Source organism: Homalodisca vitripennis, chromosome 1 (assembly GCF_021130785.1).
Source record: "Homalodisca vitripennis isolate AUS2020 chromosome 1, UT_GWSS_2.1, whole genome shotgun sequence".
NCBI lineage: Eukaryota > Metazoa > Arthropoda > Insecta > Hemiptera > Cicadellidae > Homalodisca > Homalodisca vitripennis.
Genome location: NC_060207.1, coordinates 17066341 through 17178919, shown reverse-complemented (window position 1 = coordinate 17178919; position 112579 = coordinate 17066341). Strand labels below are relative to the sequence as shown.

General features: G+C 35.1%; 3 protein-coding genes across 4 annotated transcripts in view; 1 reads left to right on the top strand and 2 right to left on the bottom strand.

Moving 5' to 3' along the window:
* LOC124357789 overlaps positions 1-2752 on the bottom strand; it is a 14454-nt gene extending 11702 nt beyond the window's left edge. Inside the window, exon 1 of the mRNA XM_046809847.1 lies at positions 1888-2752. Coding sequence (XP_046665803.1) covers positions 1888-2610 — 723 coding nt within the window. The 5' untranslated portion in view covers positions 2611-2752. The remainder of the gene's footprint in view (positions 1-1887) is intronic.
* Positions 2753-31897: 29145 nt separating this feature from the next.
* LOC124365104 (UPF0691 protein C9orf116) lies at positions 31898-45832 on the bottom strand. The gene is made up of 2 exons (XM_046821341.1): positions 45546-45832; positions 31898-32212 (listed from the first exon to the last, which is right to left on the bottom strand). The coding sequence occupies exons 1-2, from the start codon at positions 45646-45648 to the stop codon at positions 32022-32024; spliced, it is 294 nt and encodes a 97-aa protein (XP_046677297.1). The 5' UTR covers positions 45649-45832; the 3' UTR covers positions 31898-32021.
* Positions 45833-52848: 7016 nt separating this feature from the next.
* Positions 52849-109492, top strand: LOC124357778 (midnolin homolog). 2 transcript variants are annotated; one of them, XM_046809835.1, is made up of 6 exons: positions 52849-52957; positions 66762-66818; positions 67231-67884; positions 100994-101081; positions 103001-103198; positions 104879-109492. In XM_046809835.1, exons 2-6 carry the CDS (start codon positions 66786-66788, stop codon positions 105142-105144), a joined length of 1239 nt encoding a protein of 412 aa, XP_046665791.1. In that variant the 5' UTR covers positions 52849-52957; positions 66762-66785; the 3' UTR covers positions 105145-109492. The 2 variants fall into 2 exon arrangements, with proteins under 2 accessions (XP_046665791.1, XP_046665782.1); XM_046809826.1 differs by having other exon boundaries at positions 104876-109492.
* The last annotated feature ends 3087 nt before the right edge of the window (positions 109493-112579 follow it).

Sequence of the window (112579 nt, the reverse complement as noted above, 5' to 3'; positions counted from 1 at the left end):
TAGATTTTAATAAGTAGCCTACACTTGTTGGGCCCAGTTTGTTTTAATCCAAATTTTCTATTGTTTTTATAAAATTAAGAATTTTATATTACAATCTATTTAACTTAGCCTAACATATGATTTCAACTTACTAATAGTTTATAGTTATGTTTAATGTAAATAATAAACAAGAAGTATAACTAATTTTTTGAGAATTTCTAAATGGTGATGAATATAATGAAATTGTGTGAAATAAACTACTGAACATTTTTGCCGAATGGTCAAGAGAGGTTTGAGGAGTGGAATAGCGGCAGACTGTCTAGCAGACCATCTTTGACATTTTTGTACTAAGTTAAGGGAGAATCCTTTTCCATTTAATAAAAGCAGTTTCTCACCGCTATCCAGCAAAATAATAAATGCTGTAACATTTATCTCATATCAAGGTCTAGGCAAAAGTTTGTTTTGTTATTTAAAAATGTATTTATTAAAAATTGTATCATTTATATTGTTAATGTTTTTCAAGTTGTTACATACTTTGCTCGTATTTATATCTGCATGTATTCGGTTGCTGGTATACTTATTGTTTGCTTGTTATAGGTTTGATTTGTAAACATTGGTTTGTCTTTTATTTCTTGCATACGTACAGATAGTATTTATTAATTGTTTTTGTTTTTGTTACTATATATACATATTTATCGCTGTTATTATACTTAGTATACTTTTCAAGTTGTTGCATACTGCTTGTATTTATACTGCTTGCATGCTAGTATTCTGTTACTAGTATATTTAAGTATCTGCATGTTATAGATTTGATTTGTAAACATTGGTTTTGCCGTTGGAATGAAATAAATAAATAAATAAATAAATGCATTATAATTCAGTTTTTTATGATTATTATATAGGCCTAATATAAGAATTAGATAATATATATAGAATTGTTTGATAATAATGATCGACTAACAAGTGTAGTCTCCCCAAAGAATAAGTTCCATTTGATAACAGTCTGCTAAACATGCCCAGTGATTCCAGTTTTGCGAAGACAATTATAGATCACCCTGTCAGTGGCTTTAGATAGGTAGTTACCACTGATGATTAAAAGGATCTTACAGTGTAATGAAATGAGATTAGTAGATTTTTTTATCTTGAAGTGATGTTGATTTAAATGTAATCAATAAATAAAAACTTAATTTATTTAACACTAATTGTTTAAGTACTTCATGGCTAACCTGGTTAAGAACAAATTGCCTTAAATTTTAGCTTCATAATTACATAACATCCATTCTTACAGATCGACAAAGAAAGATTTCTTTTACAATAATTCAGGAAAACTCCCTGTCTGTAAATCGATAGATGAGGTTACTTAAATAATCTTGAGAAACAAAAATTCAAACCAATATTCCGAAACCAATATAAATTCAAAAATTCATTACCATACATGCATAAAGACATTTCCACAATAACTATCAATATAAGCCTATATCATTAAAATATAATAAGCCAATACATAGCTTTTGTTAGAAAAAATAGCATGCCTAAAGCCTTAAACTTCGAAACTTGAACTGTAGTAAAAATCCCGAGGACCAGTATAGGCCTACAGGCCTATAAACAGATGAAAAAACTATGATATATCTATATATTATTATTTTTAAGCTATATTACTAATTGCATGTTAAAAGCTGTTCAGTATAGATATTTGTAAAGATTGTCTACCTGCTTTCTCAAAAAGTAACATATTTCTAGGTTAAGATTGGGAATTCACAAGGCAAGTTCATGACATAAAACCAATTGCAATGACACATGTGCTCTGTTTTAATTTGGCACCTTTACTATGTCATAATAAAACAGTTTTAGTTAATTTTGGAATATTTTTATCAGATTCATAAAATAATAAATATTTTAAAACCTTACCTTTTGTCGTCCTCCAACTCTAAACCCAACGTTTGCTGATTCACTCGTGTTTGATTGATCGTCTGGCTTCATTTTATCACTATCATTAGAATTGCTGTCGTTTTGTTTAGATATCAATTTAATTTTCTTTTGACGTGATGTAGGTCTCGCAGTCAGATTATTAGGCTTAGATTGTTTCCCAGGGCTACCAACTTGCGATGCAGATGGACGGTCCATTGTTGAACTAGCATTCATTGGCGACGACGAGTGCTCGCCCAGGAAATAATTTCCGTTCTCTAATTTGACCAAAGTGCCAATTTCTACTTCTCTTTTCAATATATTTTGTAAGTTTTTCTTTGAGAATCTTTTGCTATCTTTCTGAGCCATATGGTCTTCTAATTCATAATCAGGCACACCTATGTCTAAATAATCTGGCTCCAATACTATTAGTTCTGCCACAGCACTACTAATCAAGCTACTAGTATCAATTTCCCTTTTATACTTGTAAGAAGGTAACATGGCCCACTTAGATGCATTACGATAACTTGTACTACCTTTGTAATCAACTTTAATCACAATTTCAGCATCGATGAGTTTTTGGAGATCCAATTTAGTTTCCATACAGTTAACGGCAAACCGGCGGAACATAAAACTGCATATTCTATTTACGTCAGGGCGCGCTTTCCTTTTGCGCAACTGATCTATCGCTTCTAAAATGCGATCTCGGTGACGAATCTCACTCATTCCCGATAATTATTTCACTTCTAAACGCCACTAAATAACACTCCAACGTACAAGTTTACTTAGCCGGCACCGCAAAACTTTCTTCGAGCGACACGAACTCCTCACTCCCTTCCGGCTAGGCGCAAACTGACTCAGTAAACTGGCTCTTTTACATCCCGCGCATGAGCAGTACTGTCTGTCGATATCAGCCGACGTGTGATACCTAGCGCACTCTGTCGCTCCAACTGCTAACTAGCTTGTTCTGCCCGTTTTGGGCAGTCACGGGACATTGAGAGCATAATAAAAGTAACGCTGTATCACATGCTACTAACTAATAAAATGTGAAACATCCTATAAATTAAATCATTACTATCCTTACGTTTTTAGCAATGCGTAATATTTGACGACAGAGTAAAATAGGAGTGTTTAATTTATAGTAAGTTATTGCGTAGTTGCATAATGAAATAATAATACATGCCCGTTTATAAAAATGGTAAAAGGTGATCAGAATTTGTGTCTAATTACAAGACCAACTCAGTGTAATAAACTTTGGATAATGCTTGTAAAGAGTCGATATATTGTACAACACATCATAAATTTTAGTTACAAAATTGTAGTAATAATCGTACAACAGCGTGAATAATTTGTTAAAGTTTTGAAATCAGTAAATTCATTTAACAGGGTGATAATAAATAAGAACAAGAATAATTATTAAATATAAATTATTTGTTTAGCAATAACATTTTAAAAATGCTGTAAATTGATTACTTGTAACCTAATTAATTATTGATAGGTACTTTGTAGTACACGTGGTAAAATGTATAATTATTTAAATAAAGTATAGGGTATTTAATAATTATAAAACTTACTAAAATATGGTACTATACTTTGTGAAAACATCGCCAGAACATTTTGAACTGTTTTCATGGGGTATAGATAATAACCATATTTTCAGATAATAATACAGTTCCGTGAAGATAAACCATGTAGTTAGATATAAAATATTTAGATGTATACCATTGTTGACTTAATAAATATTTTGTTATTAGTTTTATTATAAATACATTATTGCTAAAAGTTTCTAAATATATTTTTAATATAATTTACAATTTGTGTAACCATTTTGTGTTTCTCATTTTATTTATTCTTTATTTTTTGAAAAGTATTTCTCTATTTTTTTACGTGTATTTTAAAAGCTTTTATTTAAAAACCAGTAAAATACTGTACAGATAATAAAATTAAAATTAATACCTTAACTTCTGAAGAGTTGAGAATTAAAATCTTATTGGTGGATATGTAATAAGAGTGCTTAAAGAGGATTTATGAATTTCAAATTTCTATCCCGTTTACCTACAAGGATGGAAGGGGTAAGATTTTTTTAACGACCCGTACCTCAAAAATATTTTGGTGAGACAAAACCAACGACACTCAAAACAATTTCTAACCGTTCTATCCAAAATTCAAGAGGTTAAATTTGTATTAAATAATAAATTATATTTTACTAATTAGACTTAAATAATTTTTGTTTTCACCATTATCATTGATTCACCAAGACCTTTAAAAATCAAGAGTGAGGTGTCAAACGGTAGGGTATGGATAAAACATACAAACCTTCCATTTTTGTGAGGGATGCTGCTGTTTGGGTCATGTATACATGCACTGGAGTACATACAGCAGCAGACACGAGTGGAAGTACTTGGCCTGGCTAGACGGTACAGGGACGGGTGGAGGCGGAAGTGGTGACCAAAAACATTGACTCGACTTTCATTCGTCCGCAACGAGAGCGACTTTGTCGTTTCTATCACGTTGTATGAACAGACTCGTTCTTGTAACGACTAAAACATTAAAGTTTATGTAAAATGCTCAAACTTGGTACGGTCATAGTTTACAGTCTGTCTCGGGCTGCGGATAGTTCATTTGTAAAAACTGTTATTTTGACAATTAACAAAAATTGAAAGCAGATAATTAAATCATTCTTTGTGTCAAGTTTGTTTTTGATAATGGAAGGACTGTAAAGGAAACAGGATTTTCCAGACATTTGCCAACGTTCAGTGATACAAATCATCAGTAACACTAAGTTTCGAAAACTGCAATCTGATCTCTTCTTCAGGTGAATTATTAACCTGACACAAACAGATCATATCACATCGTTGTGACACGCATGTCAGGAATCACAACCACCATGTTGGGTGTCAACTTCACTAACTCTAAACCATGAACTTAATAAAAACAGAGCACTAATTATTAAAATTGACCTACATAATACAGGCCACAATAGGCCTTCATTCACTGACCAACCACCTACTACGATTATTGTGACGGTAACAACTTACACGTTTTAGGTTAGGTAGTTATTCGCCTGAAGAAGACATCAGACTGCAGATCTCAAAACGTTTGTTACTTATTTTGTTTGTATCACTGAAGGATGGCAAATGTTCGTAATAAATCATTGCGGAGATGTTTTACACGCTTTAGCCAACGCTGCACATTTATCTTGCAAGTCCATTTAACATTTAAAGATCTTCCTTAAGTATTTATATTTTAAATCTAGTTTTGTCTCTAAATTGTATTTTAAGTTTGTACGTTAAGTCAAACATGCTAACATTGATTCCAAAGTAAATATTTAGGAGCAAGGGCGTAGCCTGGGAGGGGATCCAAGGGGTCCGGACGCCCTCCAAATTTAATTTAATTTTTTTAAATTATTTTTTTAACAAATGATTATTATTGACCACCCCTCCCCATCAATGTTTTTCCTGGTAACGTTCTTGTTTAGGAGTATAATTTTCCTTTTCAGAACTCTTACTGATTCCCTTTTAATTAATCAATTTTATTAAATGAACTAATAGGCACTTTGATTAAATGTATATATCTTACTTAATTTTTTTATTAAAAGGTTAGTCTTCTAGGTTTAGTTTTATTAGTAATGTAATTCATTTAGTTAATTTACATTTTAGGGATTTTATAACCGATAAAAGTATGTTTTAGGTAGATTGTGTGAATAAAATTAGCCTGTTACGATTGTCCTTTGGCAGTACTTACCGAACATTTATGAATAACTTCGCCGAACATAACCCCCAGAACCTGAGGATATTTAACTCCACTTGTGGAAACGGTAATTAATTGTCCCCAAAATCGTAAATTAAAACCTGGTACAAAAAAATGATCTTATTAATTTCTGAGCTAAGTTCGTTGGTATGTCCTTTATTATGGTGGCCGTTCAACTTTAAATCATTATAACTCCTTTATTGGGTGAGCATTAGGGAAGCATAACACTCGAGGAGATGTAAACATATCATTTCCGCCTGTCTGTCTGTCCCAATGATATTTCAAAAACGAACTGGGGTATAGACTTGAAATTTTGCATGAAGCACCCCTTATATTTTTCATTTATATATAGGTCACACTGAGTTCGATTATGGTTCATATCATTCCGGGGGGGATTGTTGAGAGTTAGCAAATATTTGTACATGGATTTTAATCGTGATGGCAACGAGAAAATAGAATCAATAAATTGTAAATAAACATAGTTCCATCATATGAGGTTTTGACATGTGACCTTTGTATTTGTAGAGTAAACGAAATAATAGAGTGGACAGTCAGTGATAAAAGTAGGTCACACGTTTTGATTTGATCTTTCCGCATGGCACCTCGAAAGTGAAATAAGCTACGGGTTTGAAATTTTGCATGCAGTCTTGGTGAAGCCTACGCAACACGTGGCGTACCGTACTTGTTTATAAGCACGTCGAAATAACAAAAGTGTTCTGGCCCTGGCATGCTTATAAATTGTCATAAACTTTATGTTATAAACCATATTTTTTGTCTCTAACGGTTTTCGAGATATTGAAAACATGCAAATCCTATTTGAATAAATTAATAATATTTCAGTTACCACACAATCTACCTACTTCTTCCGACTGAGCCGGAAGGACTGTGTAGTTTGATTATTGTTCCAAAGGATACCTTTGTAAACGAACATTAAAATATTTGGTAAAATGTATGGTCGAGATTCTATATTAGTTCCAATATGGCGACATACATATTTTAAAATATACTTTATTGTATATAGGCTGTAACGTTATTTAGTAGTATTTTATATAATACATATTTTCGCTACCCTGTTACTCGTTACTGATATTATAAGTTACATCCGATGTTCATGGAGCTAAATTCTTGAAGGATTAATAACCTAATTGGCACGCGTATTAATTTTTTCTCTCGTGAACTTTGTAGCTGCCGTTCCTGCTGCCGAGCAACATCTCGCGCGCCTTGTCCGCGAGTTCAACCGAGTCTCTGAATCTGATTTCAACTTCGATTTTTAAACTTCTAACCAACTAATCTTCACTTTTTCCGACTACAGCTGCTATATCGAGCCAAGATGATGACACCCGCGCTTGTGAGTCGAATGAACGAGAAACGTGCAACGGGAAATCGATTTAAAGTTTTAAATAGTTCTTAAGTTCGTATGCAAAATTCCCATATAACATTGGAACCATTAGGTCTACCCCTATGACGTCATTTAGTTCATTATCACTCTATTTGGAAGCAACGTCGAATGCATTATTTTATTTTAAGATCTAGAAGTGGTGCTTTTATGTTTATTTGCCACAATTAAACACATAAGTAAACTTTTCAAATCGACTATTCATTACTACGACCTCAGCAGTATTCAACCCCATGTGTTTCGTCCATTCTGTACAAGGCAATTTAAAATATTGGCAACTATGTTAGTCTAATATTTTTATTTTAACAATATAATGTGTGTTAGAGTTTTTATATAGGGCCTTATTTAATATTACCAGTGTTATATCGGTAAATCAGTTTACTTTTGATTTCCAATACAGTGTATAAAGTTAATTAACACTTAGAAGTTTATTTTATCGTTTAAAGAGACAAAATGTTGTGGAGAAAATAACTGGGGGAGTGGGCGGAAATATTGCCGGGAAGGCGGACGCTACGTCTATCCATCTGTTCCTTATCTCTACACTTTCCTTTTCAAACTGTACACTTCAAAATAAAATTTGTTGTATAAGAACTTAGTTCAACTCGTTAAATAAAATTACCAGGCTGAAAAAGGTCGAAAAGTAACAATTTCATTTAATGTCAAAAATGTATCTCACTTGTCTAATATTGTATAAAAGCAAAAATCTCTGAAATAATTCAAATCCCATTTTAATAACAGTCACCATACCTATTTCTTATCCATGTTTGTGAACAATACAAAAACAGTATTCATTTACTCCCTTAAATGTTGTGGAAGTTAGTTCAATTTTAAGCGTACCGTTATTCCTCGAAAGGACAATGTTTATTGACAGACTAGTACAACTTGCTATCGATCGGTCAACCCTCGTTTACGCCACCACAGAAAACCCCGCTAACTATAAGTCTTTGCATTTGTACTTGTTAAAAATAGTAAAAGAGGAATAAGACCTTCGGTAGAGATATAGAAGACAGTGCTTTTGGCTAAAATACTTGCAACAAAGTAACGTATTATATGAGTACGACAACACAATCTAGTTTTGTCAAAATCGACAGAGGAATTTCTCATAATTAGAAAAGCGATTGATTAGGGTGTATAGAAATGGGTTATATTTATAGTTTTAAAATCCTCAGACATGAATATAAAATATAAATCGGCCGAGATCGAATTCGACTATTTGGCTGAAATTGTAATCTCTTATATTGTTGGCTGAAGCTAATAACTATTATTTAGGTGTCCGTTGATTCTTTGAGCGAGTGTTTAAAGCTAACAACTGTAACCGGTAACTAAATGTATCATTCGGATTTTTACCCCTTTTGGTACTCGTATACATAGCGACCAAAGAAAATGAAGTTGCTGATAAAATTGCTAAACAAGCTAGTAATGATATTAATTTTCAGACAGAGTATAAATCATTATAAAATATATATGTGTAACAATTTCTGAATAACAAAGAAATTGTTCGTTAAAGCTCACAGAGATTTATCAAGTTCTAACAAAGTCGGTTAGTACAAACAAGAACAAACGAATTTAATTTTACTACGACGTCATGGATAGGAGTGATAACTTTAAACAGAAACTTTTTAATTATGATGTGCAGGATAAGATTTGGGCAATTTTGCAAAGCACAACGTTTACATCAAATGAAGCTACATCAAATTGGATAGTCCTTCTTGTAAAAGGGTAGGAGTAGGTTTGAGTAATCAATTGATCATATATTCAATCAGTGTGTTGGTTTCGTTACGGAACCTAAAAATACGCTTTAAAAATCGAGAAAAGAACATTTTGCTACATTTAATAACCCTTCTTCAAACTGATCATTATCATCTTTGGGGACACATTTTGAAATTTCTAATAGGCACAAAAATAAAAAATAAATGAAATGATAGTACATAATATATGAATTGAAATGGCCTGAAAATAAAATATTTCTTAACAGATAATTTATAGTCTACAAATTTAAGTGAACAAATTTGGCAACTAACTACAATCAATAATTAAATTTTTAAGATAATCGTTTTCGACTTCATGGTATCAATACCAAGCCCAAAAAGATAAATAAAAGAAAAAAATCGAGTTTTGGGGGAAATTCCCACTATCGGTTTCACTACAAACGAGATTGCGTGTTTGTACAATGCAAATTGAGTCTCGTTCCCAGACCGTACAGGACTCTATTAAACCTGCAGCTTGTCAATACCAGAAATCCAGTTAAATTTTGAATTCAGCATTAGTCGCTAGTGGTTTGTCGAGGATGCTATAGTAATAGAACATTTTTATCCACGTCACGTTAAAATGTATGAATTAACACCATTAGCTACGTCATGTGTAAAAAACGCGGTTGTTCCACCGTGCTTAGAGATCGTGTCTAAAACATCGTAGTGATTTCAATTGTGAACCTTATGCGACAATGAGAATATCTCCTAAACTAGATTACATTATATTTTGTAGTCTAGGTGTCTCTGATGTCAAAACGATGTAATTAAGTTCATTTTGAGTTTCTCCGTCGAGTCGCTGATGTTTTTGGTTCTCTTCAGACGAACGTGACTCCACAGCACAGGAGTCAGGTCAGATTTCAGACGCTGCACTAAGAGGAAGCTTAATTGAACTGGAGCTAAACTCAACATTCACATTGTTTATATGATCAAACACTCTTATTCTCAGAGAGTTAGTCTGAAATTTGCATCCTCCGGCGTTTACCGTTGAAGCTATCACACAACAGTGTGAATGGGAGATGTCGCAGCTGCAGTATCAGCCATTTTCACGTTCTCTAAAGCTGTAATAACACAATACCCGTAAAAACACGAAGTATGACTACCAGTATTCATTTCTGATGAGCAATTAAACTATACACTTTCAGATATTTTCTTGTACTGTATCTTAGTACATGAATTCGGTTTGTAAATTACTCAATCGCATATAATAAGCATTAAATATCAAATATTTTTGGGGTTTCAATACGTTGGAATATATTAAAATCGGGAGGTTTATTTATCGAGTGACCTGCCTGGGAGCAAGAAAGATAATGATGGCAAGATTCCGTATATCTGTAATCTGAGTTTATTTTGCTTGAATTGATTCCTTTGTCTATTGTGGAATTGGTTAACACATCCTGTACCTTATCACAACACAATGATAAGCTATCTATTGTCATCAGCCAAACAAAGTTTTGTTGCATTCGACTTGCCTGCCAGAAGAAGTGATCAGTAGACCCAACATGGTACAAAGCTTTGTTTGCACAATTACACAAAGGCATTGTTTTGTTTTATGGAACAAGGTATGGTAGGTCAAACGCCACCTTCTATTTTAGCCGCGCCGTCACGGCCTCTACTCATCGGCTCTCAATGTCACTAGCAATTATGGAAACCTAACCTATAAATCGACTTCCGGTATTTAAACCAGTTTCGATCATGGACCGTCTATAATTTGTTTTGTCTACAATATCTAGTAATTTAATGTTGACCACTCACACCGTTCTGAATATTCCGTGGGTTTACCGTTTCATTGTTTGATCTTCTTAATTTGACAACACATTGTGATTATGGAACCAAACGGAGAAACGACTCTGGTTGCTTGATTTACTGATAACGCTAATTGCATTACGTCTTATCTCTTGCACCAAGTGTTCGTGCTTTCACCATTTCTACTATTCATCGACTGGACTACAGTATTTTTAGGTTATAATTTAACAAGGGTAATTCAAATGTAGAAATTACAAAGCAAGTGAAGTATATGATATGTGTCTTATAGTTTAAATGGACAATTGTCCCAAAAATAAGGATATTGGACAATTGCAATCCTAATTCAATCATCTAATTCACAGAGGGACATTATTAATATTAGCTGTTACGGATGGTTTCGTTCTAACAATTAATTCATCAGAGCACTTGATTCCGGTATGATTCAAGGTTTATCAGTCTTAATAAGCGATTTGTTATTAATTAGGTCCCACCGATTGAATATTCTTTAGGGATACTAGTTGCAAATAAGGCATAATTGGGAACTCTTATATAAATGCCAATATGTCGCAAGGAAATAATTCTTAATTAATGGAGTCAAAGACATTCACATCACTGAAATACAGGATGACCAGGACATCGAAATCCCATTGGATGTCCTGGGAATTAAATGTCGATAAGAACCCCTGGTATCAGAAGATAAGATTTCTATATCCCATTACGACTTACTTCACCAGATTTGAAAGTTGCAGTCTCCAACTGAGTCATCAGGATATCGGCAAACGTTATTGGAGGGTGAAAGCTAGGTAAGTATCTCTGAAGTACGCGGTGGTTATCAGACTAGTCATCATCTATGTACTCCATCATGTGTCGATGTACCAGGCTTGGAAGTCTGTAGCCTACATCAGGATCATCATTACATTGGAGAATTTGTAAATATCCCTGACGTGTACTACATTAGATTAACTCCCTACTCCCAGTGTCTTCAATGATATTTAGTAGTTTATGCCCAATACTGCCACCAAAGTCATACCTTGCTGAAAGACTCCAAACTGAGTAATTATCTTCAGAAATTAAAATTAACGTCTCACAAACCAAGAGTATGTGTTTAGCACTATATTCAGACTGATTTCAAAAACTAAAATTAAAGATCTTCTCGCTGAGCCTTAAGTGGGCAAATGTGGTTCCTGAAATGATTGTTTTCAGTTTTTCTCACTTCTTTCAAAAGCAACTATAACAGTGCTTGTTTGCAAACCGTATTTTCCATTAATTGCATATGCCACGAAGTTGGTTCAGACCCAAAACTACTTTTTTTTAGCCATTCTTTAACAGTTTATTATAATTGCACGTAAAAACCAGCATGACCAGGAATCCAACTTAGATATTCTGAACTGCCATGAGCTAGAATGGCTATGATCTTAAAGCATTGCTATACCAGCTTGTTGAATTACAAGTCATAACAGTAGTCATGCTGTCAGACAGAAGCACAATGTGTTGATCGACCTAACCCAGTTAGATCCATATTGGCTTAGGTTAAGATAGTATGGAGTTCAGCTTAGAGAACTATTCAGTGTTGTCCCAGACTTCACCTAAGAGGTATTCTGGAAGATGAACCTGACTTTCCTTCCGAGATCCATCTGTATATCAGACCAAGACCTTTTCTTCTACTCCTCAAGTAGGCTGCCCCAAATGATCATGGAATCGAACAGTTACGAGAAAGAGCACACTAAAGACAGACTCTTTGGCCATCATATCCAACACCTGATCACACCGCTATGGCAATGGTGGAGTTGTCCATACTGATCTAGCTTACCCTCCAATGGTCCCTCATTCGATAATCCCTAAGTGCAGTAATGTAATATATAAAATATTATATCTGCTCCCCAGGATGCTTCACTGTCTTAAGCTTGAACGTTTGTAGCCTCCAACAGGGGATCGTTGGGCATTCTCCTTCTTCTTCTTATAAGGGGCGGTCCATTGCCATGCACTTAAGCCTCGAGGACTTCTTCTGTGCCCCGGAAGTATACCATGGGTCTCCCTGCTTTTCATAATAATATTCCCCCAAGAATCCTGGGACTGTTGATGACGATCTCTATACCGAATCCTGCTCGGTGCACACAACCAGGAAGTTCTTAGCTTCAATACGGGCTTAATCGAGAAACCTAATCTAATACACGTTATGTTCCATGGCACTTGCAGTCAGTTATGGTTGGTTGCTGGAAGAAATAACCTTCTGCAGAATGCCCGCTAGCTCATGCCTAGGGACAAACAAGAAACGTTTATTTACTCTCTAAATACATTTATAATCCATAATAAGTCTACATCTATATATAAACGGCCATCTATATAAAAATAAATTATAATAAAGCCACTGCAAAGTTAAGGCACATTAATATGAACAAAAAACACACTCACATGACTTGTGTACATAAATAAAACTTAACAAACGTAAACATATAACAAGTACTGATGTAGTGGATAACAAGCTTCCCCCAGACATATCCTGCTTGAGGACATTGTATTATATGTTATAATAAGCAAACATATACTCGTATGTCCTTGAGAAATGTACGATGACAAGGTAAAATCAAACTAGTGCTGTTGTTAAGTGGATTTAACAGATATCTTGAAACATGGTACAGCAGAAATAATGTACTTTCTTGACTGAAAAAGTTAACATATTCAATCTAAACAATCTGATAAAACATAAGCTGTTTAATTTGGAATAAGTCTTGTTAATGTAAAATCACTTGAAACCACATCTAACTTAATTACTAGGCAACTATAAGCTCTTACTGCACTGTTTGTAAAAATCTAAGTTTACGCTAAAAACGCCTTTGCAGTGAAAATTGTTATTACGAAAGTCACGTACCGTAATATTTCTAATTCCAAGCAGTAAATTATACGGAGGTAAAATATACAATAAAAATAACAACTGCGTAAACTAATTCAAACATCTTCTCTGCAAGTGATCACCCTTGTGGAGTTCCACATCACAGTAACCTCTGCCGCTCCCATTGCACCAGACCTTAGGGTCTGAGACCTCCAGTAGAGATCCAGAGTAAATTAAAACATCGTGCACCAACGGTGAGACGTGTCCAAGCTATCGTGGGTTTATTGTGTCAATTTTACTTTGATTTTTGAGTCAGAGTCCTTAAAAATCTGGACGAATTAGAAATTAAATTGTCCTACCCCGCCTTCAGCAGGAATTATAGAAATTAAGAGTAGTTTTAAAGCCCGGCTCATGGAAAGTGGTTAAGGTTTTGCATATAATTATACTTTTAAAGAATGCCATTACCTTCAATTACATTTATACACATTCTGTAAAAATTATATATTTTATTCAGCCATGTAGTTCGTGGGACCGATTTAAAGATGAACCCAATTTACTACCGTTTTATGTCTACAAAAACATTAATGAAATTATATTTTTCATATATTTAGGAAGTTATTTTAAATAGCTATGGCAATAAAATCAACAACAAAAATACCCGTCCTAAAACCTATTGCACCACATTAAGAACTTCAACAGGGAACGCAAGGAAAGCTTTTGGTGAATATGATAATGTTCAAGCTTACCTAAGATCAATTTAGAAAATTACTATAGATGGACTTCTTTCATTATCTTTGTACCCAGGACCTCTTGTCTTGGAGTGCCCAATAGGAATTGTCGGGAACCTTTACTTGTCTGGCGAGTCGTCTCAAGGAGTGAAAGAGTCACTGATGATCCTTGGAGCTGATCCTTATCACTACTCTCCATGCATTACGTCACACTGAACCAGTTACCATAACACGTAGTGTAGAGTAATGCTATTGTTTGTATAAGACTTTTGCCTCACTCGTCCAACAGCATTCGCCAAGTACGGGTCTATTAGACAAGGAAAAGTGCCAGAGCTTTTGCCCAGCGGCGGGCTCGAACTGGTGGCCTTCGGTTAATAGTCCAACACGCCATCTCCGAGTGATTCCACCGATCAAAATATCATATCATTTAATGTTGCCATGTCATTACAGTGGCGTAACTAAAGGGGGCGATGAGGGGTAAAGATACCCCCTCAAAGCTTTAATTTTTATGTACGCATAGCAACAACCCAACTTGTTTAAATACACCATTTAAATGTTTTAACTTGTATTAGATTTAGGTCAATGTTCTAATTTATTCCATCCCCATGGTGGTGTGTTCTTTAATCCGTTCACCCCCCCCCAAACCAAGTCCTAGTTACGCCACTGTATTATTATAGTGCATTATCATTACATAATAGCTTTACTGTGGTAGCCTTGATACAGTAGTGTTATTCCTGTGTATCAAAGTGAGGTGAAGGTGAGTTTGATGGTGGTGGATTAAGGAGATGTTTGTGATCAGAAACATTCTAAAAATAATATTTCCAGAACAAATTAGATTGTTTAATATATTTTACAGGTTTCCACAACTGTAAAAGTATTATTGTATGCATAAATTTTTTAATTTCGGCTGTATAAAATGACTTTGAGTTTTACCTTTGATTATATTTGTTTCACCCCATAAGAACAATGTTAAATTTCAAACACTTTTAAGTCCTTGGTTTTGGTTTTAGAATTATGGAAGATGTCTCGTTTTAAGGATATAATTAGTACGCATCCAAACACCTTGTATTTTTCTCAAATGTGTATATTTTTTCTCTGGTGTGTATATATTTTGTATTATTATACAATAAAGAATTAACATGTTTGAAATAGTGGGGTTTTCTGAATAACCAATACAAATATCAGCAAATCCAAAAATGTGTTTAGATTAATTGTGTCTTGATAATAAGAGACCTTCCATAACTCTAAGGGCTTAAAATTGTTTTAAATTTAACAATCTCCTTATAGGTTAAAACAAAAATTCGTTTCACTACAACCAGCTTTTATAAAAACGGAATGCATACATGAATACTTTTACAGTCGTGGAAAACCACACAATAATTTGAAACCATGTAATTTGTTCTATAAATAGAATTTCTCAAGTGCATCTTTAATCTACGACCAGAATAGAATGACCGCAAGTACAGCCATGTACCAGAACAAGTTACTGACTGAATATGAATATACCAATTACCTCACAGTCATCACATTTGGGAGTGTAATATCAACACTAGACTTTATGTACACATAATTTATTAAACCTATGTGAGAGTGACGGTTTCCGAGCGGTCTAATGGTCGGACTTTGGATCTGAGTTAGAGCTAACGCAGGTTCAAATCCTGACTGTGATTTTTTTTATCGACTCTCCCCCTTTTTGTTTTTGATAAGATCCTCGCACAGGCCAGTAGATCATGAGGACAGACAGAATAAAGTATAAAGAATGGGTATCTTCTTAAATAAAATATATTCTTCAAAGTTCCCCGCTTCGCGAACCTTTTCATACTGCATAGGCCTAACAGATGTAGGCTAAATCATTAAGCCAATCATTTAGATAAGTGTTTTCTATTGTAAAATGTCAACGTCTATGAGATTACTTACGAATTGTTAAATCTCTAAATTTAGGTGCCACTGGGGAAGCCCCAACAACAAGCCTCTGGAGATACAAAGACTGGTTCCAGGAACAACATTTGCGTGACCAGTCATGCTGCTCTCGCTTTTTTTCAACCTGAGCGCTCGAAAGGATTTCACTGCTTAGTGATTCCAATCCAGTTCTATGTACACTTAAACTCTATTCTTTACAGTGACATTCGAGCGAATAAACACTTAAAACCAATTTTGATGTAATATAATATATTTGTAATAGAGACTTCGCTTGCTGCAGCTGTTATCTATCACCCTAATATGGATGGCGAGATGTTGCTAAACATCTGTGAATCAGTGGATGCCGTTAGAGAAAATAGCCTCATCCTCACCCGATCACTACAACAGTCCCGAGAGTCATGTCTCTTGGAAACTTTTTCTTGGATAAAGATCGTAACGACAATGGAGTAACTGGAGCAGTAAAGAAAAACTGGTGCCAAATGGCGTTTTTATCTATTCCTGATCTTCACAACTGATGAGACAATGGGAATACCTCTTCACATAGATTACACTTGATTTTGTAGTCTGGGTGTATCTGTCGAAACTGTGTAAAGAGTTTATTTTCAGCTTCTTCGTGGTCAACTTTTTTTGGATATCTTCACATGAACGTGACTCCAGATTCCAAAAGTTAAATCTGTGACAGCATCAGATTCTAGACGCGTGAACTAAGAGGGAGGTGAACTGGAGCTAAACTCAACATTCACATTAATCAACCCTTCCCACCATATCTAAGTTGTGTACTGTGAAGGATTATGTCCTTTGGAATGCATTAGAATCCATACATTTTAAGGAATTTGTGTTGACAGCTAATGTTGAATGAACAAATTGATAATTTTCGCTCGTATCTGTCATTTACGCCTTTCGTAGTCTAGGGCGGTGTTTTACTTTGGAAATCTTATCGGCAGTCTACTTTGGTCACTTAAACTTGTTTAGTAGTATTATAGTTTAGAACAATTGTGCCACGGAAAAAACAAGATAAGTTTTAAACTGTAAAAGACACAAGCAGCAGACATTGAAAAATTAAATATTACAGCTTTGTAAGAGGATGTTTTTTGGGAAGGATAATTTACTGACTGCTTTGGCTCTGTTCTTTAAGTGATCTTGTATCTTAAACCGCCAGACTGTGTTTTGCTGTAAAACAAGGATATTCACAAATAGATAACGTAGAGGAGTTACTTAGCGTAACAATGCTCGTAGATAAGCTGTCTCACTCTCTTGTATCAAAGTTAGTCTCAAGTTGATTAATACACTTCGTAAAGGCACATAAGTTATACAGTATGTCCATAGACTTTGGAATACATGCAAAATCTCAATAGTTACTTATAATTACTCGTTAATCTTTACTATACGTCCATTAAATAAATAAAGTTACTTTTCCAAAGCTTTGAGTTTTGGCGGCAATCTTGGGTGTAAATGTAGTATTTAAAATACGAATAATGGTTCGTATATTTTGAATTGCGTTTTTAGTTTGAGTTCAATAGTAAACCCCGTTTTTTTATATATGACCCATTTGTTTTTAACAGTTAGTAAGAAAGGTGTACAATTTGAATCTGTTTATAAAGGTATTATCCAGAGTTGTGTTACAATAACTGAAAGTTGAAACGTGCCTTATCAATGCATTATTAACTACCTAGATAAAGTAAGTGGATTGTGTCTCATAGTGGTAAAACTTTACGAGCAATAAAATAATCACTACATTTAGACTTTTACTAAGAGGAACTCGTTTATTGCTTTCCGATATCAAGACATTTTTTGGAAAGGTCATCTCCTTCTAACATTTTCGTGTGTATTGACATTTTGATTTGTCATAGTTAAATCACAATTGTCGTTTTGTTAGTGACACACAACAATTTAACTAAATAATTGTTACTTTCAAATCAGTGTCATCTCGTCAGAACAATTTTTAAAACAGATTTATTCCGAAATAGCAGTTTAAAATTTGACTTGAAAGCCTTTCAATTACTATACCCCTAAATGAAAACACCCATTTAAATACTGTTACAGTCATAATCAATTTTATTAAGTTAAAACACTTAATCGTTTAAAAGCAACGAGTATTTTTACACTTTTACAGTCCCAATATGTCATGTAAACACTTTAAAATAATAGTTTATGATACAAGTTTGATATTTTAGAAGCAACTTGGTAATAACTGGACTCTGTATAACAAAAATTACAGATGTATAACAAAAATTACAGATTTGAAACTTGCATTATTCTTAATAACATTAAACGTACATTCAAGATGGCGGATCCAAAATAGCCGCCTAACCTCAAAACTGGCCGAACAAAAAGTAACAAACATTTATACACAAACATATTAAACATTTACGCGTCACTAATATGTTTTTTTATATATTCTATATACTAATGGAAGAGTGTTACCAGTTTATATCTATATTAAAACGTCTATTAATAATCAGTGGGTCATATTTCGTGGACGAATACACGGAAAGTTGACGGTGTAGCTGATTGATAATCGAAAACCTTATGGCAAGATTGGAAGATTGAGGGACGAAACTTTGTAAGCATGCAATTTATCCGCAATGGGGAAGAAGCCCTCAGGATTAAAGACTGCTCCGTTTATTGTTGAGCTCATAGGATATAATGGCACGTTAAATTGTAATGGCATTTCATTCGTTACCTCTAAAATGTTATTAACAAAATGTTCCAAATCTTAAAATGATGCAATTTCAAATCCGTTTCCGTTATAACAAGCCTGTTTAATTTCAAGTCTCAGGTTCCAATGCCTAGAGAAATCGTGGTAGAACAAGTTTGCTTGTCAAAACTGTTTCTCAGTGAATTTGATCTTTCAAATCAGAGATAGTCCAGTTTATTTTCCGATTCTTAATCATTCTAGATCTCTTCTTCTGAGTGTGTGAAAAGGGAGGAAATAACGCTGGGAAATATTTTCCTTGTTTCTCTTTGCGTTGTGTTCTTAATTAATTAACGAAATTGTTTTTCATAAATAAAAAAAAAACACTCCCTGAGGCTAATCAATCATGAACTACTGAAAAAATGTTCCCCAGAGTGTTTGATATTTCGACCAAAATGTTTTCTAATTTGAAACTTCAGCTTCGAGTAAAATGTCGTAAATTATTTATGAAGTTTCGCGATTTTCACGGATTTTCGTGATTAAATGAGTGTTTAACTAACACATTATAGATGAGACGAAAACGTGTACGGAATTTGTCTAAAGCCGTTCCTTGGTTTGGAACATGAAGTTTCGTTTGTGAATCGCAAATGAAATGAAATAAAGAATATTTTATTTTGAAGTACTAATTCTATTTATATTCACACATAATTCATGTGAATTCATGCACGTGTGGATTAAAAATTATTCAGGATGACGCAATACATTTATGTCCACAACATTTACAGCTGTTCGTATATCAGCCTTTATTATCCTTGAGGGAAAACATAACCAGTCACTTATAATATTTTAAGGAAATCAAACATCAAATATTTAAAATAACTAGAAATGTTAACGTTTCTTAAATTTACAAAATAATCACATTTCAAATAAATAAATACATACTAATACATTTTAATATTTACACTATAGAAAAATAAGTAAACAAATAAGTTTTAGAAATGTTATTTGTTTACATGCAAACTATTATAATAAATATGTATAAATCATGAAATCAGCAATCATCACAATGAATTGGAGTTTACAGATTTTGAGCATCACAGTCGATTAATTGACACCCTGCTAATTAATAATTAGGCAGTTGTAGCCTAATTATTAATTAGCAATGTTAAATCATTCCATTCAGAATAACATTGGTTGTTTAGCTCCCGTTTGTAGAAGGGCGTTAAGGTAATGTAATCAATTACGGGTTTAGAAAATATTTTTGTATGTTAATTTTATTGTTCTTTAAGACACCTTTCCTGAATACAGATTAGAACAAATTGTGATTACTCCGCGCGAAATTACAGGAATTTAAAGTTGCAAATTAAGGCGTTTTGTAATCAGGCTCAAATAAAATCGTCCGAAGATAAAAATGTGACATTTATAAAACACTTATTTGGGTTATAGTTTGAGGGAATTACATGTTTTATTGGTTGAGCGTTAGCGAAGCCTATTACTCGAGGGTCTAGAAATACCTATAGACTTTAAATTTTGCAGGAATCTTCATTTCTATACATATAAGAAACATTGAGTTCGATTATGGTCCATAGCACTTCATGATTTGTCTGAGCGTTCATGGGTAACCATGATGGCAAATAGAAAATAGAATAAATACATTTATAAACAAGCTGAGTACCCATGTGTGATTTCAAAAGGTTAATGTTAATGTTAAATGTATAATGATATATTATACACGTGTAGCTTATTAATACAGTAAAATGGGAGATAATAGAGTATAAAATTAATGTTGAAAGTCAGTTTCAGCGCACTCTTACTACGTTCTAGTACACTCAATAACTCACCGAAACTTTTATTATTTAAACACTGATCTTAAACATAACTCAATGAAAATATATGAGTGCATTACGTGGCAATATATCTCGAAAAGATATCTGTATAATTTAAATTTAGCGTGAAACTTCATTTGTACACTGACAAGAATAAGTTATATGATTATGCATGCCAACCATGGAATTTTACTGAACGTTATGAAGCCTATCATTCAGTATAAGAGCAGAAAAAAATATTTTATGTATGATGTCTATCTGTCTGCAGGATATCTCAAGAATGAAATTAGCTACAGACTTGAAATTGTGCATTCAACCTCAATGAACGTTTTACTTTTACCACACGTGATTTGGCGTAGGTCCTACTTTGTTTAAAAACAATTTAGGTTCATTAATACATTTTTTTAAACATGCCTCTTTCTTAAATTATATTTTAAAATATTCCGTAACTCGTGGATGAGTAAAACACATGTCACTCTCTGAAGCTGTAACTCATGTACGTTTGTAAAAACTTCCGTTTTTTATCTTCTACAATTTTTATTTGGGCCTGATTCCAAAATTACAATTTCCTAATTTAATTGCCTGTAATTTAAATTCGAGTGATACAAAATTCTAATTTTTTCTATTCAAGGAAGTTATATTAAAAAGCTATGAATTTAACGTTTAAAAATGTTTTCCAGACTCTACATCGATTCCACCAACTCAGGTATTGGACAGACCCAAGTCTGTTCTTGGACAGTGGGATGAGAGAAGTCGGTGGATACCGAGAGGGATGTCGTAAACCAGACTTAGTCTGCAAAAGACCCAGTGACCCGTAATATTGAATAGTAGTTAGGGGGATGTGTCGGTGAGCTGGCCCGCCTTCCTGGAACAGTAGCCGGCAGCGTCTCCAAAGTCCAGGTAGAAGGAGAAAACAAAGGCATTATGGTGATGAGTGAATAGAAGTTTGTTTAGAAAGGGTGGATGGCGGCGATGACTAAGGTCTTTAGAAATCTATTTGTATCACAAAATTAAAAATTTATGATTTAGTAAGTTTTAAAGGGCGTCTTTTCCAAGAACATTGGGCTTTCCCATAGTCCATCCTTCGGCATTTCTCGTGACCCAAAAGGCAAGAACTGGAATATTTACTGGTTTATTCAGTTATCTTGTGGTTCTGTAAAACTGAAGGGTGTTCCGATAGTTCGGTTCATTCAAATCAATGACAGAATGACAACGCGTAGATGAGGTCAATGTTTCGTGGATGGCTTGTACAGCCTCGGCCGTGCGCACAGATCCCTTAGCGAATCTGTTGTATTTCCCTAGGCTGCACTGCCTCGAGGCTGACGAAGCAGCGTTAGCAGAGAAAGCGTCGACTTGCCAACGTGATTATAGCATGAATCAGTTGAGTTTGAGGGCCTTCGAGCGCAGTCCTTGGAATTCCAATACTGCCAACCATAACAAACCACAAACCGGAAACGGAACAGAGCTCCCAGCAAACACCTCACTGTGGGAGCCACGCAATGCTTATTTTTGAAAAAAAAAAAAAAAATTAGTCAAGAATGTCGTTCAAACAATAGTTAAACTAATGTTGTGGATACATCTCGATGAAAGATGCATGATTAACCTTGTACTATTTAAACACCAGGACGATACTTTGGCTAATAATGGAAAAGGAAAAAATTACATAATTTATTCTAAGTATAGTTGTGGTATAAAAACTATTTGTATCATGCCTGCATAGCATAAGAGCAAAAAGCAACAATAATAATATGCAATTAATTAATTTTCCCCGATCATATTTTTCTTGGCTTGCCACACGTAAAACGAATCGCCAGACTCCTAAATAAATGTTAAATCGACGTAAGATAACCAACCACACAGTTGTGACTTTGTCTCTTTACACAGTTATCTGACAATGATATAACTATTATTTATGCGTAGACGGTCCGTTTGAAGTGGAAGATACTATGAAAATTATCATCCGACCAAAATGTATCGTCTCATAATATTAACCCTACAGTTTCGACGTCCAACATAATTAGCCTCGTCGCGTTCTTATAAAAGATATCTATTTCGTTTAAAAAATACTAAAAAAGAAAACAGGATTAATCTGTTCCTAGATTATAATAACCTGCATATAACTTGCTGACCATTGCTCAGGATTCAATTCACGGAACAAGATTATCTTTTTTCTAAAGTGTTTGCCACAATCAGCTGGTATCACTGTTTCCCAAACAGCTGCAAGATTAGCGTGTCGCTATCAACTCTCGACTGAACTGTGAATTCCGTAGGCTTGCTGCGCATATTAACCTGTATATAACTTGCTGACCATTGCTCAGGCTTTAGTTCACGAAACAAGATTATCTTTTTTCTAAAGTGTTTGCCACAATCAGCTGGTATCACTGTTTCCCAAACAGCTGCAAGATTAGCTTGTCGCTATCAACTCTCGACTGCACTGTGAATTCCGTAGGCTTGCTGCGCACCACATGAGGTATACACAAGTCGGTGGCCTCCCATTCTTTCATCGCGTTACGTCACCCGTCATTTGTGATATTTATATCCGGTTTGATGAACGTCATTTAAAACCTTTCTTCAAGTGGTGGTTTTGAGATTTGCTTTGAGGTCAACTCGGATAAAGATCGATAGTATGGATCTGCAGGTTGGGGTTTTGATAAGAACATATTGGATTGTTTGACTAACCGTTGAGTTTCTCAGTAATCAGGAACACTTATTTGATTTTTCTTGCCCAGTTTTAAAACACTTAAGAGAAACAAAATTTCATTAACATTGTAAGGAAATTGCTTGGGACAATTATGCCATTGTCATATAAGTAATTTTGAATTAATTGAACATTAATTAATAAACACATGCTAAATTGTAAATAAAATATCAGAGGCATAATAATGTATAACTCTATGTTTTGATGTTTCATTTGTATATTTGTTCATAATTTGGGTTTTGTCTTTTGCATCTTGGTTAGTCATTGTTTCCTCCTTTACATAATTAATGTAAATAATTTTCCTCTTGAATTTATGTTTAGTTTGTAATTCTCATGGTTAAATTCCGTTATATGTCACCAAAACTTATGGTGCAATCGATTTCGGGGTTAAAAACACATGATTTTTTAATGTTACGATTCCTATAATTTTTTTTAACTGACCTGAATAAAAAAAATTATAACTGTACGTGAACTTACAGCCATGCATATTATTAGGACATTTTGTGATCTGGACAAAATTAAAACGGCTAAACATTAAAATGTGAAATATTTACAGTACGTGCTTGAATTGTGTGCCTTAGAGAATAACGTGGTTTATATTCATTCATAATTCCTATTATACTTTTTGAATTAAATATAATTTAATAAAATGAAATATTTAAAATGGTTTTTTTTAACAACATTACATTTTAATTATAAGTAAAATGATGTCGCTGCCTGTTTTTACTCATTCCATTCACATCTTTTTACAATCGGTAGCTAGGTTACTAATTTCGTACTTAACGGAATAATTTAACACTGTTAATAAATAGGTAGGTAACTGTGCAAGTCTAGTCTAGACTGTGAATGTTGAGTTAAGCTCAAATTCACCTTCCTCTTAGCCCAGCGTCTGGAATATGAGTCATTTATCAGCAGTGAGGCTCAAAATCTGTAAACCTCAATTACCTCTCACCACGAAATCTCACGTTTCAAACCACGAAACGGATTTAGATAAAATTCCGTGAGCATGTCCGTCTCACTTATTAGGAACTCGTGGGACGGAATTCCATGATTATTGCGAAACCTTGTAAATAAATCCCTACATTTTACTGGAAAGCGAAGCTTAAAATTACTAAACTTTTTTCCTAAAAGATAAACTACTCTTAGAAACAGTTCCGACAATTTTGTATTAAATTTCCAAATATTTTCAACTTTCAATTTCCCTAGCTAGCTAATATTGAAAAGTGACTAAAAACTAAACGACTAAAGATAATAATGTTACATTTTTATAGTAAGTAGTTCATGACTGTTAGCTTCAAGGGAGTGACTTTTATAAAAAATTTCACTAAGAAATTAAAAAACGGATAGCACGCGATATATATAAGTAAAATCGCCCCCACCTTTATTTCTCCATGGACACATCCTCAGAAGAAAAGATCTTGAAAAGAATGATGACTAATGACACTAATTGCCGATTAGAAACAGATTATCCCATTTTATTCCCGTTTCTGATTAGCCAGTTATCATCTACAAAACTCGATTACACTACTAAAGCTAGCCTTCAAGTATATACAATAATCGCCGATTACTAACGGATTATCACATATTACAGTTTTCGATTCGATTAGACTCTACTAGAGCTAGCTACCAACGTGTACGATAATCGATGATTAGTAACGGATTAGCACATATTCCCGTTTTCGGTTAGCCGGTTATCATCTAGATAGATTAGACTCTACTAGAGCTAGCTATCAACGTGTACGATAATCGATGATTAGTAACGTATTAATACATATTCTCGTTTTCGGTTAGCAGGTATCGTCTAGATAGATCGATTACACTTTACTAGAGCTAGATATCACGTTGTACGATAATCATGTTCTATGTGATATTGCGCCGGTGGAATCGGTTGGGTTAATACTTTTAGTCAGAATTCTTTAGCTCTTAGATTATCTTTCCTGAAGACGAGAAACTTTTAAAAGAAGTATGTTCGTTATCCTACGAGAATATAGACGTATTAGTAGTATATGGGACTATTTTCTAATCAGGCCTACAGAAAAACGGCTGAAGATAAGGATATGAAAATTTCACTGTGTATACGAAAGGTGACTGATGATGCAATTCCTTCTTGAAATTGATTAAAACTAAATACGATTTTAACTTACAGTACTTTTAAATAAGTTAAAGTAATCATTTAAAACACGCCATTCACTGAAGTGATAACTTTTATAAATATCGTAAAAGATTACACATTTAATTTCAGTATCTTTTCCTTTGACTCGATTATAAAATTGCCTATAATCCCCACATTGAATGAATATGAATTCTCTTGGGGTGATAAAAACTCTGAAATCTATTTTCTGTTAAGTAAACTGTTAAGTAAAAGGGAAATGAATGAAAATTATACAGGACTTTTTTTAACAACTCACACCGCACAAAATATAAACTGATAAGGAAAAATAGTACGGATTAGGCTACTAAGAGTTTGCGAAAACTTAATTCTACGCGTTGATAAATGCTTCTTAAACGCATGTTGGACTAATATTTGACATTAAAAAATACATCTGATTCGGTATAGTTCATCGAGTGTATGAGAAGAGTTTTTCATGTGACAGCCGGTATATTACAGTGTTCATCAATAATATTATTCGGTGCTCTTTATTATGTCGTAATATAACCATCCTTCCTTTGAGTCGCAATACACACCATAATATTTAATATAGACCACACGATCATTAGAATTTCCATGGCAACGATAGAAGGAGAAATGAGTGTTAACTCACACTAATTGGCGCGCTCTGTACCTTTCGGCGCTCTCCTTGTTCCTCACAAGGATTGGTGTAAGGTGAGGATGAAAAATTAACTCTACAGACTAAGGAGACAGACTTTCTAACAGGATAAGGTAACAACAAAATTTGCGGAATGTAAGTCAGAGCTATAGAGAATGTAACCCAACAAATTGGATTTGGTCAATAGTTGGTGAAGAATGGAAGTGATTGAGTATTTGAAACTGGGCGTTTTGATCTTGAATTTGGCCCAGTAAGATTTACCTCTATAAGAAAAATTATAATTCTCAAACACTTCTATGCCTTAATTTTTTGTCATAACATTATGGGAGAGGTATCATTTTTTTAAATAGAATCAATGCACACCCAAACAAAGTTTTATTAGGGTTTCGTGAAAAAAATTTCGAACTTTCCTATCCGTCATCGTTTAATTTTATTTAGTGAACTTTACAAGCCGTCAACAAAGTTCTGGAGTTCCCAGTCCCAATATTGCAACTATGGACATACATGAGTTAAGGATTAGGCATAATAAATAAACCAAATATTGCAACTTTATTTTTAGTTACTTCAAGACGTATATTGTCCTTGTTAAAACTGAAATTAGTGACCGTAATTTTAAAACCTCGTTGTATTATCTCAAACTATACTATAACTGTTCTAAAATATAAATCATACTGTTTAAAAAAAGAGTTATTTAAGTTCCCCAAGGAAAACGTCAAGAATATTGTGTCCTACTCTCTGCTGACGACATAGGACATTACTAATGTATTGTAATGGCGCGGTAGGTAAATGCTGATTACGATTTCGAAAATAAAAGGTAGACTACGACCTCTCAAATACTCGTTATAGGTGAAGTCGTCGCATAAAGGCAAAAGTCGAATGAAGTCCTGTGCATCTGTAAAGCTACGCGCAAGTATTTGTAAACACATTTCACTACGAAATAGTTAAGCTGCTTTGTGTTTTAACCGAGAAACTTAGTGAGTCAGTTACTGTAGTTTGGCATTCTAAAGCTCCTGCACTGTCTGTAGTATCCAGAGAGGTAATTGGAAGTTCAAAGGTAAACCTGTCAAATACTTGTTACGAAGTTTTCGAATAAAGGCAAAGGTAAAGAGTCCTGTGCATTTGTGTAGCTTTGCAGAAGTATTTGTAAACATATTTCACTACGAAATAGTTAAGACTGCTTTGTGTTTTAACCGAGAAACTTAGTGAGTCAGTTACTGTAGTTTGGCATTCTAAAGCTCCTGCACTGTCCGTAGTATCCAGAGAGGTAATTGGAAGTTCAAAGGTAAACCTGTCAAATACTTGTTACGAAGTTTTCGAATAGTAAAGGCAAAGGTAAAGAGTCCTGTGCATTTGTGTAGCTTTGCAGAAGTATTTGTAAACATATTTCACTACGAAATAGTTAAGACTGCTTTGTGTTTTAACCGAGAAACTTAGTAAGTCAGTTACTGTAGCATGGCATTCTAAAGCTCCTGCACTGTCCGTAGTCTCCAGAGAGTTAATTGGCAATTCATCACAAGCTGGAGTGCACGCAGTGTTAAACTATTATATACACGACAATGGACATGCTTCAAACCCCAGAAACGACTGGCACCACCTATATATTATCCAATATGAGAAAAAATTACATGAAATTTGGAGTTGGCGAAAACTCCTTGTAGTTCTTTCTCTAATGTTTTTTTATTGATGATGGAAGCTTTCAAAGGATAATATGATTTCGGATATTTTCTATCGTTATATGTACAACAGGTTACTCCTATTATACCGTTTGTAACATATAACGATGGCAAACGTCCGAAATGTTGCTATCCTTCATTGTATAAAACTGGGCTTTCGTTTAACATACGAATTCAAATCGGAACAGGAGATAAATAAGGGAAAATGCTATCTTTGAAGAATATATCCGTCTGCACAGTTTTTACCTATACATTTCCATGTATTTTCAACGTGCAGCCCTATTTTATATTAGATTCAAAGTTGAATAATAAGTGATAATCAACTCCTTCAATTTGGTACAAGTATGATTAATCAAGGATTGGACTGAAATTTCTACTGATATCCTTGTAAAGGTTTCTGATTTTATTTTACCTTGGCTTCTTAATATTGCAATAAAGTGGATGTGGTTTAAAATTGTATGCCTTTGTGGATATGATAGGGAAATACTAACAAATAAACAAATTTGCCCTTAACACCAATATACGAGACATTACTTCTGGTTTGCCCAAAGCATTTCAAAGTGTTCTTATCAGGACATGCAAGGTATAGGGCCCATCTGCAGCCGAATCTCTCCCCCCTCCTTAAAAGCTATTTCAATCAGTACATCTATTCAGAGCTGGTTTCAAGGCAGCTGGGCATCTCTAAATGCTATTGTATAAAAGTTTATTGGTTGAGCAAATGGCGGCAATCCGATTTCTGCGTCTAGATGCTCGATAACTTTAGAATTTATTAACTTACATTTTTAAAATTTGGTGTGACACTCCACCTCTACTACCTCTATATCGGAATTGTACATTGGTCCATTGGGAGGCTCTTCGAACCAGGAAGTTGTCGGTGTATCGAACAAGAAGCTTCCCACGCTAACCCGAAGTTCGTACAACTTTGTGTATATTTCAACCAACATAACATTATATTATATCTGTTATTACACAAGTTTAAAATAACATTGTATTAAGCAATTAAAGAAATAATGTTCAGTAGTAAAAACACGTGGATGTTATTAGTTCTGTACAGGGTCTTCAGAAAAGTATCGCACCACAACATAATTTATAACACTGGCTAGCTTTGTAAAGGAAACGGATGGACGAATTCCAGACACTACAAGGTGTAGTAGACAGTCTCCACTGTCTGAGGTTGGACTTTGGACTCTGCCGTCTTTCTTTATCTCGTGCCTTTCCCGGAAAGGCCTTATCCAGAAATAACTATGCACTCGGTGTGTGTGCCATTTCTAAGCCGCTCAGTTATACAGATACTTTTTGAAATTTGTTGTTTGTTGACAAGTACATAAGGAACAATATTAAAGCTGCATACAAATAAATGACGATCATAATTTTTTTTTATTCCAAAGTTTAAACCCATTTAAAGGTTAAATTTTTCTCGTATTATTTTTTTAATTTAAAATCTTTAACAGGTTTTATCAAACAAATAAACAAAAACAAACAAAGTTATAGCCTACTTTCCCCCTACACAATAAAATAAATATAATCTCATATGTCTATTGTTTAAAAGGTTATGGATTATTTGGCTGAACACTACACAAACGCCAAAAGAGTGCTTGGCACTGAGAGAGGAGACCTGTTATAAATGCACTGACAGCGCCAGCGCGACCCCTTCAAAAGTACTTCAAAGGAAGAAACTGATTTCCCCTCAATCTCTGTTAGTTCTAGCCCATTTCAATCACTTCTGTGGCGTGATCACATGAGGTCACATACGGGTATTGTGTGTGTGCAGGTGATCTAAACGTTGACCTCTACCCGCACCCGCATAGCTTACCGATATGTTTCCCCCCACCCCTCACAATACTGCCACCCCATCCATAACCATACATCTCTCCACGTGGGGCAGCACTGCTATTACGTCGAACAGATGTTTTTGTTTAATACGACGTTTTTACTTATCCCTTTTTTGTGCATTTCTATGCTTTATTACTAAATTTGTGTTTCCCGGGGAAGTAAGGATTCAAACAATTTGAATAGTGTTTACAATTCCAATTAAATTTTTTAACTATCTGTAAATATATAGTGACATTAAAAAACAGTTTTACCTCATTAATCTATAATGCGTTATGGTGTAAACTGTCAGTTATAGATGGTTTGCTTGGGGGGGGGGGGGGGAGGATACATTGAACTTGAACGTAGCCAGGAAACATTTGGAGGGAGGGGTCAAGACGATAGATATTTTACTGTAGTGGACAGAAATAAGTGCAGTCAAAAGCTCATTCCACATTGCTTCTTAAAATTTTCTTGACCCGTTCCAATGTTGAGAATGTTTCAGCAGTACATGTCAATAATACTGAATTACTTACTTAAATAGTAATAACCGTTTGCTAAAAAAGTCATTTCAAACATTGGGGGGGGGGGGGTGTGGTTCGGCGGACCCCTTGGGCTCCCCGTTGGCTACGTCCCTTCCTTCAATATTATAAGAAAGTGGATGTGTGCTTCGATTTAGATACGGAAGTAACTACTAACGAATTCATAATTTACAATTATCAACGCCGTACTGCGTATTCAAATTACTTAAATAATAATAAACGTTTACTAAACAAGTAATTAAACAAATTTATAAATTGGGAGGGGGTGGTCCGGTCCCATTGGCCCCCCTGTTGGCTACGTCCCTGCCTTCAAAATTATAATAAAGTGGATGTGTGCTTCGAAGTGGATACGGAAGTAACTACTAACGAATTCATAATTTATAATTATCAACGCCGCGCCGTACTGCGTACTCTAAGCACTGTAACATTAAAATTAGTATTTAAATTAGTAACGAGTTTTAGTAACATTCTAATGTTACATACAGCAGGTAATTTCACGTTTGCTTCTCGAGAGACGGAACTGTGAACTGAACAGATTTGGTTAGGATATTAGTAATAACGCGGGAAGATTAAGAGAGAAACAATAATTGACGCAAACCCCGTAGGCCATGACAAGAGGCCACGAGGTCGGATTTGTTGTCGGCAAGATGCGTCGCGGCTTTTGAGCGCGAGGGCCAAGGCAGCCTGCCTCCGCACTCCGCCATCTTTTCCTCATCACCACTCAGTCGTACTGTACTTCTGTGTTACGGAACTCGTTCACTACTGTCCATTAACCTCACCATGTTACCTCGCCACGACATGATGTATTTCGCATGTATCGTAACTTTTTTTGTAACGCAGCCTAATGTTTTGTTTTATAATAAATGACATACGGTATAAGTAGTATTACACATGTTACGAGTACAATCCCAACATGTAACACTATCATAATAACCTATAAATAAATCAAATTTACGGATATATAGCAGTTCTTAACCTCAAATCCTGAATGTGGATTTTAATGAAATAAAGCAAATTAATCGATTGAATAAAACGATCGATTAACGTCAAACAAATGCAGTGAAACGGTTAACGCAACGTCACACACAACTGAACATGTGAGAGGTTGGATCGTGATTGATGGCTCAATACAGTATGTTATAGAGCCAAAGTTCCAGGAAAGGCAGCGTAACGGCGTATTAAAGAGCGCCACGCGGCCGCGGGTCGGTCGAATCTCGGCTCCAGCACCGATGTAGCCGCCCGGTGAGACGCGCTCAGTCACAGCTGCGCATGCGCGTAGACCCGCCCTGTCCTTGCCGCGTCCCGCACCGCACAGCTGGTCTAGCGATCTGTCACCAGAATTTCCTTAATTTCCCTTTCCTCTGTCTTATCTTATCAACTCTCGGAACCGGCCTACTGTTTAGACTTATTTCACGATAAGGCAAATCAAACACTTACTCAGCACTGGGTATTGGTGCGCAGCTGCAGTGATGTTTGTGTTTACGGACACGTTTGCATACAAAAACTACCGACAAGAGAAACGATGTGACGCTCATACGTTATTATTACGTTGTAGCACTTCGGTTTCACTCACGTTTTCACCTCAATTCTTATTTCCTTCATTGCGAACGTTTCTAGCAACACATCAATATGTTTAAATACCAAAACCAGTTCTATTACGACACTAAAAATATTGCACCATGCAACTAATTGTTTTTATTTATATACCACGTCAGCTTCTAAACAATAATAAATGTTTACTGTACTTTACAGGTATTTTTTCTTCTTTACATCATAATCAGTGAATGTGTCCTAGATATCTTCGACTTAAATGTTAAATTTCATTAATAGTTAAAAATATCCAACAACATTCCTTATGATAGGCTGCATTATTCATTATTCTCATGTATGATTGGCAAACTAAATTTATAGGACGCATTTTGGTCGAAAGAAATAAAACGAGAGTAAACAATCGAAATAAATAATTATATTTGTGCGATTACATAAAAACAGTAAAATTGTTGAATCCGAAAACAAGTCATGCCTAATTTTCTACAGTTAATTTGAATGCGTCCCTCCGCCATAGTGGTCAGACATTGAGCGAGAAGTTTCTGTACATTCCCGCTTTAGCGAGGGCCCCGGAGAAGGCCTGGTTCCTGGGGTAGAAGCAGGTGGGCACGGTGTGATGGCTGGGCGGGTAGAACCCGTAGTCCGAGGACGTGGTCACATAGAACGGGTGGGCGGCGGGACGCTTGTGGCACCCGTAGTTGGTGAATATTTCTGCGAACACAGACCAATCCTGTGAAATCAGCAAGTACGAAAACTATTCCCAACGGCTGAGGTATTTACGAACAAAGATGCGCCACACCGAGATTAAAGAACGCTGTTGAAACTTTCTTGTTCAACTTCGACAACAAAGTGAAGTGCTTTCACAGAATCTCCCTTTCAGCATTTACAGTTCACAAGAAAGTTGTCATATTTCATGGACTCTACTCCAGGCATACATTTCTTGAATGCCCACTCAAATATGATTTTATTTCAAAAAAATGTAGGACTTCCAACTACGACAATGATTATTTTCTACTGTGGGTATATTTTTTCTTATACAAACAAACACATTTTCCTGTTTGAAATATATTAAATTTAAAACCTGGTAACAATCTAGTAAAAGATCTCATTCTAAACTAACTGTATAGTATGGTTGGAAACCTATTTGGCACAGAAGCGGAATAACAAGGAGCCATTCTCTCTCTCTCTCTCTCTGTCTACTCCCAAACCTAATCTCAAGGCCTAGCGAACGAAAACGCACAAACACAATAGCGACTCACGCGACAGACCAACTTTCTCCAAGGGGCGAGAAAATCAATACGGGAAGAGGAGACACAGAAAGAACCGGGTTTCTGCCCCTGCAATTGTAAGGCGATAGTTATCCTCACACAACTGACGTGGAGTTGCAGCTTTGTTTAAATACGGCGCGAGTCAGAGTGAAGTCGACGTTCACTGGACAGAGACCAATGGTGGATTTATTATTATATTACTAAACAGGTGACAGCGTTACTAAATCAATATCATTTTATTAAATTTCAATAAATTAATTATATATGCTGTATTACGTTGCAGCAAAAAAATGTGGACATTTATTAAAATAATAATTGGGGCCTGAAACAAAGTTTTCTAAAAAAGTTATGGATTTCAATGTTTTTGGTCCGTGATAGCAAATTAAACTTTTATGAACATGAAATTTTATGATTTGGAAGTTGGTACTATGTTTTATTAATAGTAGATTGTAATGGATGACTGGTGTTGAATTGGTACTAGATCCCAAAAGATAAGGCACAGAGGAGATAATATTGATAACTAGAGAGATTGAATCGGAAGGCGCACTCGTAGGAGAGTTATTTTGAGAGTTCAGAAGTTTTTAGGTGGTGCCACCGATTTGGATGAGGAAATCATTTTTTAAAGATAAATTTATAACCCTATTAGGCAACTTATCTAAATATAAAAACTATACATTTTTTATCACACCATGTGAAATTACAGATATTTAAAACAGGAAATGTATGCAATTTTGTAATAATCCCTTCCCCCCCCCCAAACGTATGAAAGAACAAAGGAAAATTTTAACAGTGTGGACATGAGTTATAGCTTCAGGGAGTAGCGTGTTTTTTATTTTTACAAAAAAATAATTGCTTTAAGAAAAATAATGTAAAAGAAAATGTTGTATAATGTTTCATTTAAAAAATTTAATTCCCTTGAGTTACAAATGGATAAAACATGACAAACCACGAAAAAATAACTTAAGTATGCACTGTAAAAGTATCACATTTTTATTATTAGCCATTTTTTGGGTCTGATTACTAAACTGTCCTAACTTCCTATTGTAACGTCATATGGTGGTATAAATAAATTGTTCTTTTTCTGTGTCTCAGGGTTTAAGTACTATGAATTTAACAAAAACAAATTCAAAATTAATTGCATCGCCTTAAAATGTCCGTTATCGTGACTAGTTTTAGCTAAATAATCTATATACCATCAAGGTAATTCGCTTAGTACATCTTTAAAATATTCAGGTTTCTGAAAACTGTGCATCAAAACTAAGGATATCTTACATTGAAAATTTAACTTTTTTAAAACTCATATTTAGCTGTATCGCAGATAGCTGAAACTATGCTATACTGTAAACATTGGGCATAGCTCAGAAAAATACCGAGCCACATTACGCAAAATGTTAAGTTGGTCGTTACGCAGAAGCTTGATAGTATTTATTAGAGCTGGCCCAGGCGTTGACGAGCGAAGTAAGCTTCTGTATCTCCTAGTCTTGAACGACATTTCTACTGATAATTATATAGCCGACGTAAGGTATTGTTTTGCCAGAGATCTTAGAAACAGATTCAGGCCAGTGCATACTGTGTGAAAGAACAAACGAATTTTATAAAACAACTAATAGCGCAGGGGAAGGTTCCAACAGTGCTGAGTGTGTAATGTACAGGAGTAACATTGACATATAAATATTGATAGTAGCCTACATGCAAACAAGTAAGTAGCATTCATTCAATTTGTTTAACAATCACATAGCCTATAACCACCAATAGGTAGGGAGAAGGGTACAACAGTGCTGAGTGTGTAATGTACAGGAGTAACATTGACATATAAATATTGATAGTAGCCTACATGCAAACAAGTAAGGCATTCATTCAATTTGTTTAACAATCACATAGCCTATAACCACCAATAGGTAGGGAGAAGGGTACAACAGTGCTGAGTGTGTAATTTACAGGAGTCAAATTGACATATAAGTATTGCTTGCACATGCAAACAAGTAAGGCAATCATTCATATTGTTTAAACCATCACATAGCCTATAACCACCAATAGGTAGGGAGAAGGGTACAACAGTGCTGAGTGTGTAATGTACAGGAGTAACATTGACATATAAATATTGATAGTAGCCTACATGCAAACAAGTAAGGCATTTCATTCAATTTGTTTAACAATCACATAGCCTATAACCACCAATAGGTAGGGAGAAGGGTACAACAGTGCTGAGTGTGTAATGTACAGGAGTCAAATTGACATATAAGTATTGCTTGCACATGCAAACAAGTAAGGTAATCATTCATATTGTTTAACCATCACATAGGCATCACATAGTCTAACAACCAATAGGTAGGGAGTGCTGAGTAGGTAATGTACAGGAGTAACATTTACATATAAGTATTGCTTGTACATGCAAACAAGTAAGGCAATCATTCATATTGTTTAACCATCACATAGGCATCACATAGTCTAACAACCAATAGGTAGGGAGTGCTGAGTAGGTAATGTACAGGAGTAACATTGACATATAAATATTGCTTGTACATGCAAACAAGTAAGGCAATCATTCATATTGTTTAACCATCACATAGGCATCACATAGTCTAACAACCAATAGGTAGGGAGTGCTGAGTAGGTAATGTACAGGAGTAACATTGACATATAAATATTGCTTGTACATGCAAACAAGTAAGGCAATCATTCATATTGTTTAACCATCACATAGGCATCACATAGTCTAACAACCAATAGGTAGGGAGTGCTGAGTAGGTAATGTACAGGAGTAACATTGACATATAAATATTGCTTGTACATGCAAACAAGTAAGGCAATCATTCATATTGTTTAACCATCACATAGGCATCACATAGTCTAACAACCAATAGGTAGGGAGTGCTGAGTAGGTAATGTACAGGAGTAACATTGACATATAAATATTGCTTGTACATGCAAACAAGTAAGGCAATCATTTTGTTTAACCGTCACAGAGGCGTTGCGAAACAAGGTATGAATTAATTGTTTTTGTGTGTTGTGCTTGATTTTAAATTCGTTTTAGTTCTCGTCAGCTCGTCTGTACACAAGAGTTTAACAGGATCGTATTTAGCAAATTTAATATTTTTTACTTTTGATTCCAAACACAATTTTATTATATTATGTACGTATATATGGATTTTTCTAGACACTTTTTTATCACCCCAAGTGGAACTACACGCATGTAAAGTTTAGGTGATATTTTAATAAGGTCTGAAAACATAAAAATGTAAATTTGTATACTAAACTATTTGATTTTTGTATAGCTTTAGGGCGTGGAATATTTTAATAATTTTTTATTCATCATTTCTTAAAGTTATTATTAAAGACAATACAGTTTTTAATTTGATATCATTTCTGAAAATGACTCTCTGTTTTAGTAATGTTTCTTATCTCAATACGCTTTTCTTTGGGTCTGACTGTAATATAATCCTAAATTCAGCTTTAAATGCCTCCCATTTTACACTTTTATTGCTACAGAAAAGGCATCTGATATGGATGTGACCATAGCTCTCTTTAAAAACTAAAAAAAAGATTCCAACCAAAATACTGTTGCGCTATTTAACCTCGCTCAGTACCTCCCCACTCCCCAATATAACGTACATTTTTAAATTAACAATAATAATTTTATTGTTATTATCATACTGCACAAAAGTGACATAAGTTGCTCTTGATATTGGCCCCTGAAGTGGTTGTTTTCCGTTATCTAAGAACATGTATTTGAAAAATCAGCTGACACGTGTTATTTTCCTTAACTCTGTACGGCAGTGAGCTACTTCCCAATACAGCTGAGATCTGCGAAATTCATCATTTCCTTCGAAGCTAAGTCAGCTGATTTTCCCTCTCCCAAACATTACTTTCTCTATGTTTAAAAAAATGAAATTTCCGGTTTGGCCAAAAAGAGCACTGTCGATTTGTGTTGTTGTTTTATTAAAGCAGTGCATTTTGTTTAATTGAACTTTTCATTAACAAATTTTATTTTTATTACAAACATTTCTCTGAAATTATGTTTACTGACAAATTGAAGGCCTTTTGCAGTATTCTTTCCCGGAATGTTAGACGATTTTAAATCTGTAAACGCATCAGTGTGATTCCGTTATTTTTTGACAGTCCTATGTTCAAACAGCTGATTTTAACACCAAAACGTTCAATATGCGTAAATGCGATCTCGCCCGCAAGAGGTTACTTTCGAGATTAGTAATGAAATGTACTATTTCTGTGCACTAATTTCAAACTTTGTTATCGTAACAGTACAGTAAATAATAGCTGTGTTTTATATATAAATTTAGTAATAGTATGAATATGTTCAGTTATTACGCAATACAACGTATTCGTTTTAGTTTTGTTACCGTGTGATAAAACCAAGTCTAACTCGTGTAAACAAATCAAGTGGTATAAAATTAAAATCTTTCCAATTGATCTAAGAATCTTCAATCGTGTTACTTTCATTTGGATGTTTTACTATAGAGATTTTAATATTTGTAGGTGTATAACGTATGTTGGGAAAGATAGAAACAATGCGAATGTTGAGTTTTGCTCCAATTCCTTTGATGTCGACCACAGTGTAAAATGTTTATTTTTGACGATGGGAGGATTGTGAAGGAAACAGGGTTTTCCGGACATTTGCCTTCGTTCAGTGAAACAAATAATCAGTAACACTACGTTTCGAAATCTGCAATCTGATCTCTTCTTCAGGTAAATAACCAACCTAACACATAAACAACTTAACCTAGTTAGTAATTGCCAATGTTGATGGCAAATGTTTGGAAAACATTCAGTGTAAAATATAATTTTAGCTTCTTCGTCGCCGACTGTTGGATCTCTTCAGATGAACATGGCCCAGATTCTAGGAGTCAAGTCTGTAACGGCGTCATATTTCAGACGCTGCACTAAGAGGAGGGCATTTGGAGTTACATTCGACGTTCACAATGTTTATGTGATCAAACACCCTTATTCTCAGAGAGTTGGTCTGGAGTTTGCATCCGCCAGAGTTTACCGTTGAAGCTATCACACTACAGTGTGAATGGGAGATGTCGCAGCTGCTGTACGAGCCAGGTGTGTCGCCGGGCGAGCGAATGGAACACCGGATGAACCTGTTGTCCACGGATGTGGGTGCATGTCTAAACAGTTTTACACGTATATTTTTCGGTAGGCCTAATTTTCCTGATTGGTCAAAGGTATTACACTAAAAGCGTCTGCACTTTATAAGCACACACATCTTGGGTTTTCTTGAAATAGAAAGAGGAATCCATCCTAAGTAAGAAATCTATCGTCAACCGGGGTAGTTTTGATGGAGGTCGAAATGGGGAGGTATCTAAAGGGTTAAAATATGATAAGATAATTTTTTTCTCAGATAATATTTTTCCAAGCTTAAGACACTTAAGAACAACGTCAGAAACACAAATAGTAGTTAGGTATATCATAAGTAGATAAATAGACTGAAAGTAGCTACTTTAAAGATGTGCACATGATTAGCAGACCCTGACTGAACATTTATTAACGTGTCTGATGATTATTTAAGTTTATCATGCTAAAAATAAAATTGGAGAAAATAATTATCATTTCATATTTTTAACCATTTTGATACTCTCCCATTTCGAACTCCACGAAAACTATTGCGGCTGACGATCCATTACTTTTTTAGGATTAATTCCTCTTTCTATTTAAAGAATGCCCAGGTTGTGTGCTCATATAGTGCAAAGAGGCTTCCAACCTCTGGACTATAAGACTTAGGGTTATTGACAATTAAAGTATAAACAACCTGTTATGTTTTTAGAAATTAGAATTTACCTGTTGATATACTACCTTTTTGTATTTTAGTTAATTTATAAAAAAATTGAACGAAACCAGGGGCCTTTAGTTTGAATAACATTTTATTATTAATTTTCTCAATCAATATAAAAAACATTGCAGAACAATATAAAATAATAAGGGATTAATTTCAACCCTGGCTCCCCAAATTGGGTAAACATATATTTCTTAAAAATTATACTTATTATAGCACTGGTGTTCAGTAAAAGCTGTTTTATTATAGGCCTAATGAATTTGTTTGAGTTAAGAATACAATTTATTTTTATATTATACTATGCAAAAACTATATACATCCATTTTTACACTTTTAAGAATATTTAATAAGGGAATAACTTATTTCAGTCACCTATAATAGCTAAATTTAAAATTGGTTTGCGCATTATAATCTCCAACAAATATGAATAACTTGTGTTCAGTTACTATTCATAGTTTAATATACCTTTGGTTTATCCTTACATTTTGGATTTATGATCTCATCTCATATAATATTGGACTGATATTTTATACAGGTATAAAGGTTAACATTCTACAAACCGTGGTATAAAAATTAGATTTAAAAAAACTGTTGTGTAAATTATATAAAGAGAGATAATTAGATTATTGCACAAACTTTTTAAATACGTAATTTAACAATAAAGGGGATTGGGATTTAAAATTTAAAAGAATGTCATTTAAATTGTTTCATTAAATGAAACATATATATAAATAAATACATATATATATATATATATATATATAATATATATATATATATATATGTTTCATATGAGGATATAAACCAATCCTCCATAAAATAAAATGTTACATTTTTAAGAAAATTAGAGTCCATAAACGGATGTAATTACACAATAAGTTTATGCTTAATACGTTTAGCGAAACTAATTTTCTACAAGATTCTTTTTATTTAAGATCCGACTGAGCTGGTGGCCTGGCTAGCTTCCTAAGAACAATGTTAAACCTTAACTTCTTTTACGCCCTTATTTATTGCAGTGGGAAATGTTAATTAGCAAATTACCATTTTATACCATATTTGGTACATCTCTTGTTTTGAAGATATACCAAATATGGATCCACACGTATTGTAGATTTATTAATATTTTTATTGACTCGTATAGAACAGATTACATGTTTTGTACTTTATCGCTTAAGTACTAAATAAGTATATACGCACATACCATAAAATAAAAAGCGTTTGATTATGCATTATTTATACCTTAAAATAACAAAATGAGATATCTTCCACAATTCTAAGTCCAAAAATGAGGGCTTTAAAATGTTTGAGGTTTAGCATTGTTCTTATGGCTCACGCACCCTAACCATTTTTGGGTTTTATTGTAAAGTCAAGGACGTAGCCAACGAGGGTGTCGAAGGGGTCCGGACCCCCCCAAATTTTCAAAAATTTCAATTAGTTTTTTAGTAATCGATTATTATGATTTAAATAATTCAATATTACTGACATGTACTGCTGAAAGATCGTTCTCAAGAAAGAAACGGGTCAAGAACCTTTTAAGGAAGAAAATGGGACCTTACTTTCTGTCCACTACGGGAAAATATAAGTTGTCTGGACCACTCAACATTTTTCCTGGCTAAGTTCTTGTGTAAAGTGTACACTTTTACGATATTTAAACAATAAAGTACAAAACAATTTGATATTTATTATATAAATACTCAAAAAATAACGAAAAACGTGATGGCTGTTCGGATGCCTAGAGTAATATAATTAAAATGAGACATTTTCCATAATTCTACGACTAAAATAAGGCTAACAATATTGTAGGTTTAACATTATTATTATAATGGAGATAAAACCAGTACACCCGGATTTGAATATTCAAAACATCCAACGCACAAACAACGAACGTTCCAACGTACTGTAAAACATGAGTTAATTTTCGATCGCCAAAGGTTTGTAAATTAATAATTGGTGAAGCCGCCGTCATGACAGTTTTTGACGCTACAGCCACTAAAGCCTGTGCGTGGTTGCGTGGCTACGTGCGTCACTAAGCTTTGCATGTTAATAAGGTTTCCGAGTTACATAACCTATATATGTACACACATATACATCTTGATTGAACTGTCCTCGTCATATCCAAAATTAATAACGACGTAATCAAATTGATTCTGTTAGAACCACTGGTCCACAAGTATGTGCTTCAAGAAAATACAGAAAAATAAACTCCGCTCTAAATAAAGAGAGCCCATCGTAATACAGCTTCTCCTCCGAAATGTATAGCTTTAGTACGCTACTGAATATTGTCCTGTACTTATTTTAATCCGAAGGTCAACGATAAACATCTGTTGCTGTCCTACATTACCGACGCATCTCTGACCAAGCTTCGACAATACATAGTTTGTTAAACATTTACTATTTTCTAAACACTATATAAGAAATTCATGGAATTCTTGTATAATAGTTGAATAATTTATTTATATTATAATAAATATTTAAACAGTTTGGTACCTTATTAGTTAGGATCGTGTTAAATATATTTTAAGAAAATTAAATTCTTATTTGAAATGGTTTGGGCAAGCACATTTCAATTATATTTAGTTAGCGTTTGTAATCAATAAAACTGAATTTTATAATCTATTCATCCTTTTGTGATAATACATTTTTTGTATTGGGTTTTTGATTTTTTTACATTTTTGGTGATGATTGTTTTGCTGGAATTTGACAGTTTAGTTTGAAATGGGCGGCGGCAACATCGAAGTAAGTGAAATATCTACAGTATTTTAGGTTTTATTCGTGTATTAGTCCGAATTTATTGCGATGCAACTTTAGTACGACGTAATTTATACCATGTATTATTGTATAGTATACTATTTTAATTGAAAATAGTTAAAATGTCCATACCAGTGACTGTGAGCGAGATAGGCCTGGTTGCGCAATCAAGTTAGTTGTTTTCACCAAAAGAAGAGTTACGATTTCGTATGTTTGTATACGGATATTACTAATTTCTTGTTGCTGTAGTCGGATTTACGTATATATCTTGATTTCAGTTCGGTTTGATTTCTTATCACACATTTCTTGGATGAAAATCAAGTTCTATTCATCCTGCTCGATGTGAAAATTTACCGTGTGGTCACTTCCGGTTTTGGAGAAAAGATGTATGAAATCTTGACCAGAAAGTTTAGCCACAAAGGGACTACAATTTATATTTACATTTTGAAAAATCAGATCAAGGACTATTTTAACAATACAAAAATTTACTCATTTAAGAAGAACGGGTCTTTTTTTAGTATGTACCAGCATTCTCTATTTTAATTTGTATAGGTTAGATTACGTTACTAGAGCTACAAAATTAATTTATAAAGGTAATTGAGGTTAGGTTAAGCTAGGTTTTTGACAATAATTTGCAAAAACAATTGAAAAACAAGTTTATTAATTTGTACGAAAAAACACAAATTAGTAAAGAAAGATGTTTAAAATAATATACTATTCTGGTGGCCAGAACGCTTTAATGTCCTCCAGGATTTTGTTCGAACAAATCTGTGTTTTGGTGGCAATGTTTCCACAGAAACTCACACAAGTATGAGTCTAGCAAGTTGCGACTTGTACCACATTCGTTCCTATTACGCCGTTTTGCCGACGCCCCAGAGCGATTCGATTCTCTGTGTGTGTGCTCCTGTTGTAGGATCAACAAAATTTTTCAGAATGGGTTAGATAACGCGATGCTTGCCCGCTGCCCCAGAAGAACCAAACTTTGATATTAAGTTAATTTCCGTTTCCAAGGACAATTCAGTTAAAATGACATACTTACTTATGACTTATCATATGACAGAAGCATAACCGAACACAATAGAATTTTATAACTTTTTTGTTGCAACATAAATGGAAAGAGGGATAACAGGAGGGATAAAAAATTACTGTATCCACAAAACTGGTCTCTTTACCCAATTCCTCGATGAGTCTACCTGACACTACATAGTTCATGCAGCTCTTTTTGTTATATATTTCAAAAAAAAAAAAAATTGATAAGGCTGACAAACTCTGACATTCTGAGATGATCAAAATCCGTACCAAGAAACTGGTACAATTGTTGGATCTTTTCCGTCATACGTATACCACACAATATTTTCGTTCACCACCAGTACTTTTTTTCGCTTTCTGGAATTATATTTTATTTCGTAAAAGGCACTAGTAGTGGTGCCTCCGGCCATCAGCGCTTGGCAGAACGAAAAAGATCTCTCGGGATAATTCCTTTCAGTAAAATATAAAATTCCAAATCAAGAATCATCATTTCCGTCTAAAATATCGTAAAATAATATTGCATTTTATATCTTTGTACTAGAATATAATGAAAAGGCTTAAGGGGTATAACGAAAAAGTCGCAATTGATCTGTACAATTATTACATGTCAATAGGATGCACTATAATATAGAGGTTTTCTGTAGTAATAATTATACATAAGCCGTCTGAAAATAATTGAGTAATTTCCCCTTCAAAAATAAAATATCCCATTTTCCTTCTACACTATTACCCATTTCCCGTCCCCCAAGGTCATGCATGTCACGTGGGCTCTGGTGCTGCGTGGCGTGTCAAGGTGGGACACGGGACGGTTCTGGGCAGCCAGAAAGTTTCCCCGATGCGCATCGATTTGTGCGCGATGCCCCATCCTTCCCCGCGCCCGTACACCGGCTCTCACTATTAATAGATTAGCCACTCACACACACACACACTGGGCCCGGGTCTGATTGACCTAATCGTCGCTTAACCGATAGCACGCCTAATTGAATCACACGCCCTACCGAATTTAGTGCCGAGCCACTTCAACAAATGTACACGTCTTTTCGGCGACGTTCGAGTGATATACTAGTGTTCCACCGCTCTGCAAGACTGATGGGTCACATAAAAAAGACAACACAAACCCCTTACTTTTATAGCTGATGAAAACAAACTGGAGAGATAACAGGATTTGTTTACTTTGCCCACAGGTGCAACTATCCTATTGATAAGATAAAGAGATTCTGACTATTCCTGTAAAAGATAATGACGATAATTTTGATACAGTGTTGAAACCAAAATTAGATAAGGACAAGTTAAAGTTGAGGTTTTGTAATTGATATACCTTATTCAGTTTGAACTGGATCTATTTCGTTAGCCATATTTATTTTTATTGTTATGGTGGATGGTTTGATGGTTTGTATCAGACAGGTTATGTATGACTGAAGCCGCTTGGATGACACAGAATTTGCGTTACGAGAAGAATGGGGTTGGTTGATCGACTCATTGGAACTATGTCGCGCTGTAGGTATTCAGCGGCTATCCCAGCCTGAGTTGGCAGCATTACAAGGTATTGATAGTTGGAATTCCAAAGGCTTGACTGGTTTGTATTACGTCTGAGGTTCAGAGAAGTTTTTTTCTATTAATAAACTTTGCAAACTACTGCTAACTAAATTAAAATTGAAAAATAAAAATAAGGGTGCCCTTTTTTTTTTTATAAGGTTCTATTAGGCCTACATACATGAAGTAAGAACCAAATAAAACAGGAAATGTAGGCCTACCAAGTATAACGTGTTAAAAAAGGAACCTTTAATTCTTATGAGAAGTTGATATGTTTAATACTGAACCTTCTACTCCACGCTTTTTACAAGCCGTTCTATGACCGAACTTTGCTTGCAGATCATACGGAGTTTTTTCGAGCTCGTTTTTCAAACTTAAAGTATTATGTTGTTTTTCCGGTAAATAAAAGAGTCCCATTATCTTCATCCCTATATGCATACTTGTTTACTAAAAAATTCATAACTTTAACATTATTCAAGCTTCAACATTCAGTTGATTTGCCAACTATTTAAGCTATGAGGCAGAATACATAATCAATAATTTTATATCTTTTATGTGACCTGAAGAACTTCTTATCATTCAAAGGTTTACTTATTATTGTGAGCTTAACTAATTTAATATGTATAGCACATAATAAGTATAGATTTTGACATATTTCAGAAAAGAGGTGCATTTGAAGTGTTTCGCGTAAAAGTTAAAATTTATTCTTCTCTAGCCTATATAGTGTTAATACTAGTGTTAATAGAACAGTCATAATTTGATTAGCCACTAAAAAAACGCAAGAGTGACCTATCTTTGAATTCTTGAAAAGAATTCTTCATCGCCAACATTACAATATAGGGATAAACATTTTGTACGCCTGTCCAGTTAACGATTTAATTTAGGACAAGCCAATTAAAAATATCCACAATGTGTCGTGGATACTAAGTTGAAGAAAATAACTAATGTAGGTTTACAGAATTGTGTGTTGAGCTTAACCAATCTATCCATTCAATACGAGCGCTAAAAATGTCTATCTGTCACAAATGACTTCTTGGGAGAGGGGATCTGAAGAATGAAGATTAAACATTGTATGAAAGTAAACTCCATTAGTAATATATAGGTTAATATTTAATTCTAATTATCATTTAAGAGATCGTTTCTTTATTAACATCAACATTACATTATTCGGAATATTGTTTTACATAATTCAAATACATAAAGTAGCCACGTAGTTTTATTCTAAATCGTCAAGTTTTAATATTTCTTATCATTGGTATCATGACCTCTACAATTTTGTACAACTTGACCTTTTGCTTAAATTAAAAAATATAGGTCTACACGAACAAGGCACTATATAGATGAAAACCCATGATGTAAATAAACCTCTATTTTTATATAGGTCATAATTTTTTTTATTAGGGCTTTAGTTTGTATTAGACTTTTAAAACAACTAAGTTGTGATTTAAAATAATCTATTTGCCGATACATACGTTAATATTAGTCTATTATTATATCTCCATAAGTAGATAAAGCTTGCTATTTAAGTGTTTACGTCATAAACTGTAGCTATTAGCATTTTATTTCTTGATTTTTAATATTACCTTGGCCGAAATAAGAAATACGTTACCTTTTCTAGATAAGTTTAAGACTAGACCAAGTTCTTTTCAGATAACCTATTAAGTCTACTTACGTGGATAGTCAAATCTCTTGGGGAGTTTACAAGTCCTGTAGAAATCAGAGGTTTTGACTTTGTCCACAGGATGATCTGATCTGGGGGCTGGAGCACATTCCATTACTCGACCTCCAACTGATTCTCTTTATGCTGACAAAACAATTTAGTCATTCTGAAACGCTTCAACGTAATTTGGTAAACATAAATAAACGTGATGATAAACTGGAAGTATGTCAAACAAAACCTAGATTGCGACAGCGAGTGTAACTAACAACATTACGTAGCGGGTAGTCGCCATGGTAACCGGTAAACAATCACAGTATCCGTACCTCTATGGAATGTGACTCGACATGAGTCTAAAGCCATTGCGAGTGTCATTACGCTGTCGGGATTGTGGCATTTCGTGTCGAAGCTTACCCCCTTCACATCGTAGGTCGTCCCCTCCATCATGGCACCGTTAGACTCCATCGTTTTTGAAATCATAAATACTCGTTTGGTTAAAACACTTTTCAAGTTTCAATGTAGTTTAATTTCTGTGTTGATTTATCTGTTGTTCTATCACATTTTATTGGCTGAAAGTCGTCTGCGAAACCTATAACTTAAAAGACCGGAAATATTTCATTTCTGTCTGTCTGCCTGTTTGTTCCATGATATCTCGAGAACAAATTGACCAAATTGAAATTTTGCATGGAACTTAATTTTTATATGGGAAACATTGAGTTCAATTATGGTGCATGTCATCCCGTGGGATTTGCTTGAACTTAGTGAACTGTTTACCTCCGTCTTATGATTACCATGATGGCAATAAGAAAATAACAACATAGGTATAAACTGAGTACAATCATGTGATACAGTAACGCTACAGTTATAGACTTGAAATTTTTGATGCAACCTCACTGAAGCCTGTTACGACATATGGTGTGGAGAAATCATATCTTGTACATAGCCAATTAAGGTACATATTTAAAAAAAAAAACAAGATTGACTTGGGTGGGGGGGGGGGGGGGGGGGGGGGGGGGGGGGTGGGGGGGGGGGGGGGTGGGGGGGGGGGGGGGTGGGGGGGGGGGGGGGTGGGGGGGGGGGGGGGAGGAGTCGTGCAGGACAGCGTTTAAAAATTTTGCAACTGTTAACTTTGCCATGTCTCTACATTTTAGAAAACAACCTTATATTGTTTGTCTAAATGTGCCTTAACCAGAGGACGAGACATACATGAATATGAGACAAGAGGCAGAGATAACTACCGTTCGGGAATGCACAGAACAGTGGTTTATGAACATTTGACTTCGCAGGCAGGTGTTCATTTATAAACAGATTGCCAAACAAAATTAAAAATGCCCAACGCCCAAGGCGTTAAAAACTCGTATCAAACTCTGCCTGGCGTCAAACGCTTTCTACAGTGTTGATGAGTTTCTGGCATTCAACTGGGAGACCACGCGATGAGGAAACTGACTCCAGCGCCGAAAGTGGGCGTAATTGGCATGGAATGAATGGAGAATGAATGTTTGAATGTTGTAAGTTTAAATATGGCCTTGATGTGGGATGAAAGTAAAAAATTTAGACATGAAAATTGATGTTTGCTATGCAATGTATATTGTCAACTGCAATTAAACGATTTGATTTGACTCTGTAAAACAATTTGTAACTGAGATACACTCAAAATAAAAAGGCATTTTCATTTATTTCATTCATTCATAAGTTGAGTTGCTGTTTGTGAGCAATGGAGTGATGTGTTTTCTTTCATACTTACTTACCATATGGTGATACTTTTATTTGCTATTTCACATAAGATCAGACTGTCTTTAGAAAAACAAGTATTTGATTGCAGTGTCAGCAAAAATAAATTCAACATTGTTTAGTGAATCAAGAATTGTTTTAGCTTACTTATTCCTTTTCTTCGGGCTTATACAGCTGGTTTCAAAAGTAAAATATAATTTTTCTGGTTATTAGTGGGTGAGACACTGCTTACAAAATTACATTATAAAGATATTTTTGTTTTGCTATGAAGAGCCATTAAAAGTTAACTCTTTTGAACATCATTTTCAATATCTGGTGGTTCCATTATTATTCCATTCAAGAATATCCCATTATTTAACTATTCTAGGTTCAGAATTAAATATAAATTTCACACTCTAAAATATCATGAAATGGCATAATCAGTACCTTTCAGGCCCATGTAAAAATATCAATTGTATGAGTAGCTTAATTCCAACATAGGTTTATGAAAAGTTTTGGAACCACCCAAATGATGATCAAATTGACACTTGTGAATTCAGTAAGCAGAGGTGGATCGGATTCTTTATCTCAGGTTTTTGCTATATGGCTTAAACTTTTTCTAAGGAATTACATGCATTTGGTTAATCTTTGTTGGGGACAGGTGGGTAAAATAAGTTTTTGTTGGATAATTAGCTGAGATATGGCCTTGCGGTGTGGGGTGCCACATCAGCCACAAATCTAAAAAGAATTCTGATCATCCAGAAGAAAGCAGTCAGAGTCCTGGCAGACCTACAACACATGGAAAGTTGTAGAGATGCTTTCATTAATCTAAAAATTGTTGTTTCCCTGTACGTATTAGAAGTCGTGTTACATGTTGATTGAGAATACCTGCCAAGAAATAGAGACATTCACTGTCACAATACCAGAAATGGCGCACTGTACAACCTCCCAGCACACCACATGAAGCTGTATGAGTCTAAACCATCGTACATCGGCAGGAAATTCTTCAATAGGCTACCACAAGAACTGCAACACAAGAGAAGCTCCTCACTGAAAGCAATATTGAAGAAATGGCTATTGGACAGACCTTTTTATTCTCTCGAGGAATTCCTACAAGGAACATTCCAGAACTGACTCAAGCCACCTCAGAATAAAAAGCTATTGTAATTGTTTAAAACGTTGACACCATTTGTAATCTTGATAATTATAAATAAAGATAATTCTGATTCTAATTTATTTAAAATTTGTTAGTAAAAACCCCTTAAGACAACTTCTCTAAACTAAACATGAAAACAGAATTGGAAAATTTTTTTATGATTTATGACGAAAAGCATATTATAATATTTTTATTAAATATAATTTAAGAAATAACATTAAAAAATAAGTGTTATTAAAAAAAATTGTATAGATAAAACTACATGTTTTCCAGTCATCTTTTATCTATTTACATAGGCCACTTTGAAAAATTCATGTCTTGATATTAACTTTTTATTTGGACCTAAATTTGATTAAATAATATATACTTTTATGAATTAAGTGTTCTTTGGTTTATTTTAACTACATAAACATTATTCAAATCTACATAAATAATAAAAGTATTGAATTTTAAAAAAAATAAAAAAGCAAGTAAGTTTACATACCACTTTTTAGATAGCAATTTTTACACAATCATGGGTTTCATTTTTAGCGTAGTCTGCTTGTTTAAATAATATATTGAGTACTTTAAGGTGAAAAGTTAAAAAAAGATCTCTTGTATTAAAAAAAAAATAAATTTGTAATAAATTGTACAGTTTTATATAAATACATGATTATGAACAATTTTACCAAGTTAACAAATATGTTGCTTTAGAACTGGCTGTAGTAAAATGATCTTGAGTTTTTTCCTACAAGGACAATGTTTACCTCGTGCAGTTTTACACCCTTATTTTTAAGTAGTCGTAGAATTATGGTAGATGTCTCATTTTAAAGATATCATTAATACATATCCAAATATATTTTAGTTTTTTCAATATATATATATATATATATATATATATATATATATATATATATATATATATATATAGGTTATTCATAAAAGATCTCAAACTTTGTTTTACTTCGTTAAATATTCAAAAAGTATGTAAGTTACGAAAAAAGTAAAAAGCATTTGGATTAATTTCAATGATATCTCTAGAATAAGACTAACGGTACAATCTAAAATAAGGGTGTTAAACCACATGAGGTCTAACATTGTTTTCATGGGGAAAATTGAAGCTTATTTTACTACAGCCAGCTCTTGAAACATTCATCAAAAGCACTAATGCACAATTTTATGTTATTTATTTGTAGATGGTGTACATGTTAGTTGCAAAATAACTCTTTTTTTATAATGTATACATCCTATAAGGTTATAACATCTTCTTGTAGTTACCTAGTTTTTTAACCAACCCGATACACAATAATGGCAGGAGGAGAGTGTCTGGTTGACCCTGGGCCAGGAGATAGTGGTACACAGTGACCCACATATCCTGCTACGAACCTTGGTCGGTTGTCTAACTCTCCAGCTCGTCCTATCTCCATTTTTGAGATCCTCAAGTCAGTGTAAAGAGAGACTGTAACATTTAAATCAGCTGTACACTAATCTATCCCAATTAAATCAAACTTTCAAGCCTGGAAATCTACAGTTTAAAAAAAGCTTGTGTAGGTTGGTATATGATATAGGAACGATAATTAATTTTTCCTGGTCATTTCCATGTAATATTGTCTGTTTTAGCCTTACCAATTCCGGTGTATTTTATTATGTGATTAGTCATAGCTGACTAGTATGAAATATGCCTAAAACTCCATTTTATAAAAATATTTCAATCAGTTTTGAAAATATTACTATGTTGTGTACTATACTGTGTTTTTTCGTGACTCAGTTTATAGCATTGGATTAGTCTCTTGCACAACTAATACAATTAAAAATTGTACAGTTTTGAAGTATTTATAAATTTTGTCTTCTTCAAGAGTACAATATTTTCCCACCTTTCTTGCATTTATGTACAATTTTCAAACTGTTATTAATTTCTCCCATGTCGTGACTGTTGGCAATGAGAAGCTGAGCAAAAGACAATTTTTGTTTATTTGTTTGTGAATTAGAACTTATGACAAAATAACAGTAACTGTAAGATACCGTAGATGATTTTAAGTTTGAACTCAAAATAATCTATTTTCGAATACCAGTTCTGTTTGTCCAATGTTACAGTTCTGTATACTGTTACAGTCACTACATTTTTTCCTGTATGCACCATTGTTGTTGTCGTTCCTATTCCTTCACGATATTACGCGCTCTGTTACTCGTTTTAAATGTCAAATGTGTTTTTGAATCTTTCAGTGTTTTCCTGAGTCCATGCTGTATAATCTAGCTATGCTCTACACAAATAAAAGTGTTGTTTATTTATGTAAACATAACTTTACTGAGTATTTTTGTACTTTAAAAATAATTTTGTCTACTAGTTGCTATCCCATCCATTAGGTGTGGCAACTTTTTATAATATTGACTTCTCTTTGGTAGTTCTTATGACCTCTAACTGTAAGTTCAAAAGACAATAACAGTGAAATTGTATACAGCAAATTTCTGTGAATATGGGGGAAGATGTAGGGAGTTTGGCTTGGTCTGAAGCTAGGAGTTTCCCTGTATATATGTATTTTGACTTATTTTTCTTTCTTCCAGGGAGAAATAAATACATATATTTGAGATTATTTGTTTTATTTTTATTTGAGATGACAAACTCATTTTCAATGAGATGTAGGTAAATATCATATATTAGAGGTGAACCCGTCGCCTGTCAGTCTGACTGTACATTTTTTTCATCAAACTGGAAATAATTTTGTTTTAGGACTTCTTTCGACAGCGCAGTTAATTCATTTGTAGCTTCAAGTAGCAGGTGGGATCGACTCAGGTGACTTTCAACTACTGTGTATTGAGTATTTCGGAAACCAGTTTGTTTGTTTAGAGGTGTACCACAGCAAAAGAGACTAGAATTGGATGGGGTAATACATTTAATTTTTTTCTACAAAATCAAAAGAATTCCTTAGACTAAAATTGTGATATGAAATTATATGTCTCAAAACTTTTTCTAGCTTTGAAGCAAATCTGTAAGTGGAGGGAAGAGGCAGAAGTATAGTCCACAATACGCATAATAGAAGTGTTATGTTTAGATGCTTTTGGAATGCCATGAAAAATTGGTCTTTAAGATTCATTACCTATATGGATTTCATTTCATCTTCTGTAAATAGTATTTTACCTTTTTATGAGGTTTTTTTTGTAGATGTTGGTAGGATCTTTCAAGTGAGCGACTTTATTTTTGGGTTTTTCATTAATTTTATTTACAGTATTAATATACATCTGGAGCCATTCTATGGATCTTCATTAGGGATGACTTTTATAGCTAATTCGGCTTGAATTAGTGAACTGAAGATGTATGTGGTAGGTTGTAGTTTAGTCCTTTATTAAAGTTCCTCTCTGTCAAATATAATTTGCTTTTTGTGTACAGTTCTATGGTAAAAATCAAAATCATATTGAAAAATAAATTCAGTGAATTTTTGTTCATTAATCAATTTAGTACATTCCTTATTGAAAGCAGCTTTTTTATTTCTTATTAACAGGATACAGACTTATCTATTCCATGTAATAAACATTGGAGAATGACCACATGGATAACGTTAGTTCAAAATATTTTATTAACATGTTGAGCAGGTCTTTTTTTATAAAACTATTTAATATTGTTTTGTGATCCGTACATTTTCAAACGGCAGATTGAGTACATTTTGCAACAGAAGTATATAATTAGGTTTTACATCATGCTGTAAAACTACTAATTAAACTTTATATTGTGTGTTGTGTTGGCTGTTTGCAATATCACGCTTTTATGTTCAATGGCTAATTGGTATCTTAACTTCATGGTCATGTATCTTGTCAAAACAGTTCCAAATTTCATAGTTATCCACTAGATGTTCCAGAACAAAAGTTATATCATCAGGAGGTTAAAAACGTGATGTGCTCCACATTGGGTTGTCGAAACTTAAAAATGTAGAAATAACATAAACACACCACAAAATAAATGGGGATAAAAATACCAAACTTATTTGTAACAATGATTTTACACTATGGCTTTAATGATGCTCAGCCCCCCATGAGGTGATGAAAACCATCATCAAACTCAATTGCTGCTCATGTAGAAATGAAGGTTTGTGTAAAATTCCAAGTCTATAGATCAGTTCGTTTTCAAAAATTTGTCCAGACAATTGATTGACAGGCTTCGCTAACGATCAGCCAATAATGTCAATAGTTAATTGTGTGCTCATTTTCTGAGCACTAGTAGTTATATTAGTTGAACTCGGACAGTGTCTAATTTCATTACATAACTGTTACAAGGATTTAGAATATCGAAACCAATTTTTAGTAAACATATGACAAAGTTAGTTGGTATCCATAACGTTTGCTTAGTTTACAAGAAAATTACTCTCACCTAATGTTGTTGTTTGTGGCTTATATTAAGTAATCTAATCTCAATTTTTTTCACAGACAATTGAGGGAGAGAACAGTACAACAAATTATTTGTGGCTTATATTATGTAATCTAATCTCAATTTTTTTTTCACAGACAATTGAGGGAGGGAACAGTACAAGAAAATCAACTTGTAGATGGCAGCAGGCTGACTCTTCTACCTAGCGTTGAAACAGGACTTCTGGTGAGTTTCTAGTTGCTTTTTTAATTTTAGTTAGTGTTTTATTTTTTCAGAAATAATTACAGTCATGATGTGCTTTGAATGCTATATTTTCATTGGTGAAAAGCAGAATGGATTATGGTGTAATAAACCCGTTGCAATAGTTCAAAAGCACTTTGTTAGATTTATTCTAAAAAAGAAAAAAACAACAGATAACTCATTCTCACTTTTTTGTTCATTGGGGATTTTACCTTTACAATATATGTTTATGTATAAAGTTTGTGCAGAGCATATGTAGTTTAACAGATAAGGTTTACAAGTCTAAATTACAGATTTAGAGAACTTTACTGTGGCCAGCCAACACATTTTTCAAAAAGACGTATAATTTCTTAGGGCCAAGTTTAATAAATTGCCATTTGAAATTCAAAATCTGTACATTACTATAATAACAAAATTAAGACTATGGTTGTTTACCGTACAAGGCATAGAAGAAACATTGTTTAGTATTATCCAGTAGTATTGTGTCAGTTCGGCCTTGTTTAAATGTTAGTGTGAATGTTTGAAGGTCATTGCTTTTGGCGCAGTTGTGTTTACAATCCTCTAGTTTCAAAACTAAATTATGAATTCAGGGTGAATTTTTTGTTGAAACCACAACTATCTTAATTTCAGGGGCTTAAAATATTTAATAGTATATAAATAATAAAATTTTTAATATTTTGGAATTGGAACTAAAGTTTATAATAATATTAACTAATAAATATTCTGTAGCTACCATTATTAAGATCCCTTTTTTAAGTAAATGAAAGTATCACCAAACAGGCTTTTACCATGGAGAACTTTTTCCCCATTTGTATTAGAACTTTAATAACTGTTTTTACAATCTTTGATATAGTTATTTTTTATATAAAAACATGTTCAATACCCTTATGGTTTGATAATTATTTTGATTAATCTTATGTATATATGTCAAAGTAGTATACCATTGTTTCAATCACAAATTACTTGAAAAAACAATATATAATTATTTATTATAATACCTAGCAATTTTAAAACCTTTGCCTTACAAATGAGATTATTCTAGTCAAGCTCAAGATTGGAATGACTGAGTGACAAAAATTGGCCTACTTGATTATAATGTTATAGGCTGCAATATTAAATTATTGGTTGTTTTCTTCTTTTATTTAGATGTATCAAAGATATAGTAACAATAGGCAATAATAATTTTAAAACTTTTGTAATGTTCTATGGCTTACTCATTTGATCCTAATCTCAGCTTTGTTATTGACGAGGTTTGCTTTTATAATTGCTTATTAATGGCACAAGACATATTGAACATGAAAATGAATATCATAATACAGATACTGTAACAAGTATATTTCATAACTAATGGAAAGATACACTTCTACCCATATATGTTCCTAAGTTTTGGAAACTTGGTCTTTTTTGAATAGTTAAACATTTGTACAAGTAAACTAGATGATTGTAAAGGACGTTAGATTTTTATAGTTTGGCCATTATAATTTAATAATGTAATAAAACCTGCCTGTAAACTATTGCTACTTTACAAACCAGTCATCTTACACACTTCATGTTGCCTTTTTAAGTTATTTTTGAACGAATTACGACTACTATTAGTGTGATGTTAATTAATTGTTAACATCACCTGCACATTATAATATGACCCCACTTTCTTACCAAAAAAATAAACCATCAAGGGTGAAAATTTATACCTGCCAATAACAATTATTAGACCAAGTTCAAAATGTTTTTCTCCTCAGGCAACTGATTTGGTAATGACAGAGTTAAGCTTACTAGCCTTGATTCAACTTCTTGTATACTTGTAATCATGACACTCCCTTTACTATTACGACTTTAGTTTAAAACAAGAAAAAAGTTAGACCTAATTCTTTGTTTCCTCTCATATTCTACTCTGTTAATACAATGATGTTTACTTAGCACGTTATTTCTGCAATGATTCTAATCTGGTTTGTAAATACCACATATTGAAATGTTTTTATTTATTTTTTTACTTTTAGGAGCAGGTGAATTCCCTCAAAAATTTACATGATGATATTCAAAGTAATGTGATGATAATATGCAAGTACGGAGTATGCATTTAGACAGACTGATTTCTCTTTGGTCTGAACTATCTTTAAAGTGTGTTCTAACTGTAGTGCTTGCAACATATTTGGGTATTCACATGCTTCTTCTGAGGAAAGTCTTATATGAAAGTTGAATTTCACCAATTACCAGTATTAAAGCGCAGTCAACTTTGTTATAATCATGCAGTTTATACAGTACTTAGTACTTGCAACAATGGCAAATTTATATTTCTTTGGGGTTTGAGACTCTAATGTCTTTGATCTGTTTGCAACAATTACAAATTTATGGTTCTTGGGGTTTTGACACTCATATGTCTTCGATCTGTTTAAGATCGGATTTTCTAAATAGACCACTAACATTAAACCACAGCTTATCAAATCAAAGACGAATTCCAAGCATAACTATTATAACTTTACTATTGCTATTAATTTTATTACTTCAAAATGAAAACCAAGATCTGGTGTTTTACTATTGAATCATTTGTATCAAACGTTTACATATGGAATATAAAAAAGTATCTGGATTGGTGTTATTTAAAAAAAAAGAGTTTGACTTTTTAGAACAGCTTTAGAACTTATTATCCTTCAAATTAGATACCTTCTAATGCCATTTCAACTGTTTAAATCAGGTTTAGAGTAGCTTTTTGGAATCTCAGAAAGTTACTGTGTTGCATATTGTTGTATCTCGGCTAGGCCCTACATCTTGAAATTGTCATCCTTTCAGATGACATTTGATTTGGGGGACCAAATATGTCAAATCCTTTCAAAGGACATTTGATTTTAGGAAACAGATTGAAGTCAAGTGATTTCAGAGTATTGGATGAGATCTTGAGTAGCCAAGATGTGAACTTGCTGTTTGCTGAGGTGAAAGCAATTTTTGATAACATTTTGCAGAAACATATATCAAATCCAAATCATCAGTCAATATTTTTGAACAGAACCAAAACTGATTTCTTCTACCATTAGCAGGTTGTCTTCATCACTAATTTCTTCACTTCTTGAATGTTTTCATCACTTCGACCTGTTGTGGGGCCTCCACATTGCTCAAACACTTTCACAACTTTCTTCAAATGTTTAAACCATTTATAAACTTGTGTACGACTCATAGTGTCGACACTAAAATCACGTAATAACTTTTAGTAAGTCTCTTACAAGTATTTCCTAGTGTTTGACAAAACTGGTTACAAATAATCTCATAGATTCTTTCCTACATATCAAAATGCAGTAAGTACTTTGATATGCGTGGAAACAATCTGATACTGTCACGAGGCTAATCAGTGCAATTTTCACCAAACCTTGTGAAATAAGTGCACAGTTCACTTCTGCTAACTTTCATTATCCTGCAATGCTTATCAGCAGATAAATTTTATCAATCTGGATACTTTTGGAATAGACCCCTTAATCTTTATTTATCTTATAATTTGATAAGTTCCTCAAATTCTTTATGAAATCATTGAATGATGATTGGGTTTGCTGATGAAAGTAATCACAAACTATCTCTCCCATGACTGTCTACCAGAATAAGGATTTTATCTTTAAGTTCCAGACTCCTCTTAGATCTCATTCATTTTTTGCAGTTAGTGTAGTGTTGAGATTTTTTTTGTTAGTTACATCCTTTCTGTTTTGATTTTTTCAAACACTCAATTCTACTTAGTGCTCTCAGCTGACTGAACCTCCAAACAATTGCTTGTATCAAGTTAGCTACCAGTGGTTTGATTTCTCTGTGAAGCAGATTTATGCACTGAGAATGTGCACTTGTTTGGTTACTATCAATGTTTTGAATAGTTTCAGTATGTTTAGTTGATCTTAGAGATGTGCCTGTATTGTAACACAAGAATAGTAGAATTTCTTAGCTTTTTCTCTGGCTACAGCCCCTGAACAGAAAACCACACAGTTCTATAAATAGATGCAAGTTCTACAGATCTTACAGAGGATATCATGTTTTTGCCTCATTTTGAATGTTTACATTATTTTAAAGAAACTGTTCGTTTCATATTTTTTATTAAAATTAAATCGTCTTATATGCCTGCAAACACCACAATTAGTTTTCCTTCTTCTAACTTGTTTCTTGGAGCTTTTATAACTGAAAGAGTATGTTTTTCTAGCATTTGTTAATGTTCTTCTTTTTGCTTTATTACAGATTGAGTTTTATCATTTTGCCTTCCAGTTTCATATAGGTTTTAATTTTTTAGGAATGAGTGAGATGCATTGAGTACATTCCTTGCTTACCAAATGTTTATCAGTATTACAAACGTTTTGTTTATATTAGATGTGAACATTACAAAGTAAATGTAAAAGATTGTATTCTGTATTTATAACATTTTGATGACCACTTTTAAATAATTAATTGAACTTAACGTTAGTTTAAGTCCACAGTACGTGTATGAAAGGCCATCTATTACAGCTATTATAAAAATAACAGATAAAAGAATAGATGGTGAACTAAGCTAATCTAGGACAAAGGGTTGGTGAACCACTGAAATGTATCAGCAGAAATTCATGCTGCACATTGCAATAAACATCTGCCTTAACCAAGTGGGTCTGATTGCATTTCATTCACAAGTATTCGGGTTGATTGAGCAAGTCTTTGTGACTAAGTAGGTGAACCCTTGGCATACTTATTCATAATACATCTGTTTTGGTGAGGCAGCTATCCTGTTGTGACTCATAATTAGAGAAAGACTGCAGTTTTAATAACAGTCTTATTGTACTTGCGTGTCAGCTGAATGTTCCATACAGTGTGTTCATTTTTTAACATGAAACAATAACATGATTCAAAGTAGTGGTTTATTGTTTCTCATAACAATAAAGTTACAATTAAAGTTGTATTCAGTAACTTTTAAGTTTCAACAATATTTTAAGCAAATGTCATAGCTTACAAAATTAATATTTTAGAAGAAATTATTTAGAGTTAATTCTGTTACATGTTTAATGTGTTGGCCGTGTAGAGTTTGCTTTGCTCCATCAGCACCTTTGTTTTCAGACAAATGTACCTAGTCGTTGATAAAACAATTATTTATTTGAAACAATTCCTACTTGATTAAGGACAGTTTGTTGTGAGTGTGCTGTCAAGCTTTGTGTTCATCTTGTGATTCGTTTTGTAAACACATTCTACTTTTATCTTCTGTATCATTTGCAAGCTCCTCACATTCTATACATTTCAAACAGAGTATTAAAATCAATAAACAATAATATACACAGTGTTTACATCAGCTTTTGTTCACACTGCTGGTATATGTAAAACAGATTTTTAATAAAACCACTTTGGTGATGAATTTTACTTCGAAAATATGAATAAAATTCAGACTAAGAATTTTAAAAAAACTCTTAACAAACCAAACAATTGCAGACAGTTAGGACCTGTCTTTTAAGGCATTGGTTTTACTCACCAATGCTTTTCTTGGAGACTTCAACAAATTTAGAGATCAATGGAGTAGATTCCGGTAATTTAATTGTTTTAAATTTTGTTTAAAGAATATGTCACAGTATTTGGTTTATATGCAAAATTTAGGCTGGATCAAGTAATGAAAAGTGGTTTAATTTAAGGAATGTATTTTTAAGTTTTGACACACAAAAAGAGTTTGTAAGCTAATAGTAGGAATTGAAAAAAAGATTGTTTAGAAATAGATTTTTGATAAATAAGTAAATAAAAATTGTTTCTCTTTTGTTTTTTTGAACGTTTAACTATTGTTATTTTAAAAAGCTTAAAAATACAAAATATTGTATTATTTCATAATCCATACAGCAATTTTTATATTGGGTATATCAAGTCAAATGTATTTATTTACGTATAAATATTAATATATTTCTTTCAGAGGTTTAAGTACCATAAAGTCCGGTTTAATCGTTTCCTCTAATGCAACAAATGTTAATTTTTGTGTTCAAAGTTACTGCTTTGTATGAAAACAGAATGCCTGATTTTCCCTCTTCTAGTACAAACACTGAATTTATAATTTGTAGTAATTCTGATACTATTTCTTTAGTAAACATATATTAGTTAGCTATGTTGTCCAAAATTATTCAAAACTTTTAATTATGGAATTGAGCAATGTGTAGGGCATTACAGAAAATGCAACACCAAAATTTTAACTTACAACACTCATACAGTAATATAGTAGCAGTGTTGGACCAGGGAAGGAAAGGGTCCATTTTGAGTACAGAACCCCAAAATATACTCTAGATTAATTATTATTTATTGACTACTATGATTCAACTATAAATTTGTTAATTGAACTGTATGATTTTAACAACTTTTGTAATTTAATTCAAATCTGTAGGCTATATCTCAAACTGATAAAAACTTGTTTAACTGTGATGCTTTACAACTTATATCAATAGAACTTTGATTTGATTGTCGGTTAAAATGGTTTTACTCAAGTAAACAGCCTCCCGTGGAAGAATATTACAGTTAAAGGCAATACAGTGCTATAAAGTAAACTTTATAGCCTCCAAAACTCCGAGAGCAAACGAGCAAGCGATACGAAGAGTCAGGTGACGTCAGGTCAGCTGGTACTCAGGGCAGGGCTACCTGTTTGTGACGACGACAATAGCGTTTTGTCGTTACTCCACCTGCCCCTTACCCATGCCCGTCTCCCTCCCCCTCGAGGGTAGTTTGGCCATTGTTGTGGAGCCTGGCCCCAGCAGGATGCGATATCTCGGCTTTATGGGAAATCGCGCTTTTCGTATTCGCTTATAACAGAAATAAAAGTTCCTAAAAAATAAAGGGGATGTACTGTAATTGTAAGTTGTTATTGAAGGTATCAGAAATTAATCTTAAGTAAGGTGTTTCAAGAATCGTGCTCGTATATACTGTCGTTTAATGTCTTCAGCATTACTTTATATTACCACATTTAATCGTAATGTTCGTTTATTATAATTACTGTTTCAGCTGTCGATAAGTAAAATTCTCTTTCTAATTTTCAGTAAACTATTTCATTTCCGATACACAACTAAATATTTTGTATGAATGGTGTTCTCAGGCAGAACGAATGATCTACATTCGTGTGTGTAAGAGATTGTTACACGAGAAACTGTTTTCACGAATTTCAAATTGTGCACGCGAATCCGGGAACCGATGGGAAAACGTAGTCCGCGGTGCATGCATTATGTGATGGTAGTAGGTGGAGTGTGTGGCAACAACGCAACGTCGACCTGGCAACGCCGCAGTTGCCTGGCCAGACTCCCAGCCGGGACATCAATACTTTCCTAGTATATACGGTGCTCCTGAACTTTTTGTTTTTACATTCGTTTGGGATGCTCTATCGTGTATTATCAGTAACCGGAATGAGGATTACACAAGTATAATTGACCTTATTATATGAGCCAAAGTCGGAGATAATGTGAAAGCCACGATAATCTGTCAAGCCCTTTGTTCGCCAAGGACGTCGCGTCCAATTACTTGAACCTAATTGTATTTTTGTGTTTCGTTGCCAAACATGGAAATATTGTGAAATCTGTAAACGAAAACTAATTATAGGTGTTAGTGTCCCAACATTAAAATAATTTAAAGCAATTAATTCATGTTTTATGAAAATGATTAATTTAAAAATAAATTGTCCAGTATGTTAATGACAGACTGTTTTAGAATTTAATTCCTGTTAAACCTAGCACATAGTTTCCTTTAGAAATCGACTGTTTATATAATAAAATATAGCTAATATCCAACAAAGAGGATTATAGAACAAACTCTACAACATGTATAATATGATTGAGTAATTGCGACATATGTTGTAGGTATTCCTCTACATGAATCAAACTAATTAACTTAATTGAGAGTTCAGTTATCTACGTCCTAAGAGCTAGGTCATTCATACTGCCATGCTTTCTCTTGTTACGTTTAGTGACTCATCCAACAGTTTTCAAGTGTGTTTCAAGGACAGATAAAATTAACAATATACCAACTTTGAAATACCACTTGAGTAAAAATATTTGTACAAGAATTGCCTCTATAATTTCAAACAAAATTACTCTTTTCCCCTTCATCCAAGTTGTATTGTGGTCGCCTAATCTTAAAGGAGTGTTTGTTTCTTTATTATAATAATTGAGTTGTGGTTTTTATTTATGCTTGGCGGTGGTCAGTTTTGTCAACTAAGCTAGGATATTCGAATTAGTTCACAATATTCATATGATAAGTTGGAAATTATGAGATCAAAATTGATAGTTGTAATAAGCTTAAAAAGATTAAATTGTCTTAAACATTTGTTCTTGTTGGAAGTAAATATTTAAAAACAAGTAAAAATACTGAGTTTTTACTAGCAGTTAAAGTATACTACTTTTACTTCCGGTGGAAAAACATAACTAAGTTTAGGTATACAGAAAAAATAACTAATCAAGGAATGTAGTGAGTGCTAATTGTAATTCAATGTCATAAATTTTTAAATTCTTGATTTTCAAAAAGTTTTTAATTTTTGTTTATTTTATATTTTTTGGTTCATGAAGAGAGCAAATAAAAGTTCCTGAAACATTGTGTTGCAAATTTAGTAAGTAACACTAAAATATGCCATGTGTCCTGTAGCCAAGATCTTTTTAAACAAACTGTCTTTATTATAATAATAAATAACTGTAATCAGATTATAACTAATTAACTATCAAATTGTACAGTGGTGTTTATTGTGTTTTTTCCCATGTGTAGATTAAGTGTATCTGGCTAATACTTTATTGAGAAAAAAAATATTAATCACCAATTTTTAACATACCAGAGTTAAAAATAATCTTATTTTTGAAGTTGGTTATAAATTATACAGTCCAATGTGTATCTGGCTAAAAGGACTGTAGTATACTTTTGACACAAAAATGAGTGGTATTTAGTTCTGTGAAAATAATACAGTTTATATAAACTAATATCAGCAGGTTGGCCCTTTGTACTCTCAGATCTTGTTTCTGAACTTGAGAATCACATGTATACACCAAGCTTACATTCATTTGCTTAGCATCTCTAAAAAAACACACACAAAGTTTTTTCACTCCAAAGACAATTTTATTATTTTTACAAACATGATTAATGTTTTAAATAATTACTACATGGTTGTGTAAGAAGAAGAATAATTTTCTTTTTATGTAAGTCCGCACTTATGTGCAATTAGACATTTTACTTCCTAAACAAACTATTATCCGTTCCAACAAAAAGTTGTTTCATAATTGCAATTATTGGAGAAACTTCATTTTATATATATATAATATATATTACTAGCTGTTTCCCCGCGGCTTCGCACGCTTTTCGTAAGTTTTGCCCGCGTATGAGCATTTTCTGGTTTGAAGTAAATTATATTTCCAACCCCGATGTAGATTTTACCTTGATGTCACGATCAAGAAAATATGTCAAAAATGTATTGTACATGCATAATGTATTTTATTACAAAGTGGTTCTACCACTCAACCTTTAAGTTCAACCAAAAAATTTAGTTTAGGACAATTATACATCATAACTTAGCGCCTCAAATAGTGTTTCACTGTTTAAATATACGTATCTATCTCGTAATTGCAGGTTATAATGTGCAGGCGCTTTGAAAACTTTTCTTCATTTTATTCGTTTATATTCACAACATAAGCGAATAATTCAGATAATAACTATCCTATCTTCTAAGTTAGACTAAATTACGGATACATGTGAAATTTGATTGAAATTGGTTCAGTCGTTTTGGAGTTTATTGGCAACATACATCGTGACTAAAGATTTTTATATATATACAGGTATAAGATATATTTACACCATAGAAGTACATGCTGTCAGGATGATAAAATAAAGTCAGCTCCCTGCATTTTATAATGGTTGTTGATACGAAAATGAAACAAGGGGATATGGTTTTAATCCGATAGGACCTCTTTCTTTGGGTTAATAAAGTTTTATAGTATTTTTTTCAAAACGGAGGTGGCTCTATATTCAGAATGTGTTTAAGTACGTATAAACCCCTTTGTGGCACTCCATCGAAAAACAGGAAACTTGATCGATCTTTGTTCATTTTCAAAATATTCAAGGTCAACAAATTTTGATGGTCTGGTAACAAAAATTAAATCCTGTTAAAAATATTCTGAAAAGGAATTGTATCAGGTTCAACTGCGAGTCTATAAAAAATAAATATGTTACACAAACATCTTCAAGAGAATAGAATAGTGGGATGATGGTAAGAGGACTAGTTCTCCAGCTGCAGGCTCTGATTTAAGGAGAGTCCATTCGCTGTAGATGGAATCTCAAGGCTGAGGACCAATATGAGCTGGTTCGTGACCATGACCAGATTTTTTCATCAGATGAGCCTAGCATTAGCATCAAGTGATATCTAAAATGTCCGAGCCTTTCATGTCTTTTTTGCTTCTCCACCTAATAAGAAAAAACCAACAGGCCTGCCCCTACTACTGTAGCCATGACTTGTGCCACGACCTCGGCAATAAAAGTTGCCTATTTAAGCCAGACTGTAAGGCCTAAATAAGAGGTTAACATAGCAGTAAACAGTGAGCACGAAGCCATGTAGAAACGCCTACAGGCGAAACGACCTACCACTTTTTTCGACGGAGGTCAAGTGACTGACCCCAAAAGACTCAGCAGGTGTCCAAGTTACTCGACAATAAATAACGGGAACTTCCCACCCTGGTGGAGAAAAAGCGTTAGAGGAGGCCAATGAACCTCTCCTCTCACTTTGGTTTAACTTTTAACGGATGGAATATTTGATAGTTTAACTCAGTGATGTCATAAATCTGTGAGTACGATGTAACTCTGTATCCTACTTGTTAATCTCTAAACCTTTCAAGCTTCTGTGTACAGTTGCTTTCCTCCCGGGACAGAATAGGATGCAGTCTGAGATACCAGGCGTGGCGAAATTTAGTATTTTCATTGTCTCCTCTAACGGATTAATTAAGTAACTGCTTAATAACATGTTTATTATTATTTCTCATGGTTTCTGTCATAAGGTTGGTGGCTGTTAAGAGGTCAAATTCCATACACATGCATTCAGCACGGAAGTCAGCAGACAATAGTCATAAGTCATTTATTGCCATTAAATACAAGTAATTATACAATAGGGACTTAACATTAAATCTACACTATATATAATATACATTGTAATTACAATATTCAAATTCTATCTAGTTATATGAGGATAATTTATAAATTCAATATGGAACCCTCTACCTTTCACTACTCCTCTTCTTTTTTATTTATTAAAAAAATTTAAATTATATAAGTTGAGTTCTTAAATTTAAAAATTGTTAGTTATTCTCACCTCTTCAAATTCAAGGGAGGAGACTATTGATACTCTGAGTAGTATTATGTAATATCAAAAAGTGCTAAAAATTAATTTTTACTGTATACATTTTTAACCAACTTCAAGATTATTTTTAACTCTGCTTAACAGCCTCAATTTAAAAAGGAATTGATAACTTGTTGAAATACAATTTATTTTGATTTGTTTATCATAGAATATTATTGGATTTGTAGTATAACATTCCAATACCAATTTGTTATTGGCTTATTTTGAACTCATGCAGTTCCTTTATAAATGTCCTTTTATTTTCATTATTGTGCCAGAAGTTGGTTGTACAGACAAGTAACGTCTGCCCAGTGTGAGGTGTGGAGTATAAATGCCCTTTTATTTTTCATTATTGTGCCAGAAGTTGGTTGTACAGACAAGTAACGTCTGCCCAGTGTGAGGTGTGGAGTATAAATGCCCTTATATTTTCATTATTGTGCCAGAAGTTGGTTGTACAGACAAGTAACGTCTGCCCAGTGTGAGGTGTGGAGTATAAATGCCCTTATATTTTCATTATTGTGCCAGAAGTTGGTTGACAGACAAGTAACGTCTGCCCAGTGTGAGGTGTGCAGGCAGTGACTGTCAGCCTGTAGGTTTCACCTGGCTTGTAGTGGGAGGCCCCCACAACCTCGAGGCTGGCCCTTGCTCCTCGTCCTACTTTCCACCTCTTGCCACTTGCCGCTGTGTATTACCTTCTACGGCCAACTAAAGTATTAATCTTACCGTGACTTACTCTTTTCATGAGTTTGTTATAAGTTGTGTTAGTGCTCAATCTACTAATTGTAACTTTAATTCAATTCTATGACAAGGATCAAATTATGGCAAAATTTCAGCTGCAGGTGTGAAAGGAGCTTTCTCTTCAGATAATTTACCTTAATCTCTCCCCGACTCCTGCTTCTGAGAGAGTCCACTTTTCACTTATCGTAAATCATAACTCAATAAGATATGGGAAACAAAATTAGGCTTGGCACGAAATCAGAGAATTCTTAAACACTTTAAATTCATGTGTATTATGCCAATTCATTTAAAACACAGCTTTATATAGAATGTACACATTATTATTTGTAGTTATTTTAAAGTTTTGGTGTAATTGGCTGAGCGTTAGTGAAGCCTATCACTCTAGTGGCTGATAAAATTGAATTTTTGTCTGTCTATCTGCTTGTTTGTCTTGAAAACTAACTCACCTGTGGACTTGGAATTTTGCCTAAAGCTTCATTTCTATATAGGCAACACTGAGTTTGATGATGGAGCATGTCACATTGTAGAATTTGTCTGAACTTAAGCGAATATTTGTACATGGATCTTATGGGTAAACGTGATGGCAACAAGAAAACAGAAAAATACATTTGTAAACAAACTGAGTACAAACATATGGAATTTGAACATGTGAAATATGTATTCATTGAGTAAAACAAATAATAACAAAATTCATCAATATAAGTTGGTGAGAAGGTTTTATTTTAGTGCACTCTTGCATTTTAGTACCCTCCCTACCTTAACTCAATGAACAACAATGTGAATGTATCATATGGTTATTTATAACAAGAAAAATTATATCTGTGGACTTTAAACTTTACTTAACTTCATTTCTACTTAGACAAGAATGAGTTCTATGATGATGCATGTCCAACCGTGGATTTTGGCTGAGCTTCATTGAAGTAGGCTGACACAATTCAATATTGTCTGCCCGAGAGGGAGGAGGATGTAAAACTTTTCTGTATGTCTGCCATGGTGTGATGTATACCTACCTTATAATCATGTACACCAGATGTTCATTACAATACTTTTGTAATTTATTCTTCTATTCGTATAATTTAAAATAATATTAATACTATTCGTATACTGCAGCATTCAACATAGTTCTTTTAACCACTTCTATAAATACTTAGACAACCATTGTTAAACGTTTTATCCGGACTAACAAAACAAACATTGCATCAGAAATAATATGAAGCTGTGGCCAGAGTAAACAAGTATGTCCGCTCTGAAGTCTGTAACAAACATCAAACTGTGATATAAATATTGCTGCCTCATAGTAATGTTCTGGTTTCATATATATTCTTTATTTTAATTCTTTATTTCCTTATTATTTTTATCTGCAACATACAGCATATTGTACTGTATGACTGCGGAATCTTAAGATGATTCAGAAATTTAATATTAGTTTCATATTTGTTTTTATTATGATCCTCTTACTACTCAAACATAACCTTACATTCTCTTAAACACATATAGAAAAAATGTAGTAATAGTATATGACCACAATAAAGGAAGTGCAGCACATTGGTGAAATTTTATGTTTTTACAATATGTTAAAAAGTTACGATGCACCAATTTTGTAGTGCCTTTATTACATGTTGTTGCAACACATGTGCCAATCTGTTATATAAGATGTACAGACTTATCAGATTTGATATTTAGTCAACATATAATTTGTAGATATTTAATGTTGAGTGGTTTGTTAATAACTGGTTTATTTTGTTCTAGGCCCAAAGACCTGAACAGAGTGTTATGCAAGCCTTAGAAAGCCTGAATGACTCACAGGTTGGTTTCTTATTGTTAATTTGGTTAACTTTATAAGTAGTAAATTTTCTTATATATGATGTATTTTAAGTTTATATCTTATTCAATACATTTTGTGAAGTAGTACTAAAAAACAAGAATTCTTGGTAACATTTGTGTGTACAAATATTGTTTTGAGAAATTTTTGTAAAAAAGAAACAGTCTCTTTCCATACATTAATTTTGTATTTATACTATTTATTCAAAGTAAAAAAGGTTATTTTAAAAATAAGTAAACTATGTCTAATACGTCAATAAAAATTTCACCATAGTAAAAAAAAAAACTAAGATCTGATAACAATTTTGTTTTGAAACCATTGACATTTCAAAGCAATGTACTGGTAGGTTTTAAGTTTATATTTTCTCAGGTTAAATCATGGTCTGATTTGTTTCAGGTGAACGATTTCTTATCAGGAAAAGCGCCTCTGAACCTGACAATGCGACTGGGTGACCATATGATGCTTATCCAACTCCAATTGTCCACTGTAACCCCCAGCAGCAGTTCAGGCAGTTCCAGTTCTTCCAAACGTTCCTCCAACTTCAAGTCCGTACCATCCACATCGGGCAAACACTTGACCAAATCACTAGGCACATCAGACCCTCTCGCGTCTCTAACGTCTATCGTCAACAAGTCTATAGAAGGTCCTTCTACCAAACTGAGAGAAAAACAAATTGCTGCCAAACGTAACAGTTTTTTAGCGCTTCTGGATTCGCAAAAACCGGAACCGGAAGTCTCTTCGTGTTTACCTGAAGAATCAATTAAATCTTCTGAAGAAACTGTGACAAGTTTTGTTCCGGTAGCGAAAGTGGAGAGTTCCGACAGCGGAGTTTCAATGGATGTTGATAGTGCGGTGGTGAAAAGTTTAGCGGAGAATGCGGTGACTGGTGGTGCGTGCAAGTGCGATAGTAGTAGCTCTCAACGAGCAGGTGTGTCCGCAACTAAACCCATGTTGGATACTCGAGCCCTAGCCGAAGCTTCTCGGAATCTCACCCAAACACTGAAACAGTTGTCGTCTGAAGTGCTCACCTCTAAAACAGATCCCATCGAAGTAAGTACTTGTCATCTCATTACATTTTACTTGATTTTATAATAGATTACCAAGTTATTCTTTTGTAAAATTAATCAGGTGGAGATTCTTCACACACCTTTGAACTCCCAATAGGTTCCAATCCTCAAAAAAATAATATCATATTCTTGTAATATTTAATAATGACAAATGTCTGAAATCATGTTGTACTTTTGTACGAAACCATGTGCCTACTTTTAAATTAAAACTGAGTAAATATTTGAGGTGATATTTGAACAAAATAAATTGAGTTGAGTTACTATACTGTGAAGCAAGAGTTAATCTGTATGAAACAGTAGCCGCGATGTTCTTGAATGTAGGAACACACACTCAGATGATTCCAACCTGTAAATCTGTTTGGATTTATAAACAGCTGATTAAAAACAAACTTAACTTTCTTTGTTTAAAATTTGTTATCCACGATGAAAGGTTTGAAAGAATTATAAGATTTCAGACATTTGAAATCGATATTTGTTACAAATGGTACTATACATTTTGTAACATATAATGATGGCAAATGTTCGAAATCCTTTCAAACTTATCATGTTGAGTAAATCATAAGTAGCCTATATAATGATGAATTGTTTTCTATCTATGTGATCATATAAACTACTTGAATTATACCAATTAAAGACCATTGTGTAGACAGTCACAAAGACATGAAATATTAGGAGTAATCAAAACAAGACAACAGAGGGCCCTGCACTTATTCCTCTCATAAACATCTCAGACAATTTTATAATATCTTAAGTAATAATGTTAATTCTGTGGAATAATATGAGTCCATAGATCAAACTTATTAGAAATTTTGACTTCAGTTAGTCCATTTTCATTACAGTCCAAGTTAAATTACACAATTATAAAGATACATGAACGCACCATACTCATGAGTGTTCAAAATATTAAGCTATTGTCAATTAATTATTCAATATTACGCTATTGTGGGACTGGACTTAATCAATACTTTTACTTTTGGCAGCAGGTATTAATAAAAGCCAACATTTTAATAGGCTTATAGTTATTAGTATTGAGGATTTATAATCAAATTTGAATGAAATGGATATTGCCTCCTTAGTGACTTAGTTGGATCACTTTTTGTTGTAGAATAACAATTGAACAAGATTCACCCGGATTATTCTTGGACACTATCTTTAAAAATTATGTTCGACCATGATTATAGAATAATAATTGTTAATATTTTTATTGAGTAATAAAAACTGTTAACGGTCCTTTCGTATTATGTGGAGACCACTTTGTCCCTATCTACTATTTGTTACTAAGATATACAGGGTGATTGAAAAGGAAGTTACACCGCCGTAAACTTTTTCGTTATATTAGATATTTGAAGGGAGTAGTTAGTAAGAGTGCCCTTTCATTTAACACTGAAAGATTGCCACAAGATTTCAAGTAATATCTGCAAAAAATTTAAGGAGATGCAAATAGCTTTTAAAAACCATGCATTTGGGGCTGCCATGTTTTGTAGATTAGTTGGATTTCAATTCTATAAGTGTATGTTTTATTGACTAACCAAGAATTTTAAAAACGATTTGTTAAACGACTATAAGTGCTATTTGGAAGTTTTAGTTACCTCCACTTTCCTTCCCACTGAGAGTCAAAAGTTTAAAAACTATCATTATTACTGTAGCTCTTTGTAGCTAGTAAGAGTGCCACAAACAGATCTCACGTTTCTAAAATAACAAGAAAGTTAAGGTGGGGTGCAACTTACTTTTCAATCACTCTGTATAAATACATAAGTATGTATTATAAATAGAAAAAGTTAATATAACTCAGATCCCGTAATAGATCGTCCAACATGATCTGACATCAGAAAAGTTAGACGATCTGGGGCGTGATTTGAGGTTTTGAAAGTACAAATCAGAATTGCCCCTGGCCATCAATTAGGGCTTTGTTGTTTCGCACTTCTGGAGAAATAAAACATATATCCCTTGAGATATTACTTCCCTTCAAATCCAAGCTCAGATCACGTGAGTGCCAGTAAAGGTTGACTTACTACTAGTAACCATTTATAATAATCTAAATCTACTTATACTGTCTAAAACTAGTAGTAGATAGGGACATAGTGGCCTCCGGATAACCAAAGTATCCTGTTTTGTATAAGTAGTTTCGTGTCTAGCATAATTTAATGGTTACAGGCCAAAAAAATATGATTTTTTGATTTGATATTTTAAGTCTGTCCCCATCATCAAGATTGGTACAGCTAATGGATCATCCCTTAGAGAAGGATGATTCCTTTATCGATTTTGTGATGATTAACTACATAGATTGTGTTCTTATAATAGTGTTTTCATAAAGTATGTATGTGTGTGGGGTTTAGTTAGGCCCAAGCAGTATTAGCAGTTTGTTTTATTACATTGTAGCCAGGTAACAATATAATTTTGGGTTTATTACTAGCTGCTAGATTCTCTTCAGTGGGGAGATCATCACTTACTTAAGGTTTGTTCTTTCTATATTCTTATACAAATTTCATATAGTATTGCAAGTGGAATTAGAAATTTAAGTACAATTTGAGTTGAAATAGTTGAGTACCTTTTAACCCAAATGATTAAAGAACAATCTTTTTAGCAGTATGTAGAGAAAGGATAATTAATTGTAGTATGGTTTTCTATGTTGGCTACTGCTTGGGTCTGGATAAAAATAGTATTTCGTGTACTCTGAGAGCGGTGTAGCCTAATAAATACACAACAGCCGAGTTGAACACAACTGGTGGTCGGCGATTTCGCTGGCTAATCAATGCTGTAACCGGGACATGTCCGCCACCATCGGCCGTGCCCACTGCCCCGACCACGGTAGGTAGAATAGACACGGTAGGGGTCGCGAGGAGGATGCGCAGTAGCATGTGACGTCAACGGGGCCCAGCGCCGACTTCACCGCTACCTGGTTACGTGGAACTACAAGCTACTGTCTGTTTCCGGCTGTCATTCGGCTGTATGTTTCCCGCGTTTTTTGTCATTGTGTCTGACAGTAGGCTGAGTGAAGTGTCTATAGTGCGTTTGATGTTGATATATTTAAGTTTTAAGTTATTTACAGTCTTAATTTTTGTTAAAAGTACCGTATGTGACTATGTGTTGGCCTAGTGAAATGTAATAATAATAATGCCGTGTTGTGCAGTAGCTGGTTGTTCAAACCATTCAAGACATTCTAAAGAAACGGGAATATCTTTTCATCGTTTCCCTACGGATATTGATTTAAGAAAACAATGGGTAAAATGCATGCAAAAGGGCCGATGAATTTAACGTCGATAACGCCAAAGTATGCTCAGCCCATTTTGGGGAACATGATTTCGAGCGAGACTTAAAATCTGAGTTATTAAATACGAAAAGTAGAAGGATTTTAAAGAACACAGCAGTTCCTTTCTTTGGTCTGTCAAATTTAAATGAACGTGCAATCTCACGATTAAAAACGAGTTGAAAGTAGGGAAACAAAAAAACAAATTAGTAAACATTTTTTGTGAGATCGCCAACATAGATGAACCGTCTGATGCGATTCCAGAATCAACCAATGATGAAAACCTTATAGTAAACGACAAAAGTGGAAGAAAATTGTGGAAGAAAAGAGTCAAAAAAGCTAGCTAAACTTCAATAATTTCAACCGAGTAAGTAATGCATAATAACTCTGCTAATGCATTATTTTGTCTATTTGTGTTTTAACCTAACGTTTCCTTTAACGTATTTTTAAAATTGTATAAAAAATCTATATTTGTGGGTAATATTGATACATTTATGCCAAGTCTCATTGCTTCACAAGAAATGGTAAAACAATAAAACCATTCCGGGACTTTTCAAGCACACTGTTTGACACGACAAACTATATGTTTAATTATAATATTATTATTGTAAGCATTTAGGATGGTAATATTTTAAATTTCAATTCACTAACAATAATATTATTTCATGTGTAAAATATTATTCGGATCACCATATCAATGCAGCTATGTAGGCCCAAGTGTAGACCTAGTGTAATTTATTGTACTATTCACAATGTGTATTGATAATATTATATTCGTTAAATTTAAAGCTTTTATTAACAATTAATAGCAGACAAAACATCATTTCAGTTATAAAATACGACTTGCGGGAAATTTGTATTGGAGAGTATGGCAAGAACGCAATAAAACAATGCTGGGAAGGAGCACTAGTAACGTTGTTATGAGCTGGGCACCGCAGCGAGTGGGCCCCGTTGACGTCGTCAGTGGTGGGGGAACATGCGCGTGGCCCATACCGTTTCTATTCTACCTACCGTGGCCCCGACCGACTCGCTCTCTCTCTCACCCACCGATTGATTCTGGCCGGTCTGACAACACCGCACTCGGGCTAGAGCGACAACGTGGCGAGAGCCTGGCCGGGCCACCGACACTAGAGCGACACCCGGAGAGAGTATGGCCGGCCACTTTACTCATCAAATAACTACATATATAAAAAAAATGCTTACGATACTGTTCCAATTTTTGGATTCGTGTGGTCTTGGTAAGTGAGCACAGGTTATTTCGTGTTGCTTCTTCGGGGTTTGGTAGCCACTTCAAAAACGTAACTGTAAATAAATGTATGTTGTAACCAGTGCGATTTTGTTTTGTCCAGACCGACAACCAATAAACACAAATTAACACTGTGTTACGCAATGTCAACTTGGCTCATTACATATAATTGAATGATTTAAAATGACATTAGGTAACTTTTTCGTAATAAACCAACTACAATCTAGAATATAACGAGTTACATACAGAATTTAATAAGCAATAGACTTATTAAATTTTATCGTTCAGTTTGCGTACGTGTGTGTATGTAAATGTTGTTCATGGTTTTGGTCCAATGCTAAACTCTTTAGCCATGTTTTCCGTCTTGTCTAAAACACTTGATTGTGGTTGACTTGGATTTGCTTCGTTTTGTTTGGTATAAACTGATGTCAACGGCTGCCAGGTCAAGCTAAGAAGGACAGAGGAGTGCGAACCGCGGAACACGATGCGATCCAGGCCAAACAATGAGATGCAGATGCAGTGCCAGCCGGAGAAGTGACGGGGGCTGAGGAGAACAGAACAGGATACGGCCTGACCTCTGGTTGCAAGTGGGGCAACTACTTGTCCTTTGTTGCCAAATTTGGTGGCTCTCCGGCCTCTCCGATATTGGATAACGTCGACTCATTATCCGCACTACGGTTCGTTCGTGTTTCTCGTGAAGACATGTCTCAAAACAAAGTGAGCCACAGTTACTTCGTAAGAATTTGCGGTGGCGTCACTTTGTTATCCAGTACTCCTTGCTATCACATAAATAAATAAGCTTAGACTGGTTATTAATATTCCAAGCCGAATATCCGCAGTTGTTTTTTGCGACAGTCCCTAAGGACAATTACTCAATTATTTTTTAAGGGAATTTCGCAAAACAGAAATTGTTAGAAAATGGAAAAGAATTATAGTCGCTTGCTAAATGAGAGAAACTAGTTCATCGTTGTATGCTGGGTGTGCTCAGAAAGGCGTCGACGGTTATAAAACTCGAGATGTCTTTGTGGGCGTTCCTATCAGATTGTGCGTCACCTGTTTGCTTGAGAGTTTCTCGGCTATCGGTGGAATTTCCTACGATGCAAGGTTTCCAGAAAGTGATTGCAATTCATTTCAACCCGAGTATGAAACATGTGCGTCAGATATAACGTATTGTTCATCTTTACTAGGTTTGGGTTTAAGAATTGATTGATTTATCAAAATTGATGGTTGGATATTGACGAGCTTTTTATGACGAATCTCTGCAGTTATTACTCATACTTTTCTCCTTCACGCGAAATGATGCAATAGCCTGCGGCAGTCCACTAACGCCCAGTCCCAAAACCCACGAAGCCGCCAACGTGAGTCATGTGGCCAGCCTCCGATCCAATGAAATGTTTCGACCAATAAACAGTCAAAATTGTTCTTTTATTCGTGCCGATTGCATCTTTTTGTTCGTTGCCGGAGGACGTTATCGAGTGTGGGATTTCGCTTTTAAGTCGATCGTTACCATTACCATCAAGCTCTATTCGTACCACCACCCCAAGCGTGGGGCGGCGGGGTGGAAAAGACACCCCTCGCTCTTCCACATGGTGAGCAAGGATGTTGCAATGTTGTCCTGTTGTTGCAACGTCGGCGAGATATTGACGACAGTATGAGTCACGACGTGACGAGTTTCAACAACATTTCCACTGCTTTCACCATGAGTAAGAAAGTTAACTAGTGTCAGTCGTGAAGTTTCGTAGTACAGAATAAACATTCGTTTATCTTCAATCAGTAAGCCCACTCTAACATAAAAAATGGATTTATCCCAGCAGAAAGAGTATCTCTTTTCAGGAGATACGCGATAAAGTACACATCTGCATAACGGCAGCGTTGCCATAGACTAGAAAGCTACTCTACTTCACGCCTTGTTAGCTATTTATTCATATTGTTACTGTTGGGTGGATTCCCGTTGCCTGTAGTTTTCATCTCACCGCACGTTCACCTCTTTGGTTTTGGAACATGTAGGCCTATTAGTGATTCATCCTTCGATTTGACATTGATGTTGTGTCCAGCGAGGAGTTAATTCCGTTGCTAACTCACCCATTGGCTCGCTTCTTCTTTCTTCCGTGCATCCTTGGCATAATTGAAATGAACTTTTCGTTTAATGGCAATTAAAATGTAGTTATCTGACCTGCAAATCTTCTTGGGTATTCACCATCCAAGTTTGCTACATCCGGTTATTGGAGTTTTCGAGTGTGAGTTGTTTCAACAATAATTACTTTTCGTGTACGGTTTTCGGAAAGACATCTTTTTTCCCCATCAGTGAAGTGAATGAAGGGTCTACCTAATACCATTTCAGATCTGCACATGCGTTTAATAGCTAAGCAATCGCGTTAACAGTTTCTAGAATCGTGCTGACCTTGACATCTCTGCCAGTGGTGTACATAGAGAATTATTTAAGAGGGGTTGATATACTGGGTGGTTCAGGAGGTGGTTTGCGCCTCCCTTACTTAAATTTGTGTCCTCAAAATCTGAGGCTTTTACAGAAGTCTATCATATTTGAGGGCTCCTGTTCTCTGTTATCCTTTGCGCTGAGGAGATATGCTCCCAGGAATCTTTTCCGAATTTTTGAAATTGCAGGACAATTTACCCAAATATGCTCGGTTGATTCCTCCTCTTCTCCACAGAGTCTACTTTTGTCAGTCTGGCTAAGGCCCACCCTCATAAGATGTTTCCTTGGGGGCCATGTCCTGTCAAAGGTTTCTTCTGATTGGTGTTTCTCTGCAGCTTGATATTAACGTGCTTAAAATATTTTTTTGGAACATTTGTCTCATGTGTAGGCATTTAACTGGAGCGTCTATCGACATGCATTGTAATTGGAAATGTTTAAAAACTCAAGAGAATGTTTCTACATGAAACAATTCAGTCGGTTGTCGGTAGGGACGACCCCGGCACGGTACTCGGGCGTTTGGGCGAGGTGCCGTTACCGCCTAGCGGGCAGCCGCGAGTACCGCTCGACATCTGCCCCGGCCTCAGCCCCACACTTGAGTGAGCTAACAACCTCACTGACTCGCTGCATCGTTGTCACGTCATTTCAACATCTTCGTTTGGGATATTCCTATCAACACTCTTCAAGTTTCTCTGACTAAGTTAATGTGCTTTTCTATTAAGATCCCTTAGTAATACTGTGAGATTTTAGAGCTACACTCATTAGCTTCAGTTTAGTCTCCCTACTAAACAATCCTTTCCTAATTACAAAAAAAATTGTATTACATATATTTAAAATGGCATACAGCATAAGCCTTTGATCCAAAACAAGGACATAAAATGTTTTGATTGATATTGTTCTCTTTGTTTCACTAAAACAGGCTCTAAAGATAAAGGACTCACTGTTTTTTATGAAGGCGTATCTAGATTAGACATGTTTAGTGGCAGAACAAAGTACACAATAGTTTTGTAACTGTTTAATGCTCAATTATTTTACAAAAATTGGGTTTTAAAGGCAAGTAACCAGATAGTAGAGCTATTAAAATGTACTAACTAAATTAATTATGATGTGAAGGAAACAGGGGTTTTCCGGACATTTGCCTTCGTCCAGTGAAACAAAACCTCTTCTTCGGGTAAATAACTAACCTAATACATAATTACAAACTAGGTTAAAATAAACAAATCATACCAAAGCGTCGTGACACGCTGAAGTCAGCAATCACAACCACCATGTTGTGTGTCAACTTCACTAACACAAAAACATGCACTTAATAAAAAACTATACACAGCACTAATCATTAAAACTGGACTACAGAATACAGGTCAAAATACGTCTGCATTCGTCTACTAACCACCTACGACTGTGGTAGACGAAAATAAACATCTTCAAAAATAAACTTCAAACAACGAATTATGGTGTGTTAGGTAAACTTGCGAGTGTACGATCGTGTAAAGAAATGTTTTTTTTTTACATGTAAATTATTATTCAAATGAAATACTTTGGTACTTAGATGTTATTATATGACAGTGTTAGTGTGAATAAAGTAGTTAGATGCTCTCTTTCGCCAAACAGTGCGGGTCGGGATGGATGTAGCAAGAATGTCGACTTTCAGAATTCCAACATGTACTTTGGTAATTACGCGCACACCGCCGTGCTGCGGCTGCAGACCGGGTCTCTCTCTGTCCTCGAGTGTCGAGCTCATGGACCTGCTTCTGAGACTGGAGACAATCTAAAGCAAATTGAAACGTCCAATCAACCTTTGATTCTTTGTCCGTGACGTTTATTACTGTAGAGACACTGTCAGAGAAGTGGAACATCCGTAACATCGTATGGAACGTAAATTAAATTACGTCCAAGTTTATGTAGAAGGTAGTGTGTATCTTCACTGGGTGCACACCAGCATGTTGTAAACGTAGCACTTAGTTACGATCTGGCAATGTTGTACCCTGTTGCTCTATTAGAGGTTTGGAGATTAAATACGTACATGCCATTCTGATAATTTACAAACACATGGGAATAAACCAGGTCAGTACGAAGTTACTTTTCACAAGAGCACCAGTACTGATTAAACACAACATATGCAGTTATCTTTGAAAATAATTTTGGTTTTATTTCACGTAAATATAAAAAATGTATATGTACACTATTGAGCCTCAGATGGTCTTTTAATGTCTTCTTATTTGCTCAAATGTTCCACCACACGTGATACATAGCATAGACATACACCACTTGGACCGAGGTGTAGGCTACACAGCAATTATAGAACGGATATTTTCCTTATGTTATAATTGGAACATGATGTAGTGTGTCCATATTGGCAAATATAACTCATAGTTGGAATTTGGCCTACGCAACCATTATAGTACTGACATTAATTAGTCTTATGCTGTGTTTGGGGCATGCTTCATAGTGTGTTCATTTAGAGCACATTGCTAATGCACATAAAAATGCCACAGTTGGAACTTTCATACACAAGTTATAGTACTGACCTTAGTCTTATGCTGTGTTTGGGGCATGCTTCATAGTGTGTTCATTTAGAGCACATTGCTAATGCACATAAAAATGCCACGGTTGGAACTTTCATACACAAGTTATAGCACTGACCTTAGTCTTATGCTGTGTTTGGGGCATGCTTCATAGTGTGTTCATTTAGAGCACATTGCTAATGCACATGAAAATGCCACGGTTGGAACTTTCATACACAAGTTATAGCACTGACCTTAGTCTTATGCTGTGTTTGGGGCATGCTTCATAGTGTGTTCATTTAGAGGACATTGCTAATGCACATAAATATGCCACATTTTAAGCTTTCATACACAAGTTATAGCACTGACCTTAGTCTTATGCTGTGTTTGGGGCATGCTTCATAGTGTGTTCATTTAGAGGACATTGCTAATGCATATAAATATGGCACATTTAAAGCTTTCATAGACAAGTTATAGTACTGACCTTAGTCTTATACTGTGTTTGGAGCATGCTGCACAGTGTGTCCATTTGGAGGACATTGCCAATGCACAGAAATATGCATTAATGACTGTAGTTTGTGCTATTTATGGGGTATGTTGAACATTGTGTCTATTTTGATGCACCATACTTATACTCATAAAATTGACATAAATATGCATTAATGGATGTAGTCTTATACTGTGTTTGGAGCATGCTGCACAGTGTGTCCATTTGGAGTTCGTTGTTAAAGCACATAAATATGCATTAATGGCTGTAGTCTTATGCTATTTTTGGGGTATGATGCACAGTGTGTCCATTTGGAAGCCTGTTGCTAATGCACATAAATATGCATTAATGGATGTAGTCTTATGCTATTTTTGGGGTATGCAGCACAGTGTGTCCATTTGGAGATTGTTGCTAATGCACATAAATATGCATTAATGACTGTAGTCTTATGCTCTTTTTGGGGTATCCTGCACAGTGTGTCCATTTGGAGCTTATTGCTAATGCACATAAATATGCATTAACGACTCTATGCATTAACGACTCTAGTCTTATACTATGTTTGGGGTATGGGACACAGTGTGTCCATTTGGAGCCTAATGCTAATGCACATAAATATGCATTAATGACTGTAGTCTTATGCTATTTTTGGGGTATGATGCACAGTGTGTCCATTTGGAGTCCTGTTGCTAATGCACATAAATATGCATTAATGGCTGTAGTCTTATGCTATTTTTGGGGTATGATGCACAGTGTGTCCATTTGGAGCCTGTTGCTAATGCACATAAATATGCATTAATGGCTGTAGTCTTATGCTATTTTTGGGGTATGATGCACAGTGTGTCCATTTGGAGCCTGTTGCTAATGCACATAAATATGCATTAATGGCTGTAGTCTTATGCTATTTTTGGGGTATGATGCACAGTGTGTCCATTTGAAACCTGTTGCTAATGCACATAAATATGCATTAATGGCTGTAGTCTTATGCTATTTTTGGGGTATGATGCACAGTGTGTCCATTTGGAGCCTGTTGCTAATGCACATAAATATGCATTAATGGCTGTAGTCTTATGCTATTTTTGGGGTATGATGCACAGTGTGTCCATTTGGAGCCTGTTGCTAATGCACATAAATATGCATTAATGGCTGTAGTCTTATGCTATTTTTGGGGTATGATGCACAGTGTGTCCATTTGAAACCTGTTGCTAAAGCACATAAATATGCATTAATGGCTGTAGTCTTATGCTATTTTTGGGGTATGCTGCACAGTGTGTCCATTTGAAACCTGTTGCTAAAGCACATAAATATGCATTAATGGCTGTAGTCTTATGCTATTTTTGGGGTAAGCTGCACAGTGTGTCCATTTGGAACCTGTTGCTAAAGCACATAAATATGCATTAATGGCTGTAGTCTTATGCTATTTTTGGGGTATGATGCACAGTGTGTCCATTTGGAACCTGTTGCTAAAACACATAAATATGCATTGAGGGCTGTAGTCTTATGCTATTTTTAGGGTATGCTACACAGTGTGTCCATTTGGAGCCTGTTGCTAATGGACATAAATATGCATTAATGGCTGTAGTCTTATGCTATTTTTGGGTATGCTGCACAGTGTGTCCATTTGGAACATGTTGCTAAAGCACATAAATATGCATTAATGGCTGTAGTCTTATGCTATTTTTGGGGTATGATGCACAGTGTGTCCATTTGGAGCCTGTTGCTAATGCACATAAATATGCATTAATGGCTGTAGTCTTATGCTATTTTTGGGGTATGCTGCACAGTGTGTCCATTTGGAACCTGTTGCTAAAGCACATAAATATGCATTAATGGCTGTAGTCTTATGCTATTTTTGGGGTATGATGCACAGTGTGTCCATTTGAAACCTGTTGCTAAAGCACATAAATATGCATTAATGGCTGTAGTCTTATGCTATTTTTGGGTATGATGCACAGTGTGTCCATTTGGAGCCTGTTGCTAATGCACATAAATATGCATTAATGGCTGTAGTCTTATGCTATTTTTGGGGTATGCTGCACAGTGTGTCCATTTGAAACCTGTTGCTAAAGCACATAAATATGCATTAATGGCTGTAGTCTTATGCTATTTTTGGGGTATGCTGCACAGTGTGTCCATTTGGAGCCTGTTGCTAAAGCACATAAATATGCATTAATGGCTGTAGTCTTATGCTATTTTTGGGGTATGATGCACAGTGTGTCCATTTGGAGCCTGTTGCTAATGCACATAAATATGCATTAATGGCTGTAGTCTTATGCTATTTTTGGGGTATGCTGCACAGTGTGTCCATTTGAAACCTGTTGCTAAAGCACATAAATATGCATTAATGGCTGTAGTCTTATGCTATTTTTGGGGTATGATGCACAGTGTGTCCATTTGGAGCCTGTTGCTAATGCACATAAATATGCATTAATGGCTGTAGTCTTATGCTATTTTTGGGGTATGCTGCACAGTGTGTCCATTTGAAACCTGTTGCTAAAGCACATAAATATGCATTAATGGCTGTAGTCTTATGCTATTTTTGGGGTATGCTGCACAGTGTGTCCATTTGGAGCCTGTTGCTAAAGCACATAAATATGCATTAATGGCTGTAGTCTTATGCTATTTTTGGGGTATGAAGCACAGTGTGTCCATTTGGAGCCTGTTGCTAAAGCACATAAATATGCATTAATGGCTGTAGTCTTATGCTATTTTTGGGGTATGATGCACAGTGTGTCCATTTGGAGCCTGTTGCTAAAGCACATAAATATGCATTAATGGCTGTAGTCTTATGCTATTTTTGGGGTATGCTGCACAGTGTGTCCATTTGAAACCTGTTGCTAAAGCACATAAATATGCATTGATGGCTGTAGTCTTATGCTATTTTTGGGGTATGATGCACAGTGTGTCCATTTGAAACCTGTTGCTAAAGCACATAAATATGCATTAATGGCTGTAGTCTTATGCTATTTTTGGGGTATGATGCACAGTGTGTCCATTTGTAGCCTATTGGTAAAGCACATAAATATGCATTAATGGCTGTAGTCTTATGCTATTTTGGGGTATGCTGCACAGTGTGTCCATTTGGAGCCTGTTGGTAAAGCACATAAATATGCATTAATGGCTGTAGTCTTTTGCTATGTTTTGGAGTATGCTGCACAGTGTGTCCATTTGGAGCCTGTTGCTAATGCACATAAATATGCATTAATGGCTGTAGTCTTATGCTATTTTTGGGGTATGCTGCACAGTGTGTCCATTTGAAACCTGTTGCTAAAGCACATAAATATGCATTAATGGCTGTAGTCTTATGCTATGTTTGGGGTATGATGCACAGTGTGTCCATTTGGAGCCTGTTGCTAAAGCACATAAATATGCATTAATGGCTGTAGTCTTATGCTATTTTTGGGGTATGCTGCACAGTGTGTCCATTTGGAGCCTGTTGCTAAAGCACATAAATATGCATTAATGGCTGTAGTCTTATGCTATTTTTGGGGTATGCTGCACAGTGTGTCCATTTGGAGCCTGTTGCTAAAGCACATAAATATGCATTAATGGCTGTAGTCTTATGCTATTTTTGGGGTATGCTGCACAGTGTGTCCATTTGGAGCCTGTTGCTAATGCACATAAATATGCATTAATGGCTGTAGTCTTATGCTATTTTTGGGGTATGCTGCACAGTGTGTCCATTTGGAGCCTGTTGCTAAAGCACATAAATATGCATATATATAGCTGTAGTCTTATGCTATTTTTGGGGTATGCTGCACAGTGTGTCCATTTGGAGCCTGTTGCTAAAGCACATAAATATGCATTAATGACCTGTAGTCTTATGCTATTTTTGGGACATGCTGCACAGTGTGTCCATTTGAAACCTGTTGCTAATGCACATAAATATGCATTAATGGCTGTAGTCTTATGCTATTTTTGGGGTATGCTGCACAGTGTGTCCATTTGAAACCTGTTGCTAATGCACATAAATATGCATTAATGGCTTTAGTCTTATGCTATTTTTGGGGTATGCTGCACAGTGTGTCCATTTGGAGCCTGTTGCTAATGCACATAAATATGCATTAATGACTGTAGTCTTATGCTATTTTTGGGGTATGCTGCACAGTGTGTCCATTTGGAGCCTGTTGCTAATGCACATAAATATGCATTAATGGCTGTAGTCTTATGCTATGTTTGGGGCATGCTGCACAGTGTGTCCATTTGAAACCTGTTGCTAATGCACATAAATATGCATTAATGACTTTAGTCTTATGCTATGTTTGGGGCATGCTGCACAGTGTGTCCATTTGGAGCTTGTTGCTAATGCACATAAATATGCATTAATAACCTTAGTCTTATGCTATGTTTGGGGCATGCTGCACAGTTTGTCCATTCAGAGCTTGTTGCTAATGCACATAAATATGCATTAATAACCTTAGTCTTATGCTATGTTTAAGGCATGCAGTACAGTGTGTCCATTTGGAGCTTGTTGCTAATGCACATAATTATGCATTAATAACCTTAGTCTTATGCTATGTTTGGGGCATGCTGTACAGTGTGTCCATTTGGAGCTTGTTGCTTATGCACATAATTACACAGGAATAACCTTAGTCTTATGCTATGTTTGGGGCATGCTGTACAGTTTTTCCATTCGGAGCTTGTTGCTTATGCACATAATTACACAGGAATAACCTTAGTCTTATGCTATGTTTGGGGCATGCTGTACAGTTTGTCCATTCGGAGCTTGTTGCTTATGCACATAATTACGCAGGAATAACCTTAGTCTTATGCTATGTTTGGGGCATGCTGTACAGTTTGTCCATTCGGAGCTTGTTGCTTATGCACATAATTACGCAGGAATAACCTTAGTCTTATGCTATGTTTGGGGCATGCTGTACAGTTTGTCCATTCGGAGCTTGTTGCTAATGCACATAATTACGCAGGAATAACCTTAGTCTTATGCTATGTTTGGGGCATGCTGTACAGTTTGTCCATTCGGAGCTTGTTGCTTATGCACATAATTACGCAGGAATAACCTTAGTCTTATGCTATGTTTGGGGCATGCTGTACAGTTTGTCCATTCGGAGCTTGTTGCTTATGCACATAATTACACAGGAATAACCTTAGTCTTATACTATGTTTGGGGCATGCTGTACAGTTTGTCCATTCAGAGCTTGTTGCTTATGCACATAATTACGCAGGAATAACCTTAAGTCTTATGCTATGTTTGGGGCATGCTGTACAGTTTGTCCATTTGAAGCACCGTGCTTATGCGCATAAATAAGTCATAGTTGGTGTACACATGTTATAGTACAGACCTTACGCTTATGCCGTGTTTGGGGAAAGCTTGTTACCATTTGTAGCTTGTTGCTAATGCACATAAATATGCAGTGATGTCCCTAGTCTTGTGATATGTTTGGGGCATGCTGCACAGTGTTCTGACTTTAGTCTAGTTTAATGCATTTGGGCAGTTTAAAGATGACTTTTAAACAGTTCACCGGGGCTTAGTAAAACATGAATTACTTTAAATATTATAAGGCATTATGGCGATTAGTTTTGTTTTCTGCTTCTCGTTAGGAAGCATTGTCAGTGAGAAATACGTAATAGTTCATTTGATCCCTTTTTAAAACGTGGTCTCCGGGTTATACCAAAGCACGTTTTACATGCACAAACTAAAATTGTATACTGAGCCTGGTCTTATATTATGCTTGATGTATGCTGCACAGTATGTTTATCTGAAGCACATGGTGAATACACAGATATACACCCTTGTCAAGGCTAGGCCTACAAAGTTCTTTACTTAGCCTTATCTTATATTAAGCTTTATAGGAAGGACTGTGCTTAGGAGTTCATAATAACTCACCCTGGTCAGCCTATCAAGACTAGTTGTGGTACCTCTTCATCCAAGGACCATTTACCATGGATTCATTACTTACTTTTTTAGAGATGTTAGAAGCCTTTTATTCTTGTCATTTTCACTACCACTATTTTAAACTTCACTTAGTCCTAATGCTAATATTCATTTTCACTGACTTGCAATCAAAGTAACATTCAGCACTTAAACAGACTGCCAAAAATTTTGACGTGTGACAGTTGTATACAAAAAAAAGAAACAGCATCGCCAACTGTAGCAAAAATTGTGATGATAAAATATATTATCACTACAAGTATGATATTACTTGTTTAGCGCTTAGCACTAGCCATTTGAAGAGTGAACAGTGTTTAAGGATTTACTATAATTTAATTATAAAAAAGAAGCATGTTTTTCACCTAGGTATTTGGTACTAACGCATTGAAGAATACATGTAAGTGAAATATATATATATATATATATAGAGAGAGAGAGAGAGTTTTTCATTTTGGGCGGGTAGATGTTGAGATGAAATAAAACACGCTATGTATGATATATTAACGAAATTTATTTTTAATTTGAAAGGCCCATGTATGCCATTATGTGTGGAATATAACATCGTTCAAATGTCCTCCGCGGTTTCTCACAATGGTACGGATTCGAGTGGTCCTATTTTCAATTACTCTGCCGCATAGATCCGGTTGAAATTGAGCGATGGCCTGGGTTATGTTGATCTTAAGTTCATCGTTTGATTGAGGCCTATTGGCACAGACCTGCGATTTCAGAAACCCCCATACAAAAGTCTAGGGGTGTCAAATCGCACGATCTCGGTGGCCAATCACGTCACCTCTGCGAGAGATAACCATACCCTCAAATCGTTCATGCAAAATGTTCATGGTTTCGTTCGCTGTGTGGCACGTAGAGCCGTCCTGCTGAAACCACATGTTGTTTACATCCATATCGTTCAATTTGAGCCAAAAGAAATACAAACTAGTTTGTATTATGTATTAGGTTAGTTCTTTACCTGAAGAAGAGATCAGATTGCAGATCTCGAAACGTAGTGTTACTGATTTCTTGTTTCACTGAACGATGGCAAATGTCCGGAAAAATCCTGTTTCCTTCACAATCCTTCCATCGTCAAAAATAACCTTCAAACAAAGAAATCTGTTATCATCGTTCTGTAGGATTCGCCGTTTACAGTGATGGCCTCACCAAGGTTTTTTTAAAAAAATACGGACCAATCACACCGCCATCCCAAAATCCGCACCAAACAGTAACTTTTTGTGGATGCACCGCTACCTGGTGAATGTCACGTGGGTTTGCGTTGTCCCATATACGGCATTTATGCTTGTTAACATAGCCATTCATCCCGAAATGTGCTTCGTCGCGGAAGATTATTTTTCGGCCGAAATTAGAGTCCTCTTCCAAACGCTCCAAAGCCCACTCGGCGGACAAAAGGCGTTGTCTATGGTCATAAACTTTAAGCTCCTGGGTCAGTTGGATTTTGTACGGATGCAGGCCTAAATCCAGACGCAAAATTCGCCAAATTGAAGTTTACGAAAGGCCGAGTTCTTGTGCACGGCGAGGAATTGACTGCCTCGGGTTTCTCTGCACACTTTCACGGATAGTGGCGACGTTCTCGATAGATCTGCTGTTCCTTTGACGTCTGGGTGTAGGCTGGTTGTTTACAGAACCGGTCTTCTCGAATTTAGCTACCAAACGTTGAAGAGTTGAAATTGAAGGGCCTCCGGGTCTGCCGTAAAATGGTCGCAACGCACGTAACGTTTTAACTGGTGAACACCCATTTTGATAATAAAGTTTAATCAACTGAACGTACTGCTCAATCGTGTAACTTGTCATGATGAAATAAATTGTAATGAAATGGCAGAACTTACTGAACAACAATACACTAATGAAACAGCTGACACCAAAACAACATGGCCGCCACAGGCTGCCACCATCTACCCGCCCAAAATGAAAAACCCTATAGAAAAAGTTGGGCAATTTGTTGCCTTAATAATGAAATCATCGCATCTCGTATATTTTTCACCTTTCCACCAATTGCTGTCATGCAAAGTTTTCCGTTTTCCTTGTCCGTGCTGTCAGGAGGCAGTGTAACCGCATCGCAGCGGTACCGTACTGCGGTTGGCGGTCATTGTGGGTAACTAATGAGTTTACTTGTGAATGTAGAGTAGACTCACTCCATTTACCGCAGTGATGGTGAGGCATGCCTCATCCGCCCAGTCCTGTACTATCTTTGGCGTATCTGGCCACGTTGAGAACTCTGTTCAGTGTTGCCGCAGCGCAGGGGTACCGTACAGCGGTCGGCAGCCCTACAGCCCATGTGATTGTGGTACGTTGAGAACTCTGAATACCGATACAGTGATGACTGAGGTTACTTGTGACGTCTGTCCCATCAGTCCTGTACGACGTTGCGTTCAGTGTTGCCGCAGCGCATACCGTACAGCGGTCGGCGGCCCTTCAGTGATTGTGGGTGACTAATGAGGTTACTTGTGAATGTAGAGTAGACTCACTCCATTTACCGCAGTGATGGCGAGGCATGTTCCCATCCGCCCAGTCCTGTACTATCTTTGGCGTCTCTGGCCACGTTGAGAACCCTGTTCAGTGTTGCCGCAGCGCAGGGGTACCGTACAGCGGTCGGCGGCCCTACAGTGATTGTGGGTGACTAATGAGGTTACTTGTGAATGTAGAGTAGACTCACTCCATTTACCGCAGTGATGGCGAGGCATGTCCCATCCGCCCAGTCCTGTACTATCTTTGGCGTCTCTGGCCACGTTGAGAACTCTGTTCAGTGTTGCCGCAGCGCAGGGGTACCGTACAGCGGTCGGCGGCCCTACAGTGATTGTGGGTGACTAATGAGGTTACTTGTGAATGTAGAGTAGACTCACTCCATTTACCGCAGTGATGGCGAGGCATGCCCCATCCGCTCCATCCACCCAGTCCTGTTTTTTCAGCCAGTTTGTCTCCTCGCATTGTTCAAATCGTGTTCACGTTAAATTATTAAAACTTGTCCGTATTTGGTTTATTTAGTAAATAACCTAAATCATTCGACTTGATTGAAAGTTTTTCCCAAGCTGTTTGTTAGTAATGTTAATTTGTGTTAAAATAAGTCTAGTCAACCCACTCTTCATAAATTAAGTGTCTTGAAACATACATTATATTTTTTTTTAATCTAGAAAACCCAGGTTATTTTTTTTGTAAGACTGTATCGGTCATTTTGGTTTTAAAATGTATGTGCCTGGTGGTAGTCAAGTTGGAATTGTGATCAATTGTAAAGAATGAAGTACACGACGAGTTTGTATTGTTTTTGCTTGAGCATCATCTCTGACCTGGAGATGTGCGTTCTTGAAGGGTCATTTGAACTTTACTTGGCAGTGTGCAGCAGCGTGTCACAATGGATACATGCTATGTAAAGGGTTATAAAGGATGCTCGTAGACACTATGAACACCGTTGAGCCATTTTATTCCGAATCCAACATTTTCTCTTTCGTTCTGTCCGCGAGACTATGAAAAGTTTTGGAAGAGTCATAAATCCTCTCTTTATTCTAACGCTGAAAGACGGACACCTGGGTCTCTCAGTGTGTGTATGTTCTCTCAGGACAAAAAGCTTATTAAATTGCACTTAGTCCTATAAGAACCTTCAGGGGTGACAGGATATTCTGTATGGGTAAGGTTAGGGAGTAGGGGCCACCTCCTATCGAGATCCATGAGGAAGAATTAGGGCACTAATCTCAAAGTCATGTCCCCCCGGAAGAAGGGGAGGTCCAGCTCTGAACCAGCCTCTCCAGTCAATGCTGGCAGGGGGTCACACACCCTTGTTGAGGCTAGCAAGAACCTCTGAAGTTAGGGAACAAGCCCCACCAACTCCAACAGTCATCTCCCGCAGTAGACTAGACCTATTGAATTGCCCTTGAACCCCTGAATCTCGACATTTGCGGTCAGTGATGTGCCGCTCCTGGTCATCCTTAAGGTTGTCACATTGGTTTATGCTGTGCCCAGTGTTAGGTTCAACTGGAACGTATAAACCAGCCAGAAATCTGTGTTGTACAGTATAAGCACAGGGAGAGTGAATCTGAGTTGAGTAGGTCGGCTCAGTCGACACGAGTCCGGGACGCTGTTAGTGGGTCAGACCGTGCCACTAGGCCAAACGGTTCTCTCCGCCAGATACCGCTAGCCTCTCGCCCATATGTTCACACTCGCCTCGGCGCTCGAGCGTTTGGGGAGGCGAACCTGTACCTATCGCGGTGAAGGACGAAAGATCCTCAAAGATTACAAAACTTGTCAAAATTATCGGTTTCCTACCTTGCCTCAACCAATCTCCAATCCACTTCTGAATTTGAAGTGCAGCACTAGGCCTTATTTGGTTTTGATGGTAACAAGGCCCAAAAACGTTTTCATTAAAACTATGATTCATGGATTTTTCTGAGTTTCCACCTGTAATGATCTCATATTTCGAACTCTGAACGATTACTTCGTTCTTTCCCATATTGCCATAATCATGTTTATAACAAAGAGCACCTTCATGAAATTCCCTACCAGGACATTCATCATCTGGTGGCCCAGTCAGGTATTGGCTTGGCCCGACCGTGCCAAATTTACTTGATATCGGGACAATGCGTTCGGTGTAGATTCACAGAACACGATGCAACAAACTATTGTGGCCGTTCATTATGAAATCCGATCCTTACGGAACTGACACTAAGAAAAGTTGGGTGTGCCGATGCACTATCTAAGATGGTTGTTCAATTTCTCGGTTTCAACTCTGTTGGGTCGAATTACAGCCTAGGTGGCCAACGGAGGAGCGACTACAATGCATGGATCGGCCTTGCCCTCATCTCAGATTTCAGTTTAGTCTAAGACCAAACCAAGTAGAGAGAAATGGCAGACCTAGTTTAATATTGTTTTCACTAAGAACTAGAAGTCCATAGGGTATTAAGGAATGAACAAGATATCAAAAGTAAGAAAGGAACAATACATACATATATGCGTACATATGAATGGAGAAGAGCTCTGAGGCTTGAGGCAAGGGACGCAACGTTGTAGGTATTTCTGCGTGATAGTTTCAAACTGTGACATTTAGAAACACATATAAATGAAAGAATAAGTGGGCGGATGAAAATGACAACGTCACATTAGCCGGGCAAATCCATGTTATGTATAGATATATTCCAGTTATTCCTAACCTCGGACCAAGCTAACCTCCAAGTGGCTGGATGATATGCCCACGTCACATTGGCCCGGAAAAATCTAAGTTACGTATACATCGTTTCGAGTTACGCCTAACCTCAAACCAAGCTAACCTCCAAGTCCGGATTAAAATGACCACGTCACATTGGCCCGGGCAAATCTGCTTTATGTTTAGACCGTTTCAAGGTACACCTAACATCGAACCAAGCTAACCTCCAAGTCCGGATGAAAATGACCACGTCACATTGGCCCGGGAAAATCTACGTTATGTTTAGACCGTTTCAAGGTACACCTAACATTGAACCAAGCTAACCTCCAAGTCCGGATGAAAATGACCACGTCACATTGGCCCGGGGAAATCTACGTTATGTTTAGACCGTTTCAAGGAACACCTAACATCGAACCAAGCTAACCTCCAAGTCCGGATGAAAATGACCACGTCACATTGGCCCGGGAAAATCTACGTTATGTTTAGACCGTTTCAAGGTACACCTAACATCGAACCAAGCTAACCTCCAAGTCCGGATGAAAATGACCACGTCACATTGGCCCGGGAAAATCTACGTTATGTTTAGACCGTTTCAAGGTACACCTAACATCGAACCAAGCTAACCTCCAAGTCCGGATGAAAATGGCCACGTCACATTGGCCCGGGAAAATCTACGTTATGTTTAGACCGTTTCAAGGTACACCTAACATTGAACCAAGCTAACCTCCAAGTCCGGATGAAAATGACCACGTCACATTGGCCCGGGAAAATCTACGTTATGTTTAGACCGTTTCAAGGTACACCTAACATCGAACCAAGCTAACCTCCAAGTCCGGATGAAAATGACCACGTCACATTGGCCCGGGCAAATCTACGTTATGTTTAGACCGTTTCAAGGTACACCTAACATCGAACCAAGCTAACCTCCAAGTCCGGATGAAAATGGCCACGTCACATTGGCCCGGGAAAATCTACGTTATGTTTAGACCGTTTCAAGGTACACCTAACATTGAACCAAGCTAACCTCCAAGTCCGGATGAAAATGACCACGTCACATTGGCCCGGGCAAATCTACGTTATGTTTAGACCGTTTCATGGTACACCTAACCTCGAACCAAGCTAACTTCCAAGTCCGGATGAAAATGGCCACGTCACATTGGCCCGGGAAAATCTACGTTATGTTTAGACCGTTTCAAGGTACACCTAACATTGAACCAAGCTAACCTCCAAGTCCGGATGAAAATGACCACGTCACATTGGCCCGGGCAAATCTACGTTATGTTTAGACCGTTTCATGGTACACCTAACCTCGAACCAAGCTAACTTCCAAGTCCGGATGAAAATGGCCACGTCACATTGGCCCGGGCAAATCTACGTTATGTTTAGACCGTTTCAAGGTACACCTAACATTGAACCAAGCTAACCTCCAAGTGGCCGGATATCATGACCACGTCACATTGGCCCGGGCAAATCTACTTTATGTTTAGACCGTTTCAAGGTACACCTAACATTGAACCAAGCTAACCTCCAAGTGGCCGGATATCATGACCACGCCATAACTTATTGTCAAGCTTTTGAAGGCGTTTACAATAAAGTTCTATATCAAAGTATTCTACGGAAAATAATAAGAAAGGTTTCAAGTATTCCTGATACTCGGATAGACCACGATGGGGACAAAGAAGGAAAGACAATAGTGTGGTTTACATGTTCGTTGCGCAACGTGACTCAGAAGAAATTCTCGCTTCCGTTATCAGCAGCGGCTGACAACGTGTGACTGCCGACTTGCTGTTTTCTCCGTTCTAGCAGCGGCCAACCTACTCGTCGTACTTACTGCCTTAGTCCTCAAACAGTTCAAGCTCTACATCGGCTAACATCAAGTCTTCACAAATTTCCTCGCGTGATCAACAGTATTAGGGAATACAGCCGATAATTTAAATAGGATTTTCGTCAAAACGCGAACCGTTGGGACAAACTCGAGTAGTTCTCGATTCGCTAATTAAACGGAGATGGACATTAAAACGTGTTTTATGGTTCAATTTGAGGTCGTAATTCTTATCTCCGGCCATTATTCGAATGTGGTGAGTGTCACGTGCTGTATAAAAGAGAGGTTTTGATATCACTAGTAAACACCACGCGAGGGCAGCTCCAACTTCGCTGTCACGAGTAACGTCTTACATAAACCACACGAGTAGATAAGTTGTGTGACGTTGTCAGCCCGTCGGGACTAGGAGGCATCAAACGCGTGCTTTTAAATTCAATAGTTATATTACGAACTTAAGAGCTGGCTGTAGTAAAATAACCTTGAGTTTTCCCCCATAAGAACTGTGCTAGACATCATGCGGTTTTATGCTCTTATGTGGAATTACGGGAGAGATAACTTTAAATATGTAATTAATACGCACCCAAAGGCTTCTTTTGCTCTATCGACATTTTTATTGGTTATACAGGAAAAATCTCAAAAGTTGTTACTCTTCATTGTTTAACTATTAAAAAGCCTACATTTTAATTGTATCTTTAAACACCTTCCATAACGCTACAATCAAAAAAAGAGCGTAGCGTAAAACTGCATGAGGCTTAACATTGCTCTTAGGGAGGAAAACTCGTGTCATTTTTAGTAAAATGACACGAGCCGGCTCTTAAAAGTATGTTGCGCACACGGTGTAACATGGAAATGCTCGCGTTCTAATCTAATCTGACTCAGACGTAGATTGTTCTATTCTTAACGCCTGTTAAATCCGAGGCGAATTTTCCACCTCTTTGACGAAACCCAACATTAGAAGCGAAGTGCCGCTGTGATAGCGTCGACTCAACGTCAGGAGATTGTCAAGTGAAGGTTTATCATTGGCTGATAGGTTATGTACAACAGTTATCAAACTACCTGCCTTGGCTATATAATAATCTGGTGCGTTCACGTTTTGATGATGATTAATTGAAATCTTGTTTGGATACGAATGTAACTGGAGCAAATTATATATACATACCCGCAATGAACATAATCAACTTATTTCCCTGTACGAAGTACCCTTTCAACTCTTACATCCAACTCTTTTTACATATCAAATATATTGTCCAGGAACATTTCTCTGTGTTTTAGCGCTTCCAATTTGTTCGGTACACAATTCTTAGCAGTATTTAAAAAGAGTATCGTCTATTGGCTATTACAATTCGGTATTTGTAAAGGCCGGGTACAGGGGTCGCGACATTTGACCTTGACCTGTTTGGCTGTGTCTCACCCGTCTTCTTCTGAATGTAATGTCTCATTTTTTTAAGTACCCAATTTATTCGTGTTCCAATCAAAAGTTGTTTGTGGGCAAAATATTAACTACATAATAATTCAAAGATGCAATACATTCAATATTCGTATTTTATATTTTATTAACTATATGTGTTTTTCACTCTCTATCTTTTCAACTATACACGATGGATGAAACAATTCAGTCATGCACAGGCAGTTTCTCATTTAGGTTTTTCTATGTATAACTGTCAACGTTGTAATATAATTCATGTTATTTTATTTCGATACTTGCATATATATTATATATATATATATATATATATATATATTTCATCTTTGAAATTTTTTGGAATCTACGCAAAGTCAAGTGAAGTTGGACTCGCTGTCCAGATCTAAAGTATGACTGTCGGAGCAAGAAGGGAAGGGCACTCGCTACTTATAGGACTGAGGGCTGGGCAGGGGCGGCCGCCCACACAGCCTGGCGTGGCTGTCTGCCGTGGCGTAGTCGTGGGTAGGTTATCAACAAGCCTACACGACGGCTTTATATACGCCTGCACCGACAAGACTTCTCTCTCTTTCTCTGAATAGTTTCATCTTTCGTATTGTTATTGTTATTTCTCGTGGGCGTCAGCGTAGCCTATTACTTGAAAGGTCGGAAAAATATTGCATTTCTGTCTTTCCGCACGATATCTCGAAAATGATCTACAGACAGTGTTGGAGAATAATTTTACATTGCTCGTGGTAACCTAATGGGCTACGAGAAAATAGTTAAATAAATAAATTTGTTAACAAGCTGAGTGCAATCATAAGAGATTGTAACATAGTAACACGTGTAGCTTGCTCTTAAGGGCCCCATACACCTGCGAGTCTGGCTCGCGAGCCGGACCCGCTGATTATTCACTATACACCTACGTATCTTGCTCGCCCAGTTGCAAACATGAGTTTTTCGAAGAAAGTTTCAGCTGCGGTCATAGTGTTAGATGAGCTAGGTGTATTGTATGAGCTATGTAAGAAGAAACGGAAGAAAAGGGTAATGTGGTCAAAGAATTGGTTATTAAATAGAAAGAGATTTAGTCACATGAATTTATTGAATTTTGTTAGGAATGATAGTTGCCAAGACTATCAGACCTATTTATGGATGTCAGCTGAAAGTTTTAACATGTTATTGGACAAGGTTAAACCGCTTATAACAAAAAAAGACACTATACTGCGAAACGCTATATCACCAGAGGAACGCCTCACTGCTACTCTCCGTTTACTGGCTACCGGACGGTCTACATAATAAATACTATCGGCAAATTTCGATACTCTTCAATAAATGTTGTTAAAAAAATCAGGGCTCATAAATAACTTGGAGTGAGCCATGTTCACTCAAAACAAACAAAACACCTTACCCTTGGCGGAACGAGTGGTGCGTAACGTTTGGCCTGCAGTACCTAGTGAAAACGGAATGAACAGATTTTTCAGTGGTGGGGGCACGAATCCGATCCGTAATGCGCCATACACTAGCGAACTGATACCCGAGCCGTACCGAGCCTAAGGGCCCCATACACCTGCGAGTCTGGCTCGCGAGCCTGGCTCGACTCGCCTAGAAATGGACCAAATCCGTCAGTGTATGGACATTAAAGAACCGAGCCGAGTCAAATTCAGGCGAGCCGAGCCGGATCCGCGACTGCTTGCCGTGCGGCTCGGCTCGGCTCGGCTCGAGTATCAGTTCGCTAGTGTATGGCGCATTACGGATCGGACTCGTGCCCCCACCACCGAAAAATCTGTTCATTCCGTTTTCACTACTGTAGGCCAAACGTTACGCACCACTCGTTCCGCCAAGGGTAAGGTGTTTTGTTTGTTTTGAGTTAACATGGCTGACTCCAAGTTATTTATGAGCCCTGATTTTTTAACAACATTTATTGAAGAGTATCGAAATTTGCCGATAGCATTTATTATGTAGACCGTCCGGTGGCCAGAAAACGGAGAGTAGCAGTGAGGCGTTCCTCTGGTGATATAGCGTTTCGCAGTATAGTGTCTTTTTTGTTATAAGCGGTTTAACCTTGTCCAATAACATATTAAAACTTTCAGCTGACATCCTTAAATAGTTCTGATAGTCTTGGCGACTATCATTCCTAACAAAATTCAATAAATTCATGTGACTAATTCTCTTTCTATTTAGTAACCAATTCTTTGACCACATTACCCTTTTCTTCCGTTTCTTCTTAAATACACCTAGCTCATCTAACACTATGACCGCAGCTGCAACCTTCTTCGAAAAACTCATGTTTGCAACTGGGCGAGCAAGATACGTAGGTGTATGTATGGTGAATAATCAGCGGGTCCGGCTCGCGAGCTAGGCTCGGCGAGCCAGACTCGCAGGTGTATGGGGCCCTTAAGAGTAAAACAATAAAACATTATAAAGTCAACGTTAAAAGTCAGTGACGATATTTTATTTCAGCGCATTCTTGCACTGTAGTGCCTTTGCTAGTTCGCCTGAACTTTTATTATTCAAACACTGCTATGAAACCTAACTTAATTTTAAAAATTATGAAGATCACATTTGGAAAGATATCTCGAGAAAAATTTCATCTGTGGACTTCAAATTTTGTACGAAACTTAATTTTTACGTAGAAAATAATGGGTTCTGTGATGATGCATGTCCAACTATAGAATTTGGCTGTGCGTCATTTTTGTGTCAATTTCTTTTATGTGTGATTATTTATTTCTGTTTTTCGGTCAGCTGGATATCTCGAGAAGAAAATGAGCTATAGTTTTGAAATGTTGCATGCAACCCCAGCGACACCTAGTGTGGCGTACTCGTACCTTTTTATCTCTGATAGTTTTTCAGTGTAAAACTGAAATTAAATTGAATGAAAAATGCCTTTATTAAAGAGACGAAGTTAGGGCTATCAAGCCCTCTCTACCACTTAACCTCAGAACTGTTGCCCCTATATTAGAGTTGAGTTTTATTTTTCGATTTTGAAACATTCAATACATTCCATACTGATCACAGAGTCTGAGGAAAGCAGCGCGGTAAAATGTGAGATCCATTTTGGTGAGGAAGCCTTTTCATTTAGTTTTGAATGTTGCCATGGGAAGTATCTAATCACGTGCAGCGTGACAAAGGTCAATAAATTGTCGGTTTGCGCGGGGCGTTGTTTTCCGATATATTCATCGTTATCAATCGGTCTGAGATAATTGACCTTGTCCAACTTTGATCAAAGTTCTGTGCGGCTCGTAAAAATCATTTACAACTAATACTGGATTCCATAATTATGTATTTTCAGAACTGGACGGTTGTATAATTGTATTACTGGCAATATTGTATTGTAAGTTTTTAAGTACGTAATTTGTAATCTATATAGTGTTCTTAAATGTAAAAATTATGTTGTACGTTTTCAATCATAAAATGCACAAAATCTAGTACTTAAATGGTTTTGTTATTTAGACATATTTTAGATTACATAAAAGCACATGGTCGATCAAGCCACGTTGTTACCGCTACCCTGTTATATAAGACGAGAAGAATCAGTGTTATTCATTCTTTTATAAACATATCGAGTTTGTTTTTGGTCATGTTGTAAACGGGAGAAGATAAGTGTACTTTAGCCCATGATTGGTTCTTTTGTAAATACAATGTTCACAGAAGGAAATTGGAAGTTCTCAGAAGAGATCCACTTAACTATGATATTTTACTTTTGTTTTAGAGTTAAATATTTCAAAGCGATGTTTATTATCAAAGTATTACTGTTCTTTTTCTCGAAATTTTACACTTTGTCTACAACTATTTTACATTGAATTGAAAGTATTTTTTAGATTTTGGTTTGAATTTGAAGGTGGTGCGATCGATTTTGGATTTGGAAAAATAAATGAATGTTCAATTCGTAGCCTTTTAAGATAACTTCCCTGAATACAGAAAAAGTAGTAATTTTAATCACTCTTTTTGAAATTACATGCATTTACAGTAGACAATTTACAAATAAAAATGACCGAGGATAAAAGTGTGCAATTTTACAGAATGTACATAAGATATCACTTCATGTAGCGACGTGTTTATTGATAACAAAATTGATTTCCTTCGGAAAATTATATTTAAAAAGCGGCCAAATTTCGAATTAAAAAAATATTATTCCCTTCGGTAATAAATGAATAAAAAACATGTCCTATTTTAGTTATTCAACAGTTTTTTGGGCGTTATTACAAAAATCGTAAAAAATTAATACTTTTTTGTGTTTGGGGAAGTTATCTTTAACATCAGGGAATTTAACATATCAGTATTTTGTACATTAACAGAATAAACATGCAGACTAGATGATTTTACAATATGAATCTACAAGGGGACAGTTTAATTTGTCACAATTGGTTAAGTAGTCTTTGGTTCACATTCAAATTGTAGTCTTGCTTTGATTCTTAAAGCAACTAACTAACGTATCAAAATTTATAAGCAACAGTTTTCATTTGTTATCGAAATGTATGGTCAGTCTTCTCTGTGAAGAAGGGTTGCCACAAAGATTGAACTAAAAGACGGCAAGGGCAATCGAGTTAGTCTAATACAATGACATATTTTATACTGTCGGTAAATAACGTGATCGTTTCAAACGAAGGCGCATTATTCTGAATTTGGTCATACGAAATTACTCCGACTGAACGGTATTTTTTAGCTAACAAGTACAGAATAGTATAACCAGTATAACGAAGTGAGTACGCTCTTGCCGTGCGAGTTGTCGGGGCCGGGAGAGCAGAGTCGGGCCGTGGCCGTGGGTGTGCGTGCGTGTGCGAGTCTCTGGTATGGCGTCATCGTCACCCACCAGCCCATCATTGTCGCGGTGGCGAAGGCGATATTGTACGTCCCTGGTATTTCCACCGCGATTCTGTGGGAGTGCTCTCTTATTGCAACTACAATTTGTCCTACAGACAACTTATCATTGAAATTGTTCTATTTTAAGTTTCTGTTGTAATTTATGTTTTTTAAGAATATGAACTTTGTTTGCTGACAATTCATCAAGAGCAAGGTCATTAAACCTTGGATTTTATCCCATAAGACTGCAAACACTTTTATGTCCCTTATGTTTGGTCATAGAATTGTGGAGTATCATTTTATACAAAACATCCAAAGCTGTTTAGTTCGTCAAGTAAAATGTAGGAAATGTTTTTTATATACCGTATTTAAATGATGAGGTACAAACAAGTTTGGGGTATCTTTTAATACTAGTATCGTAAAAAATAAAAATTGTTTGGATGTGTATTAATTGTATCTTAAAAATGTTTGAAGTTTAACATTGTTCTTCTACCCTCGAGGGTTCACTTTAGCCTGGTTTATAACTGCTAGTTGAACCCACACTGGGCATAGCAAAAACCGACATGTCACTTTAAATCTGGGCAACCTTATGGATGTCCAGGAGAGGCACATCACTAACCACAAATGTCGAGATTCTGGGGTGCGAGGGTAATTCAATAAGTCTAGTGTACTGCGGGAGATGACTGTTGGAGTTGGTAGGGGTTCGTTCCCTAGGAGTCAAAGGTTATTGCTAGCCTAGACATAAGGGTGTGCCACCCCCTGCCTGCTCTGACTGGAGAGGCTGGTTCAGAACTAGCTTCCTTTTCTTTTGATGGGACATGACTTGAGATAAGTGCCCTAAATTCTTCCTCGTGGATCTTGAGGCGGCCCCTATCCCTAACCTTACTCATCCAGAATATCCTGTCACTCCAGAAGCAGCGCAAAGGTAAGGACCTTATAGGACTAGGTACAATTTCTAAGCTTCTTGTCCTAAGAGAACAAAAAAACCTTATGGGTCCATAAACTTGATAGCCACCAGTAGAGCAGTATTTACAGACAATGAAATGTACTGGAACAAAACATTACATGCCTGTATAAAAATATTTAAAATAGGTAGTTGTTTAGTTTTTAGATATTAGTCTGATACATTTACTGGCAGCAGCACTACTTTCTTTTACTATTAATCTGGAATACAGTACGGTCATTATTTTTACTGAAAATCGTGAATAAGTAAAAAATGAAATTTATTTCATATTATGCATCTGATATCAGTTCATTGCGAAAGATATGTTACCATAGGTCAGGTTCGTGGTGATGAGGGCATCATCTTGCCTAATCGACCCTCTGTGTTGTGTCAGTTGCAATTGCAATAACTACTGTACAAACTTTTTCTGCAAGCCTCTTGATTTTTGATTTCACAGTAGTAGGCAGGAATATTTTTGCTTTTCAGCAGGCTACATTTCAAAATTTTATATAAAATTTATTTTCTATTTTCATCCTAACATATTGCATACTATTTATCCAAAAGGAGATGTTCTTTGGTAGTATCATGTAATTACATATATTTAGATATTTTTAGTGTGACTTTTCCTGTAAAAAAATTCAAAAAGTAAACGTAACAGCTGAATTAAATTTTTTTAAATTAGACCTCTGTAAATATCCCAAAATTTTTTGGTCACTTCATTATTTAAGTATACAAAAGTAAGTTAAAATAGTTTTGTCAAAGAAAATTAAACAATTAAAAAAAATTATGAAAACAAAAAATTAATAAATAAAATTTTGAAAAGAGATCTGTACATGACGTCATGACTCAATGTAAACTTAAAACGCATGATCATACTGTCAACAGAATGATGTAAAACACTGTGATACACTTTATAAAATATTCTACATTATACAAAAGCTTGAAAATCTCATTCTATATGAAATAATGACCGATAGACTGGATGGACATGACTTTTCAAAAGGTTTAGATTTGTTATGGTAATTGAATTGTTTGGAGATGTAAGAACCATACCAAGAATTTCTTACTCTAAAATGATAAGACCCGCAGGACAGGAAGGTTATATTGGGTACAATTGGTCAACTCTTAGCGGTAATGCAGTATGTATATCACTAAAGCTAAGCAGTATAAAGTACATAGGAACTGGGAGTTGTTTTGCGCTCTGTGGGTCATGGCACGTTCAGTAAAAATTTAGTCAAGTGCAACATTGTGGACAGTTGCAATAAGCCAGTTTTGAATGACCATAAATCGGACATGTTTTAGGAATGAATTAAACAGTACCTTAATTTAAGAGATTTATTTTCATCTTACAGGTGTAGATAACAGTAAACAAGTTGAAGGATTTGTCTAACTCACCAAGAGAGGTTCTATTTTAACCTGTCGGCAGGTTATTTTAGTTTAAATGCCAGCAGGCTACTGGGGGCAGGCATAGGGCATGATGGCCTCAAGCCTGCCTCTGAGTGTACATGCCCCACTCTCAGTGAGTGTCTGTGTATGCTGATAAACGATTGCACAATCGGACTCAATACACAACATTTTTTGAAGTGAGAATTTGTTGTTCCGTATTATATTTAATAATTTACATTTGACGCAAATGAGGATGTTCATCAAAAACTTCTTCTATGCTTTCACTAATTAGAAACACACTGTTAAAAATTAATAAAATTACAAACTTTAAAGTAACAGGATTTGTAATATCAGACTTTTGGATTTTCACTACAGGTTGACATGTTTGGATGTAATTACTGTCCCAGCAAGAGTTGCTCTACCTCAATTTTGATGGTAACAATGTTTAATATACTTAAATTAATGTTATTTTCTATAATACATATTATTAAAAAAGTCAAAACTAAAAACGCAATAAATATACTTTGTATGATTTTTTTCTGAATAAATTTCATGTACACGTAAAACAGTTACTTAACAGTGTTAGTTTGTGACATCAAACTGCAGTTTTAAAGATTGCTTTTACAACTTATGATTGAAAAGTCATGACCCTTTTAATTCCTAGCAATAATTTCTTTTATTTTGCAACTTCTGTTTTATATTTTTTTTACTGAGTGTTTTTGTTTCATTGACATCATGGTAACCTATAGAGACAATGTCACAATTTTAATTGCACATTTAGAGGCATTTTATATTCTATTAAGTACTAAGCAGTATTATTTGATTGCATAGTTGTACTAAAGAATGTTTGTTAATTGGAGTTAGTGATCGATTGTTCTCTACATGCAAATTAATTTCATTTAATGTTAGAATAAATTAATGAATGTAGAACTTTATATGTATAGTTATTATTTTTAATGAGGGGAAATTTCTCGTTTCTTGTTTTACTGTTATAATAGCCTTGGAAGTGTAGGAATGAACAGTCTGGCCTGACAAGTTGAAATAAACGTGTGAAGTTAAATTATCATCTTGTTACATGTGCTGATACGATAACAAGGATGAAGACAGAATACGTACAATGCTCATTTGGTTAAAATTGAACTCTTGTAATGACAATCCTACTAATTGTTTTCTATACACACAGCTGTAATCTATGTACCAGGTGCCAAATAATATTGTGTTACTAAAACAGCTGATTACTTGTGTGCAGGATGCGATAGTGTTTTCTATACACAGCTGTAATCTATGTATCAGGTACGAAATAATATTGTGTTACTAAAACAGCTGATTACTTGTGTGCAGGATGCGATAGTGTTTTCTATACACAGCTGTAATCTATGTATCAGGTACGAAATAATATTGTGTTACTAAAACAGCTGATTACTTGTGTGCAGGATGCGATAGTGTTTTCTATACACAGCTGTAATCTATGTATCAGGTACGAAATAATATTGTGTTACTAAAACAGCTGATTACTTGTGTGCAGGATGCGATAGTGTTTTCTATACACAGCTGTAATCTATGTATCAGGTACGAAATAATATTGTGTTACTAAAACAGCTGATTACTTGTGTGCAGGATGCGATAGTGTTTTCTATACACAGCTGTAATCTATGTATCAGGTACGAAATAATATTGTGTTACTAAAACAGCTGATTACTTGTGTGCAGGATGCGATAGTGTTTTCTATACACAGCTGTAATCTATGTATCAGGTACGAAATAATATTGTGTTACTAAAACAGCTGATACTTGTGTGCAGGATGCGATAGGGAGCAAGCGGAGGCAGGGAGCCATCATCGAAAGTATGCACCATCACGGGAAAGGCGTTTACTCAGGAACATTTTCAGGTTTGTCCTGTACTTCATATTCAACTCAATTTAATCTTTATTTGTCTATTTACTTGACAGTATGTTTAAAACACGTCAAATTATAAAAACCTAGACCTAGTTGTCAATTTTTAAAATGTCTAAGTCTACCATGAGTCCAATATTTTTCTTTGACAAAAGTGTACATTGCATTATGAAAGGTAAGTAGATTAAATAAATAAATAAGCAACAATAGTACAACAAAATACAACTCAGTCAACAAGAAGTATCATAAAAACATTAAAAAGACCAATAAGAATGAATAAAGTTAGATCGAACATAGGCAAGCAATAGTTTTAAAAATATTAAAAATGTAACTTAAACAGTAAAATTTAAAAGATAAGAAACAATTCATTAAAAAAACTGTCTTTATTAACACTATAAAACAGTAAAAAATCAATAATAAGTGATAATAATTATTTTTAAGATTTCATTAATCAAAAAAGTAATATTAAAAAATATTTTCTTAATTTTTTTTGTATTTAAGATAGTTTAATGATTTTACAAGGCCATTAAGTTCATGTCAACTGTAAATCTACATTGTATGAATGTAATGTATTAATTATAATATAACGTTAAAATGATGATCGTAAAGAAGAATGCTAGTGGTTTCTCAGACCAGAGTCAATGTTGTTGTAGTACTGCTTAAAATTATTAGTTAAACAGTAAAAATTTAAAGGTAAGTTACAATAAATTTAAAAAAAAAACCTTTTCTTACACTATAAAAACAATAAAAAATTAATAATTATTAAATTAAGTCCTTTAAATTTTATTAAGTGATAAAACATTTTTAAAGACTTCATTAAATTAAAAAGTAATAAAAAATATATATTTTCTTAATTTTTTTTTGTATTTAAGATAGTTTAATGATTTTATGAGGTCACTAAGTTTGTCAATGGTAAATCTACACTGACTAAACTGTATGAATATGATGTAGCAAGAGTAATTAGTTTAATGATTTTATGAGGTCACTAAGTTTGTCAATGGTAAATCTACACTGACTAAACTGTATGAATATGATGTAGCAAGAGTAATTAGATTATTACATTCAAATTATGACCGTGAAGAACAGTTGTGGTTTCACAGACAAGAGTCAATGATGTTGTGTTACTGCTTGTACCACATAATGTGTGAGTGTGGTACCCATATGTTACCTCTAATCCGTTGTGTGTAATGCAGTATGTCTTCTTCATTATAGTACAAGACATATCATTGCAAACCACAGACAAGAGTCAATGTTGTGGTACTGCTTGTACCACATAATGTGTGAGTGTGGTACCCATATGTTACCTCTAATCTGTTGTGTGTAATGCACTATGTCTTCTTCATTATAGTACAAGACATATCATTGCAAACCTGGGTTGTGATAATAAACTGTTGTTTACTGCACTTAGGTCTGAGCTATATTGTTTCACATGAGTATAGAAGATTAGTTTCTTGTGATACTCACTAGCATTAACATTTAACTGAGGTCACTTTACATTTATAATAAATGATAAAGCCAAACGGCCAGGCATGTATGATATATCTTCATCTATAGTGATCTGTGTTTGCTGATGTATTTTGTTTGTCTGGGTTTACATTTTCTAACTGGTACAAGCAGAAATATTAGTTGTTTAAAATAAGAAAAGTTACACTCGTTTTTTTTTATTTCTTACTATTTCATAAACTTTGGTCATACTTAATTCTTATACTAAGCTTTGATATTTTTAATTTTGCATAATTATTCCTGTAACCTCAGGAATATACAGCATTTTGGTACAATGTTTATTATTGCATTTTAAAAATTTATATTCAATAAAATACCACACATTGTTCCTTTTTGTAATGTTAATTGTACAGAATTTTGTGACGAAACATTTAAACTGTTTGAGAAGTAAAATGTATTTGTGATTATGCAGGAACTTTGAATCCTGCGTTACAAGACCGGTTCGGACGACCGAAGCGTGACATCAGTACCATCATCCACATCCTCAACGACCTGTTATGTGCGACGCCACAGTACCGCAACTCTCGCCCTGGCACCCTGAGCCCTCTGTCTCCAGAGAAACCACTGCCTGCGCCTACCTCCACACAGACCACCTCCACACAGACCCACAGTACGTATAATTACACAAGTGACATAGTCATCTGAAGTTGGTCAACTCACTAAACAATAAAATAATATGCTTTTATGAGTATGAAATCTTAAACCTCAGGGCTTTAACATCCTGCGGTCCGAGTTATTTGCGGTAGCAGATGGTGTGCGACATGTATACAGTTTACTTGCACTGATTGCTACTTTAAAATATATTTGTATATATTTCTCAAATAAATCAGTCTGATCTAACAAATAGGAAACCAAAAAAATTTCCTCACATTTATTTGAAGCATTTATTTAGCAAATTAAACACACGACCGGCCACAATTTACAAACAAAACTAATGTAACAGAACTTCTAGCAGATGTCTATTGTATTACTACTGTGAAAACAAAAAAATACCAAACCTAACTGAGAGCTCTCAAATGGGTTGCTTTTGGGGCAGGGATACATTAATAAATTACAGAATATTCAATGCAACTTGTTAGTTTTTAATGTTAGAATCTCAGAAAGTGTTCTAACGTATTTAAACCAAGAAATCCTATTTTTTGTAGGAATTATTAAATATTTATTGGAATTGTACACAAGTCCAGGTCTTGCACACAAAAATTCTTCTGTTTTTTAATTATGTGATGCTTAAATGAATTTTTGTATTGGGGAAAAACACATTTTCCACTGGCTTCTCGTTGCTCAATATAAACTGAGTATTATGGGAATTTCAGAACAGTATTATGGGAATTTCAGATCACAACGTTAAGAACTTGATGAATATCTAATGGTAGTGGAGCTAGGCTAGGATAGCAACTGGGTCGAGCTCTCATTTTCCACAGAAGAGCACATCGTGATTGCAGTCATTATCTTCTTATTACAATGTCTGGTTGTAGGCAAAATTGGACAGTGTTTTACTGTCATTTACACCAACTGTAAATGTGTATAACACCAAAAATATCTCATAGAAAACCTGCTGATTATTAACATCTTATTAGTGTCTGTCATAGTCAGGAAGATGGGAAGAAGAGTCTTGTAAAAGTGAACTATGAGATTAACATTAACATATTTTAAATTTTATTTATTTAATATAAAGAAGAAAAAGGGGTACAATATAAAACAGCTGAAGCTCTTGAGACCAGTTATGGAGATTTGTCAATTACCATTTTAATTATATCCAGAACGTTTGTTTTAGACACTATATTTAGTTTACAAGATTTATATAGACATTTTGAGGTTTTGTCAACAGTACTCTCTTCACTGATGTTGGTAACATGTTTTGGGTAGGAAATAAGGATCTTAAAATTATAAAGTGTTACAAACTTGCTTTAACCTAAGCATATCTCTTGCTTTTTTAATCTAAAGATTTCTCACCTGTACTGTCCATTCCATGTTTTACTGATTGTCTCTTAGTTCTGTTTTGTACTAATATTTACTGTGCAGCAGGTGACATGTTGAGTCCAGCCTGCGCTTAGTTCTGTTTTGTACTAATATTTACTGTGCAGCAGGTGACATGTTGAGTCATCTGACATGTTGAGTCCAGCCTGCGCTTAGTTCTGTTTTGTATTAATATTTACTATGCAGCAGGTGACATGTTGAGTCCAGCCTGCGCTTAGTTCTGTTTTGTATTAATATTTACTGTGCAGCAGGTGACATGTTGAGTCCAGCCTGCGCTTAGTTCTGTTTTGTATTAATATTTACTGTGCAGCAGGTGACATGTTGAGTCCTGCCTGCGCGTCGACAGCTGTGTCAGACTCAGTAGAGAACCAGGCGACTCGTGACAAGATGGAGCGATTGCGTTTGATCATGGAAGAGCGACGCGAACGTCGTCGTGCAGCACGCAGCCGCCCTTACCCGCGCACACTTACGCCGACACGCAAACACACGCAGTGGTCTGCAAAGTCCGAGACACAGCTGCCGATGGACACCGAACTCTGTGCCCAACCAGATGTTACTCCTGAACCCGTTATAGCTTAAGGTTTAGTGTTATTATTATATATGCAGGGTTTTGGTAGCACCCGTAACTGTAGCTTCAATATAAACAAGAGATTTCCATTACCAACGACTGGCAACATGTATTATACACTTTTTAAACAGTACAAAATCCTAGTGGACTCTACCTAATATTTCTGTAATTGGTAATATTAATTGTTGCTAAAAATTTGTTTTGTTTACTTATTGTATTGTTGTTATTGAAGATTTGCTTTTACTTGTTTGAAATAGGTTTTCCGGTAAGCAGATATTTTAAAATTAATATATTTTCGTATTCAGTTCCTGTGAACTATTTGTTGTAATATCGTTTTGACACGACTGGTAACTTATTAGTTTTATTGGGTTTGGTGATTTTTATAAAAGGATGTTATTTAAAAAGAGAAATATTTCAATTGATGAACTATATTATTGAAGTTAGTGATTAAGTTATGTACCATTTTGAATATGTATGTTTAAAACAGTATGTGTGCGTTTTTAAATTAAAACATTTTAATGCTGTTATTAGTTTAATTGACGTAATTTTTGTTCTATAATGATCTGTGGTACCAAGGTATCTGTTTACACATTTAAGAGGAATTCTTCATTAATGGAGTTCCAAAAATTCTGTTTTTTTTTACATAGGTCGAATATCAAAAAGTAAGTTTTCTGTATGTAATCACAGATGCAAGTGCAATGAACAAGTAACCATTCATTCCACCGATGTGAATGATTCTACGAGTGCGATGTAGTGATTCTGGGGCCATTTTTCTAATAAATTAAGACCTAATACACTATTTGGAGAGCCTGTTATGTGTTACTCATTCATTCCACTTGTACACTGTAACAATCTATAAATGATTCTCATCTAGACATTTTTTAAGAAAACAAACTTTCTTAAAAATGTTTGGTTGTTGTAATTAATATGAAAGCGTTAACAGTTTCTACCTATCATATACCTATTGAATTATAATACCCTGTCTTTCATCTAAATCGGTGAAACAACTGTTTACTGCAAAACAATAATTAATGCTGGATTGAGATAAAATTCAGTATTATTTATATAGTTTTTTAAACAAGATCGATACAAAATACTTTTTGATCGTTTTTTTTTACTGTCTGTGATTTATTTATACCACATATTTTGGTAGGAGCTTTTAAAAACGTATATGTTTAATTAAATACAACGTTAAATAAAGTTTTGTCTCCTTTTCAAAGTAAGGAGACGTAAAATAAAAATTATTTAACTAGAATTCCTTGTATATGTCACATTTTGTTCTTCGGGGTAAGTTTTATTTTACTCAAAGATCCTCAAATGTAATCAAATATCAAACAAATAAGTGTTGTACTAGGATTATCATTTTAGACCTTGGACAATCCTAATCCAAGAAAAAGAAATTAGTTTGATTTTGCAATACACCAAGTTTATTGTACCACTCAAAGTAGTCTTTTGAACCTCATTTGAAATGTGTTTCAGAAAAACTAAACGTGTGATTCTTTTTTACAATTATGACCTATTCTTGACTTGTTTCATTTCTTTTGAAGATATTTTGGCTATTATTGTTACGGCCCATATGTTTTGTTTAAAATATAGAATAAGAAGTGATAACTGACTCATGTTATACAATATAGCTTAGCTAGTTGTAAATTTATTTTAAGCTGACATGTACCAACCCAACAGTAGAGTGAAGTCAAAGACAAGGAGATTTTGTTGTTATTGAACCAAGAATTGTAGAGTGAATAGTTGGACTGGTCTGTTGACATTATCAGATGTATCTGTATAGATAACGAAGGTATTCTATAGAAGATAAACTACAATGTGAAAACTATTTCTAAATGTGCTTGTAATATAGCTTGAATTTTTAGCCAACTTTGGATTGTGGAATCAATTTGATACTTAAGGCTGATTATTTAATGTACATAGTAAGGAAATTTGTCCTGCTGTCTTAGTAGTATAATCGGATGAAGTGAGTAGAGATTCTGTGTTTCCTGAGTTGATCTCTCTTTACTTTATTTTTTCTGATTTTATTGATCATTGTGTTCATTTCTTTTTCTCTGTAAGGACCTTGTTTGTTACTCGCGTTGATTGGTGTTGAAATTTCTCAATACTCCTATTTTACTTTTTTTGTACACCACCTTAAACATATCTGTTACTCAGCGTGGCCTAATATAATTTTGTGTTGAAATAATTTGTATAGTTTTATTAAGTTGTTTATACATTTCTTGCAGATAGACGGTGTTATTCAGTTAAAAACAAAATGTTATGAGTGAAACCTTGTTTTGATCTTCCTTCAGTCACGTGTTGTGTTGGAATTACATAGTTACTTATAGCAGTTTGCAATAGTATTTTTGAATATTCAAATTAAACGACTCTTAGGTAGGAGAAAAACCCTTTAAATTTGAATTGGTAATATTGTACCATTTTATATTTAAGATAATGTAAACGTTTCATGTCTAAGTTAATTTTTGTTTTGATTTCTTTCCTGGTATACTACTTTGTTAATTTTGAAAACCACTAATATTTCACCACTTAACAGTGAAATTTTCTGATGATTTGAAGTACAAGGTTTAGAACTCATTCGAAGAAACAAAATTAATATTTTGTTTGAAATTTGTTATTGAAGATGGAAGTTTTGAAAGGATAACAGGATTTTGGACATTTGCCACTGTTACATGTATAACACGTGTGCTATACATTTTGTAACGTACAACGATAAAATTAATGATAGATGGATTAGTGTAAGAAAGGGCTGTGTAGCCCTAACTTTGCTGGGTCAAATAGAGTCCATCTTTAATTAATTAGTGAGGTAATCTATATATTGCTTGTTTTAAATTTTAGGAAGTGATTATTATTCCATTTTAAATTTGAGGTGATGTAAACATGTTAAGTTAAAGTTGGTTTTTGTTTTTATCGTTTCTGAGTGAAATACTTGGAAAGTAACTGAACTGCCATTATTGAAGACCACCAAACTTAATACTAAATTTTGTGATTCTGTTTGTGTACACAGTTTAAAAAACAAACTTAACGTTGGATACAAGATACAAACATGTATATTCTCCATTGAAATTTACATTAGGAATTGCTCACTGTTTAGACAAGTTGTCTGTGTGCAGAGAACAGTTCATATACAAATTATATGTATCTTTTTTTCACTAAAACTTCACTAAAATAAGTTTTGTTTGTTTATAATTAAAAATAACAACCTTAGGTGAAATTAATATCAGGTATAGATAAATTGTAAACTTATCTTAAGTTATGAAAATCAAGTGGAAAAAGTTAAGACATTGGTCAAATCAAAGTTAAATTATTTGCATCAGCATTGAAGGATACAGAGTAGATCTGTATGTTTATTATGGTTTTGAGCTTTATTGAATAATTAAATATTGGTATAACTGAATATGAAGTGTGAAGCATGAGCCGCGGGTAATTCATGGCATTTTTTTTATGTTTAGGGCAAGAAGCTTAGAAATTGCACCTTTTCCTAAAAGGACGTTTGTACTGCTTCCTGAGTGACAGGATATTCAGGATGGGTAAGGTTGAAGGTTGGGGTTAGGGGCCGCCTCCTGTCTAGAAGGTACAAACCAGCCAAAAATGACAAGGCAGTTACACAGTACTAGGTGGCAATCCCTAATACAACACAATCTGGTAGTTCTGCCAATTTTACCTAGATCGCTTACCGTTGACCTAATAAACTATCAAATGCGAAAGTCCGCCAGCTTCATGAGTCACCCACTTCGCAATATAAGAAAGATTACCAAAATTTAACAACACTCTGAACATGTTAATTCATCAGTAAGGTACTTTATGTGCTGTTTGTTTCTTTTTTTAGAGTTTGTTGTATAATACTCCACATTCTATACTAATAGTTGATAAAATTTTCTTTACTTCTCATTTACACCTGAAATAAATAAGCAACTCAATAAACTTTTGGAAATTAGCTTGAAAAACTGTTAAGTATTCTACATAATGGATATTTGAAATAGTAGCTTGCACATTCTTAATCTAAATTATTCTCTTGATAAACACATTTTCTTAAAATTAATGTAATAGGTCACAAAATGTGAGTTTAGACTATAATTTGCACGTGATACCAATATCTGCATTATCCGTATAAACAAGCTTTAGAAAGTGAGAACTTTAAAAAGTTAGGTTAAATACAGTAAAAGTTTGAATATATTTAGTTAGTTTATTTATTATTTGTTTCTCTGTATAATTTTAAAATTTTCAGATAAAGCATAAGTGGTGACAAGAATTGCTGAGCAAGTCACCACAGTTTGCAGATTACTATATTACTTATTAAAAATGTATAATGTTCGCTTTGTTACTTTTTGCTGAGAAATTAAAGAGGGAACTTAATATATTTGTTCTTTTATTCCTAACCCATGTCTTCCTTTCATTGTTATTCCATTGGTAACTTTTAAGTTTTAATACACTGTGAAAGTTCTCTGGTTGTGGCATAATTTAATGAGGTTGAGTGGTAGAGAGGGCTAAATAGCCCTAACTCCGCCTCTTAAATAAAAGCATATTTTCATTTAATTTTTTAAAAATTTAAAACATATTTTATTCTTTTATTATATATTTGTAACACTTTCACCATACTAGTCTCAAGATTTCAGAATGTCTAGGGAGAAATAAACCTTCCCATCGCACATCATGGAACAGTTTATATTTATATATTTAACTTCTCACTTCCAAATATTGTGAAATTATAGTTTGTACTATTCTGACTAAAAATGTTCATTATTAAATTTCTTCATTATTAAGTTTTATTTATATTTTTGTACTAATTTCATTATTTGAGGTCAACTGTGAATACTACACTATCAACTGAGGTTTCGGTTTACCATCTGTTGATTAAAGATGGCTTTCCGCAGTGGGAAAAGAATATTTCAACATTTTAATTGAGTTGAAAACATTTCAGCACAGTGTGAACTGGAAAACTTTGTTAGTCAGCACTGACCACGTAAGCCTAACAACTATAAGTTTTCATCTCCTATATTTTGAGTTTATTTTGATCTGGTTATAAGTTGTAATTGTTTAACAACAATTTATTACACTTTTCATAATAAAAAATGTAATAAACTAAATAAATAACACGTGCTGTCTATAGGTAAACCACGTACAAAAAGACACTGGGTTCACGTAGGGTTGGGTAAATACCATACCCCTCCGCCGCTGTGATGCCGCCCCCTCCCTGTCTCCCCACCACTGCTCGGTACTCGCGCCCGCTTGCTCTATCCCCTGAACTGGCCACTGCTACTTAGCAGCTAACCTCACACCAAAACGCAAGCTCCCTGGATACTTCTATGACTACATTATTATAGTAGTATATTTTACACTTTGATAGGCCTACACACACAAATACAATACATTTATTGAATAGGTAAGTAGATGCAGTGTAAACAAAATGGCGCAAGAGCAACACAATCCACACAGCTGTTAAAACTGAGATGAGGAGATGCTTGTCCAACTCTCCACCACTAGAGGGGGCCTCTCCTGCACGTGGCTGCTCAGATATTTGCTTCTGCGCAGGTTTTTTTGCGAGCGGTTTTTTCTATAACTATTACTGTGCATAGTTCAGCTGCCACACACCTTTGCCCCAAATAGTCCTCTAGACTATTTTAAATGTGAATTGAAATGTTTTATTTGTCAATTGTTATTTCTGAATTAGCTAATTTCATACTCAGACATTATCTTTGAATTTTTAGTCCAAAATCTTGTCACAAATGAAACACAATATAATATTTTGGTGATGAATCCTGAATTCTGTTTTTACTCTCATGACCTGCAGATCTCTGTTTTCAGCTTCAGATGAAGATTCAGCTGCAAAGCCACAACTGTGTGCTGTTCCACTACCAAAGCAGGCTTCTCTAGACACTCAGACATTCATCATAAAATGCTTTCATTTTACATTATATACATAAAGGACTAAACTAATATTGTAACTTTATAGTGTTTTAAAAAACAAGAATCCAGCTTAACTTTGTACTCCATTATAATAAAAGTAAAGTAAAGAATGTCTTATTTCACCAGGTGAAGTTAGGAGCCCTCTCTGACGCTTCCAAACCACCACCAATGGGCAAAAAATTAATTATGACCAAATGAGAAAATTTATTGCTAATGTTTTTTTTTCTCTTATTGTATGGACTTGGTATTATGTATAACCAATGGATAGTATTAAGTTTATTAACCTTTTAAGTACCATGCATCAACATATCAGACACATTAAAAACCTCATAAATGCCGGTGTTTTTTTTTTTTTTTTTTTTTTTGTTCTCTTAGGACAAGAAGCTTAAAAATTGCACTTAGTCCTGTAAGAACCTTTGCGCTGCTTCCGGAGTGATAGGATATTCAGGATGGGTAAGGTTATGGAGTAGGGGCCGCCTCCTTTTGAGATCCATGAGGAAGAATTAGGGCACTACATCTCAAAGTCATCCTGGAAGAAGAAGGGGAGGCCAGCTCTGAACGAGCCTCTACAGTCAAAGTAGGCAGGGGGTGGCACACCCTTGTTGAGGTTAACAAGAACCTCTGAGGTAAGGGAACAAAACCCCACCAACTCCAACAGTCATCTTCCACAGTAGATTAGACCTATCGAATTGCCCATGAACCCCAGAATCTCAACATTTGCGGTTAGTGATGTGCCGCTACTGGACATCCATAAGGTGGCCCAGATTGAAGTGGCACATCGGTTTTTGCTGTGCCCAGTGGTGGGTTCAACTGGTAGGTATAAACCAGCCAGAAGTGATCCCTACTGGGTAGGAAAAAAAAAATGCCGGTGTTGCTTGGTGCAATAATCCATAATTAGGCAATATATAATATAGTACAAAGTTTAAATATCTGAGTAACCATAAGCTGCATTTGATATGTTTCAATATATCAATTAATGCAATATAATCAATGATCAGTTAACTATGGTGATGTTATGGTCTGTCAGCCGATGAATTTGTCTTGTCACATGCGGATTACGTGTTTGGCTAGTAGCACTGTTTACTTCATTCCATAATTGTTTTCAAGTAAAAAGAAATCATAAAGCAATGTATAATTTATAATTATTAGTGTAATATCAATCAGGTATTTGGGTTTTACTTAGCAATGAGCTTCTAGTATTGTCCCAAAAATTTTGACGATCTGTTGTTGATATTTGTTTATTGCATAAGTATTGTTATTTTGTGCTTTATCTGCTGTCTTTTGTTTATAATAAAAAGTAAAGAAACCTTTTCAGACAAATAAAACTGTCTCTTACAGGCGTTAGACGAGAGTATTAGCTCAACATTTCTCAGTAGTAACAGGGTGATGCTGGTGATCAATCGGTAGTGTCTTTTATAAAAATAGCTTTCCATGTTTGTTTTTATTCAAAATACTATATTATACAAGAATTTTGTTTATTACTTAATAACCTTTCACGTGCCACAGCTAAAAACTAATACCTGTGCACAATTTTGA

What these genes read in the sequence shown, in the direction of transcription:
- LOC124357778 (XM_046809826.1), top strand. Translation starts at nt 66,786, where the DNA reads ATGCAAGCCTTAGAAAGCCTGAATGACTCACAG. An exon ending in AAAGCCTGAATGACTCACAG is followed by an intron (nt 66,819 to 67,230) that starts GTTGGTTTCTTA and finishes GATTTGTTTCAG; the next exon opens with GTGAACGATTTCTTATCAGG. An exon ending in TTACTCAGGAACATTTTCAG is followed by an intron (nt 101,082 to 103,000) that starts GTTTGTCCTGTA and finishes GTGATTATGCAG; the next exon opens with GAACTTTGAATCCTGCGTTA.
- LOC124365104 (XM_046821341.1), bottom strand. Translation starts at nt 45,648, where the DNA reads ATGGAATGTGCTCCAGCCCCCAGATCAGATCATCCTGTGGACAAAGTC. An exon ending in CAAGAGATTTGACTATCCAC is followed by an intron (nt 32,213 to 45,545) that starts GTAAGTAGACTT and finishes CTGTGTTCGCAG; the next exon opens with AAATATTCACCAACTACGGG.